The sequence below is a fragment of the Lepisosteus platostomus genome, chromosome 2, assembly GCF_059453375.1.
Source record: "Lepisosteus platostomus isolate fLepPlt1 chromosome 2, fLepPlt1.hap1, whole genome shotgun sequence".
NCBI classification, from domain to species: Eukaryota; Metazoa; Chordata; class Actinopteri; order Semionotiformes; family Lepisosteidae; genus Lepisosteus; species Lepisosteus platostomus.
Window position 1 is genome coordinate 61,867,524 of NC_142612.1, and position 144,179 is coordinate 62,011,702.

The 144,179-nt window shown below is 42.9% G+C and overlaps 5 protein-coding genes across 14 annotated transcripts; 3 read left to right on the forward strand and 2 right to left on the reverse strand.

Moving 5' to 3' along the window:
• The first annotated feature begins 397 nt into the window (after positions 1-397).
• On the forward strand, positions 398-3,934 carry gpank1 (G patch domain and ankyrin repeats 1). 2 transcript variants are annotated; one of them, XM_088611852.1, is made up of 3 exons: positions 398-778; positions 1,260-1,901; positions 2,880-3,934. In XM_088611852.1, the coding sequence occupies exons 2-3, from the start codon at positions 1,312-1,314 to the stop codon at positions 3,322-3,324; spliced, it is 1,035 nt and encodes a 344-aa protein (XP_088467978.1). In that variant the 5' UTR covers positions 398-778; positions 1,260-1,311; the 3' UTR covers positions 3,325-3,934. The 2 variants fall into 2 exon arrangements, with proteins under 2 accessions (XP_088467978.1, XP_088467971.1); XM_088611845.1 differs by lacking the exon at positions 398-778 and having other exon boundaries at positions 826-1,901.
• A 189-nt stretch (positions 3,935-4,123) lies between these two features.
• Positions 4,124-7,632, reverse strand: plaat1 (phospholipase A and acyltransferase 1). Of its 3 annotated transcripts, XM_088611872.1 has the most exons (5): positions 6,999-7,630; positions 5,972-6,030; positions 5,042-5,180; positions 4,668-4,936; positions 4,124-4,525 (listed from the first exon to the last, which is right to left on the reverse strand). In XM_088611872.1, exons 2-5 carry the CDS (start codon positions 5,972-5,974, stop codon positions 4,424-4,426), a joined length of 513 nt encoding a protein of 170 aa, XP_088467998.1. In that variant the 5' UTR covers positions 5,975-6,030; positions 6,999-7,630; the 3' UTR covers positions 4,124-4,423. The 3 variants fall into 3 exon arrangements, with proteins under 3 accessions (XP_088467998.1, XP_088468007.1, XP_088467991.1); XM_088611881.1 differs by lacking the exon at positions 5,972-6,030 and having other exon boundaries at positions 6,999-7,632; XM_088611865.1 differs by lacking the exons at positions 5,972-6,030; positions 6,999-7,630 and adding an exon at positions 5,502-5,597.
• Positions 7,633-9,115: 1,483 nt separating this feature from the next.
• On the forward strand, positions 9,116-13,362 carry polr2h (RNA polymerase II, I and III subunit H). Its single transcript, XM_088611895.1, has 6 exons — positions 9,116-9,304; positions 10,906-10,985; positions 11,203-11,286; positions 11,600-11,693; positions 12,145-12,228; positions 13,000-13,362. Exons 2-6 carry the CDS (start codon positions 10,913-10,915, stop codon positions 13,115-13,117), a joined length of 453 nt encoding a protein of 150 aa, XP_088468021.1. The 5' UTR covers positions 9,116-9,304; positions 10,906-10,912; the 3' UTR covers positions 13,118-13,362.
• A 2,087-nt stretch (positions 13,363-15,449) lies between these two features.
• On the forward strand, positions 15,450-35,246 carry ccdc150 (coiled-coil domain containing 150). Of its 5 annotated transcripts, none has more exons than XM_088611909.1 (28): positions 15,450-15,545; positions 16,079-16,174; positions 16,271-16,634; positions 18,241-18,419; positions 19,070-19,138; positions 19,767-19,883; positions 19,987-20,116; positions 20,652-20,695; positions 20,898-20,990; positions 21,697-21,804; positions 22,012-22,136; positions 23,346-23,523; positions 24,089-24,157; positions 24,522-24,614; positions 25,033-25,116; positions 25,434-25,541; positions 27,203-27,265; positions 28,997-29,125; positions 30,098-30,267; positions 30,671-30,767; positions 31,121-31,290; positions 31,366-31,492; positions 32,021-32,206; positions 32,362-32,430; positions 32,663-32,812; positions 33,364-33,450; positions 33,696-33,863; positions 34,899-35,246. In XM_088611909.1, exons 3-28 carry the CDS (start codon positions 16,283-16,285, stop codon positions 34,956-34,958), a joined length of 3,225 nt encoding a protein of 1,074 aa, XP_088468035.1. In that variant the 5' UTR covers positions 15,450-15,545; positions 16,079-16,174; positions 16,271-16,282; the 3' UTR covers positions 34,959-35,246. The 5 variants fall into 5 exon arrangements, with proteins under 5 accessions (XP_088468035.1, XP_088468042.1, XP_088468061.1 ...); XM_088611916.1 differs by having other exon boundaries at positions 16,079-16,157; XM_088611935.1 differs by lacking the exon at positions 24,522-24,614.
• Positions 34,620-68,212, reverse strand: ecel1 (endothelin converting enzyme-like 1). 3 transcript variants are annotated; one of them, XM_088611976.1, is made up of 18 exons: positions 67,871-68,212; positions 59,704-60,798; positions 52,979-53,047; positions 52,462-52,572; positions 51,796-51,888; positions 50,903-51,027; positions 49,035-49,257; positions 48,599-48,697; positions 47,938-48,012; positions 47,222-47,325; positions 46,219-46,277; positions 45,775-45,826; positions 44,937-45,004; positions 41,191-41,315; positions 41,031-41,096; positions 39,662-39,757; positions 37,886-37,962; positions 34,620-37,536 (listed from the first exon to the last, which is right to left on the reverse strand). In XM_088611976.1, the coding sequence occupies exons 2-18, from the start codon at positions 60,502-60,504 to the stop codon at positions 37,437-37,439; spliced, it is 2,343 nt and encodes a 780-aa protein (XP_088468102.1). In that variant the 5' UTR covers positions 60,505-60,798; positions 67,871-68,212; the 3' UTR covers positions 34,620-37,436. The 3 variants fall into 3 exon arrangements, with proteins under 3 accessions (XP_088468102.1, XP_088468093.1, XP_088468084.1); XM_088611967.1 differs by having other exon boundaries at positions 67,661-68,212; XM_088611958.1 differs by lacking the exon at positions 67,871-68,212 and adding an exon at positions 67,303-67,630.
• Positions 68,213-144,179: the final 75,967 nt, after the last annotated feature.

The following is a 144,179-nucleotide window of genomic DNA, read 5'->3' on the forward strand; positions in this document are numbered from 1 at the left end:
TCAAACTCTATAGGTGTTGCAATGATTACATGAAAAGCCTAAAATGACAGTTTTCAAATGTTTAAAATATTAATAATAAAGGAATTGATTTAAATTTGTCGCAATGTGATTATATTGAGTACGGTGTTCGGTGGACGTGTAAATGCATGCAGTGAATGGGGCAGTGTTTGAAAATGGTCTTCGATTTAAAAGCTGTTTTGTCTCTGTCTGGGTTATTGATGTTCTTAACAAGTACACTACTAGCTTTATCTTGCAAACGGGCAGAATCCTGCAGACTGTCGCATGTTAACACGGTACTTGAGCAGTGGGAAACTAGTTACTCCAGAACAAGACCCAGCAGTTCTCGGCTGACCGTATGCGCCCGAAACCTACGCCGCCGAGCACGAGCGGAAATGACGTCTCGGACGCGAGTGCTTTAGCGGGTATTCCAATATGGCGGCGTTGTGTAATTGGTAAGGTAGTACAGAAAGCCCCTTTCAGATAAAAAAGTACGTAAAGCCTTTTTTACTCATGTTATTAGAAATTTCAGATATTTCTTTTCGTATCAAGTCATTCATATCCCTCTGACTGAGTGTTATGGGTTGAAGTATTTCCGTGTCTAAACTGCTCCAAGATTTTGTGTGTTGTAAACATTGTGAGTGGTGTTTTTGCAAAGCTGTGATCCGCGAGAAACAACCTGGGGTGAAGACAAATATCGTGGAAAGGCGTCTCTTTGATTCACTGAATACATTCGTAACTAGTATCGCGAAGTTTTCGACTTGGCAGATACGACGGAAAGGTATGACCACTGCACCGTCTTTGGCTCTCTCAAATTGAACTCTAGAACTTGCATGATGGCGATGATACAAAAATGTCAGAATATTAAAACTACTACAGAATAATTTACTTAAAAGAATATTGAAATAAAGACTCAGTCAATGTCCTTGTTTTGAACATGAACAATTGGTGTGCACGCTGACATACAGTACGTATCACGTGTACACGTACATAAGTATAAAAATAACACTTAAAAATAAAAAAAAACTACTGATATTTGTACAGGTTTGTAACCTTACTAGTTCCATTTTTACAGCAAAATAAAAACGTCTATAAAATCAAATAATCCAAACTGGATTCAGGGGATTCTGACTAGGTGTGGAGTCTGCGGGTCCTCTTACTGTGCAGGATGAAAATTCAGCAAATACTGTATAAGCGACATATTGAGTGCCTTGTCTACTACTAAATATGTATTCTTTTTTAAGGTTTTTTTTCCTTGGAAGGAGGAAATCTCTGGAGGACTCTCTGAGACTGAATGGAGGGCCCTGCAGGGCGATGAACGGGCTGATCTCTTTCACCCGAGCCCAGGAGGAGGGAGTGGGCTGGCTGGGGGTCAGGGAGGGTTCTGGGGGGGCAGCGAGCCAAAAAGAGGGGGCGCTGAGCGGAGCGGAGGCCCGACTTTTCTACGAGAGTCTTCTGGAAAGTGGCGAAAGAAAGAGCGGAGCAGAGAGCAGGAGGGGCGCCCAGAAGGAGAGGCGTCAGGACAGAGGGAGAGAGGGGCGCAGGCCGCCCCCTCGTGCGGCAGCAGCCCCGACGGCTTTCCGGACGTCGGAGAGGGACGGACACCGGCTGCTGAAAAGCGCGCAAGACGGGGACCTGCCTGGCCTGCAGGAGCTGCTGGAGAAGCGCGGCTGTGACGTCAACTTCCAGGACAGCTACTACTGGACCGCCATCATGTGTGCCGCCTACGCCGGACAGCGGGGGTCAGTGCGGTACCTCCTCCAGCAGGGGGCAGCCTGGGTGGGCGTCGTGGACACGCAGGGCCGTGATGCCAAGGACTTGGCGGAAGAGGCTGGGCATGGCGAGGTGGTGAGGGAGCTGGAAGAGTACCGGGCACAGCCAGAGCCTCCGGCACACCCACAAAGGTCTGTACCTCAGATGCAATAACACACTTACTCACCATTGTTGCCTGACAGAGCTGGGGTAATTCCCAGGGTGCTGTCTGTGTGGAGTCTGTATGTTCTCCCCATGTTCACCTGGGTTTCCTCCGGGTGCTCTGGTCTCCTCCCACAGTCCAAAGACATAATTAAACGGCTTGTGGGAAAAATCAGCTCTGGCCTGGTGTGAGTGTGTGAGCCCTGCGATGGACAGGCGTCCCGTCCAGCCAGGGTGTACCCTGCCTTGTGGCTGTTGCGTGCTGGGATAGGCTCCGGCTCCCCGCAACCCTGAATTGGATGAAGTGGTTTAGAAAAAGAATGGATGGTCATTAAATGCTTTGGCATTGAAGGCTCTGCCAAAGGAATAGATGTCAATGTAGCCCGTGTGGAATTCATGTTTTTAGCCATTCTGCCTTTGCTCATAAAATCTTAAAGTGCTCCTAATACTCCACATAGCAGCCATGTTTCCTCTTCAATCCCACACTCCCGTGCAGGGAGGTAAACAAGAGATCAGAAGGCTCTGACAGAGGAGTTCTCTTGTGGAAGCTTTCATTTGTAAAAACTAAGGCAACAGCTTTCTTAACAGGAGACTTTTTCAAGATGAATTTGATGTTCATTTTCACTTTGTCCACAGCCTAGCATTTAGACAGGCTGTTTGTCCAGATATTTGGAGTCTTGTAGACTGTGCTATTGGAGTAATGTGTAATGCTAATGTAAATTATGCATTTGTCTCATAAACTCTGACTTGCACATAAATCACTTTGTAAGGTCCGTTAAATGGTATGATCTGAACTTTTGTTTGCTTAGCTGTACTCAGGACTCTTAAGTCTTATTTACTGACTTGACGTATGCACAGGCAGAGTGAGACATCTCTGGACACACCCCCGGGATCCCGCGTTTGGGTTGTTTAGAGTAGATGTGAGAAGAGAGACGCGGCTGATTGGTGATCTCTGTGCTTCCCTGCAGCCCGCCAGCCTCGGAGCCGCTGTGGTGTGCGGTGTGTCAGAGCCAGTACCACGAGGGGGAGGAGACGCATTGCAGCTCCACCCTGCACCAGTTCAGCCTGCGCCGACCCCCCCCCACCCCTCACTACTGCCTGCCCCCCAGCAGCGTGGGCTTCCGGCTCATGGTGCGCGAGGGCTGGGACCCCAGGTCGGGGCTGGGGCCGCAGGGCGTGGGGCGCAAGGATCCCATCAGCACGGTGCTGAAGAGAGATCACGGCGGGCTGGGCTACGGCCCGGCGCCAACGCCTAGGGTCACGCACTTCAGGCCACACGACAAGCAAGCCGTGCAGAGGCCCCCTGCCGCTCGCGTGGAAAGAGGAGCCACGCTGACGCGGAGGGCACAGAGGAGACGAGAGGAGAGGGAGAGGGCCTGGGAGCGCAACCTGCGCACGTACATCAGTCTTTGAGCTCGCGGCAGCCCCAGTGGACAGTAACGTCAGCTCTGCTGCACAGGCTCTGAGGTTCCATGCCTTTCCAATGTCTGTATCAAATAAGAATTAAGAATTGAATCTGGCTATTTTAATATTGTTTTGAATTTAGAGTTGCCGTTTTTCCCAACATAAGAAAGGTTACAAATGAGAGGCGGTCTTTCAGCCCCTCAAACTCCTTTATTTGCAAACAGTGAAGTGGTCCTGGGATCTCATCCTGCCATTTTGTTTTTGGAAGAAGACAGAATACTGCCTGCAACAGCATAACTAGGGATCTTTTTCCAGACTTTTGCAGCCTTTCACTTAAAGTAGAGCCTTCTGTTCTCAGATTTAAAAACACTTTCCCATTGTTAGAGTGCTTGTGTTCTCTGCTTTGTGTTTCTTTGTTGATACTGGAAAAGCCCACAGGATTGAATTGTCAAAATTGTTGTGGATTTCAAGCCCTGTACAAGACAACAGATCAGTCACAGTTAGACTAGTGAGATTGCCCAGAGAGCCACTCTAAATCTTACGTTTACAGGATTTTAAGATACTACCTTTTCATTCATGCCAAAAATGTTGCACATTAAATATTTTTAACTCTTTATAATATGCTGCACTTGGCTGATTTATTTCAATTTCTGATCTATCCTGACCTCTGTTTTACATGATTGTCATTCTGTAGTAAGGGTATTTTTTTAAATAAAGGACTAGAAAAACACTTACTATGTGGGGAAAATGAGAAAGAGATGCATTGAGTCTTAAAGACGTAAGGCTGGAAACATAAGTGGGAGAGATATTTCATTGATTTTGTTTCCTTTTTATTGCAAAAAAAACAACAACCAAGGTGATTCTATATACAATTATTTTTTTAAAAACATTTAATGGTTTTAAAAATTAGCAAAGCAGTGCCACTGTAAAAATGTTCAGCTCTACCAACCTGCTCAGCTGCACAGCTCTGGAGGACAGGGATCCTGAGAACTGAGCACTGTCGCTTTTACACTTCACAGCAGCTCCTGTTCCCAATGCCTTCTGGGAATTTTTCCAGGGCCTTGGCCACAGGGGATTCTGGAGCCTCAGGCTGCACGGGACCTGGGGCTCAGAAGGGCCTCTGACGGGAGCGACTGTGAACCATTCCCAGCATGGAGAAGGCACTTGCAGCTGCCGTCACGAAACTGATAGCACCGATTGCACGGGACGCCTGAGGGCAAGGGGGAGAGAGAGAGTTAAAAGGAGGAGGGCAAAGATATGAAGAGTGAAGGTGGGTTTTAGGTGGGGAGAGGAGGTGGTTGATGGTAAGTGGAAGCACGGCATAACTAAAGCCGTGAGAGGACTGGGCTCACCTGGTCCGACACACCCTCCCCATACCGCAGCAGGGTCACAAAGTGCTCACAGTTGTTGCCCAGCAGATCATATGACACCTCTTGGCCAATGAGGAACTGCGCGCGGTCGATGATGTCACAGATGGGGAGGGGTGTGTACTTGTCGTCATATTTGTTGTTAATACGGTAGGAGTCCCCGCCCACGACCTCCTTCAGCAGCTGCATTCGCACCACTGCCTTCCTGCTGAACACGGACTTTGCGCTGGAGAGCGCTGCTGCCGGGCTGTCATCTGTCAGCAGAGGCATTGTAATCAGAACTGTGTCGGCACTGTAGCATTTGCTGGGCTTGCAGTGGAAACACGCACCAACACTTCACAATCAGCCCTGGTACTCACCCACAGGTGTGAGGTTGATGATATAACCGTCACCCAGGTACAGTGCCCAGTGCTGATAGGCTGGCCTGAAGATCTCAATCAGGTCACCAGGCTGTGGGGTTGGGGAACTCTCTTCAGGAAAAGAATCATTAGATGCCATCTGCAAAGAGTGGGTTTATAGGTCACACAGAGACAGACTGTCGGACAGAGAAATACAGTCTGATACCTTACGTCTTGACTATGTCTGTAACAGCTTTTTCCTTGGTCCCATTCTGACCCGGATCTGCTGTGCTGCTTTTGTCTCCTAGTTTAAATCTTCAAAGTTGTTTACAAGTTGTCTTATTTCCTAACAAATGACCTGGCTATTGTATTGATGGCAGCTTATTCACCCAGGACTTCCCTTGTCTTCCTCACGGGATGAAGGAGACCAAGAGCCTCCTAGTTAGGTGAGCCCAGGAAAGACACCAGGGAGTGTTCGTACCATAGTGGAAGTACAGTCTTCTTTCTTCTCTTGCGCTGCCCAGGATAAATATAACCCTACACTGACATGCTTGTGCTGCATTCCTCACCCACTGCCTAGGTCTTAAAGGGACCAGTGAGGCCTGGGCTAGAGAACAGACTATGTAGTGCATGCAGCACAAAACAAGGCAGTTTGTAGCAGGCACAGTCCAGAAACCATAGGAATGGTTGAGTACTTGGCAGATTCACTTCAGCACAAGGAAGCATGGAGCAGTATTTGTCAGATTTACACAAGCACATGAGGAAGGCAAAGGGATCTACTACATGCACGTAAAACATGGAACTAAAAAATATAGTAACCTTACATCAGCACAAGCACAGTATATAAAAGTGTCTGTCTGTCTGTCCGTCTATCCGTCTGTCCTGAAACCACAAAACGCCTTCACAAGGATATTAGTATTTAAAAAATTGGAGGCTGGCTGTCAGACTCACCATAAATATTGTTCTGTCTCTCCAGTCATATAAAGGTCTTCTTAGTCCTGCACATCAGTCTGCAACAGCAGAAGCAACCTGGTTTTAACCCTGTACAATCAGTGGGGTGGGCAGCAAAATGTTAAATTGTGTACACATACTTCTCAGTGTGTCTAATGTGTGCGTGTCTTGTGGTACAGTGAATCACAGTAGAGGCCAGGATACTCATTACCTCCTAGCACTGGTTGCTGTTGCACTACAGAGCAGCAGTTTCTGATGCTTCATTTCATGCAGCTCTCAGACCAGCTTGAGTCTTCAAAGCGTCAACTGCTCCTGTTAGGAGTCAACTAGCTAGTTTGAATTTTTCTCTGATTCGGACTGCACAAACAAGGGAGTTGTTGAACTTGATCTTGTGGTCCCACTTGTGCAAGTGCAACCGGACTCCTTTGTGACGGGCTGCTGTGGAGCTGGGCCCAGAACGAAGACTAGCTGTGAGAATGTGACCTTCTCTGAGCTGCTGTTGCGAGAGGGGAGACAGAGCCAGAGAGCACTGGAGAGAGCTCACAATGGCAGCCTTTCTGTGTGTGTGATGTCCTGCAGAACAAACCAGGAATGGTCAATGCAATAAAGACAGAAATGAACAATATAGTCAGCCCTGTGTAGCACAGACTCAATAGCACCTACAGAGAATAGAGAAGCAGACAGAATGTGCCCCTGCCTGCTCTGTTATCCTTGTCACACTTTTTGACACCTAGCTTGCTTGTTTTCCTGATGTCTGAAAGTCACTTTCTAATGGTTCTTGAGATAAAAAAAGGAAGACAATTGCCCGAAAGCACCCAAAACCACCCACCCACAAACAGAAAAAGAAACACATCTGACCATAGGGCAAGATATAAAATATGTTTTTTTCTCTGACAACGATTCAGGGATAGAGTTTATTTTTTGTACATGTGGAAAATATCTCTATTGATAGGATTTTACCATTTAAAATGTTAAGGCATAGCGTAACACCGCCACTACTACTACTACTACTACTACTAATACTTACAGATGAACAACCAGCTTTTCTGCCTCCCCATTTCCCAATTCTTGACGCGATGTGATCCACAGGTCTCTGTAATCACTGAGTCTGCCTACCGATGATGGAAGAAACCGAAACGATTCCAAAAGGAGAGGAAAACGTGGAAAACTCCTCCTTGCCTTCCGTACACTCGATACCAGTGCTTAAATGGCAGGTGCGAGAATGATGTTGTACACGGCGACCTTCCTCAGCGCTACTGCAATCAGCATCACCACCAGAAAATCCGTTCCATCAGTGTTTCGTTTCCAAGGCAACGGAAACAGTTGCCGTAGAAACTGGGTCGACTGTACCCACGCCTGGTGTCCCGAACGCTTATTTAAAACGCGCCCCTGAATCGTTACAGTCCCTGAACCACAGGGCTGGTGCTGGAGTCTTCTGGTTTCAGGACAATATACAGACCGATAGACGCCGCTTCTTTTTAACGGACTTCCCTTTGGGGTCGTCACCAAACGAGAGACATTTGCAAACAGGCTCTTCAGCTGTACAGTAGTTTCATAGTTTAGAAAATTAATTATTATAATTAGTATTGCTATCTTGCGGTTGTTAAAGATTTGTTAGGTTTGATAGTGGCTACATTTTTTAAAACAAGTTCGTAATTAACAGTGTGAATTTGGATTTACTGTTTTGTACTGTATGTATAGTTATGTAACGGATTGGGGTTCTAGGGCTTGTACCCTCGCCACTCCCGCCCCAGGTCGTCCTTCTACAGGATGGGCGCGAAACCGGCTCTCCGGCGTTTCTCAACAGGAATATTGCCGGCTGAGTTAAAGAAGACCTTCATAGCCCGGGTGGCCAACATCCCTGTAATGCGCAGAGGCGTATTTGTTACACTTATTTATCCAGGTGGATGCTGCACATTGGTCGTGGTGGAGGGGTCCCCCATTACCTGTAAAGCGCTTTGAGTGGAGTGTCCAGAAAAGCGCTATATAAGTGTAAGCAATTATTAATTAAACAGTGTTTTTTAATATTACTAATGCAGTAGTCAAAATAAATTATTAATAATAACAGCAATTTATTTTGTCTGCTGCTTTTTTCCCAGGCTATTAAAATTAACCGCACAAACATTTTACGTGGTGAAATAAATTGAACCTTTGATGCTCACAAATGTGCTCACATTATGTAATAACAACAAATAAATATTGCTTTTTCAAAAGCAATCATCTCAGATTGCATTCACAAACATTCACATCAATCCAGAATATCAAACAATGCTTAGGCACTTCATGGAACTTGGAAATCTTTACAGCTACAATAACAAGATTTTGGTTTAAAACTAAGAACAAAATATAGGAGTAATAATTATCAAAGTAGTCTAAATTAAATTACTTCCAGATTTTTTACAATCTTGCGTTAAAATAAATCACGTGTCATTAACATTACACATATTTTGTTAGTTTTTTTAATTGCTTTAATTGTCCGGACATAATGTGCAAATAATCAGAGTATCGTACAGTATCGTCTTCAATCACATTTGCTTCACTTCTCGGCTGCCGTACATATACGCATCACCGTCTCCATGGACACGGTGCTCGAATTATTTTTTATTTATTTATGCTTAACAAAAGAACAAAAATTACAATACAAACAAGAGTACATATGTCAATTCAAAACAAGAATAACGTCAGGGGTACATACTACTACATAAAATTCAAGTTATGAAAAAAGATTAAACAAATTAAATACAAATAATGCCCGCACCGCTTTCATATTTTTGCATTTCGAAATAGTCTGCAAATACCCCTTTACTTCCAATTTAAAATACTCAAACACAGGGTATCTCCCAGACCATTTCATTTTATGTATGTGATAACGTGCCAGTATAATAATTAAATTTATTACAAACGAAATTTTATATTGTTTTCACTGGGGCTGAAACTTAACAAATATCAATATTGGTCTCTTTTTTAATATAATTCTGCAACTTAGTCCAGAACATTTTTACCCTGAGACATAACCAAAACAAATGCTGAATAGTTTCAGGGCTATTGTCACAAAAAACACATTTGTCATCTATATTAATTTTAAATCTCGGTACTCGAAATTGAAACATCCGTTCTGTTGGTCCATGATTCCGGAAGTAGTAAGTGTGACGTTCAGACTGAGGGTCAGAGGTTGGAGGTTGAGCATGCTGTGAATCCGCGCGTTGCGATTCTGTACTGATGAATTAGAAGTTTTCGCAGACAAAAAAAAAACTTGGATTGATTTATTTGTTAGACTGCCAACTGGTGTGAATTAAACAGCTTATTGTGGCTCGTAGCACCGAGGGAGACAGAGTAAGTGCAACTGTTTTCATTGAATCGAGTGAAGTAGTAATTGAGTAGTCTCTATAACTCAATAGTTGTTCATGTTCATTCAATCATGTTATTACCGTGCGTTAAAAGTCTGTACGTAATATCCGATTCGCTTCTCCGATAGCGGTTTGCTCGGAGGACGGACTCTGTATCTAGAATCTGTAGTTTGATCTTGTTTTGCCTTAGTTCCAGGATGCAACTGATATGAGCCACCTTCTTCTCGATCTTGTTAACAGGCTGAAATACTGACAGAAGTGAAACGGTATTCATTTATGTATTTGTGTAAGAACAGGAAGAGAAGATAACGAAAATAACAGGTCCGGTAGTGGTCATTTTTCTTATACACTAAGATAGGGCTGCACAAGCTGCGACCTTTGCAATTCACTCCAATTACATCCTTTGACACCATCTCCATAATTGTTATATCGTCAATTCAGTACTTAAGCAGTCTTTTGTGGACAAATTGTACAGTGAGGAGGAATTGAAGGGCTGCGCAGTGACCAGCTCTGAATTAAGTGCTTTTGTTTCAAAGGCCTAGGTTAGCCTGTTAGGATTACAGAAATTGTTTAAAAATTAAGTAGTTTAATGCTCACCAATGACTGTGGAACCACTAGTCAGTTGTGAACATTCAGCACTGATAATCTCCCAGTGGTCCTGTCTTCAGAAAGCATCCTTGTAGCCCATTCCAAACTTGAGGAAGGTGTGTAAAGAATGTTTTCTAGTACAGTTCTTTCTAAGCCGGGCATCACATGAACCCCCGTGCCCATTTGACTTTTATCCGGGTTCCAGTTGTTTCCCCCTGTTCTGTTCACTGAGCGTTACAGGAAATAGCTGTTGGGATGGATGCATTTTGCATGTGTGTAGCAGGGACATTTCCAATGGAACACACTGAATCTGCAAAATTGCTAGGGATAGTACTTTCTAGATTGAATTGCTGTAGACAGTCAGTGTGGTTTGCTTCTCTGACATCCAAAAGTCATTAACCCTACTTTGTAATATAACTGTACTTGTAGGCCTAGTTGTTCCTGTATTTTGTTAATACATTACACGGGTCATTCCACATGAAACCAATCAAGAAAGACAATTTACTTCACCTTCTTTGATTTCAATTGTATTTTGCATGTATTCGGTGTTGGGTGAAATGGTTACAATGGAAGTATTAGGTATGAGTGATGTGCTGTTCATGACTTATATACTTTACATAGTCAAGGCTACCTCTGTTATTGGCACAGAAACAGGGTTTTGGTGTCATTTTAAAACTCTGAGGTGGGCCTGTTTCATAATGTCTTAAAATGTACAAAAAAGATTGATTATGTAACTTTTGACCTCACTCTCTAAGTAATCTTGGATTTGTTTCAGTTTTTGGGATACTGTAGCTTGAACTTGTACAGGTTTTGCACACTCATAAGTAGCAGATCTTTATGGTTTGTAAAAAGAGTATATCTTTGTTGTAAAGCATGTAGTTATGCCCACTGCGTTGTATAGTTCATAGAATGTCACTGTGCCACACGGGGTGGAGAGGATAATATCACTGTGCTGTGCTCTCCAATTTGTACTTTTCTAAATCACCTCCGTGTCACCAGGTGGGACATGTCGGGAATCCTGTTTGAGGACATATTCGATGTGAAGGACATTGACCCAGATGGGAAGAAATTTGACAGAGGTGAGAGAGACTGATTGGGGTGAGGTACGGTGTCCCATATGAAGAGTCTGAAAGGCAGATGACGCTAAACTTGTTTCTGTATTTGTGGAGCAGCAGACCTTTGAGGTCTCCTTGGTTAAAAACATCAGCAGATTCAATAAATTAAAAACAGGGCTGGCGTGACTGTGTTTGTCTCTGAAAGATGCAGTTTTCACGAGTGCTGTTGTCTTCTTCTTAGTGTCTCGACTGCACTGTGAGAGCGAGTCTTTCAAGATGGACCTCATCCTGGACGTCAACATCCAGATCTACCCCGTGGACCTCGGTGAGGCGCACTGACACTCTGACACACTCGGGGAGGGTGGAGCAGCTGTATATTGCAGTACATTGATATTGACTTAGAGAATGAAACAACATTGGGGTGGGAATTGCTTACTTACCCAGGAGAAATGGAGAGAATCAGAAATGTCTCCTTTGGTCTGTAATCTAGTATAAATAAAAAGTAAAGTACAGATGTGATTCAGGGCACAATGGGTGTTCTGTAATTTTGAGGTGGGCATTATCTGTTTAAATCCCCTGTCGTCTGAGCACACCTTTATTTTTTCCTTTTCTTTCATCCCTGCTCTTTCACTCTACAGGCGATAAGTTCAGGCTGGTGATTGCTAGTACTCTCTATGAGGATGGGACACCGGATGATGGCGAGTACAACCCCACAGATGATCGGCCTTCCAGGTAACGGTGCCCCCCGCTGGCTTGGTTGAATACCAAACGCTGTATCAAGTATATCCTCACGACTATTCAATGCTGCTTCAGAATATTCACCCTCATTAAAAATTGTCCTGCTGCTGTTTATCACTTCACAACTTTAAAGGACTAAGCTGTTGGTAAGTGCGACTCGTGCAATTAGTATTTTTACTTTTTCTCATCTCTGTCCTGTATAAGGTTTTCTTTTGCACATGGTAAATGTTTTGGTCTGATTTGTATTGCTATACCCTCTCCTGCTACCTCTGCTCTGTTTTGCCTGTAAACCTGTTCTTGAAGTGTGTTCAAGCAGGAGGTCTTATACTGTCTAACGCTGTGCTCATGCAGGAGGAATGCCCTCCTCTGTCTAGTGCTTCTCGTACTGTTTCTGAGTGCCGTGCTCTGCCATGGTACTCTGGTACTGATACCCTTGTCCTTGTAGGGCGGACCAGTTTGACTACGTGATGTACGGGAAGGTGTACAAGATCGAGGGCGATGAGACTTCCACTGAGGCTGCCACACGCCTGTGAGTGTCCCAGATCTGCTTCCTCTCCCACCCCCCTCCTTCCCCCCCGCCGTCATTTTCGTTCATCTCCTCTCTCTCACTCCACTCCCCGCCTCCACCCCCTGCATTTCTGAAATAATAATAATAATAATAATCATTGCTTACACTTATATAGCGCTTTTCTGGACACTCCACTCAAAGCGCTTTACAGGTAATGGGGACTCCCCTCCACCACCACCAATGTGCAGCATCCACCTGGATGATGCGACGGCAGCCATAGTGCACCAGAACGCTCACCTCACATCAGCTATTAGTGGGGAGGAGAGCAGAGTAATGTAGCCAATTCATAGATGGGGATTATTAGGAGGCCATGATTGGTAAAGGCCAATGGGGAAATGTGGCCAGGACGCCGGGGTTACACCCCTACTCTTTTCGAGAAATGCCCTGGGATTTTTTTAATGACCACAGAGGGTCAGGACCTTGGTTTTACGTCTCATCCGAAGGACATCGCCTGTTTACAGTATAGTGTCCCCGTCACTATTCTGGGGCATTAGGACCCACATGGACCGCAGGGTGAGCGCCCCCTGCTGGCCCCACTAACACCTCTTCCAGCAGCAACCTTAGTTTTTCCCAGGAGGTCTCCCATCCAGGTACTGACCAGGCTCACACCTGCTTAGATTCAGTGGGTTGCCAGTTGTGAGTTGCAGGGTGATATGGCTGCTGTCTTCACCTTTCTACCTTTCTACCTTTCTCCCCTGTCTCATACGTCTCCCTGCCCCTCTCTCTTCCCAGCTCGGCCTACGTCTCCTATGGCGGTCTGTTGATGCGACTGCAGGGTGATGCCAACAATCTGCACGGATTTGAAGTGGACTCACGGGTTTACCTGCTTATGAAGAAACTGGCTTTCTGAGGCTCCGACCCCGAGTGCTCTATCTCTCAGCTGTGGGATCACAGGCAGGGCTCGCTGCCCTTTCCTCTTCCAGAACAACAGACAGATCTAACAAAAGAGAGGACCCAGCCAGTAGCAGTGCAGGGAAAACAGTGTGTACCACTGGACTGGCTACATGATGCGACTAGGAAATGGATGGTAGAGTCACAGTGCTGATATCTGCTGATATTATGATGTAAATAAAAAATCTTTTTTATGTAAAGGAATTTTTTGTAAGCATCCAGGTTACAGCATGAACAGATTCATTCTGTCGAAGTGATAACGTCACACAATTTGCTGCTATTTTTATCCACACATTACAAGCCGTAATATGGTCACTTTTACTTTGAACTGAAGTTCAGAGTTGTTAATGAGACCAAGCTAAAACTATAAGACAGGTTAATTATGAGCTGCGGTTTAACACGCTGTTTGTGACAACAGCCCGGCACTCTGGGCGTACAGAACAGGCATGCAGGAAGGTTACACTGTTGTGAACACCTAGTGCTGGCCTGGCTGTTGGGACAGCTGTGTTCAGTGGCATCAGAAGACAAGGAACAGACCTTATTAATGTGAAGCAACTACCGCAAACTGAGCTCCAGTAAAGAAGAAGACAGGAAGTGATATTGGATTCCGTGAGACATTTGGCTACATAAGCAATTAACACACCTTAGATTATAACGTAATCTTTGCAGCCAATTGCAGATGTTGGCTTTGATAAGATAGTCGTAATGTAAAACTTGATGTTAACTTCATTCCTGTATGCAGCAGCAGTCTTCCACTCTTACACCACAAATCCTTCTACTATGAGGCTATTTGATTGATTTTATTGCCCATCCAGACCTCACTGGGGTGTTTTATTTGGTTACCCTCCCCACACACACTTCCCCAAAGGGGATCATTCCACTGACAGCACCAGTCGATTTAATCTTGTCACCTGGTCCCACACTCAGTCTGTACTTCAGGCAAACTGTAGACTGGTTCCAGCACCTTCAGAATACAGAATGATCCTCAAGTTTAGTCGCTTATTTATATCTAATCGGCTCTTAACAGGTGATTGATTTATGATGAACAGACATAGGTCAGAAGATAGTGCATCGTACACTCCCACGATGAGTGTTTTTCTTTCTTCTAATGGTCCGTGAGCTAACACTCCTGCATGTGGGGCAAACTAGCTGTGAAATGGGAATTGGTAGAGGGCAGAAATGCGTTATAGATTTATTCGAGTAGAGAGTGACAATCAATTAATCTGTGATTAAGGAACTCTGGAGCTAAAATCAGAAGAGATAGGAGTGCCCCCAGGGTCAGACCTGGGTACCACTGATATATCAGCCTTTCCAGGTCCCAGGTGTAACCTGTGGTGAGCACTGAAAATCATGTAATTTTAATTTATTGGGTATACCAGGAAAGACAAACAGAATGATCATCCATATTCATCCATATTTGAAACGAGTGCCTTCTGAACTACAGAAACAACCTGTGCATTTCCTGTGGTTTGGCCAGCAGCCATATCACTACAACTCCCAACTGGCAACCCACTGAAGCTTAGAGGTGTGAGCCTGTCAGTACCGGGGTGGGAAACCTCCTGGGAAAAACTAAGGTTGGTGCTGGAAGAGGTGTTAGTGGGGCCAGCAGGGGGTGCTCACCCCGCAGTCCATGTGGGTCCTAATGCCCCAGTATCGTAACGGTGACACTATGCTGTAATTTAGGCACTGTCTTTTGGATAAGACTTAAAACTGAGGTCCTGTGGTCATTAAAAATCCCAGAGTGTCTCTCGAAAAGAGTAGGGGTGTAACCCTGGCATCCTGGCCAAATTTCCCATTGGCCTTTACCAATCATGGCCTCCTAATAATCCCCATCTATGCGTTGGCTTCATCACTCTGTTCTCCTCCCCCCTGATAGCTGATGTGTGGTGAGCGTTCTGGTGCACTATGGCTGCTGTCGCATCATCCAGGTAGGGGCTACACATTGGTGGTGGAGGGGAGTCCCTATTACCTGTAAAGTGCTTTGAGTGGAGTGTAAGCAATTATTATTTTACCACCTAAAGTCACTGTACTTATCTTTTACCATGACTATGAATGAAAATATCAGCATCGGCCAGAATGTAAAATTGGTGCACTTTTTCAGAAGCTGCAGTCACTGGTTTAAATAATTTCACGTAGTTTGGAATCTTGCATGTAAAATAAAACTACAACTTCCGTGAACCTGCGAATTTTATGTAGTTTGGAGGCTTGCATGTAAAATAAAACTACAACTTCCGTGAACCTGCGAGAATTGACACATGCGCAAGGAGGCGCGCTTTGGTTGGCGGCGCTGGAAGCGGGTCAGTTTGAGGAGAGGAAGCTAGAGGACCGGTCTCCATGGAAACCGCGCACTCAGGAAGTGAATCTTGAAATGCGCCGAGATTTATAAGGTGAGAATTTTAAGGGCGGACAAAAGTTTGCGTGGATGTATAAAATTAATACAGCTGAAATATAAAATGCCATGGCTTGATAGTGATTTAACAGCGAGGACAATAGCTATGCCTTATTTAATTTACTTCGGTATTATCATTGCAAGATTCCTGTAAATCTGTTATCACTCTCATTGTTAACCTATCAGATATACAGTATCAATTTGCGATACTTTCTTAAATTACATTTACGATGCAAGTGCATTTTTGCAGGCACTCTGTGGCTGCAGACGCAAACGTCAGCCAGATAGACCAGGATTTTCATTCTTGAACTCTTGCGGCTGTTCAAAGTGAAGTAAAGCGTTTCGGACAAACCGCGTTAGAAGCTGAGCTTGCGGTTTGTTCAACTGAAATAGATCAAGGTGCCATGCGGTGGAAATCTCACGAGTTATGCTCTAAACATATTCTTTTTTATGGTTTTGTTTGAAGCATGTGGTATGTGAACATGAGAAGTGTAATTAATTAATAAATCCCCACTCCTTATTTGCTGACAGCTTTCCAGCATTAGGATGCAAGAGGCCTGGGGAAACAGGAATCTTCCATGAAGATGCACGTTTGGAATTAACAACCGAGGTGTAGTAAACCCAAAGGTACCAATGGTTCTGTTTGTACGCTGCAGGAAATGGGACTGCGGGGGACCTCGTTCCCCGCTGTCCCGTACCCAGCGTCCCTCTGTCTCCCCGCAGGGCAGTGCTGGGATGTCCCGAGCAGTGATCGCACCCCTGCAGGTGGGAGCCACCGCCCCAGAGGCCCTCTTGGTGCTGCAGCAGCGTCTGCAGGCTGCAGAGGACCAGGCGGAGGCCCTGATCAAGGATGTGGGCTCCCTGGGGGTGCCCCGCGAGCAGCTCCTGGCCCCCTCCGAGCCGCCGCCGCGGCCGCCCCTCAGCCCCCTCCAGGCCCGGGCCGCGTTCGGCGGGGGCGGCGCCATGCTGTGGCGCAGCTACGAGGACCTGGTGAGCCGCGCGTGCCGCATGGAGAGCCTCCTCCAGACGCTGAAGCTCACCGTCTTCCGGCTGGAGACCGACCGCCAGCTCAATCCCGCGCACTCCGGTGAGCAACAGGCCTAGACACCAGTCTCTTTTCGGGGCTCAGCGGCAGCACTTCAGCCATTTACACTAGCAGTTCTCTAGCACCATGTACAGACGTGCTGACCAAGGCCTCCCAGAGACAGGTATTTAACCTGAACTCTTGTGAAACACCCGAATTGCACAGGGTTGGGCTCCATTCAACTAATTATATGACTCTTCAAGGCATTGGTTAAACCAGGGCCTATCAGGTGTGTCATAGCAAAGGAGGACAATGCTCATGCAATCTGCTATTTTCTGTTTTATATTTATAATTAACGTCGGAGGATCTGTAGATTTTTGTTTTCACTTTGGACATTATAGAGTGCGCTGTGTTGATTGCTGGCAAAGAAATCCCAATTAAACAACATTATGACTCCGTATTGGAACAAACTACAATTGGAAGAAGTCCCAAGGTGGAGTGAATATATCTGATGGCCACTGTACATGTTAAGTTGATTTATATGTGTACCACATTTGATTGCTTCACAGTGTACAGTTTTGATGATAGTTGTTTATGGTTGACCGTCTAACTAGAAATCATTGTACTGACTGAGCTTATTTACATATACTGTATAAAGTAAAAAAAGTTGGCAGAGAAGAGGAGATCTTCTGACCCTTTCAGCTCATTTGGCTGCTAGTAGCTAATTAATCCAAGGATCTCATCTAGTGTATTTATGCTGCTTGTGCCCTTCCCTGAGTAAAAGGTGTAGAAGCAAGTAAGAGAATGTCACAATGTGGCATTGGGCCTACAGTTAGACATGTAGGTCCAGGCATATAAAGAACATATTACCAGATCTTTTGAGATCACAGTAGGGTCTGGTCTTCAGTGTCATGTAGTACTTTTAGGAGACCTGATTAAACCTAATCACTTTACACAGAACGTTGATAGTTTGAGTCTAACCCCCTCAGTAGCGTATTGCATCTCTTCCCAGTCCTTTTAAACATGCTCTCTGTGTCTGGGTTTTGTGTGGGGATGGACCTGACTGTATGCGGACCTGATAATGGACGTGTGCGACTGATTCGTTATCGCAACTGTCTGCATTACGCAGCTGGGCGGGGACACTTGTACACTTGTAGAGGGTACATTTGATGAAAGTGGAATGAATCTAGCATTTCGATTTATAATCTTTCCAGTTATGTTAACTCAGTATTATAGAATGTATCACCAGTGTATTTTTTAATGTTATTTGAGGAAATATTGGTGTGTAATCCAGATGGGATACAATAATGTTTTGATTTTCCACTTAGTAGGGATTTGGGGTGGCACAGCGTAGTGGGTGAACCTTCGGTCTCACGACTGACCGGTTGTGGGTCCTCACTGCAGACACCGCTGTCGTACCTGGGCTGAGGCACTTTACCCCAGTGGCTCCAGTCCACCCAGCTGTGTAAGTGGGTTGCAGTAATCCCTGTGATAGACCAGAGTCCCACAGTCCCGTCCAGGGGGACGTACGCGCAGCCAGGGTGAGCGTGGGCCCGAAGAGCCGCGGTGGTGTGGGTGTAGACGTGTCCTTTACCTGGTAGGAGACTAGGGCAGCTCCTTAACGGGGCTGAGCTGCCATTCCTGACTGGGGCCTGTGCGGGGCTCCCAGCCCACCTTGCAGAGCAGCTGGCCGCGCTGCAGCAGGAGCAGGCCGAGGAGCGGCGGGCAGCACGGCGGGAGGTGGTGCGGGTCAGGGAGCAGCTGCGCCAGGCCCGCCAGGACCGGGAGGCCACTCTGGAGGAGGCCCGCAGGCTGGGGGATGCCCTGGAGGTTGCCACGGCCACCAAGGTACCCGCAGTGACGGATGGGCACAGGCTGCTAGCTCCGCGGGGTTCTCGTATAGTCACTGGCGCGGTCCACGGGGAAGACAAAGAGACAGCCATTGCGCAGCAGTTTGATCCAGTTCAGGTTTTAAGAGCTTCTATTCTTGAATACACTCCAGCACCAGTTACTGGATTTTTATGTTTTTTAATATTGGGATGAATTTGAACAGATAGAAATGGAGTTAAAGGAACATAAAAAAATCAGCACAAATAGATTTTCGACTAATGTTAGGAAGTACCACTTCAAACAAGATAAGTAACTTAATCTCGTGTCTTTACTTGAAATAAGTCATTTATAATTAATTTACATTTACTAGTTCCTTACATTCTCCTCTGCCTCAGTAGTACAATTTATTAATAACTATATTGTAATTCCTGATTGTGTCTAAGACTGATTTTTTCCTCAAATTGACATCGTATTTAAGCACAATGACAAATATGCTGCTGCGTTTCTTGTGAAAAAGCTATAAGAATTAAAATTAAGATTTTTTTCCTAAAACCTGCAATTAGAATTTGAGAAGGCCTTTGTGACTATAAATCCTGTCCTCGTGGTGATGGTGACGAGCCTTAGGCGTAGCACTGCTCTTCCTCACTGTGCTCGGCTGCTGTGCCTAGATGGATGTTGCCCTTGCCGCTGAGGAGCTGAAGGAGATCAAGGCACAGATGAGCGAGAGACTGCTGGAGGTGAGGGCCGCAGTGCAGGGTAGGAGTGCATCGCTGTTTTGTGCTGAACGTGCACTGCGGAGAGCTGCCCGAGCTCTCACTGTCCCTTTCTCTCTCTCTGTCAGTGCCTGTGTTGAACTACGTTGTGTATCAGATGCACTTTCTCTGTTATCTCACACCAGGGTCAAACGTTCCCAGAAGCTAATGAACCTGATGGTATGTCTTTGAACTGTGGGAGGAAACCAGAGCACCTGGAGGAAACGCACACACACACAAGGAGAAATCCAAACTCCACACTGATAGCACCCCAGGTCCGGAATTGAAATCTGGGGGTCCCAGTGCTGCGAGGCAGCAGTGCTAAGCACCGCTCCACCCTGCCACCCAAACCTATGGATATATTAATAATAATAAACTTTATTTTATATAGCGCCTTTAAAGGTGGCTTCTCAAAGCGCTTTACAGGATGACAACAACAATAAATAAAAAGAATACACAAGATGATATGCAATATAATTTACATTGATTGGAAACCTCCATATTAAAAAAAAATCTTCCATCCTCTTTCTCTCATATCAGTTCAATGGCTATCGAATGGGTGACTCCAATTCTCACGTCTTTCTTTATCTCTGCCATACCTCGCCTTGCTCAGCTGAAGGAGGAGCTCTCACGGGAGGTGTCCCTGCGCACTGCTATGGAGGAATCTCATGGTGCGTTGCTGCAGAGAGTGCAGGGGATGGAGAAGGTGGTGGAGGTGGAGAGAGCCCAGGTAAGAGTGAGGGAGAGACAGGAAGGAGACAGGAGGTGGGTAGTGTACAGAGCGGCATGTGTTGTTCTAGCCCATGATGCTCTTGCTTCCTCCCGGCCTGCAGGTGGAGGTGCTGCAGCAGGACTGCCGCGCGCTGCAGACAGATGTGCAGGAAGCCAGGCAGCAGCTGGAGAAGGAAGCAGGCCGAGCTCAGGAGCTGGAGGGACAGTGCCAGAGTCTCAGGGATCAGGCAGGTCAGACGCACAGCACTCTGGGAGGCCAGGAAAAAACCTTCTTGTCCAACATACTTGTTTCACATATAAGTTTTAAAATGTTTTTTTTTTTTAATTAACAATATATTAAGTTGAACTTGCTTTTCCAGTGACAGACTTAATCTGTCACGAAAGTCTGTGAAAACTGGTAGTTTGTGGCTGGTCTTAAGTTATTTATCTGCATTCAACACTTGAAAGACTCTAAAACTTGATTAACTCTGGAAGGTTGAGCTCAAATATCTACCTAGTTTTAGGTAAAGTGTAGATCACAAGGTGGAGTTGTGATAAATACTGTATTTTCAGTAAACTAAGATGGAGATTGCTAAAATGATATTAAACATTATCAAGGAGCATTCAGCTCAAGCAAACTAAAAATGCTGCAGAAGATTATTTCTATCATAAAGCCTTTGGATGTTTTGCTACTAATAGATCTCTTCTGACATGATCTGCCATATCCTCATTCAGGCTCAGAGATGGAAAATAAATATTTATATACATATGTCTTTTTTTATTTCAGCTGCCAAAGAATTACTTGTTACAGAAATGACCGAAGACCTCAAAGTAAGTACAGTCAGACCAAGTGCTGCACAAGTACTTTTTTGTTTAAAAAAACATGTTGGTTGTATTGACATAAAAAAGTAATATAAATCTTGACCTTGCCCAGTCCACTGTCATGCAAGTTACCTGTTGCCTGCCTGCATGTGTTTGCGTATGTCTGTCTCCATACTTGTGTGTGTATATACTGTATATACTTGTTGTCCAGAGTACCCGCCTGGCTCTGCAGAAACAGCAGGAGGAGAACAGTCACCTTCAGCAGGAGAGAAGCAGTCTGAGGAGTGCCGCAAACAGAGTGCAGGTCAGGACGGGTCTATACTGACTGCAGTGCACTGTATCTTAATGTGCTTTATTCCACTTTGATCACATTACTGTATCACACTGTAGTGTGGAGAACAACACTGCTTTCCTGTGCAGTATATAGGTACTGCTATATTCTTCTAGTGTTGACCTACAGTATACTTTAATACAAATCTATATGATTATGTAGAGAACTGTACTGTTAAAGTGCTTTGCTTTGCTTATTTAAATATGCTGTATATTATAAATGTGTTTACTGCCTTCCATTGTACAGTTTTACATTGCATTATGTGTCCTTTGCTTTTTTTTTAAAAAAAAAGTCCTCTTATCAAAAAAAAAAGGGGCAGAGCGGTGGCACTGTGGCTAAGGATGCGCCTGTGGCTGGAAGGTTGCTGGTTCATATCCCACAGCCGGCACAGGAATCCTGCTCTGTCGGGCCCCTGAGCAAGGGCCTGAACCCCAACTGCTCCAGGGGCACGTATAAATGGCTGACCCTGCGCTCTGACCCCAAGCTTCTCTCCCTGTCTGTGTGTCTCATGGAAAAAAATTGTATATGGCCAATAAAGTGATCTTATCTTATCTTATCTCTTTGTGGTCTTTATTGTATTGTAGTATATATTTTTTCCTCACAGGATTTGGTTTGGTTTTAATCTGCCGTCTCCCATCTCTCTCTGTTCTGTATCTTTTTGCCCTTCCTCTCTCCCCAGTCTCTGAATGAGCAGCTGGAGTGCCAGTGTGCAGAACTCGGTGCAGCCCTGCGCTCGCTCACAGTAGAGAACGCCCGGCTCATCACTGAGCATCAGGCCAGTTTGCAGGTCAGCCATCTGCCCTCTGGCACGCGGGGTCTGACCCCATGAGAGCACGCATGCAGATTGGAACTTCGAACTCAGCATTCCTCATTGTCCCACAGCATCCTGTGATAGTTTCTAATGAATACTCTTCTGTGTCACCAGTGCTGCGCGACGCCCTTTTAGTGCTCTTATTGCTGGAGGCTGACGTGTGTTTCCCTTGGTGTCCACAAGGTGGAGAAGGAGCGTATGGCCCAGAAGCTGCAGGAGCAGGACTTACTGCTGGATGCGGCCCGACGAAACATCCAGGGCGAGCTGCAGGCGGCGCTCTCTGACAGGCTGCGGCTACAGAAAGAGCTGTGAGTCCAGCTCTGTCGCTTGGCTCTCCTGAGTCTGGGAAATAAACCGCTTTGTTTCCGAATGGTGGCTCTGATCTCACAAAACAGTCTCTAAAGTCTTTGCATAGAACAGTATAGCTGTATATGCTGTGTCTGTCCGTGCAAAGACTTTTAGAGACTCACTCCAGACAGCAATAACAAAAACAATTAGCAAGATTCACGCTACTATCTCTCAGCACACCTTTCGTTGACAGTGTTGGGTTTAAGAAAATAAGCAAAGTGGAATTTTCAGTTTTGGCTGCAAGAGGACTTTTGATATTTTAAAACTTTACGTATAAACTCATGGTCTAGTATGACAGTACAATACTTTTTGCCTTATCAGAACATTGTGGCCACAATTGTGGGTACATGTTTGGATTGTGGGCAAGAAACATATTTTATTTGTTAGAAAAGAAAGGAGTTCTTGATATTTTCTTGGTTTTCCTTATTTACTTATTTAAGTCACTTAGAAAAGTGATTTTGATTTGACTGCTTAATTGGAATGAATCTGGCAATCGGTACATACAGTACTGTATAGAGAACAAAGCATGAACTCTTCTCTGTTGGTCAGTTTATACTCTGGCAAATGTCGCATCAAGTATGATGTGTGTATGGCTCTGTGGCCGTTCTTTAATACTAATCGCTTATTTAAAATGGTTTATACTGCTAGAGAAAGTACTAAACATGCACAGAAACCGAAGAAGTGTTCTGTGTTCATGAAGCATGTTTGGAATTGCCTAGCAAAACAGAAGCTGGTTTGGCCACATTATGTTTAAACATAAGAAAGTTCTCTGTTCAGTGTAATATCTACTTTTAATATATTGTTTCTTCTTGTTAACATGTACAATAGCATAGACAAGCTATTTAATTTTGATTGCTAGCAATAACATTTAGATGTGATGAAAATTTTAAAAAATAAATATAATTTTGTTTAGTTATCTTTGAAATATTCAAAATAGTCAAATAAACAGGCTTGTTTTATTATTTCTTAACGCACAAGGAACATTTGTTTTTAAAAGCATGAGGAAGTGTGCGGGATTACAGGATGTGTTGAGGTTTAGTAAAAATACAGGCTCTGCTGAGGCAGTGCTTTCTAAAGGGCAGCATCAATGAGCGCTTCCCTGGAGGATGTCTCTGGGGTCCTTCTGTGTCCTGCCAGTGCCTTTGAGCCTTGAATGCCCTGTCCCACAGCGAGGCTCTGCGCGCAGACCATGCCAAGCTCCAGCAGAGTTCCACTGTCGCCCAGGAGACAGCTGTCACTCAGAAGGAGCTGCTGGATCGTACCGTTGAAAGGCTGCGGGGGGAGCTGGGCACAACCATTCAGGAAAGAGACGCAGCCAGGAAAGAGATGAACAGTGTACAGACTGAGGTAAGTTGGGAGGGGGTGAATTGAGCATTCCTATGACCTGCCTGCAGGATATACTGAGCTCACTTTAAAATAGATGTAGTGTGTGTATTGTTCACAATTCTTTTAGTACTGTTTATTACTTTTAGTACTTTTTACAAGTGTCAGCATGCATAGGCTGCAAAGCAACATGTAAAGGTCTATTCCATGCTGAAAAGAAACAACGTTTCGGGTCTGGAGCCTTCTTCGGGTGTAAAGGCCACAGCTGAAGAAGGCTCCACAGCTGAAATGTTGTGTTTTTCTTCTCTTTTCAGCATGGAATAAACCTTTACTCGTTCCTTTCACCTTTTACACTAAATATTACTTGCTTGAAGTTGTTAGACTCATGTAGCAGTCTGCATCCCCTGTCCTGGAGAGCTGCATCCCTTCAGATATAATTTCTACAGCCAGTGCTAAGAATGATTTTAATTCTGACTAAGACAAAGTTATTTATTCAGTGAAGTAACTGAGCATTCAGATGGATTGATAGACCTAGAGCCTGGAGCCCTGCTGCTTGCTGCGGTGTGATGTTGCGGTGTGTCTGTGACAGCTGCAGAGTGCCATGAGGAGGCTGGAGGAGGAGAAGGCCTCTTTGGAGACGGAGCTGACGGAGACCAAGGTACCATCCTTCCTTGTGCCCCCACACACCCTCATCCTACACACTCCAGCTCTTTCTCCCCAACAGCACCCTGCAGAGTCCCAGGACTGCTCTGCACATTACTCACACAACACCCAATAACAGCAACACGTGCAAAAGTAATCTGAAAAACCTATCTGAAATGCTCTAATCTAGGGGGTCTGCTTTGACACTTGATGAAAAACAGTATTTTTTTATCCGTTGTTGTTTGGTCGAGCCCTTTAGCCCCTTACACTTTACAAACTTGAATAATTCTAAATGCAGAAGGAGTCATCGTGATTAAAAATTAGCATGAAGATACAGAAAAGCTGACTGACACTCTGTGTCCTGTGCTGTGCTTGGACAGCTTGAGGTGGGGTCTCTAAGCTCTGCCTTGCAGAAACAGGAAGAGGAGAACCAGAGCCTCATGGGAAGGCTGGTGGCCATGGAACACCAGCAGGTAAGAAATCAGACGCTGGAGGTAAAGCAAACAAAACAGAGCACCACAGACCTATCTGGTAGTACTCCTACTACCCTCTCTGTTCCTGGGACTCAGTATAGTGGTTTCATTCTTTTCTAGGTATAGCTTGTGTGTCTCAAACTAAAGCAGTACTCTGCTCTGGCCTTCTGTCATCTGTGTTGTTTGGGAGTCTCCTGAACCTCAAAGAATAACAGAATAACAATTGCTTACATTTATGTATTGCTTTTCAACCAAGAGGATTCAACCACAGCCTTCTTATATAGTCTCTGGATAATGGATTAGCCTGGCAATATGTTTTATACGGGGATAGCATTCTGTATGTAATGAATAAGGAACAGGAGATGGGTCTCAGAGTTTAGCTGGAGCCTCACTCTCCCTTCATTTTGTCTTCTCTCAGCATGCTCAGCAGCAGGTGGAGCAGATGCTGGCAGAACTGACGGACAGCAAGAACAAGTTGGCCTATGACAAGGGCAAGCTGCAGGTAAGGAGCGTACTGACAGTCAATTAGAATTACAAGAAATGGTGCTCATGTAATGCTCAGTAAACACACTGATCTGTCCTGGAAGCCAGCGTTTAACTGAGTCACAACTTTTATTTAAAGATTCTTTATTTTTATTGATGCACATGTTCATAGGAACTGTTGACAGGAATACCTCTGTACCATCCACCATTTGTTAATAGCTCTCGAGTAAAAGCTCTCGACTTTTGGGTGTATCAGAATCAAGCATGCCTGCTCTGAGAGAACTCTGTCCCTGTTCCAGGCTTCTAATAGCCAGCTTATACTGTTCTGTGTACCAGGCCAGGGTGGAGCAACTGCAGGAAGAACTGCTAGCAGTGGGGAATGCCAAGGCAGACTGTGCCCATCAACGCAAGCTGTGCACTGCGCTGGAGAACAAGTACAGTCAGGTGCAGTGCTTGAGACACATTTACACAATGCTATATTGTCATTTGAATAACTTCCAGCAAGTACACTCAGATGCTGATGACCAGTTGCACATGTCTGTACATATATTCCTCTGTAATTTAAAAATGCCAGGGATAACAAAGTATATTACTGCTCACGGTGCTGGAAATTATCAACAACATGTAACTAGTTACAGTAAAGGACTCAGTTTAGTGACTTCTAGTTATAATCATTACCTAAATGAAATATGGTAACATTTTTTGAGGAAGTATATATTGCTCCTCATTGTGGTGTAATAATAAACTAGGTTAAATGAATGAATAGCCGAACGCAGATCATTAATTCAAGCAAAATCAATTAACACTTACAGTAGCCAAGTATTTATTCAGATTATCTAATGCCCCAAAGAAGAACTTCTGTGGAATGGTAAATTGGAAGACTGTAAAAGTATAAGATAAACTGATGATGGATGAAACCTTCCTGAAGCAGTGAAAGTGGCAAAGTGGCTCCGGTCTCAAGAACTAAAAAGTTGCTGGTTCACATTCCAGGTGGGCCACTGGTCTTGTACCTATGAGCAAGGTCCTTCAATCTGATGGGTCCAGTAAAATGCAAGGTCTTGTACATAGACACAGATATGAGTTGCTTTGATTAAAAGTGTCAGCTAATCTAAAGCAAATAAAATAATAATATTGTATACTCCTCCATTGGCCAATTCCTCAAGTTCTGCATTCTGGTGTTCACAATGTCAAATTTGTATACATTTAGCCTTTTCATTTCAAGGTTAATATGTTGTGATGTGGCCAACATTATGATTGATGACTGGAAACCATTTGTATCTCTTGAAATGTTTTTCCAAACGACGGTCAGCTCCCCGTGCAGGTCTGGAAGACTCTGTGGTGGGCTCACTAGGCTGTGAAGACGGTGGTCTGTGGCTCGCCCCACACATTATTTATCCGAGATTGATCTAGTGAATTAACCAGCTATGGAAGGAATCTAATCTTTTATTGCACTAATATGTGCAGTGTGAGGGGGGGCATTATCATGTTGTGGTACAGCACCTGGGCCATGATGACTGGATTCACAGTGTTATCCCTATTCCATTGCAGCTGACCAGGCATCAGTGACCACTGTTTTTTTTACCGTAGTTCTTCCATTAACCATTACTGCTGTTTGCATTAACTGTTAAAGATTGTGTGATTACTGTGCATACATTGTGTGAATCAGAAATCTACTTAATGATATATTTAGAATTTCCCATTTCTGTCAACAGGAGAATTGAATCCTAATACTGCACCTTACTGGTAATGCATGTACAGTACACCACATCCAGTTCATGCCTGGAAAACTGTCATCTGTCCTGTGTTGACCAATGTAGATTATGCATGTATTTGTTCTCAAGTCAACAGGTCCAAGCAGAACATCCGCCTTTGGTGTTCCTCTCTGTATGCATTTACATGCATTTAACAGTAATTCACAGTGATGCGCACTTTCTCTAAAATTAACATCATGCAATCATGATTGTTTTTTATGAACTTGACAGGTTATGTGAAAGTTTACAGCTTTCAGAAAAAAAACAGGAAGCATACCAAAGAAGTGCTGGTGTGAAGGATAAGGAAGTGCTGTAAAACCACTTTGATATCTAGGTATTATTTATCTCTGGCAGGTCACCAATGAGCTGAACTCCTTGAAGATCAGCTATCAGAGGCTAGAGGCCCAGCTCACTCAGGTACTAAAGTTCTGCTGTGATAATAATGTCTTTAAGAAGTCTACATTGTAGCAGGGAGGTGGAGCAGCTCTTGAGTGTAGATTCAAATGCTGTATCTGTTCTCTTAGATCTCACTGCAGCACTTGACAATGTGTAACATACCTTTCTAGATGTTTTAAAGCATGAAAGGACCTATCTGCAGTTCTTCTGGACTGGTTTAGAAGCTTTTTGAAGTTGCACATTTGAAATAATTGAGAATATACCTTTTCACTTTCATTCTCATCTCTGAGTCTTATGTGGAGGTGCTTGGGGAAGTTGAAACGAAATAAAGACTTGAGCCCGTTGTTTATTTAATTCCTGCATATTACAAATGCAAACAGTCTTGTTGCAAACTGTTGGCTGTTTGGTATAACTCACAGCTTTCAGAGAAACATTTTTAAGAAACCACACTGAGAAGCAATTGACAAAACGTTTTGATGGCATTGTTGGTTTTGTGTCACTGGCAATTCAAGTGCATTTAGACATTTAGACCATTTCAGGTATGAATAGAAAATAGCATCAGTATTATCCTTGTTATTAGTATCCTGAATAGAAAGAGTGTAGTATCATTCCAAGAGCAACTTTTCCCTCTTGGAATAATCCCTCAAGATCTGCCATCTGGATATTTTTTCCATGGAGGTTATCAGTGCATAGGTAGACTAGATTAATCAAATAAGGATTTTTTTAGTAGGAGGTTATATTGGAGAAGTTTGCAGAATACCTGTGACACTTTTGATTAGTCTGACTTAACCCGTACTTGATTTAACATTTCACCTCTATGTACTCTAAATATATTGACTTAGAACAGCCCAGTATCTTTTTGAATCAAAAGGTAGACCTGCCTTTGTTTTTTTTTAGCACTAATATGAAGACTTTTATGTGACCCCAGTCAGGGTTGTCACTGATTGCATCATTAAACTGTGTCACAATGTGTCTCTCATGTAGTCCATCAGGTTCAGTCCATCAGTCCATTGCTATATTAGGACAGTCAGAAATGTTTATAATCATGCTATTTGCATGTGTGAGCTTAACTACATGAAGTCTGTGAGCCATTAAGCTCACCAGCCTCTTTGCGTAATCCTTTGAGATGCTTTGCCATGTTTGCTACAACAACAGGCATGTTCAATGGGATTTAAACCTGGATGATACCTTTTCAAGTCTTAGGTTTTCTGCTTTTTTCCCCAATGTTTTCCTCCTTGGCTCTATGTTTTGGGTCCTTGTAATACTGCATGGTGAAGCACCATCCAATCAGTGAAGCAGCAATTTCTTCAGTTCATTCTGCTGCAACAGTCACTAGTAGTTGTACGTGATCAATAAAGAAAGGTGAGCCAGTTCAAGAAGCGATCATGCATGCCTAGACTATATTACCTCCACCATGCTTCAGAATTTGCTTGGAAGTACGAAGATGTGCCAGGAGAGCTTTGCAACAAAGATTTATGGGCAGTTGAGATCAAGATAAACGTCTACCAAAGAGAAAAAAGGATTAAAGTGTGGAAAAGGAACACAATTCTTTATGAGTGGAGGGTATGGTGTGTGTACAGCCTGTGTGTGATAGTATGTTCCTCAGTTTCAGTTTTTTGTATGCGTGCCTGTATATTAGTGCATATCTGTGGGAGGAGTCTCAGAAGCTCTTTTCTCTACAGCATTCTCTCTCTTGGTGATCTTGCCTTGTTTGTGACCTTTCTGGTGTTATTCAATCTGTGTGCTGTGCAGGCTCATGCAGCTCTGGAGAGGAAGGAGTCCGATTTTGCCCTGGCAATCTCTGTGCGGGACGAGGCTTTGCAAGATGCCCAGGCACTGCGGGGACAGCTGGAGGAGCTGGAGGAGCAGCACAGGAACAGGGTGAGCTGGGAGGGGAGCAGGAGAGTGGCTGAGGGCAAGGTAGTGTTGGGGTTACAGAAGAAATATTATAACTGGAATTTAAAAGAATGTTCATACAATATCATTTCATGTGCTGCAAACAACAATAGTGGAAATGTTGTTAGGTGATGTTTTATTGATATTGCGAAGAAACTAAATTCCTTTTGCAAGCTAGCTTCATTTACTTCGAGGATTAGGAGTTGCAGGCTTCTGTATAAGCCAGCCTTGGGTACTTTATAATTTTGGCTAGTTGTGCATTGACTGAGATATGATGAGTAATATTAAATATATTAGTTCTTCTGCTTCACTGGTACAATGTTTACATGACCCTTCGGCTTATAATATTTGTAAGTGGTTACCTGCTGTGCAAAGGGAGTACGATCTTTTTAATAAAGATTTATTAGTATCGATTTTCATTACTCAGCCAGTGAATAGCTATTTTTTAAATTCTTAATCGTTCTGACAATTTTAACTTTAATGAAATACTGAGTAATCTGCACCAGGTGTGTAAGAAATCACCTGACTAGGGCTCAGAATTGTATCTCGAGGAAAAATGAAAAACCATCAACAAACCTATCTGCTCACTTTTGAAAAGGGAGGCAACATGATACATGTGCCCAATGCAACAATCAATTCAAGTGAAGGGTTCAGCAAACCTTTAATGAGTAAGAAAGGCAAGGAACACGGGGTGACTTGAGAACCAGGGCTGAAAAACCGTTTGTTTCTGCAACTAAGGATTCTGTGTAGAAAGCATCTAATTACGAATTATCCATGGATAAGAGCTTAGTTACAACTCGGAGCAGAAGGCGCAGAGTGTCTCGAGGGCTGGCGTTGTGCAACACTGCTTCGGAATGGCTCGTGAGTCGTTACTCTGCAGAGCTTGCTCCCGCTGTGACTCGGGCGAAGCTCTGCCAGGCCTTCAGCGGTGACGGACAGTGCCGTGTCGTGCTCTAGGTGGGGCTGCTGGAGAGGCAGCTGGGGGCGTGCCGGCAGGACGGGGGCAGGGTGGCAGAGACGCTGGAGAACATGCTGGCCTCCCACGCCCGGCTGCAGCAGAGTGCCGAGACGCTGCAGACCGAGCTGGGCAGTCGCGATGCAGAACTCACGGCACTGCGGGCGGAGAGGTACTGGACACAGAGCTGCACACTGTCGGACACAGACAGACGTACTGACACGCACATCAAACTCCCAGCCAGGGGGAAACCGACACGGACAGTGACCACACACAGAGAGGTTGTGTGGCTTGTGATCTGGTGTAACAGACTGTGTCAAGTACTGTCAGTAGTTGCAAAGCTTTAAATCATGATTTTGTCAAATATCATTAGCTACAATTTTTAAGCTTATGGTTTTGCTTCCTTTATTGTTAAGAAAAGTATAAAGTAGTAAAGAACATAAGTAAAAAAACAGCTACAACTTCATGAAATCCTTGAAAAGCAGATATATATATATAATAATACAGAAAATCGGGGGACTCTGTACATTAGCATTAGCTGTATATTTTGAATGTTTTATTGGTCTGTATTGCAGGGTACAGGGACAGCAGGAGCTCCAGTGGCTTCAGGAGGAAGTGGAGCGGCTCCAGGGTAGACTGGCCACAGCAAAGGCACAGCAGCATGGCACCAAGGTCAGAGGTCATAGGTACAATATTGAGGTCAGGGGTTACAGCTCAGAGACAGCAGGACACTGATTTCAGGGGTGGATATGGAGGGGTGATTGCTTTCAGTTGTTTTGTTACCTATCACAGTTGATCTGTCTGTATGATCGTGATGCTACAGATACTGTAAATTCAAACTAGAATTTAAGGCATTGCTCTTCTATGAAAAAAATCAGGAGTGTTTTGTATTAATATGCACTTTAGCAAACTTAGTATTTTCTGGATTTACAAGTATATTTGAGCTCATTTATTGTTACTTTAAGAGAATGATATTGTATAGGTTAGCCTCTAAATTTGGTGGAGGGTTATGGTTCTGTTTCCAGGTAGAACCACTGTGTAAGGCTCTGGAGGTGGCCAGAGGGGACAACAAGAAGCTCGCACAGAGTTTGGAACAGGCTCTGCAGGTCAAGAGCACCTTGCAGGACAAGCTGAGCCGAGCCTTGGAACAGCTGAAGAGCACAGAGACACAACATCAAGATCTGCTCACAAAGAGGTGATGATATGTGCATATGTGTGTGTGTGTGACTGTCTGTGTGTATGGTTGTGTCACGCTGTTTTCGCTGTGCAGGGAGGAGGAGCTGAGACAGTGCCGTGAGAAGGTGTGTCGGCTCACAGACAGTGTGGACTCTCTGAAACAGCAACTGAAGAAGGAGAGAGAGGCGGGCAGGAGGGCTGGGCAGAAAGATGCTGCTGAGGTACCACAACCTGGCTTGAGATATGGACACTCTTTGCCTCTCTGTCTCTCTCTGTGTCTTTTACACCAACACTCATTCCCATTCTCAAACTCTAGTTAGTGAGGAGCAGGATAGACGTTTTCATGGGTCTGTACAGGCACAAGAATCCATAACCTGATCAGAACCTGCTCGAGGGGTTCTGGGCATGAAATAATTATATGCAACCTGGATCATGTCTTAGGGTCTGTATTGAATTATGTACAAAATGTTTTTTTTTCTTTGAAGGTAAAATTGTGTTTCTGTTAAGAATTCAAAAGAGAATCCAAAAGCTCTCATTAGTATTTGGGTTGTGTGTCGATATACTGTAACTTGTATTATTTCGGTTTGGATCAGCTCATGAAGTTGATTAAGTTGGTCCTGAGAACATGGGATATGCTCTACAGTGTAGGACAGCCCTGCTTTAGTCCTAGTGATGAAGGTCTAACTGAATGTGTATGCTGAAGGCATGACTTTTCCACTCCACTCACTGTTCCATTCCACTGCCCCCAGCTGAAGAAGGCTCTAGAAGAGGCATCTTCCTGGTCAGCAGATCTGTCCCTTGCCAATCGGGAGCTGAGAGAGAGGGTGAATGAGTTGGAGAAAGTGGTGGCTAATCAGAAGGCCAAAATCAAAGGTCAGAGGGCACAGGTGAAGAAGCACATGGAGAGCCAAGCCAACAGCACACAGAGAGTGAAGGTAGACTCACTACATGATGACTGTTTTTCTCACACAACTTGTCCCTGACTCACTGAACACACTCTCACCCTGCAGTGTCTCATATCCACTCAACACTGGTGCACACTGTCCTGCTCTCTGTGCTAAGTGTCTCTCTGTCATTCTGTACTCCACAGGAAATGGCAAGCGAGCTGAGAGAACTGCAGAGCATGAAGGAGGAGTACCAAAAGAAAAATTATGAGCAGGTTGCCACCCTTCTTCTCCTTTCCTCTTTTTCTTGCTTTTTGTTTTCTGCTTCTCTCACCTCAACAATGGTCTTTTAAGGACCCATTCTTTCTCCTCTTCTGCTGCCTTTACACACTTTCCCTCCCATCACCTACCACTCCGTCTAATACTCACTCTTTCCCCCTTGTGTCACTACTCATCGCCTCACCCTGTCATTCTCCCTGACTCCTTCTCCCCACCTCTCTGTCTCAGGGTCAGTTGGTTCAACAGTTCTGGACAGAGACGGCCTCGCTCCAGCAGGAGCTGCGGTGTCTGTCCTCCGGCCAGCAGGAGGCAGTGCGCTTGGGGGAGGAGCTGGAGAGAGAGCGGGAGCTGCGGCAGAAGCTGGAGGATCGCTGCGAGGTGAGAGAAGCTGGGCAAGCTCAGTTGCAGGCCCTGTCAGAACGCTATGGTGAGAATGGGGGGATCACTGTTCTCATTCCAGCATCCAGCAGCTGGTTCAGGTGCTGAGTTGTGGAGCACTGCAGAAGTAAACAGTTAGTCAACAATTTGTGTTGACTATAAACTGGTTGTTTCTCAGGTCTAAGTTATGCAAGATACTTCATATTTAAAAATGGCCAGTCTAACCTTGCTGTCACTGATTTCATTTTTCATTTTTGTACAGAAGATACTTTGGATTATTCTGAATTCAAGCTTTATTCTTCCCACATTTGTTCTTAAGTCCCATCTCCAGACATCTTCCTTTACCTTTTTACTTTGACTTTTGCCCCGAGTCTGGGTAGTGGTTGAAGATGTGACATTCTGTAAGGGCAATTCTGTAGTGGTTCATTTCTTCCTTCTGTGTTTTGTGCTATGCGTTCTATTCTCTGTCATGCTTTGCACCTGTTCCTGTGTGAATGTTTTTATCTAATTATTGTGTGTGTAAGTGAGAGATGCCTGGCCCTGTGTTGCAGAGGCTGGAGCAGAGAGTGAGGCAGCTGAAGCAGGCCAGGGAGACAGCAGAGCAAAGACTGAAGGATGCCAGCCTGGAGTCACAGCAAGTGAGACATCCCTTCTGCTAAGTGTGTGACTCTCTCCTACCTTGCTTTTCTCTTAACTGTTCTCCATCTCTGTTTGCTTTCCCTTATATCTCTACCTTTCATCTTCTTTCCTGCTCTTTTGCTCTCTTTTCATGTCTAAACTTCTCTGTTTTCTTTCTCCCTTACACCTGTTGATTACGGACAAGCCTTTCCAGTCTCTTACATTTTTACCTGCTCTCTGCTCCCATCTCTGTCTCTGGTCTCAGATTTCTGACAACCTGGAGGAGGCTCACTGCTGGTTCCAGTCAAAGTTTGAGAGTCTGCAGAGGGAACTGGACAGGGGGGAATCATTGTCTAGTGATCAGTGTTCCCAGGGGAGGACTAAAAAGAGTGTTCAAAAGAGTGTTCCCACACCATGTAGACAGACTACAAAGGTACTTTTATTTGAGTTTGTATATATATGTGTGTATGTGTTGTGTAATTCTAATTTAGGTTATCAAGGTTGGCCATTTCTATGAATTCAGAAGCCTTTGGCTGTTTAAGTAAGACACTAAATGGTGGTTTACAGCCCTGGAGCAAACAGGGCATATACCTGTATGTGTGTGTTATATTCTGCTAGAGGTCTTAATAATTATTTGCTAAAATTGAACATGTTCAGTTTCGCTTCCAGATTTTATAGACATTGTGATTTAAAGAGACCTATAAAATTGTGCAACACAGCAGCCCACCAAGGTCGAGGCTGCCCAGCAATGACAAGACAGACCTGACTGTGTGTCTCGGCGTGTTGTCTCTCCTGGCTGGTGTCTTGGTTTCCCAGGCTCAGAGACAGAAGCCTGATCCAGTGAGGATGGATCAGGAGAGAATCAAGCTACAGAGCTGGGAGACCAAACTGCAGCGTGCTCAGCTGAGCTAGCAGTGCAGACAGACAGACTGACAGGGACAGTCACAACATACAGACACAAAGACGCAGGATTAGTTTCAGGAAACATGACTGAAAAACACTGGAACACACACGTGTGTAGAACATGGATTCTATTTGGTCAACCAAGAGGCAAGAGGGATGCATTAATCCATTATCCTTTTAAAAATTAAAAAGAAGGTAGTTTTCTGAATAATCCTCCTCTCTGGTCCTAAACAATGAATATAAAATTCAATTTTTTTGATTAGGAAAAACAACAAAAAAATGCATGTTCTACATAAAGTACATTCATTTTCATGTTTTGAATTGGAGAACTGCTAAAACATTGCATTAGAGCGGATACGAGTAAATTTCACAGGCAGCTGTGCAAAGGGAATAAGATTTTCCTGAAGAGCTCTTTCTCAAGCTGCTTGAGAAGAATTAAAAAAGAAAACAATGCAAGAACCCAACACCAAGAACACCACCATTAACACAGAATTCTATTAAACAGACAAAAGATTGCATTTCACACAAATTGTACATACAGCCATGCTTTTCCTTGTTTTTCTAGGTGCACACCAACACCAGATCTATGGGCAAGCCTGGAGTCCGTAGTGCTGATTCTGTATAGCTCTCAGAAGGCCAGCAGCACAACCAAATGTGCTCTTGCCAGACAGATAAAGAAGAGGTTGAGCTAATCGGAAGGAGGCAAGACCCAGGAGACAATCCACTGTGTCTGAAGCCTGTCGTCATGAGAATGAGATTTGTAACATCAGAGCACATGCTGTTATTGCAATATCTGAACGATTTAACTTCTCCTTATACTGTATATATATATATTGACACAGCAAAACTAGTTTTTGTAAGAGTGATCATTTATATAAAAGTATTTTAATAAATGTTTGATTTGGATATTTAAGAGGACTTCTCATTAAAAGGGTTATTTACCGCATATACAGACACACAGTCATGTTTTGCACACTTATTGCTGAATAAAACTAATATTACATAATGTTTTAATCTATGAAGGCTTTTACAGTTACAGACCTCAACGATAATTAACACTGCTGTTAATAATGCTCTTGAACATCAAAACACAGTAAATGAAAAACAGGTCCATAACATTTTCTTCCATTTGAATTTTACTATATTAATACTATATACCATGACTGTATGTATGCATATACCTTTGATTGTTTTGGTAATAATATTTGTTGATAAATAAGCACACACAGTAATGTCTCTTATAGAGGGATGCAAAACATTGACAGTGGTTTCTTGAAATGCATGAAAATACAACTTTAAGAAACAAATTTTGGGTAATACAAAAAAGGGTCTTATACAAATTACATTCAGGCTTTTTTTGTGTTTTCCTGGACTCCTTCTCAGGAACAGTAAACATCATTTTTATTCCCATGTTGTAACTGTGGCTGTGCTTTTCTGGGGAAGAGACAATGAGCTGGACTCCCTTTTTTCCTTAGAGCATGCCTGTCCACTCCAGAAAAGTGCTATATACTGTAAGTGTCAGGAATCAATTAAGGAATTATATCCCAGATAGCTCCCTGGAATAGTTTTTTTCACATAATTGAAGTTTGTTTTGTTGCAGCTGTTAAAGTACTAATTACATTTTGTAAACAGGCATTACTCTTTCACGTAGTAAAAAACCATCATCCCTTTTATTTATTAGAGATTTCAGTTGGCAGAATTGACACATATCCATTATGTGCTAGTCACCGCCAAGTGTCCCTCCTCTGCTGACAAGAAGTGTCACTCCAGTCTCTTTCTGCTGTGTCTAAGATAGAATTTCATACAAAACCCCATAGACATGAGTGATTTCCCACACAATAAATCACTTAACAGTCTTTTGGTGTGGTCCCTGGGGAGACATTCTGAAGTCATGGATAATCAAACATGTAAAATGTAACTCCCAAGTACTAGCAAATGTATCTGTACTGTCACTTTGCATACATATAGGGACAGGCTATGGTGTCTGCTATTGCAGTAGGTGATTGCAAGAATTGGTCCTTTTAGATAGTTTTTTTAAATTCATGGGTTCTAGATTCAAGGCCTTAGTGGGGAACTAAGACAAAGTTCACCTTTGTCACCACATTTCTTCTGTACCTTGACATGTATGTAAAGTATATGCCATCTTTATGGAATCAGCCCACAAACAACAGAGTACGTTATTCTTCTGTCGTGGTTCAGAGGCACTCCTAGAAAGTTGTGTTGACAGGGTTACAAGGCTGAAGTCTTCCTCTGTAGTCCAGCTCCAGTCCAGCATGGCTCAGAAACCCACAGGTACGCTCTCCCCTTCACAGTGGAGTTTGTCATCACTGCTTGGTGCTTTGTTATTCTTTGTCCTCAACTCTTCCACCGTGTTAACTGGCCTGTCCTCAAGGCAACGTCTTGTCCGTACTGGTCTGTTCTGCTTCTTCACCGTGGCTCAGTTTGTACTGGGATCCTCTCACTCGCCTTGAGATCTGTATCTGGGAAACCTGAGCCAGAAGCCAGCCCATCTCTCTGTCCTGTCCATTCAGCACATTTATACTACCTCGCTCGCCACTGTGCACTGACCTGTGCACCCCTGTTACTGCAGCTCCATGCAAATGAGACTTTCTTCATGGGGTTTCGCATTAAAAGGAAATATAATGAAAATTAAATTTCTACCTAATAAGATGGTTAAAAAAACAACAGTACTTAAAAGAAGGGTACGCATGAAAGGACACTGCTCCACTGTAAGAACATGTGACTTGACTAGAATATTGACTGCAGGTTGGGTGAGTTTGATGTTGGTGTTTGTCATCTGTGCTGTTCAGAGTGTTTTATAATACAGAAGAGGCCAGCAGAATCTCGGCTAGAATACTGTCTCAAGCTGTACTGAGAGAAGAGAGAGGGACAGCCAGAACTGTTAATACCTGTTAACACGAGTCAACTGAAATCAAAGAAAAAAGCTGAGGATTGCTACAAAGATCTTCAGCGGAAGATCTCCTGAAAAAGACTCCATGTAAGAATGCAGAATCAGGAAGCGTTGGTGAACAGCAAGGTCAGCATGTCCTGAAGGTTCCTGGTTGGCAGAAGGTTGAGGGGTCAGACATCAGACGTGAGGGGGTCACCAGACAGAGCACTTGTTGTTGGGGTGCATTGGGGAGCCCTTGGGACAGTGGAATACTCGGCCAAACTCATCAAACTGGGACACGCTGCCAATAACTCTATGGACATGAAGAAGAAAAGAGAGAGAGAATTAAGAGCCATGCAAAAACTTTACTAAAATTATTTTTTTATTGGGGATCTGCCCGTTAGATATGAAATTATTTGTATTATAATGACATTTTGGCTAGTTCTGCCTCGTGCTCTGTGTTTCCAATACCACAATCCTCACTAGGATTAAACCACTTTCTAACTACAGGAAGTTCTTGTTAACTAGCAGTGCTGATTGATTTTGAGGGAAGCTGTCCCAGACGGTGCTCCTGGAGCCTGGTGTTTGTGAGCTCTGGTTTCCTTGAGCACAGCGAGAGAACCCACATCAGTCTGGAATGTATGTGTTAAGAGTGTGAGCACCTGTAATGTTCGGGAGCGTGTTTGTCAGTCAGGAGCTGTAGATAGATGGACTGGGACCGCCTCTTCATACACCAGTTCTGTTGAGAGAGAGGAGGAGAGACTTGTCACTTAAGGATGAGGAGATCTGTGATTAGTCAATGCCCTATTATCCCCAACCTTTCTTTAAATAGTGTAGTGTGCTGGTCTGCGGTCAGTGAGAGAACAAGAGAGAGTTCAAATCTCCAGAGTAAACTGGTTTTTGTGAAGTTCTGGGTTCAAGTACATGGACTGCAGAGCCTTTGGGCCGGTGCGGTGGTTCTGTGGCTAAGGATCTGCGCCTGTGGCTGGAAGGTTGCCAGTTCGTCTCCCGCAGCTGGCAGAGGAATCCTATTGGGCCCCTGAGCAAGACCTTCAACCCCAGGGGTGCCATATAAATGGCTGACCCTGCGCTCTGACCCCCAGCTTCTCTCCTTGTCTGTGTGTCTCATGGAGGGGAAGTTGAGGTATGTGAAAAAAGACAAATACTATACAACCTAAAGTTCAAAGAACCAAATATTGCACATGTATTAATTTAACACAAGTGTTCTTTAATTGAAATATGAAGACTGAGCTTTGTGCCACTGGTCCTTGTCAAGCTGTTATGCATTATTGAGCCTTGACTCTGTCACTGGTAACTGTGTCTTTTTTTGTAATGCTGTAATTGGTGGCACCATCATTCTGTTTAACACAGTAACTGTTTAAGACTTTCACTGTGTGACAATGTCACTTAGCTCTTAACACTGTCATTTGAACAATTTCACTCTGTTTATGCCTTAATGTTTCATGGTTCTTAAATGTCACTTAGTTTCACAGTTTCACAGTGTCACAGGGTCATTTTAACACTGTTACTGTTTTGCCAAGCTTAACTCAGCATATGACAGTCTCTCTTGTACCGTTCCAGATTTAAATTGATGTATGCTTTTCTCTTGGTGATGCCATGAGAGCTGAAAATAATTAGAGGGGTGAAAACGACAGTAAATGTATCTACAAGTGTCACTGTCTAGGTAAATGGCCTCCAACCCAGGTCCCCCATTGTCGTTAGTGAGTGACCAAAGATCATGGCGATCTTGACTACTTAAGCCAAGTGTCCAGATAAAGAGAGCCTCTCTGTAATTAGCGCTGTGCACTAGTTTGGGGTTCAGTTCATGATGGAGGTCAGAGAGCATGGTGAAAGGCAGGACCTTTATATATTGTATATACCTTTATAGCTACCAGCCATATCACCCTGCAACTCACAACTGGCAACCCAGTGAAGGTCAGCAGGTGTGAGCCTGGCCAATACCTGGGTGGGAGACCACCTAGGGAACTGTCACTCAGTTTCTTAGCTAAGGTTGCTGCCGGAACAGATATTAGAGGGGCCAGTAGGCCATCTGTGTGGGTCCTAATGCCCCAGTATACTGATGAGGAGACATGGCTGTAAAAAAGGCACCGTCCTTTGGATGAGACATGCAACTGAGGTCCTAATTCTACGTGGTCATTAAAAATCCCAAGGCATTTCTCGAAAAGAGTTGGGGTGTTACCCCGGTGGTCTGGCCAAATCTCCCATTGGCCCTTACCAATCACGGCCTCCTATTAATCCCCATCTATGAAGTGGCTCCATCACTCTATAGCTGATGTATGGTGAGAGTACTAGAGCACTATGGCTGCTGTTGCATCATCCAGGTGTTGGTGGAGGAGAATCTATATTACCTGTAAAGAGCTTTGAGTGGATGTACAGAAAAGCGCTAGATAAGCGTAAGGAATTATTATTATTGTTACCTGTGCAAAGGCGATGAACAGAAGCTGTTCGTGGGTGTACTTCAGCCCAGGGAGAGGTCTCTCCGGGCCGTGTATCCTGACCCAGTTCTGGTAGGCCTGTTGCAGACAGAGAGAGGGGTGTAGGAGATGTGGCCATGAGCACTGTTTCGTATTGAAAGGCGTGTGTATTGAGGCCCCAATGCAGACATGGTGAAAACCAATGAGAGGGCCAAAAAGCAGTGAAATTCACAAGCATTTATGATTTTTAAATGTGTAATCACTGCAGAACTTTGCCCATCTTAATTTTTCACCGATATTATTAGTAGACGTTTTAATCAAATAATCTTTTGCTCACTTTCCTAAAAAAAATTAGCTGTTCTCACCTTAATGTTCCATTTACTCTGTTTACTCTTATTAACACAAAAAGCGGTCTTAAAGGTTTTTTTCCCTCATCCTCTCTTTGCTTGTACTTTTACTTAGGAATTCCTACCTTGACATCGTTGCAACAGCAATTTATAAGTAGTTTGTTTAAAAAACCATCCAATATACTGTATGCATATGTTGTATATGTACTTGTTGTATGCAGATATTCAGACAGATTTCTTTTTGTAAAATTTGCGCCAAAAAGTGCCAAAAGGGAATTAAACTGCATTGCAGTTTAAGGTATATAAAAGTTGCAGGTATGATGGTGTTTAGTGTGTAAGAGCTCGTGTAGAAGGTGAAAAGGAGACTTTTACTGTACAGAGATAAGAAACTGTAGAAATAAAATGATCAGGAAAATAATAATTCTAAATTGTATACTAGAGACTTCCTAACAAACATTGGTACCAACAGCTTATTACATAATGGGATACAGAAGTTATTTAGGGAAGTTGAAGAAAAAAATCAGCTTGCCACACATAAATGCAAAATGCAAATGCATTTTCTCTTAAAAAATTTTTTAAGGCGCGCTACTTAAGATGGACTGATCTTCTCCATAGGTGTTAGAGGTGCCATCACTCAAGGACCCTCAATTTCCTACTCAGTGGTTATAGTGTCCATTCTGAGTGTTTGAAATTAACAAACATTAGCAAATGAACAAAGATATGCTAGTGGTTAATGAACATGCTAGGAGACAAGCTGTTTGAACGATGTGGTCACAATTTACTGTCATGTCACCATGTTACAAGTCTGTTTAGTGAACTTTAGCAGAGTAAAATGTGAAATTCACTAAATGCAAAAAAAAGTGTATTCTCTGTTTAGCAATAGGGCATTTTAACACAGTGATAGAGTAAATGGTAATACAGTGCTGGTGTTAAAGGTAGTGGCATACTGATGGTGTTAAACAGTAAAAGTAACAGTGTTTAATACAGTGACACAGTAGCAGCGTTAAAGTTGCATGGTGACTTACATAATAAGACAGCTTTAGGCCCCCCATGTCAGCGATATTCTCTCCCAGTGTCAGCCTGCCATTGACCTGCAAAACACACAAACAAAATAGAGGTGTATCTATTCCTACAGTAGTTCTGCAGAGTGCAGTTGTGTGCATTAACGTTGGCATGTGTATTTACCCTCTGGTTGTAGACAGTGAAGTTGTCGTAGAGTTTGACAATGCACTCGGCTTTCTTCTGGAATTTGCGGTAGGACTCCTCTGTCCACCACTGCCTCAGGTTTCCATAGCGATCGTACTGCCCACCTGTAGTCAGAAAAAACTGTTACATCAATGTGGAGGCTGAGGGAATGCACCACAGGTCTTGTGGTTAGCTTCAGTGTTTTGACGCTACTACTCTAGTTCACCCTACAAGGGGGACTGAGTAACGTTGTAGTGGCATTACCGGCTTAACACCGGCTGAGTGTTCATAATCTGCTGGGTTTTAAAACCTTGACTGTACTACAGAGTTGCTCAATGTAAAGTTCATTATCCGGAATGGAGACGAGAACACAGAGGGGCAGGATGAGAAAAAAGGTACAGGTAGAGTGAATGCACAAGGCAGAAGGGGATTATATTTCATAGAAAATATTATCAAAGAAAATATTTTTAGAAAAGACACTCTTGAAAAAAACCAAACATGTATAGTAATAGCATTTATGATGTGTTTTTGGACACGTAACAGTTTAAGTACAAACTATGTTGTGATGGATTTGATACCATTTTTATGTACTGGATGTGATTAAAAGCAAAGTCCCAAACAGTTGTACAGAAGTTTTATGCTGTATCTGTAATACAATATACTTCGTAATTAACCAAGTTTATACATATGTGAGCAATGCACAATGCAGCTGATGTTTTACTTCAGATTTCTGCTGTGTATGTTGGCATGGGTTTCCTCTGGGTGCTCCAGTTTCGTCACACAGTCCAAACACTTGACTTTATGGTCATACTGTACTTTCAAATATGCAATTTGCAGAGCACCCCAGTGACACAGTGGTTGGCACTGTGACCTAACAACGCTGGGGCCCTGGGTTCAATTCCTGGGGTGTGTGTTTTTCATCTCACAGTGCAAAAACATACTGGTAGGTTAATTGGCTTCTGGGAAAATCGGCCCTGGTGTGAGTGTATGTGTTTGTGTCTTTGGGTGTCTGTGTATCTGTCCTGTGTTGGACTGGCTTCCCGTCCAAGTCGTGCCCTGTCTTGTGACCACTGCTCCCTGGGATTCTGCTTCCCCCACTATCTTGAATTGGAAGAAGCTGTTAGAAAGTGAATGAAAGATAACAGTTCTTACCTCTCTTACATGTTTTTCTGACATAAAGGCATAGTTAGACTTGTAAATCAAAACCAAAAGTGTTCTATATATATGGAAAACCAGATACTGCAAGGAAGGGACAAATGCTCGGGGCTGTAGAGTTACATTGCATCAAAAGAGGCAGAAAACAACCTCTGATTAAATAGGTTCATTGTCCAAAACTGGGATACCATTTCTAGGAAAGGATGATTTTTATGAAATGGGGTAGATGGGAAAATCAAAAATTCCCTGTAACTATGGCCAGAAGAGATAGCTTTCAAGAAAAGATGTAATCTTGCCAATAACCCAAAGATTCCTTGACACTCTGCATAGGATACCCATTACATTCACCTGATACGGCAGATATAAAGCTCTCTGGTAGGGGACATGTATGTTCAAATTCAATGCTGAGATGTTTTATCCCAATTTGAGGAAGCTTGAACATTCACATACTGTAGATTTGCAGTGGAACCCGGGAGCAGGAATCAATGGCACTAAAACTACTGACAATGTTAACACAGAGCTCATTGCAATGCAAAAGAATTACTAGAGATCAATACCTCGTTTGTCGTCTGGTAGAATGGAATCTGGCCTTTAATGGAAATACAGATCCTTGTAATAGAATCCTTCTTGAGCAAGTTAAATTAAACTGCTAGCAGTTTGGTCCCATAATGAATGAACATCTGAGGCAAACTGAGAGAAGATGAATTGTAAATCATTACCTCAAGAAAAACATTCAGGAGAAATTGATCGGCCAAGTGGGAAAAGCACAGGATTGCAGTCAGCAGACGTCGGCTACACAGCCACTGGGAGCGATTCCGTGCACTGTTAATAGTCAGCGCTCAGTAGTGCCTCGATTGTAGATGTACGTTTTACTGGATTTCAGGTTGTTAAGGTGTCCACTCTAGAGATTTTATGTGACACCTTAATAGGCCACCTCCTGAACCTACAGTTTAATACTGATAACCGCAGAACATGGTTATGACAAGGAGCACAATACAAAGAGCAAAAGGTAGGCCCTATTCTGTCCCAGGGCGAGATTGGTTGTCATGGATGATTTGCTAAATTACCAGTGCAGTACATGATTCTTTTGGGGGAGTTACAGTGTATTTTCATTATAAGCAGTTCCTCTGTTCATATATTGTAAGATTCACCACAGAAGAAATGTCAGACATTGGGAAAGCCATATGTAAAGTACACAAGAAAGGTTACAAAAAAGAGGAAGCCCTTTAGACCATCCAGCTGTTTCTTGAACGAAATCAGGACCTCAACTTAAAAACGAGTGGGTAGCTATGTACTTATCAGGAGCCAGAGTTCAAAGTTCATGGGAAGAGCTTAAGCCCGAATTCTTCTTTCAACCTGTGAATGCAAACTTAACCAGTCCAAAGCAAAGGTTTTTTTCTGCTAAATCAACTTTCTAGAGCTTGTCTGGCTTTCTTTCTAGAATCGGACAAATGGGGAAAGCCACACGCGTCAACACTGTAAATGAGAATTACAAACGCTGGCCTCCAAAATTGGGTGATCTAACTGCTGACAAATTCACTGCTGACAGCTTGTGATAATGTGTTAGATGCACAAGAGGAAATACTCAAATGCGGCAGGTGTACACTGAAATCTGAGCACTGAGCATGGCATCACGAATCCTTCCCAGTGTATCAGGAGTGGCTGTGGCTGTGGTATCAAGAGAGAGAAAGTAAAAAACTATCTTTAACTGTCTTGTGTGTAACAGAGGTGTGGGTGTCTTGGTCCACATGTCATTGTATATGAGAAAGGCTTCCTGATTATTATTACTACTCACAGACAATTAAGCTTTTAGTTCATCTCAACAGACTAGTTGAAAAAGCTGTCCAACATGATATTTACCAAAAGATTTTTCTAAATCAGCTTAGGACTTCAAAAGCAGCAGATTTCATGATTCTCATTACAAGCAATTTATTTCTACTTTGCACCCTGTTTTTTTAATTGCTTCCACCTTTATTCAAGGCAGGTTATGGTGGGTGGTGGAGTAGTTAGGAAACTACCATGACACCAGCCTCTGCCCTGGGTTTTCATCCATCTAAAGCCAAGCCTGCCCTGATGAACACTTGGTAGCTTTTAACAGAAAGGAAGATGTGTTCATGAAGCATCGTGCCCATCAGTAATTAACATTTAAAATGAGAGAGGCTTGATAGCCACATCTCTAATATTAGCCTGCACAGGAGATCCTGGAAGAGCACATTTCTTGTAATGCATAGGTCAGAGTTCAAAGACATTCAGTTCTTTACTAGGGTCCTTAATAACACAGACCTCTGGGAGCTGACAGGGGTCGTGTCTCACACAGTGCACATAGCGGTGTAGGTATTAAAATGCATGAGTGGGTGCATTTAGAGCTACAGAGGAACAGTAGGACGTTTGGGAAACACTTAAGGTAACATGGGTCATTTATTTGGCTGTAGCTTTTATCCAAAGCAATTTACACGTGCGCCCATTAATATTGCTGGGCTTTTTACAGGAGCAGTCAAGTATCTGGAGGAGGGGGATGTAGGAAGGGCAGGAATGTGGTGAGTGGAGGAGGAGGTGCCCAGTGAAGGAGGGTGAAGGGCAGTGAGTCTCACCCCAGTCATCGTAGCCATGTGTCAGCTCGTGCCCGATGATGGCGCCGATCCCCCCGTAGTTCAGCGACCTGCAGGGAAACAGGAAACATGGCAACAGTCCTCACAAGACGAGCAGGCAGCGCTCCTGCCTAATCTGGACAATTCTGTTTTCTTGGACTGTTGAGGTCTTGGTGTACTAGTTCCATCATCACAGCACTGCTCATAGATCACAACTGAATTGATGAGACAACCCATTTTTAACTGCAGAAATGACCTACAAAACCAACCTGGAATGATCTTGTTGACCAAAGGTCAGGTTTCTATGAAAGACCAGCTCAATCTTTAGAGAAGAATAAACAGAATCCACAAACACCCTCTTTCAATAATGGTTTCCTGATAGGGGTTACTAGAGATTCGTGTGAATCTGCAGACTGAAGTCACTGGGACACAAGGTGGCGATGAAAAGCTGCACATCAGAGTTAATTTGATTCAGTCACTGAGGAGCTGCAGGAACAAAGTGAGTCTGGCAGCATTTATAATACAGCAAAACAGATGTGTAACTTATACTGTAAGATATAAGATGCCAAGCTCTCTGTGTTATGGCAAAAAAGCAGAAGCAGGTCAAAAGGATGCATTCTTGATTTGCATACTTTAAAAACAGTTCTCTGTAAATACCAACATCTCTACACACTGCCCCTGAGTCTAACCCTGCAGGATGAGATGCCTTGGTTGTGCCTGGCTTTTATCACTCAAAACTAATTAAAACTACATTCAGCAAATCCTTTCAAAGCACTTTGGTCTTGCCTTCAAGTCTGATGGTGTTACTACAGTTGTCCCATAGTCTGGGACCGATACTCACTGGGGAAATTCAGGGTCATACAGGGTGGGCTGCAGGATTCCCGCTGGAAAAACTGTAGGGAGAAAGGGAATAAGACAGGAATGTTGTGATGGATATCAGGGTAATGCAGAACGGGTCTCTTCTTTACCCACTACGCGTCATCTGTGTCTGATATGTACTGCTGCCGAAACTGCGGCTCTGAATGGATTCTGAATGCAGATGGAATTGAGGTAAGGAGTGGAAGTGTGGACACAGCATGTACTGTAGATCTCTAAGAGCACTCCTCAGACATGCAGTCTACACTTCTTCATGGATAATGCCCCAGATTGTGAGCATTCTCTTCACAAGAAAAGAGAAGAGCATGAGTGTACGGAGAATTACCTCAGGCAGTGAAACCCCTTTCTCCCTCATGCAGAGCCAAAGTGTGTGTGTATAGAGATGTGTGTGTACAGGTGCTGTACTCACCCATCTGGTTCTTGTTGGGCAGGTAATAGGCATTGAGTGCCTGAGGGGGCAGAAGCCACCTGCAAAGACACACAGACACACCCTCCAAATTAACTCACTCATTCCTACACCACAGTGTACACACACCCACACTACAGTACAGAAACTCACTTCTACAGTACATACGTATTCCTACACTACAGTACACTCAATCCTACAGTATGCTCTCTCTTATGCTACAGTACACACTCATTCCTGTTGTATACACACCTTCCTACACAACAGTACAGACACTCAGTCCTACTGTACACACATCCTACGCAACAGTACACACTTAATGGCACCTACACTAAAGTAGACCCACACTAACTCCTACACTACAGTACACTTACACATTCACTCCAACACTACATTACACACAAACTCAGTCGCTCCTATAGTACACAAACACTTGCTCACAACTTACAGTACACCAAAAGATACCTACTCATCCCGACATTACAGTGCACAGATATACACAGTCATGCCCCACAGTACCAATTCACACACAAATACAGACACTCGCACTCCATCACACACAGTACACACTCCACTCTTTAACTATTCAGACAAGTTATTTTTGACCTTTTCTGCTCGCCAGTTTAGATAAGCCAATTACTCAGATCAACCCACTGCTGGGAGAGAGGGTCTGGAGACACACAAGGCATTAATTTGGCTGCAGGGTTCGTTAGGGATAGAGATGCTCAGGCTCCATAAGGCTCAGTGAGATATCTTCAGAGGAATTCAAAGTGTTTGAAGATAATGAAGACTTAATGACCAAGACAGAGGGTAGTAATTCAGAGGAGGTTTTTGTATTTTATTTTTAATGTCATGGCCAGGTCAGACAGCGGGAGGAGGGGTGGGAAATGTCTTCAGAGAGGAGAGGGGATAATGGATTCTCTTTCCCTCTGTAGGGACACCCAGGGAGCTTCCGCTAAGAATCCACCCATGCCCTCTCTCTCCTCTGGTCTGTACTGTCACTCACGCTGTCTTGTCCACCTCCTTGTGAATCTTCTTCACCGACAGCTTGATGTTGAACCTGATGCTGTTCAGGATGTTGCGGAAGTAGGTCTTCTCATCCACCTCAAACTGACAGACGACAGCACCGGAGGAAAGGAGGCAGAGAGGGAGGAGACAAGGAAAGTTGAGAAGGAGAGAGGACCATACAGGTGTCGGTCAGCATGGAAGTACTGGCCCCTGTGTTAGTTTTGCTGCCTCACAGCACTAGGGCCCTGGGTTCACTTTGTGACCTGGGTTGCTATCTGCATGGAGTTTTTATTTTCTCTCTGACTTCACATTTGTTCCCTTCCAAGTGCTCTGGTTTCCTCCCACAGACCAGTAACACACTGGTAGGTCAATCGGCTACTGGGAAAATTGACCCTGGTGTGAGTGTGTGCGTGTCTGTGTATCTGCCCTGTGATGGACTGGCATCCCGTCCAGGGTGTAGCCGGCAGTACTGCATTCTCTGCAGTACGTTGACTTTTATGAAACGTTAAATCCAAGACAATTTAAATTCTGGATCCAGTACGATTATTTGTCAACACTGCAATGGCAACTCTGTAAAGATTCTTCAAGGCTTCACATTGTAAGTCTGGCACGTAACATGACAGTCACACAAGTAAAAGTGGTATATTTCATAAAAAACAGCCACTGGAGGAAACAACAGGACAAGTCCCCTCAGCACCATACCCTCAGTCTTACCCCATACTCCTGGTCTATGGCCTCAGGGTTCAAGAGGAATTCTGGGTACCCAGTCATCACCATCATGTGTCGCAGCTGAGAGGCACAGACAAGGAGAGAAAGAAAGGGAGAGGAAGCCTGCTTAATGTTTAAACTACTGTGGTAGTCAAATATGCAACAAATCAAAACTAATTAGAAGCAGTCCTAGGAAAATATACAGACAAGAGAGAAGGAGGACCACTGGGAGGAACAAGAGGAAAATGAAAAGGGCACTTAGTCAAACCAATGGACTCCCTGAGCATAAACAGTGAACTCTAATCCAGAGGACAGCAGAGGTAACCAAGGAGAAATGCATTTAAAATGGCTATCAGGAGGCACGTCTTCACACAGAGGGCTGTGGGAGTGTAAAACAAACTGCCCAGTCATTCTGAAGCCGATACCCTAGCTTCATTCGAGAAACGGCTGGATAAAATTCTTGGATCACTTAACAACCATCCAGCAAGCGAGCTACTGTAGATAGGTTGATGAGTGGAATAAAGGGAATGAATAGCAAAAGGAAGAGAAAGAGGCCAGGGGTGAAGAAGGAAGGAAGTGCAGTGTTATCAAGAGGGAAACAAAAGAGGAAGATGAAGAGGAAGAGTTGCCTCCTGGGACAGCACCCCTCCTCCACCTGGCACTATACCTTTTTTTGAGCTGCCCCTTTTGTCTCTTCGTCCATCCAGTCCAGCTCCATCAGCCGGCGGTACAGGGCAAGCTTAACGTCCTCCACCAGCTCCTGCACCTGAGAGAGAGGGGCAGAGGGGGGGGGGGGTGTGTGGTGAGGAGACAGACCTAGATAGGTGCCAAGGGTTGTGGGGAAATGGGGGAAAGAGATACGGGCTTTGTAACACAGTGGTGATGAGGTTAAGGAGTCAAGGTGTGGACTCCTGGGGAACAGCAGTCTGGACCCTTTCTGCATGACATCTGTCAATGCAGACATACAGTATTTGAAATAACAGTACCAGCTTTGGATACCCAGAGCCACTTACAGTACAAGCCTGTAGGTGGATCAATCTGCTGTTCGGCAGGGGGCGTTTCCCTGTTATAGCGTTCAGTGTCTGTGCCCTGGTGTGCTGTACCTTCGCCTTGCTGTCGGAGGAGAAGTACTCCTGGACAAAGAGCGCCCCCAGCGCCATGCCAAAGTGCTTGTTGGCCTGCGCGAGGCACAGCTGGCTCAGCTCCAGCTGCCTCTCCGTGCCGTCAATCTCCCGCGAGAACTCGTGGATGGTGCTGCGGAACGCCGTCGACAGGTGCTCGCTCAGCGATGCCACGACCCGCCACAGCATGTAGTTGTGCAGGACTCTGCGGAGGAAGACGGAGCCGGGAAGGTGGGGGTGGGAGAGTCAGAGACAAAAGAGAAAACGTGGGGAGAAATATAGTGACGCAGAGAGAAAGACACGGGGACCTCCAGACAAACACAGGGCCACAGAAAGAGAAAGAGACTCCAGGACAAGGAAGCAGAGAGAGGGACATACAGTTATAGCAAAGCAGGACACGCCTGGCATCATCACAGTGCCCTGAGAAAGATGTGTACACTGTCCAGATGTCCAGTGACCTCCTTAACCCAAAACAGAATTTCTGAAGGACTAAAGCAACAGAGAGCTCGGGGAGGCCTCTAAAAAGCCAGATCGGTGTGGTACCCATCCACCTGGACCTTGTCCCCCATTATTGCAGAACGATCCCGAGACAGAGAATCAGCAAGTGCTAAGCGTCAAATCAGTCAAGGCCGAAACGAACTTTTATCACAGAAACCCTTCAGGTTCTCTCTCTCCTCCCCCCCCATCCCACTGAAGCAAGATGCTCTGTCTCAATCTGGAGGAAGGGACTACAGGAAAGGGAGCTCCCCCACAGCTGAGGCAGCCAGGCGCAGAAACGCACACGTCGTTAATACTGCAAATGAGCTGCGGTGCCGCAGGGAGGTCGGCAAATTTAAATGCAATCAGAGGAAACAGCAACAATCCTGTTCTCCAGTGGAGAGCAGCGGACGTAACCTTTGATTAAACGGAGCTAATGAATACAGCAGGAAGCCGGGGCCTTGCGGGAGCCCCAGAGGGAGGCAGAAGACGACGGAGCCTGGGGACTTGCTGTGAGGAATCGGAGGGAGATCTCCAGTGAGCCACATGCTGGGAGGAGAAGAGACACCGTCTGTAGAGCTGAGGTTTTAAACCAGTGACGAGGGAAAGTTACTGGGTCCTGGCCTTTTTTCTGAACCTTTTCTTATGAGTAGAAAAAAACCTCATGTTTTACTGTAGGGGAGCGGCTTTTATTTTGAAATTCATCTTTACATGGATGTTAATTTCTATAGAATGAGCCTTCGTCTAAGTGGTCTCCGTGCCAGGCTCACCCCCTGTTGTGCCTGTATCCCACAGAGAAGCGCGCAGCAGGACTCTGAAGGATCCGGCTGTACTGCGGGCTGCGCTCTGCGCTCAGTGGAACTGGGAATTTCTGATGGATGGAAATGTAGATAAAGAATGATAAAAGAGTTCAGGAAAACAGGAGGGGAAGGGAAATTTTTTAAAAAATGAGCAAAGACCAAGAAGGATGGTAAAACAAGAGTGCAGTGTGTGTGAGCTGTAGAGTTACAGCACTGCAGTTTTTAAGATGGTTTTCCGATCTTCCTCCTCCCCTGCATGAGGGAGGAATCCCAGTGCTTTCACTGTCTTTTACTTCACTTGAGAACAGAGGAGATCAACAGCAGGAGCCCTCGATATACAGTACAGTGCGATACACCTCTCCGTGGATTCCATTCCTGTCCGGTCATCATATTGCACATCCAGACCCACTGCAGCCTTCCATGTATCCCAGCTAGGAAGCACGAAAGCTAGTGGTGCTTCCAGGTTTTCAAAAGCAGTCAACAGCTTGAACCCATAATGTCCAACATATCCTGCCCTTATGCCCTCCTTCTGAACTCCTATCACCCGTACTCCACTCCCCCCCACCACCTCACCTCTTGGAGGTGGTCTTGATGAGGTCGGACACCTTCTGCATGTAATCAGTGGCCAGGACTACAATCCCCTCGTCTTCAGAGAAGTTGTCATTGAAAATCCTGTCCAGCAGACGCTTCCAGTGGAGCTGGGAGGGCAGGGAAGAGGAAAGAGAGCTCAGTGACACATTGTCCAATGCTCTTCACACCCTGCACAGCCACACAGCCCAAACAATCACACAGTAGCCTATGCTGTATGCACCTACAGCAGCAGCACTGGAGTCTTACACGCGTTTTAACCTTCAATTACAGACTGGCTATGAGACTTAATCCTCAGCTCTGCTTTAATCAGTAGCTGCACCTTGTTCGTTCTGGCCTCTGAGTCTTGTCCCAGTGATCCTGAACTCTATCTTTCTAGCTGCACTTCTGCTGAGCGTAATGGTGGGGGTAACTGAACTGTACTGGTTTCACTGGGAGGATTGAGTTCCGGGGATCGTTCAGGCCAGGCAAGGTGATGGAAGTCAATGCACAGGGCTGGTTTCCCAGGAGTCAGCTGAGTAAACCTTATAGTTACTCTGTGGTATTTGTGTCAGCTTACTAGATTGGCTGATGTACAGTTTGTCGGTGCTGCTGTATAGACAAGTCCCAGGATAATCAGGTGTACTTTCCAAATGTGGGCATCTAAAATCAAGTGTCTCACTCTTTCTATATATATATGAGCACACTGGTACTTATATTTTGTCATCACAGATAAGGAAGAGCACGAAGACTCCCTGCGTGCTGGCCCTCTCGCCTGAGAATCATTGAACTCAGCACTATTAAAACGCACTCAATCCCATCACCCCCCCCGTGGCGCTTCACGCCAACAGCCCCCCGAGGAACCGCAGAGACAGGGAGAGAGGGGTGCAGCCACTTACGCTGGGCGCGATCCGCTGGAGCTGCCGCAGGGTGATCCTGTTGTACATGGTGCTGATGTCTTTCCTTTGTTCGTCAAACTCGGAAACGGTTATCTGAGCGCACATGAAAAAGCGGCAGTTATCGGCAGGGAAACAGGCGGGGGTGCTTACTGCGAGAGACTCCAGACGGGCGCTGGACTGGCTGAGAGGCCGGTATCTGCAGGACTGCACAAAGTCACTGACACGCAAGAACACACGCGCACAGGACACACACACACACATTGCTTTGCAATCACATTTCCAATGATCTGAATAACCAGACTGTGAAAATTAGGGATTTCATAATAATTATATCCGATAATTTTAATTCCTTGTGGTTAGCCTCCACTCACAAAATCTGCATGTGCAGCAAGATATTGAATTAATTCATCGAGCCCTGGGACTTCATTTTCAAAACCTTTTAGATCAAGCTTCCATCTCAACACAGGAACAATGTTGACAAAGCTGAATAATCCTGTTACTAAACTGGCTTGTAGCAAATGTGCAAGCCATAGCAATGTGTATTTATATATCTATAAAACTTATAAATAACAGAAAACACAATCGAGCCATCAGCATTTCATTTCCAGTTGTTGTCCCTCAGAAGAAAGAAATCAAGCCATTTGTGATGCTTTCTTTTTCACTCACGTTGGCCAGGCGTGTCTCGAGCTGTAGGATCTCCTGTGCCTTCTGTGTGGCATTGTGTGCTCCAAGCATGCTCAGTAGCCTCTCCATCAGAGCCTTATAGGCAGCCAAGATCTGAAAGGGGACAACCACACCCATGAAGAGACACTTTCTATAAACACCTGCAGAAAGGTGTCTACGTGGCCCCAGACAGAAGAGACTATCCTCATCACACACCATCTATGAGGGGTTAAAGTTAAGAGGAGGAAACGCATACTCACTTAGATGTTTCATCCGATTGGACGCAATTGGTGGGGTGTAGATAAACAGTCAAAAAAGGTGTGATGAACACGAGAGCTATTCTGCAGTTACAGGAGTTGTCATGCAGATTAAAGAGCAGCCTGAATGAGAGTGTTCCACCAGGACAGGAAGTCTGGTGTATAAGCAGAGGGCTTACAGGAGTGCTGTAACCAGGTGTATAAGCAGAGACACATATGCAGGACTGTGTCAGTTAGGCACTGTAGATAAGGCAATACTGTACCTTCACACTGTCTTCATCCTGTCCAAGGTACAGGGTCCTCTCTGGTAAAGTGAGTCCTTCCTGGTCAATCTAAACAAGCAAGCAAGCATATGGCCAGGCACTTAGAAACCAATGCCGGATTCCTACTTAGATACCTACAGTACATTTCTCTGTGAAATTTTAAGTTTCTCACTCGCACACTGGAGCAGTAGATGTTGTGTCACTAAGAAAGGCACATTAAATATGGATCTCCAAAATAAAATGCCGTGATTGTTGGTTGCTGTACAGCCTGTATATAAATGTCTTCCAGTATTACTGGGAGGCTAACTTGTCATGGACTGGTATCCCACCCAGAAGTCTCTCAGCCCACTTAATGTTACCAGTACCTGACCCTGTGAAACACAAGGCTCTTAAAGAATCAATAAATCCCAGAACTGACGTACAGCTAGTGATACAATATAATGTGTAATAAATAATTGTTTCAAATTTTAGAAATATTCAAAAGTCTTAGACATAAGTATTTGCTGATGTTTTTTATCCAAAGCAATTTATTATACATTTACAATAATACCTGTTCCAGGTATTTTCCTGGAACATTCTGATGATGTATCTTGCTCAAGAGTACAACAGCAGTGTTTCACCTGGGATTTGAATTTACCTCCTTCCAGTTACCATTCTAAAAACCCTAGCCTCTGCTCCACATAGATATCTTGAATATCACAGGAAAATCAATATTTACAATATAGGTGGATTATAAACATCATTCATTTACTCAAAGCTAGCCTTTCCTATTGTTTTGATGTTGACAGTAAGTAGTAAGTAAGTAGCTTTATTTGGTTGAGAAGAAGCCAAGCTTGTCATTCAGCAATCTCTTAATCACATGGATAAAAAGAACTTTCAAAATCCTGATCACAATAACTAAAATTACACCTCACCCTACAGACAAGCAGCCAATATGAAGTGCTGGAGTTAACCCATCACATTTACCAATCAATTGCAATTGACTCATTGTCGGGTGTTCCTCATGATTTACATCCTTTGCTCTTCTCTAAACATCCATTAAGCCAAAAGGCTGCAATCTGTTCTGCAAAACACACATTTGTCTGTATTAACTATTAGCTGAAAGCCAGATGGATTACATTTCAGGGGACAGTCTTCATAGAGTTGTGCTTCTGCATGAAGAAGGAAAAGCACTGAGCGAAAAGAGCTGGACAATGAGAGAAGTCAAAAACAGAGTAGAAATAACACAGCTGGGGAGTCTCCTCCCCCAAGTCTTGGGATTCTGCTGCCTGTAACCTGCTGTCCTACAACATGGCTCTGAGATTCTGAAACCTGATGACCTGTCATCATAGATATTTAAAATGCATAGGTACCCACAAACTGAATACAAGTTAGGAATACAGTCTATGGCTGTTTTAAAGTACTTTATTGCTTCAATTAAAGCTAAATAACTTAGAAGACTAGACCCTACACATACACTTATAAAAACTCTTTATAGTTTACTAGGTCACACTTACATTACACATTAGTACTTATGTAGCCTGCAATACCTTTGTAATACCCTTTTAGAGGATGTATAACATGTAAACCAATTATCTAGCCACTAAGTAAGTGCTATAAAGCCTATTTCCATATCAATCAAGACTGTTTCAAGATTCTCAGATCAATATGCGACTAACACAATAAATGTCTGAGATGGGACTGATGTCCTCATCTTGTCATTAGCCTGTTTTCCTTGTGCTTCTCCCTGTTCAAATATTAGAGAATTAGGAGTCACCAGCACATCTCTGTACATCTACCATGTGCAGAATGAAAATTTGCAACACGCTGCAGTTCTAATCATTACCAGAGGTGGACAGACCCTTTGTTGGAGACCAATCCCTATTCTAACCACTTCTTCCAGTTCATGGTTACAGGGGAGCTGAACCCTTTCCTAGCAACCAATAGGTGCAAGGCAGGGTACACCCTGTACGTGACACCAATCCACTGCAGGCAGACACAGACACACAAACACTCACACCTAGGGCCAATTTTCCCAGAAGCCAATTAACCTGCCAATATGTTTTTGGACTGCAGAAGTCCAAACATGAGAAACATGAGTACCTGGAAGAAACCTATGTGAACACAGTAACTCCACGCAGATAACACCCCAGGTCCAGAACTTAATGAGGACAATGCTAACTACTGTACCATTGTGCTACACTTTCATATTTAGGCAGGTTTTTCATAATCAAATCAAGTCAGTAGCAGCTCTGCAATCTGCAGTCTCTGAGTACTCTGCCAGTCTAAGTGCAGATGTGTTGCTGTCCCAGCTGCGGTGAGGGTGGGAGAAGTGTCAGCCCACTTTGGTGTCACTTTGAAAGTTGTGGGATAGAAGGACAGAGGCTGGGTGATAATGATGAAGTCCTTCCTCCCCCCCTGCTCCCAGCCCATCAATCAGCTGTGTTTTCCCAGACTCTCAGTCTCCAGCCGCCTGCTGTCACACCCCATTATTCCCAAAGATGCTTGACTCTAGCTGTGCTGTTTCACTGGTGTGGGTCTGTTTATCATCGCTCATCCCTGGAGTGGTAAGCAATCAACCAGGACACTGCTACTCATGACAACAGACACACACAGTATCCTTTCCACATGCGCATCTGTGCACATAGTACACGCACAGATTGCATATTTTTATACTGGCATCAAAATCTGTGAGAGCGCATGGGTCTGAGTCTGTAGAGGTGTGTTATCTGTGAGTGAGAGAATGTCAGGAGATGTGCTGTGAGGCACATCTGTGGGTGCGCGTGTGACTGTGTCGGCAGAATGGTGTTATCTGTTAGTGACTGTGTCGGTATTGCTGTGCTATCTGTGTGACTGTGTCAGTATTGCTATGCTATCTGAGTGACTGTGTCAGTATTGCTGTGCTATCTGTGAGTGACTGTGTCAGTGCTGCTATGCTATCTGTGTGTGACTGTGTCAGTATTGCTGTGGTATCTGTGTGACTATGTCAGTATTGCTGTGCAATCTGTGAGTGACTGTGTCAGTATTGCTGTGCAATCTGTGAGTGACTGTGTCAGTATTGCTGTGCTATCTGTGTGACTGTGTCAGTACTGGTGTGCTATCTGAGTGACTGTGTCAGTATTGCTGTGCTATCTGTGAGTGACTGTGTCAGTGCTGCTATGCTATCTGTGTGTGACTGTGTCAGTATTGCTGTGCTATCTGTGTGACTGTGTCAGTACTGGTGTGCTATCTGTGTGTGACTGTGTCAGTATTGGTGTGCTATCTGTAAGTGATTGTGTCAGTATTGCTGTGCTATCTGTGAGTGTCAGTATTGTTGTGCTATCTGTGAGTGAAGAAGAGGTCAGAAGAGGGGTGTTATCTGTGAGTGCAGGTGTGGCGAGGATACAATACGTTTAGAAGCTTGACTCAACAATGCTGCAATATTGGTAGTTTCTTTGAAGTTTTCACATATTGGTCTTTCTGCTTTGATCTGTAGAATAAGCCATTCCATCTATAAGTCTAACACTACATGAAAATCTTCATGTGTAGCTAACCAAGGGAATACATTTCAGCACTGGATTCCCATATTCTATTGGTCTGTCTCACAGCTTGAAATGGGCAAACTGAATACAAAAGTGCAGGAGATGCTTCTTTAAAGATGCAGCAAAATAAAGTTATAAGATATAGTAAAAATAGATGTTAGCTACTTTTCAATTAATGGCTATGTCTGTTCAATCTGAAACTCCCTTCTCCAGCCACTAGTCATTCAGCCACTTCAACACTCCTCTTTCAGCTCCTAACATCATGATACATCCTTCATATAACATGCCCTTTTACCTAACAGCGCTGGAAAATGTAAGATTGCAAAAGGTTTCATTCATTTTTAACTTGTGAAACATTAAGAACAAACTAAAATGACTGCATCAGCATCAACACTTCAAGACACCAGTATCCTCCCCATCAGAATCATGGACATAAAAACATACAACAATGTGCTCCTTTCTGATAATATTACAATGGAAAAGAGTCAAAGGAAATCATACAAATAATACAGAAAACATTTTCAAGGTCGAGAACATGTATTTTGAAATATTAATAACTTAAGAAATTCTAAATTATAATGTAGAAACTAATTAATATTTTGATCAGAGGCCTTTATGCAACTTTTAGCTGTAAACAGAAAATCTGTTGTTCCTTCACTCTGTATGCAGTCTAAGAAACAATCTCAATATCTCAAAGTGAGTGATGCGTGGAAAGCAAGCAGCAAACTAAAATTTGCTTTTCAGACTGCTTTTGATGTTGTTTTAAATTCAGTTTCTCTTTGACCACTACATCTGGAAAGCAATTCCATGGTGTGGATCAGAAAAGCAAACAAGCATTTCAGTACACGTGATGGCAAACCTGTAGTGCCGTAAATAAACTGATGACAAATAAGAGCCCTAACCAGTACACTGTATAAGCCAGGACACTGAAATATAGTATCTGAATTAGCTTTATTGCCAGCATATTTGTCCGAAAATCATTCTGATTACGAAAGCCAACAGAGTAGCATAGCACGGCCATTGACAGGGCATACATACTGTATCAGACAGTTTTTCTTTAACCATCATTTAAACATAATCAGTGAAAGAGCAGGGCAGTACGGTGGCTCAGTGGTTATTCAGTGGTACTGCATTGCTGCATTACAGTGCTGGGAGCCTGGGTTCAGTTCCTGGGGTACTACACGTGTTTAGTGTGTGTGTTTGTGGCTATGTCAAGGGCACGGGGGTCTATCCCAGCAAGCAACAGGCACAAGGTAGGATACACCCTGGAACACCAGACCACTGCAGAGCAGACACAGACATACACTCACACCAGAGTCAATTCTTCCAGAAGCCACTTAACCTACCTGTGTCTTTGGGTAGAGTTGGGGGTGGGTTTTTGTCGATAAACCAATAAAGTAGAGGTAATGATTCCACCTTGTGGTCATCCTGGGTAGTGTCTTATTTGTGAGGACATATTTCATTTTCACTGCACCAGTATGTCTTTGGACTGTTGGAGAAACCAGAGCACCCGGAGGAAACCCACACAAACACAGGGAGAGCACAGGAACTCCATACAGATAGCATCCCAGGAATTGAACCGAGGGGCTCAGCATTAAATTGCCCCCCTGGAGATGAATAAAATATTTTGAATTATGGGGCAGCAATGCTAACCACTATGCCACAGTGCTGCCCTCTATACACATTTCTGTGAATTGCCTATCTTCTATAATTTAAGACTTAATCTTTATCAAAAGCCTTCTGAAAATCCAAACACACTATACCATACACTCTGTGTGTATCTAATTCTGGTGTTGCTTGTTATTCTTCCCTAAGATATTATTTCCATATAGATGAGCCTCCAGTTAAGTTCTAATAATTGGTTCTATAACCTTACATGTAATAGAAATCAAGCTTACTGGTCTATAATTACTTGGTTCAGTTTTTTCACCCTTCTTATGGACGGGCACTACATTAGCTATTCTCTAGTCCCCGGGAAAGTCTCTCAACTTGAGTGAATGTTGGAAGAGCAGTGTCAATGGATCTGACACTGACAATGACAAATGTTACCCGGCACTATGAATTTACATCTGTTCCATAAAATGTCAGTGCGCTCACTACAAAAGAGCAACTTTTCTTGATAATTCGTGACTCCATCGCATATATGATAGGTTTCTTGTGACCCTCAGTAGATATCTAAAATATCTTGATTAATAGCATTTCTTTATACAAATAAATTGAAGCCTTGAGTTCCGTTTTCAGGATTATAACTTAACACACCTTCCATTTTCTGAAATCATTTCAGAAATTGAAAAGAAACGAAGAGCAGCTAATTGTATTTTGCAGCAAGCATATTATCAACAAGTATGGCCTCCTCGCAAACGGTATCTGTCAGGTCAAGCGGTGTTCAAGGAGGGGATATTATCTTCTGATTGCCCTGCCACAGCCCATGCGATACCTCTGTGAAAGCACTCATTTAGTACTTCTTTGAATGAAACCTCATAGGAGTGTGTTTCTGGGTCTTTGTGCTTAAGTGGCACACTGTTAATTGCATTGTTTTGGAGGTTCTGAGTGAATTCATCCCTGCAAAGACTGTAATATATAAACATCACCTAACATCTGCTTATGGAGCTCTGGAATAGGGCTGTAATTAACGCTCTGTGACAGTGCAGCAGTTACTCCATGGCTTTAGGATCTGTGGTAGGTGATTTTTCTGAAGCTCCTCTCTCTGCTTTGTGACATACATACATATAGGATAACTGTAGAGTTGGGTGTACTGTAACACGTCCAGCAGTCTGCGACGTCTCCATGTTGTATTCTTGCGTTTAAGCCTGAAATGGATGCTTTAAAAGGTGTCATCTTATTCAGAGTGAATTTAAGGGAGTTTAGCTCACAGAACAACAACAGTATTTGCCTGGAAATGATAAAACAGCTGTGTAATGAGAGTCTGATTTTCACACACAGAATCTAGGGCAAGGGTCTCCAGCCCTGGTCCTGGAATGCCTCATTCCACAGATTGTACAATTGATATGCTAAATTAAATAATTCAGAGATCATTTTGAATAAAAATCATATGATCTGTCATCTCAGGGGCCAGATTTCCCTTGACGTGTTTTAAGAGGACGTATGAAATGAGCTGGATGGGGACTCTCTAGGACCAGGGCTGGGGCCAGGCTGCTCCAGGGAGAGGGTGGACATGTGAAGACGGCTCCTTCTCCCCGGGCAGCAGGGGTAGCCAGCACTCACCCGGATGGCGTTGCGGGAGGAGTTCTTGTCGTCCACATTGACGGTTAGTGAGAAGAAGGCGGCCGTGCTGTACACCCCCTGGGTGCGATACAGGAGCTCGTTAAAATCGGGGCGCGGCCCGGTGCCCCAGCCGGCCCCTCCGCCTCCCCCGCCTCCCCCGGCCAGGTCCCAGCCCCCGCAGCTCTCGATGACCTCGATCATGGGCTGGGCGCCCAGCCGGTCGATCTCGGCCAGGTCCACGCAGGAGCGGTAGAAGGCCTTGACCTTGCGCTCGGCGGAGTCGCGGCCTGGGCGCTTCGCGGGCTGCAGAAGCAGGCGCCGCAGCTTCTCCTCGTTGTGCTCCCCGATGGCGGTGATGATGCCGTAGCTGAGCTTGTCCTCCGGGATCCCGTGCCGGCGCAGCCAGCCCCCGCAGGCGAAGGAATAGAAGTCGGAGCAGGGGTCGATAGTGGGATCAATGTTGCCCGAGATGAAGCGGGAGGCCTTCAGCAGAGTCTTCTTGTGCTCGCAGTCCTCCAGGCAGGTCCACTCCTGCTCCAGCGAGAGGTACTTGAGCACCAGCATGCTGCCCAGGATGATGCAGAGCCCGGCGGCGAACACCAGGCCCGACAGCAGGCAGATCTCCCGCCGGCTCCAGCGCGGCAGGCCCCCCGGCTCCCCCCCGCCCCGCCCGGGCCGCTGCTTCGCCCCCGGCAGGGGCAGGTTGAGCCCGTTGCTCAGGGTGCCGCTGTTGAACTTGCTGACATACTTGACCTCCTGGAATTCGTCGTAGTGCGCGGTCAGCGAGTAGGTCTTCTCCATTGTGGTCTGGCTCCAGGAAATAATCCTCTTGGAAAAAAAAGGCTAAATGAAAAGCACCCCCAAATCCCTGTTCCACGCTTTCCACACTTCCTAGACAATCCCAGCCTTCTGCTCCCGGCTTGTCACATGCCCAACACAGTAGTACTGATTCACGTTTTGTGTGGTCATGCTAAAACAAGATTCCTCTGAATAAATGCCAGATCTTGAGTCTCTGTATATGTGTATGATTGAGTCCCAGACCGCTTGCGTTTCTCTCCTCCTTCTTCTTCTGCTGCTCTTCGTCAGGACAGGCTTCTAAATACAGAAATGGTGGGGGGGGGGGTTGACACAGAGGAAAACAGAGATGATTCTTTAATGCACTAAAACGTCAGGATTTATTTTGAACATCTTTCCTCTTACACGCTAAAATTGTTTGGATTGATTTGCGACACTCATCTGTCAGAGAGGATGATGGTGCCGATGACTCATGAGCTCTATTGATCTGGAGGGTGGGTTGCCCATTGACAGCACACACCCACATGGAGTTCCAGGGGGAGAACAGCACTGGAGCTTAAAATCCCTCAGTAAAACAACGAGGAAGACAATGGAAGCACCTTCTCTTCCCCCACCCAGTGCAGTACAGGGTGGAAATATCAGCCGTCTGCATGAGCATCTGCACTGGGTCCTATACTAAAAGCAATGTCATGCTGGGAGGCAGAACTGGGTATCTATGAGCTCCTTGGTTATTTCTGGTGCTGGCTGAGTGGCCCCAGATCTCCTGTGGACGTCTAGTGAAATCAGTACCATGATATGTAGCAGCTATAATCAGCACTGGAGGAGGACCAGCCTGCTGCCAGGTGTGTTCTCTAATTTTCTGATACAGCTGTGTATTATAGGACAATCCCAGTACATTAACTTGTTCTTCAGGGAGCCCAAACAGAGCGCCAAAGCAATCATTAGAAGTTGGCAAAAGCTTTCGATCATCCCTTCTCTTTTTACATAAAAATGGTGGAGTTCAAGGGCAGCAGCCCCCCCAGCCTAAAACTGAATGAGAAAGCTGAGCTCCCCCACAGAATCCCACAATCCTCACGCTGGCAGTGCCAGCACTGTCCGTTGAGCCCTGTCTCATGAAAGCAAGAGGCAGCCTAATAAATGGTAACTGTCCAATTTGTTTTCCACAAGCACATCTTCACAGCCAGTGGCATAAACATGCACATGATGGTCAGTGTGAGTCATGACCAGGCCCAGCCTGGCTCTGCTCCTGACTGCTGGTAAAATCAGATTTCCAGGTGGAAGAGGGGCAAAGTGCTAATTTGGACAGCGAGCTTTGTGTCCTGCTTTTCCACTTTCCTTCTGCTTGAGACAAGGGATTGAGGTTTGACAAGGTTCCCCCTGGTCTGGTTGTGTAAGCCTGGGATATTTGCACTGCCTTGGGTTGGAAGGAGAGGGAGAGAGTACATGTTTGGGGTGGTTGTTCAGAGTTATACAGTTCCTTCTTGCCAAGGCTAATGTCACTGGTGTCTGGACTAGCGATTGGCTAGAACGTTTTCTCGTTTTGACTTTCTTTCCGATAGCGCGCCACGATCAAGCTTCTGAGAAAACCTGTGCTTGTGCATCTACTCTGTGTTGTTTCAGACACATGAAATTCCCACTCAGGATTTTGGTAAATAACCCTGCTTCCACTAGGGCAATCCCCATAACTAGGGATAATCTAGCATTATCTAGTACTGTTTGGCACAGGGTGGAATCGGACACCCTTTGTCCTTCCATACACCAACACATGAGATAGGATTTTAGTCATGAAAGGCTCATTGGCCCAGCATGCTCTTTCAATTTCCAACAGCCTATCAATTTCCTAACCTCCTGTAACCTAACCTCTGGTTTCGCAATGTCTACCACCAAATCACCCCACCACTCAGCTTAGTGGCTTGACAGCATGTCTGGGAGCCTCTATTGCTGATGGATAAACTGATCATGCCTAATCTACGGCTGTCAAGATCAGACTGAAGTCAGACAAGCCGTGTACAGGCTGACAGGCTGAACTAAGGGGTGCATGCTCGATGTCAGTAGGAAGGAAGCCCCCCTTCTTGTTTGAACTGCTAATGATGAGGTGAAATGGATATTCAGGTCTTTTAGCAGAATTAACAAAAAGCTTGATGCCTTTTCCAGATTTCCTGCTCTGATTTGTGTAAGAGCTCAAGAGTGTGATATTGAGTTGGCCTCCCCTACATCTGAGTATTTCAATCTGTGACACACAGTGAGGTAAACATTGCACGTCTTAGGAAAACAGTTATCATTCTATCATACTGATCATAACTCACTTGTATTTAAACCACTAATATTGAAAGTCTGTCTCTCCCATGGGACTTTTAAAATAGTTTCCTGTCATTTGCTTGATGATTATGTTTTTCCTGAAATAGAATTGGATTTAAGGGCAGGTTTAGATCTGGGGTTGAGTGCATGCATATAAAATTTAATTAAAATTTAACTAACTTATTTAATTGATGAGACTTACATGAGTGGCCATGAGAAATATGTTGATTGCAGTGTTTACATTTTCTAACTACAAAATAAAGTTTTATGGGAAAAAGACATCAGGACAAAAATATAAGTCAGTGACAATGTTCAAAATAAGCCGTAGCTCATCACAATAATATCTAAAGTTATACTACATTACTTCTGCCACAGAAGAACAGATGTGGTGTTAAAGAAAAATGAAGAGAGAGAAATTCAAGGCTACAGCCAAACTGGCTAAAACAGAGATGTTCTTCCAGCCTGCAGCTGATGAAGAGTTTGAGCATGAAGTCTTTATTAACTGTAGCTTACTGCTTGCCAGCAGAGCACTGTGCTGTGAGACTGGGGAGGAAAGAGACAGAGTGATGATGAGGAATTCACTTCCCCAGCGACCTCCAGCAACACCATAGCAGTGAACTTGAGTCAGGTGATGTCTATTGGACCGACAGACGGCATTTTGCTGAAAATATAACAGATGCACAAGTAAAGCAGTATGTCATATCAAAGGGCTCTACAGAGGGATTGTAGATGACTCGGCGGAGTGTCAGGCTCAGAGGAAGAAATTCAAATGAGTGAGTAGGCTACTTTATTTTATTATGGTGCTGTTAATGTGTGATGTCAGGGGGAGATGGGGGCCATATAAATATCTGCCCTGTCAAATTCTGCCCTTGTGAATGTGCGTATGTGTATTGTTATGTGTGTTTGTCTGTGACAGAGACTTAGTTTCCATTTCTATGTCTGTGTGCAATTAGAGCCAGAGGGAAACAGAGCTGCCATTGTGTTCCAGAGACACATGGCTTCACTGAACACATGTAGGCCTGGTTTCCTGTACTCAGACATGAGGATGAAAGCTAAAGTCAAAAAACATTACATTCCAGGAGAAAGTGCTGGTCCAAAAATCAGTCTCGTTAGCCTTGGCAAGAAGCCACCTAAGTAGCTCTGAATAACCACCCTGCACACATTCTCTCACACCCTCCTCCCAGTGTGACTGGTCCCAGAAAAAGAGTTAAAAAAAACCCATGGGGAAGTCAAAACCTCAATCAGCTGTCTTGGACAGAAAGCATGTGAAGAAACGGAGACAACCCTCAATACCCACATTGACTTCATTCCACCCCCATCCTAAAGTCTGATCTAGCCATATCTCAGAAGCCGAGCCAGGATGGGCTTGATCAGTACCATGACAGGAGACCTCCAATGAAAACACGTTGCTTCTTATAGGCCAGCAGGTGATGCTCTTCCCTCTGGACCAGAAACCCTATATCGATGGCAGAGTATGATGACACTGCGGGGGCACTGTGCTGTTGATAGTGCCATCTCTCAGATAAGATGTCAATCTCATGTCCTACTTGAGTTGTGGAAATTACAGAGGCTCCAGCAACAGCAAATGATATTAGCCTCAGTGTTAGAAAGGCAGTTCAAGAACAGACTGCTGTGTCTGTCCTGTACAGATCCCTTTCCACATTAATGTGGGTGACTGTCCATTATCTTCCTCATTCCCATCACCCCCGTCTCCCAGGAGAAAGAGGTTTTGATGTCAATGGCAATAACTAACCACGTTCATCAAAAAAATTACAATGCCAATATTAAGTGGTGGAGTGTATGAGCATGCTGAGCAATTCTAACATACCCCACATCTGTTTTCATTTACGTTCCATCAGATTGTATCCTAAGTTAAAAAAAATGTGAACAGTACTGGAAATCAAAGTCTCATACACAAATGTGGGGAGAGACCAGAACGTGAGGTTACTGCCTGAAAAACGGTAGGTGGACAAGTGTCACTTGTTCTGTGAACACACAGGTGTGGTGTTCCATTTTAGAATGGAATAGTGAACACAAAGGTACAGCGTTTTAGAATTCAGTGAACACAGAGGAACAGCATTCGAGAATTTGGCGACCGCACAGGTATGGCATTCCCCTCAAGAATTTGGCAAACGTGCAGGTGTGGCATTCTGTTTTAGAATTCTGTGAACACAGAGGTACAGCGTTCCTTTTGAGAATTCAGTAAACGCACAGGTGTGGCATTTAGTCTGAGAGGTCAGTGAATGCACAGGTCTGGTGTTTAGCCCGAGAGGTCAGTGAACGCACAGGTGTGACGTTTAGCACGAGAGGTCAGTGAACGCACAGGTGTGACGTTTAGCACGAGATGTCAGTGAACGCACAGGTGTGGCGTTTAGCCCGAGAGGTCAGTGAACGCACAGGTGTGGTGTTTAGCCCGAGAGGTCAGTGAACGCACAGGTGTGGTGTTTAGCCCGAGGGACCAGTGATGATGCTGAAGACCCTGCTTGCTACATGGTCTGAAGCATCAGTTGTCGAGGGAGACAGTTGGACGGGCGTGCCATATTGGGGTCTCCCTCTGGACTGACACATCTGGGCTCGGCGGTTTGGCCATCCCATGTGGCAGTGCATGAGGAAACAGGAGACACACTTCACTGCCTGTGCGGGTCCTGTAGTTCGCAAAAGAGACTGATGGTCTCCCTCCCTGCGTATGGCCCTGTGTGCTCGGCTTTGTTCCTTCTGGCTCTTTTTTCGTGAGGGAATGCCTTGGCAGATTCGGAGCTCCGTCAGGATGATGTGAGCTGACGTGTGTCGTACCGGTTCCTGCCATCGTCCATGCACTGAAATATCCATCACACTCCTGGTCGGCCTAGCAAAACAGTTTCCCCTCTCACCCCTCACAGATCACACACAAACACTGACACGATCACAGCATCCCTGTTCCCCGACACCCCAGTCCAGGGGGGCTGACGGCATCTCCATGACTTCCTCCCCAGTATGTATTCAGAATTAGCTGAATCATAAAAAAATGTAATTCAGTACTGTACATTTTTCCACAGCGTAAGACATGATACAGCCTCGCCAGCCTTTCTTCTCCAGTCATAAAGAATAAGAGTTGAAATATTACAATTACTTCTGTGATCCCAGTACAGCGCAGCCTGACAGCAGCGTGCACCTTGAATACAGATATTAATCGACTGTGCTTATTTCCTCCACCTACAACACATTTAAAAACTGAGTCCACTGGGTTCTTCCTTTAAGACGTACACTGGGTGCTTGACTAAATACAACATACACACTGGGAAATATACATACAAGCACGTTATTTTACAGTCTTGCTTCCCCAACGGACTGTGTAAGGACAGCTTTTCAAAGAAGAGAGTGTGTCTTTTCCCTTCATACACGCACACACATCCAATCCAGAAGCTCTATTCCAGCGCGTTAAAGAGGTTTATTACTCCTTAATCAAAGTGATCACAGACCCTGACTGATGAAATTTTTACTCTGACACTTCGGAGTTAAGGGGTCTCCTAACACTACAGGCTATATATTACACACCCAGCTCCTCCGCTCTCGCAATCGCTGCAAGGCACCCTGGTGTAGCGGATTCGGCCAGCTCTTATCCACAAACGGATAACGCCACACTAGGAGTGTTACACATAAAGGTTTTAACGCGTAATCCGGTTAAAATGCAAACGAACATTCCACAGTGTATGAATCCAGAGTCTTTGAGCATTCACCCTCATCGATAATAACACCAGAGTAGGACATCGCAATGGATAGGGAGATTCGTTTATTATTATTGTTGCAGTCATAATGACTTTTTCAGATTATTTTGCACACTCACCGACTTTTGAAAAATACTACAAAGGAATGGCAGTGTTGGAACATCTAGTGAACACTGTTTTATGAAAACTTAAAAATAAACAGTTACACCTTTTTTTTAATTCACTTCAGACTTCATCTCATATATATAGTTGATAAGACGCGTACTGTATATTTTAATATTATTGCTCCTGTCCGGAGAAAGGCCAGCTGTAAACGAAAAACATGTTGCAAGGATTTGCGCTAAATTGCCGCGGGACTTGAAGGATGTTTCCGTCTTCCTCGGGTCGCTACAGTGCAGCAGGTGTCGGCTAGGAGGATTGTTCCTCATTAACATCCTGGGATAAGCGGAGCCTGTATTGCTAGGGTTCGGGCGCACCGTGCAACCCCTCCCGCTCTGAGCCTTGCATACTGTACCTAGTCCGGCTGTTTCAGTTTTAACAAGACCAAACCCATCAAACACACGTGTAGAAGAAAGCCAACAGCTCTATGCAACATACTCTTTTTAAATAACACGCACACGAATACACTTCCCAAATCACTTGACGGAGATGTCAGTAGAAATTCATCGCGTTTGTTACGATATGGGAAAAAAAAAGTTTATTTTTTAAATGACACGGTATTTTAGCCTAAGAAGGTTGCAGCTCTACGGCTATTGCTTTATCAGAAAAGATAAGAAAGAGTAGTTAAAAAGCCGACACTTACCGTTGTTCGCTAGGCGCACAGATGAACTGTAAAGCCCGATTAGAGAAAGCGATCTCGGTGCATTGATTCTACAAGGCTGGGGAGAGCGAATGAGTAAGGGAGAGCTCGGAGGGGGGGATGTTTAGGGCGGGGGGCGGCGGCCGTGATGCTCGCTACGTTTCCAACCCTTTCCACCTGAAATTAAAGAGCGGCGTGTGCTGATGGAAAATGTCTTCGCTTTTGGGGGAAATATATAACGTCCTGCACGAAGATTGTGCTGCGCGGGGTGTCACTCAGATGGAGCTGCCACTGTTGTAACATTAAATATACAATTATTATGCAAATGAGTCAACTCATTGCTCGTGCCATTAAATCTTACCTCATAGCCTGTTTACTGGAATCAGGAGCGCCCGCACAGTGTATATGGCAACTTGAAATAAAAGTGGCACTCTGGCTCAAGAGGGTTAAATCATCAGCTTGATTACTCCAGGAGAGACAGAACTTACGAGGTCGTTGCATTTGAGAAACCACGGGATAGAGTCACAAAACCGACGCCAAAGCTAATATTGTCGCAGCATCGCTTAATTACCTCACTGCCACCACCGCCACCATCATCATAAGCGCAAGTACGTGCACTCTCGTCCCGAGTTCCTTCCTCCCCCGGGGGTCGAGTTTTATTACACAATAGCCCCAGAAAATGCAAAGGAACCCGCGTAAATCTTGTCTTAGCTGTTGGGACCGCGAAATGGCGAGCGGGTTTGGTGGGTGTCACGCAGAGACTAGAAGCGCTTTAACTGTGCGCCCGGCTAGCGTGCGGAATCCGGGGTGGTTTCCCTGAACCCCACCCTTCTTCACACCGATAAATCACTCGTGGTACAAACTGTCCGTTGGTTTTTAGCCGCCGATTTATTCTACGTCAGAGCATAACGACGGGCACAGGGCCAGACCACACCCTGGCGTCAGTCCATCGCAGAACACCCACACACACGAGCCGGTTTGGGGACGACCGGTAATCTGGACCACAGTTATCAAGTATTTGTTTCTGATCAAAAACACATGTGAACAGTGTTTGTTTTTTTAAATTTAATTTCGGGAAGCTTGGACTGTTGCCTTTTTGGAACAAGACTAAATATACTTTGACATTTTGTATTACTGAACACTGGGCAAAAGGGTTAACGTCACACAGACATACAGTACAGCAGTGTTCCGAAATAGATAAAACCAGGTAACGCACGTTGAACAGTGAAAACTTGCGGGCAACAGATGGGGCTTTTCCAAACACCGCTGCCGCTCCTGTTTGAACGGACTGCTCCCGGGGTCAGTGTGTGGGTGATCTGTGACAGGACTGCATAGCCGTCGAGTGATTTACTCAGTCCCAGTTCAGGTGCACACTGTTCCTCTAAGACCAGGGTCCCCCCACAGAACGTCTCCTTCCGCCGCACAGTCTGTCTTCAATTCCGTGCTCACAAAGACCACGGACTGACAGGGAGTTTCAGTATCATACAGAGCAGAAACAAATTTACCGATGTGAAATATTCGTATTCGCAGATGTAAGAAACATGAGCAGGACAGAACGCAGTACTTTGGTGCACATTGAGAAACCACTTGCCCTGCTGCTGTACTAGAGGCTATTTCCGCTGTCCTAATTGGCGAAGTGTTACTGACTGAAGCCCGGAGGCTTGCGTTTGTTCACAGTGCCCGGAGGTGTACAGGTATTCTGTGCTCTTCTTGTGATGTTCCATCATATAACCCCCTCGGGGCCAGGAATAAGTACTATTTGCAATAAGGGACTGACGAGTTCCTATGAACTGCTTTTCCTCTCTCTGGCGCTAAAAACGATTAATGAAAGTCAGTCCCGTTAATTAAAGACTAGGTTCCCGGGTCTCTGCTACGCGGTGGCCGCAAAGGGAGTAGCAGAAGGAAGACAATGTAGTAAAAGTTTGTTCTCTATTGTCACACCTCCTCCTATCCCCACAGCCTGTGACAAATGGGAACTGAAAAAGGCAATTTATATTCCCTAGGCTTCCTGCCGGTGCCCGCCGGACCACCAGCTGGGAGCGGAGCAGTATGTACATTACGGTTTAAGATGTACAGTATCTGTGCGGTTGAGTTCTATGTTACGACCTTAAAATATGTCTAGGGTTTGACCAAAAGCCGTAACATAAAAGGAACACCCGAGAGATCGGATTCCCCTGGGAAAACAAATCAATTTTATCGCCACAAATCCAGGGAACCAGGAGTCAACGTTCGTATTGAAATCGGGAGGGGAAAGACAAAACTTAAAAAAAAACTCAAGCAAAGCTAACCGACTATAAAATAAAAAAACTATATGGACTAGAACCGGGGAAAAAGAGGTGGTCGTGCCTAAACAATAAAGCCGTACCAAAAAAAAAAAAAAGTCTTCCGCATTCTACACCTATCTACACTAACCAAACTGAGAACAAAAAGAAATATACTCCATCCCAAAAACCACACACCACTCAACTATCTCCGTTCCCCATATCCAATCTCTCAGCCTCCCTCCACTCTCGTCTTCCTTTTTTAAATGCTCCCGCTTCATCTACTTAATTAATTAATTGGAAACATCTAGAAAAAGAGGAAAAGGAATTAGAAAAAAAAATAACGCTCCGATCAAGAGTCGTAACAGTATATACTGTACGTACATGTAAAACATAAAAAAAATCTGAAAGTACAGGTCTGGACATAAGTGCTAGCAGCTTCAAGTCTTATAAATGAACAGTCTGTAGATCATTAATTAGTTATTGAACGGTTAATTATCCGACTTTTTTCTTTGAATGAAGTAAAAGAAAGTAAAATAATTCGTTCAGTGCACGAATAAATATAAGACACTGGTGTAGATGGTTACTAGGAGCACTGAATGTACAGAGCCCTGCCATCATAAAATGATCCCATTCAAATAAAGAGTTAAACTCTGGACTTCTCGCAGTTGTGTCCACAGTAAAAATATAATCTGTCTGCATGAGACACAAGGCAAGCAACTCCAGGAGCTGCTATAGCATACACATAATGCAACACCAAGCATTCAACAGCACATGGTGTCTGTGGCTTAATGCTTGGTGTTGTATTATGTGTATGCTATCTCAATTTCAAGGCTTTGTAGTTTACTTCAGGACTCTTCCTATGCTATACTGTATGTATATATCATAACATGTAATGCCTGAAAACAGCAACAATCAACGGATTTGTTTCCCCAGGCGATCCCCAAAGCAGGGATGCCGAAATCCTGTGACCACCATTAAAACCAGTAAAGCCATGAAGGCAGTCCCTGGGGAACAGAGGGAGTGAGGGAGAGGGAGTAGGAGGGGCAGGAAGCAGAAGGGAGAGTAGGGCTGTACTTGGAGGGGCGATGAAGAAGGAAGAGTAAGAGCGGATGAAGAAGAGGGAGGAAGGAGGAGCTAACGTTGGAAGGGGGAAGAAGCAGAGGGAGAGGACAGGAAAAGTGTGCGAGAGGAAAGTGAGGGAAAGGCAGAGCAGAAGGGAGAGAAGGAGAGAAGAGAGAATGACAACGAGCAGAGAGGAGTGCCCCTCTGCTGTTGTGAACAACTGCTCCAATCCTGTTACTGAGCTCAGCCGCTGGGGCTACTTGTAAAGAATGGCACACTGGATTCTGGGGGAGTCACTGTTATTCCTGGTGATGTACTGCCTTTGGCCTTTTCTCTGCGGAGTGGTTAACATTTTCAGTCCTCGAAAGTGCTGGCGGTCCTCAGCCATGTGGTTGATCAATAGACAGTTCTTTCTGAAATGGGAAAGGCGGGAGTCTGAGAAGTACGTCCATATTATATTTTACCCAGTGTGCTGCCTGATATTAACATATTTCACCCTGTCTGCTTTGCTTTTTAAATGAAATTAGGCTTCAGTGATATCTGTAGGTGTTTGCTGTGGTGACCAGCACAAACCTCTGGAATAAATCAAGACTGCAGTAAATATGGAAAATGTGGCTTGACACCCCTCGCTATTTATTAGAGAAATACGTCACTGGGGGCTGGAGGGATGGATGGTGGCACATGGGGCTTTCCAGTTAATTAAAGAACTGATGAGCATAATCACTGCAACAGCTATTCCTATGATTCGCCTTTTTCTGATGCAGTCCAGCCACTTGCTATCATAAAGTAAACTGGGGGTGTCCTAAACTGTACATTAGTGCAGCCAGCAGCCATATCACTCTGCAGCTCACAACTGGCAGCCCACTGAAGCTAAGCAGGTGTGAGCCTGGTCAGTACCTGGATGGGAGACCTCCTGGGGAAAAAGGTTGCTGCTGGAAGAGGTGTTAGTGGGGCCAGCAGGGGGCGCTCACCCTGGGGTCCATGTGGGTCCTAATGCCCCAGTATAGTGATGGTGACGCTGCACTGTAAACAGGCGCCGTACTTCGGATGAGATGTAAAACCGAAGTCCTCGCTCTCTGTGGTCATTAAAAATCCCACGGTGTTTCTCGAAAAGAGTAGGGGTGTAACCTCACTCAGTGTGTAACCGCGGCATCCTTACCAATCATTGGCTTCATTCTGCTCTCCTGATGATGTATGGTGAGAGTTCTTGTGCACTATTGCTGCTGTCACATCATCCAGCTAGGTCTGCACATTGATGGTGTGGAGGGGAGTTCCCATTACCTGTAAAGTGCTTTGAGGGGAGTGTCCAGAAAAGCGCTATATAAGTGTAAGCAATTATTAATTATTACCCTGAGGGAGCCCCAAGTGTGATCCTCCAGGGTAACAGTCCAGCAGTCTTTGTAGGACTTCTTAAATCATCCAAAAATGATCTAATTTCCAGGAAGGTTAAATTGGTCTAATGAAGCCTTAATTGCACTAAGGTACCCAACTTCCTGAGGTCCTGGGGTGCCCTGGAGTCAGCATTACTGTAATATCCATTCTATAAATATGCTAAAAATGTTTTATGCTTATATGCTTTTTTTGTTTTTTTGTCAAGAGATATGCAGCTGTACTTTGAATGAGCTGAATTATGGTTATAGTGTGGTTACTGTATATGTGTTTCAGTGTCCTCTGGTGAAACAAATAATTTCTGAAACAGAGAAAATGTACTCTAGACATATGTTTTACATGTGAATCAAATGAGAGTTCTAGGTGAAACAACATGCACAAATACAAAAGTACATACAGTACAGTAGTGTGGAATTTGGGCTGAACCTACAAATCATCTATGTTTAGATCAGAAAGTCCAACGTTATTTTTCCTAATACTAAAACCACTGGGCTTTTTTTCTTGTTTTAAAATGACAAAATTGTTCATCTGATTTTGGATATCAGTTAGGCAGGAGGATAGATTATTTATGACTGAAGGGACAAAAAGAGCTGTGCGTCATCAGCATAACAGTGACAATTTACATTATATTTCCTGATGATGTTCCCTAGTGGGAAATATATACAGGGAAAACAGCATAGCTCCATTAATGCAGCTTTGTGGAAATCCTCATTTAACTTGGGATAGAGATGAACATGTGTCATTTGTCAGATTGTACACAGAACTTTACAGGTACGATGTGAACCAAGACAGCAAACAGCTAGAGAGGCCGACCAAGGTTTCTAAAGAATTAGTACTTGATGGTAGGTGGTGTTAAATGCTCCTCTTAGGTCCAGAAGGACAAGAATGCTGACATTATTACTGTCCAAACACAGAAGCACATCATAGGCTTATTGCTGGTGGGAAGTAGCAACAAGTCATGAGGAGCAGACTGGGAGAGCCCAGAATTATCCACCACCCTCAAGGAAGACCAGTGCTAAAGGTCTTATTAGGATAATCAAAAACATGACAATGAAATCAACACTCACAGCAACATTCACTTCAACTTGGAGATTTCTGTATGCCTCCATGACAGTATTTCACCTACAGTATAGGGTAGAGTTCGCAGCTGTGTTAGCTCAGACGGCAAAGGTGTCTAGCTCCTGACCAGAAGGTCCTGGGTTCAATCCCAGGTAGGGGCAAGTGCTGTAGCTTGTGCTCATTCCTTCCAAACAGCTCACAGGTCCACTCAGCCTCCTTTCCAAATCAGTACTGGGGGTTAATCCTTCTGGGGTAATAGACTGTCCGGAGTGTGATGCTGACCACATCACCTCCACCTCCAGTGTTGGATGGTCGAGAAAAATGGTGGCCCTTGCCCCCCCCCATTCCCCATGGGCCTTTATGGCCTATAAACAGGCTGACCTACCTATATGGTACAGTTTAGTGAATTCCTATCTATGTTAACATTCTTATACTGGGTGAGATTAGCATGTATGTTGATGAAGAAAATAACCTCATTGGTAAGAGCTTCCTACCTGTTTTGAGGCTGTAGGTTTCACTCAGCATGACTTAAGTCCTAAACCCTCTCATAATCATAAACTTGACCTAGACAATACATGTGGCATTATTATTCAGCTACTGTTTTGCCTCCAAACCTACTTGTCAGATTATTATCCAATTAGGTGTGGATTTCAACAGTCCTGTTTGCCTAACAATCAAGTAAAATACAGAAGTACACATCACTTCAATAGAGATACTGTCTCTTGGTTTGCTAGCCCCTTTGCTACCCTTGAATTTACTAACAGGTTCAGTAGATCAGCTCCTACACACATTCAATATGACATTAGGTTACTTTCGAGATTCATTACCACCCTTAAAAACAACAAAAGTTACATTAATGACATGACACATAGATTCAGACTGCCAATGATTTCAACATAAATGGAGAGCAACCAAGTTAGAAGCTTTTAAAATTGCTCAAAGTGACAGCATCATGAAGTATCATCATGAAGTCTAAACAGGCCTTATTTTTAACTCACTCAGTTTACCACTCAAACTTGACAATCTTGCAAAAAAAGTAATCTGTTTTCTACTAAATACTACAACTAAACGTAAAGATGAATGCTATCACTTCAGATATTTGTTCTAATAATTTTATGGACTGTTTAAATGAACAAATTTCAATATTAGGAAGCAAATAGAAACAGAAAGTACTGCACCCAACATGAGAATCATGACTTGTTGCTACTTCCCACCAGCAATAAGCCTATGATGTGCTTCTGTGTTTGGACAGTAATAATGTCAGCATTCTTGTCCTTCTGGACCTAAGAGGAGCATTTAACACCACCTACCATCAAGTACTAATTCTTTAGAAACCTTGGTCGGCCTCTCTAGCTGTTTGCTGTCTTGGTTCACATCGTACCTGTAAAGTTCTGTGTACAATCTGACAAATGACACATGTTCATCTCTATCCCAAGTTAAATGAGGATTTCCACAAAGCTGCATTAATGGAGCTATGCTGTTTTCCCTGTATATATTTCCCACTAGGGAACATCATCAGGAAATATAATGTAAATTGTCACTGTTATGCTGATGACGCACAGCTCTTTTTGTCCCTTCAGTCATAAATAATCTATCCTCCTGCCTAACTGATATCCAAAATCAGATGAACAATTTTGTCATTTTAAAACAAGAAAAAAAGCCCAGTGGTTTTAGTATTAGGAAAAATAACATTAGACTTTCTGATCTAAACATAGATGATTTGTAGGCTCAGCCCAAATTCCACACTACTGTATGTACTTTTGTATTTGTGCATGTTGTTTCACCTAGAACTCTCATTTGATTCACATGTAAAACATATGTCTAGAGTACATTTTCTCTGTTTCAGAAATTATTTGTTTCACCAGAGGACACTGAAACACATATACAGTAACCACACTATAACCATAATTCAGCTCATTCAAAGTACAGCTGCATATCTCTTGACAAAAAAACAAAAAAAGCATATAGCTCCAATTTTAGCATATTTATAGAATGGATATTACAGTAATGGTTTTAACCGAAAGCATTAAATGGTCTAGCCCCGCTTAAACCACTGGAGGAAGAGTCTTTAGCTACTGGGCCCCTAAAGTGTAGAATGACCTCTAAAACATATGAGAGATGATGGATTTAGCCTTTAAAACAAGTCTGAAGACATATTTCTTTAGTCTGTTTATCTCAGCCTATAGTCTCATTGTCTGGCTGGTGTTCAGTGCGTTACATAATTAAATCACTTCACACTGTGGCCTTCTGCCAAGTCACTGTAACACACTTTCTGATCTTTTTATTTTCCCACTGCCTGGATCTGGGTGCTAAGTTCTGATGCCAAACATCATCGGGACCGACGGATTGCTCGACCCAGAACTCAGCAAACCACAGCTAATTCACTCTGACAAGAGACCCGAGACAGTGGGACCCCAGCTCCTGATATTGCAGAGACTGTCCAAGATCAACATTGAATGGGGGGGGAGGTGAGGTAACCATTGAGCCAGGGACCCCCAGAGTTTTTTTTTCCTACTGAGGCTTTTGGTTTTCCTCTCCTTTGTGTTCACATGGTCAACTGTGTACTACAATCCAATAATATTAAGTGCTGTATAATTCTGTAAAATGCCCTGTAGCTGACTGTTGCAAAGGGTGCTGTAGTAAATACATAGGTTGATTGAGTGTGTGTGTAAATTGCTCTACCAAGCCCAAGCTTCAGATTACAGACCTTACTCTGTAAAGGGATGAAAAAGAGTTCTAAAGTATGAGGTGGTGCATTAAACACTGGTACAGGCCATCACACAGTTCTGTCTGGGCTTTGTAACTTGTCCCAGCTGTGTGAATAGCAGAATATATATGTAAGACATTAGTCATGGATCAAATGCTGTAGGAAGCACACAGACCTGTGTTACATGTGTCTGTACCTACTGTAGTAGTCAGAGTAAGAAAGTCTCGTTGTGATCAGACCTGTGTTTGGTCAGCAATTTGTGTTTGAAGACATTGGGCCGAGAAACTACAGTCCTGAATGGTCATCCTGGAGTAAATGTGGAACTCTAACGCTAGATCTTGGAAATGCAGAGATATAGTGGGAGTGGTGATTGGCAGTCTTGTTCACTGTATGCACACCGTGTGACTCCAAATGGCAATGCAAGATGTGCTGAACACTCTGCACTGTGTAATTACACATGTGCACTGCTCCTGCTGTGGCAGTAAAATCACTGAGGTGTCTTCTCTCACTTCAGCTAAACAGCTTTTATAACCCATGGGTAGTGGCAGTTTCACAGCACAGATCTATATAAAGCTTTTGAAAAATTGTACTGCATCTTCAATAAGACTTACAAAAGACAATGCCTCTCTGGTTTAAATCCAGACAAGACAGACTTTTGACTTGGCCATTGCTCTCTGCAATATAAATAATCAGTAAGAACCAGCAAAAAACTGCCCACAATTCTTCTTAACTTCATTTCTCAGATCACTGCCAGTGATATGTCTGACTATTAATTGCCACCTGATTTTTAACTTTTAAGCAGTGAAAAAATTTTTCCCCTTGAGTAACAGTGGCCAAGATGCAAGTAGAAGTAAAGATCAAATATTAATATTTTCTCCTCTTTTCTTGGTAGCATTATAAACTGTGCATGAGTCATTTCTTGTATCTTCAGTCACCTTCAAATCATTGACATTGACACACCATGTATATCTTCTAGATATGTGGTGAAGCAAACAAAAATAACAAAATGTTAGGATGCATAGTTAAAATTGAATTGAAATCAAGAGATGTTCAAGGCGCATTAGTGTATTGTGTATAATATTGGTTACCATCTTACAGACAATACATTATAGCTCTGGAATTTTTAGATTCAGAGAAGAGCCACCAGATACATTCTAAGGCTTACTGTTTGAAGGCTTAAGAGGATGCCCTACTCTCACAGGCTGAAGGAAAGGAATCAGTCTTGAACAGAGAATATAACAAGGGCTATCTGATGCAAGTATTCAAAATCCTCAAGGGGACTGACAAAGTAACCCTGCAAACTTCTTCAGAATGAACTCTGAACATGAACCTGAATACACAAATGGAAACTATGTGCACGTGCATTGAAAACTACTACTCCGCACTAGTGCCCTGACTACCTAGACTCTAATATAATGTTACATTCTGCTGATTTGGACTGATATGCATTGTTATGGACTGATTACTTCATGCTGGCTATTTATGTCATTTTAAACATACACCTTGCACCACCATTGCCAGATAATACCAGCAGAAATGAAAAATAACTGTAGACAGCAAAATGCCTCAGGACAGAAATCCTACCCCACTTTTTACACCACCCGTTGGCCACAGAGAAAAGGTCAGCTGAAAGTCACCTGTGAGCAATTCTTATTAAAGAACATTTTCAGATGGGGAATTAAAACAGAGGCAATTAAAATCAACCTGTTCTCTACTTGGTGTTCCAGCTCATAATTTTTATTCAATATAATTAAAGTGTTATGGCAGAGACGCGGGGCTTTGATAAGGGATGGGGAGATGATTGATGAGCGGGGCGAATCACCAAGAAAGATTAGCTTGCTGGGCTTTTTCAGGTCCCCCCATACTGACTGTACCACCCAGCTCTTAAATTAGGGGACACAAATGCAAGAAAAAAACTGAATCAAACTGAAAATGACCACAAGTTCAGTGCTTCCTAGGCAATCTAGATTTCTAGACCAAATCAGCTCATTTCATCAATCTCTGATTCTAAACCTATTGCTTGTCTTCATTTTCTGTCTGCTACAAGCAGTACAAGCTTCTGTCCAAATTCCACTGCTTGGAAATCCAGCATTAACCTAGCATTTTCTGCATTTTGCTGCTTCTGGACTTTTAGTTGAATTGAACTGCTTTCTTAATGGGCAGCAATGTGGAGCTATGGCTGGCATTGCACCCTAAAGTGCTGGGTCCCTGGGTTCAATTCTAGACCTGGGGTGCCATCTGTGTGCAGTGTGTGTGTTTGCCCTATGTTTGTGTGGGTTTCCTCTGGGTGTTCTGGATTCCTCCCACAGTCCAAAGACATAATGGTAGGTTAATTGGCTTCTGGGAAAATTGGCCCTGAAGTGTTTGTGTCTATATGTGAACTGTGATGGACTGGTGTCCTGTCATGGATGTACCCCTCCTTGTGCCTGTTGCTTGCCAGGTTAGGCCCTTCCTCCCCTGTGACCCTGAATTGAATGAAGCAGTTGGAAAATACATGGATGGATGTTTTCTCAATTATGAGATGATCTTTCATTACCGGATCCTGGGCTTAGCCTTTGCTTTCTGAAATACCTTTGTCTAGATTCATAATTCCCAAAACACTTAGCAAGCAAGATTTGTTTTCTTCTGTTGTCAACATGATAATAAGTTACTATTGCCTATCACAAATATTCTGAACTCCGCATAAGCCTGAACATTGAAACAATGGGCTAAAACAAGGGGAGTTCTGAAATATAACACTTTATAATTTATAATACTGTCCCAGGTTTTTAAGAGCTGAAGTCTAATCAAGCAAATAGTTCAATTAAAGGGTTCAATTCTGAGACGAGCTGTAAGGAAAATCAAAACACACAAGGCGTGAATTGCAATTTACCACTTTAACTGGTCTAACTGAAGTTGAAACCTGAAAATGAGTCAATAAAAAAACAGTGTTATGAGCTCAGTTACAATTTATCAGCTAAGGTGGGGAAAGGCTGTTTTAATTCTAGTATGCCGGCAGTGATTTCTTTGAAACCTATTCAGTAGTTTATCCTAGACCAGGGATGTGCAATCCCAGTTCCTGAAGGTCAGAGTTCTGCAGATTTTACAGGTAGTTTTCAACTGATTACTGATTAGCACCATCTGAACACCAGGTGTCTACTTCCAAAGACAGCTATATTGCACTTATTAGGACTCATCCGTGTGACGTAGCTGACTTTGACCAGTGAGATAGGTTTTAAAAAATGTACATTTCAAGAAATACCTTTTAGGCTTATGGCGTCTTTTAAGAGCAAGTAGTGGTGAAGAATTACTAGAATATGGGTATTAAACAGTTCTGGCCATTCCACAATATGAGAAAGCAGAACTGTTTGATCCAGATACTCATTCCACTTTACATTTTTAAAGTCAAAGACACCCCAACCATGAAAAGCATGTTGGCAGCTCAACAAAAACAAAACTAAAACCATGTAGATTTAATGCTTAAAACATTAAAATTAATAACATAAACCAATGCATTAGTAATCAATGCCATTTATTTTATTTCCTTATTGCCCTTGGCGATCCATACTTTGATATAATTAGTACACCCGTCAGATGTACACAAGATGCGAATATAAGCAGAAATGCAAGAAGTGAAATGTAGCAGAAACAACACATTTTACCAGAGAACAAAATTCAGGTCTGAGCAGACACCTCACAAATGCAGTTCAGTTTTCTTAATTGTAAGTACTGTATTACACAAAGGAAACAAGCACCTGCATTTCAAATATCAAACTGGTGATGTGCACCTGTAATGTAGGAGAAAGCCATGTTAAAATTGTATAACACATTAGCTTGACATTGCTCGGAATGTGGGTTGGTTTGGTTATCAAGGCAGAAGTTGTTGTAATAATAATAATAATAATAATAATAATAATAATAATAATAATAATAATTGCTTACACTTATATAGCGCTTTTTCTGGACACTCCACTCAAAGCACTTTACAGGTAATGGGGACTCCCCTCCACCTCCACCAATGTGCAGCATCCACCTGGATGATGCGACGGCAGCCATAGTGCGCCAGAACGCTCACCACACATCAGCTATCAGTGGGGAGGAGAGCAGAGTAATGTAGCCAATTCATTGTTGTACCGGGGGCAGTGTAAAAGACAGTGAGCAGATTAATTCTTGGGTCAAAGGGAATGTCACACTTCAACGTAGGGAATTGAATCTCATCATCCTGAAACAAAGAAGATCATGTCTTGGACTTAATCCAGGTGTTCAAAGTCATGAAAGGCATTGATTTAATCAACCTGGGGGAGTTTTCAAAACCAGCAGCAATACAAAGACAGGCAGACACAAGATTAGGAGCATTCAGGACAGAAATCAAGACACGTCTTACACAGGGCTGGAGTTTGGTGTCTGTAGGCCCTAGGTACTTTCACTCCGAAAAGTGCAAAAGGAGGGTTAAATGCCAGTTGGATTACATTGATTGACATGATCCACTTTAAACTATTCTAATGCTAAACCACGTGATTGATGGAGCGAGTCAAGTGACGATCACTTCAATACTTCTAGTTTCTAGAACAGCCGCTAGATAGCATATGATTATTGATTTGGAGCACGTAGAGTTGATCGCAAGCATGTTGTTTCAGCTCGTTTTTCATTAGTCACTAGTGTTTCTATACTTTGTAGGCCCTAGGAGCCTGATGGGAAATCTGGCACTGGTCTTACACAGAGGATTGTGGGAATCTGAACCTGTTCTTCAGATCCATGATTGATATTTATTCCACAGGGCCCTTAAAGACAGGCGTTCCCCACCCTGCTCCTGGAGAACCATAGCATCTTCTGGTTTCTGCTGCACTCGAGTTTTTGTTGTTTTTAATTTTCTACATGAAACCTATTTTTTAAGCATGCATCATCACTTAAAAATGAAATGTGGTTTATAATGGGTGTCAATTCTGTACTATTTTGAGAGTTTCTGAACTCCTCTCATTCAGGTGCGTCTCCTGACACGAGGCTAACTGGTTTTGTGCAGAAGGAAAGACACTCACTGTGGGAGTGATTTGCAGATTGCCATTTCCACCTGTGTCTGCTCATCATGAGCTAATCATGCGCAAAGTGCTGTTTAGACAGAAATAAGGACACAACCTCTAACAAGCTGGGGAAACACAGCACAAAGCCTTGTATGCTGAGGTTGTGAGAACAATTCAAATGAGCAAGAGAGACCGAATGGCATCTTCTCATGTGTAATTTGTCCTCTATTTTCAAGTTCTTAAAATTCCTTCCCTTTGCCTTTCATATAATAGACATGTATATAGACAAATGTGATAAAGAACAACAGTTGTGCTCTAATCCCATTGTAAAGCTCATACCTCACAGTGACACAGGCTGGTGATATAAGTCTCCAAGCTCAGGAAATTAAACCTAATGGAGCCAATGTGGAGGGACTGCACTGTCCATAGCTAGTCTCTTTAGTCAGTGCAGGAGCTGTGTACCTACTGACTTATCCCTTGCCAGCGCTGAGCTGACACACTGTGCCAGGATCAATAAGAAGATTACACAGGTCGATTTGTGTTCAGGAGTGTGAATTTCAGCTCTGGTCTCTGATTGTGTTTCCTGAGACAGAGAGTGTTTCCAGTGATTATACCCCCATGGAGAGTATATGAGCAGAGAGAGACTTGCACTGCTTGCAGACTCCTGCTGCTCGCTAAAAGCCTCTTCATACGGCCAGCTCTCAGGAAAAGAGCAAACTGATACTGAAATACCGAAAAAAGCACATGCACACTGTAACACTTACTCGTTGCAACAAACAGGCCTTAACACACACTCGCACGAACACACCACACTAACAAACACTGCAAAGTGCACATTCACACATTTTATCATTGTGAATCCCACACACGCAATTGTTTCTAACCACTCCATTACTCACATATTTCAGTGCACACACTCACAAATGCACACACACTGCGGCACGCACAGTCCCATACTTCAACACACACATGCTCACACAGACACCCATTGCAACACACCTACTCAAAGAAGAATCACAATCCTGCGCACTCTGCAGCATAGAAACAATCTCTGACTAACTCACTCCTTCCCCACTCTGTGGGAAACATGGTTGGCGGGTTCATATGTGGGTCCTAAGCAAATTGAAAAGCTGTTTCATATTCAAACAGTTATTCTCACTTGATTGCACAAAGTTTAATAACCTGACAACTAAAACACCAGGAGGCCAACACATAAACCCTCCACAGTCAATCATTTCAAACTATTCCCAGTAAACTCAATCAGGGTAATTGATTAATTCATTTTCTGCAGCTCTAGTTCCTGCATGAGTAACTACTTCCTTACAGACCTGTTCCTCTCTGCGCCAAATCCTGGCAAAATCCTCGTTGTTTTATTTTGGTCAGGACTAATGTAAAGATAGCAAGATCTCTGCATAACGGGGCTCTCCTGGGCCCGATGATGCCAGAAGTGTATGGTCTGACCAGTGCTTCCCTCCCCCTCTCCTTCTCGCTGTCCTCTTCTGTCTTTCTCTGCCAATTTGAGTTGCTTTATTGGCAGGACCGCCCAGAGAGATGCCACTATTTTGAGAAACAAGAAAAATGAAACAAACCAAAACCAGACATTCCTACAAATCACAGTGTGAAAAAAGCAATACTAGCAATCGCCGTAGGTTTTTAGGGTACGTGGCAGGATGGAATAGAGCTCAGGACTGCTGTATACCTGGACTGTGCTGTAAAGGTGCAGTAGCCTCTCTGAGGAGGATACCCAGTGAGTAGCCATTTGTCACAGCCTCAGGGACACTGTACCATGTCTTCTCTCCAGGCATGACCCTTCTCTTCAGTGATCCTGACTTGGCTGTGAATTCAGGAACATGGCTTTCTACTCTTGGGAGAAACCTCCAGGATGTCTTTATATTTGTCACAGCACTGCAGAATGACCAGCATTGTCTGTAACTCTCCCTGCAAAGCCAGTCTGGACAGTCAGATCTGCCCGTATCTCCCTGGTTCTCCCTCCTGCTCTTACAGACGCTGGGTTTCATCAGGGTCTCCCTCTGCTTACTGTCTATCACCCTGGTCAGACTGTATGATTGTTTTAGCCTGGAAGCTCTTTTCTCTTTCCTGGGTTTGTCCCAATGTATGTGTTAGAACTTGGCTTCCTCTGATTTTTGGTGTTATCCCTCTCTCTCTTTCTCCCTGCTCTCTCCAACTCAGTATTCATTTTCTCAATCATAACATGGTTGAGACACACAGCAGGGGGTCAGTCCAGGGTCAGCTCGCTGTTTTCTTGCTTTATTTCTCTGTTATTTCATTTTTCTTTGTAAAAACATAAATACCAGCTTCCATTACACAGGCTGATGGAGCATGTGGCTGAGGAGATATTGTATTACCACAGATGCGTATGTGACTCACTGTGTGTGCGTGACTCGCTGTGTTTATGCCATTTGTATTATGTTTCATTTCTGCTTCTGTTTAACAATGATAATTGTTATGAACACTTATATGGCTCATTTTTTACAAAACAAATCTCAAAGTGCTGTAGAGAAAAAGGTCATCAAGAATGAAGGACACTTAAATACTGTACATGAAACCCCTATGCGTGAAGATTTAGGGGCAGCACTGTGGATAGTAGATAGGGCTATGATAGTGTAGGGCCACGATCCCCGGTTTTGCATTGGAACACTACTGTTGTCCCCTTGACTGAGGTACTGTACCCAGAGTTTCCAGTTAAAAGTCTTGCTGCGTTAATTAATAATTAAGTCTCATTGTTGTCCACGTGTACGTGCTCTCATCTGGCTTATCTGATTAAGCCAATTATTAAATTTTCTCCAAAACCAAATACAGGAAACCTGTTAAGTAAATTTACCCTCAATGTTAGGCTACACACTAACATTTAAAGAGGTAGTTTATAAAAGAAAAATTAGAAACAGATTGTGTCTGACTAAGTGTCACGGATGTCTGAAGGGACGAACCGTGGAATGGCAGGAGAGCGAAAAAGACCCTATGCGTAGCAGCGAGACGGGGGTTAGCCCGGGCTCAGCTGTTCAGGAAAAGCCGTATAGAAACCTATGCCCTCAGGTAGCGGAGGTGAGGTGACCTGGTGCTAGGGGGGTTTCAGGACACCTGAACCTCAATGCTGAGCTAGGAGCAGAGTAGAAGCAGGAAGTAAATGGGCTACACAACAAGACACACCAGAAAGACATGAATAATCACAGGGAACTAGGAACAGGAGAGAAGCAGAGCGGCCTCTAGAGGTACTGGGTGTGACACTAAGGTAGCCCTGATTCCAGTCATAAACTGCAACTAATTCTGTAATTTTAATTAAAGTAAAGAAAGAAGAAAAATGTTGACCTTTATAAGTGTAAACCACTTGAGTAAAGATACTTGAGGTGTAAGAGTGTAAAATATATATATTATGCATAAATTGCACATACTGTACACCTACTTTAGCCATTTACATGTGCCCTTTTATATTATTCTTATTCTTCTAATACTTATTTTTCTTCTTATAATTTCTAAAATATCATCTTTTAGTATTTTGTTTTCTTTAGTTTAATGAAAATATATTGGCATCTGGCACAAGCCAAGATGTTCAGTGTATTCTGGGTCTGAGTTTGCTCCGTTATGAGGTTGGCAAACTATCACAGCTGTATTATCTCTATTCTCTCACGACTGGTCTGGCAAACACTGAATGCAAGTGAAGGTTAAAGTGTTGTAGACATTAAATCAAAATCAATGTACTTGCTGGGTTTGTATGGAGAAGCTGTGTAAATATTAACATACATGAGAAGGTGCATGTGGATCCAACACTGACCTGGTGAAGTTACCCAGGCCAGACCTGAATAACAGAGGTCATACTGTCATTACTGAGCAGTCATTGCCAGGGCTAATACTCATTGTCCTGCTAGAGTGGAGGGGGTCTGATTCATGATAATGTCCTCGCCCGTAATTCTCATCAACCATCCATTTTCTAACCGCTTCTTTCACATGTATCCCAGTGAGCACTGGGGTAATTGTCATCAGTCCATGACATTTCCTGAGTGACGCAGAGTGGGACTAAGATCACAGACAGCAATAAGCAGGAATTCATCTTGATTGTTTTTTTCGTTTTAATCCTCCCAGCCTTAAGTGCTGCTAATAAACAGAACTTGAGGTGTGTGCTTGACAGGCAACATCTCTCAGACACACAAATGTTCCCATTTATCTAATTCTTCAATTAGGAGGGCAATTTGCAGGATTAATTAGTTCCTTTCTCAACCATTCTGTCAGTAGAAAATCTGCTAAACCCCTTATTGGGATTCGCCAAAAACGACTACAACTTTTTAATTAAACAACAACAGTTATATTGTTGTATTTAAATGAAAGTCTATTTGAACGGCCTGTTATTAATGGGAAAGTCTTCCCACTGCCATCCAATACTTATTTTCAATTACCTATTTAGACTTTACAGGCACCCTGTCAACTAACTGGTCATTTCAACACTGCAGACCTCATCGTCATCGAGAGAAAAAGCGACAGCGGGTGTGCGGTCATTGTTAAACGACCAAATTTCCCATTTTAATGTTTTGCAAGATGCAGGGTTCCTGAGCGACAAAATGATGCTGATGATAGCTGTTACACTATGGCTGTTTGCCTTGCTTTCTCTTTTGGCGGAAAAGCAGAATGATTTTCCTTTAGGTGGGGCAGAATTGGAAGGGGGTACAGTGCAGGAGTCCAGTCACCAGCACAGCCATGTGCAGTAGTGAGAACAGCTTTACAGGAGCAGTTTTCAGCACGAGTTTGCTAATGGAGTGGATCTGTTAATGGTCTCAGAATTAGGCCGTTAGTGAATGAATAACAAAAAACAACACTGAAAGGAAAATGAATTGTCGCAGGTCAGGAATATCTCTTCTTGTCCCGATAACCATGTGAAAATAATAAGTTAATCAAATCACGTGCTGGCGAAATCAAGAACGGGTCACTTCACTTACAGTACATCACTTACAGTACAAGTCATGGAAAGCGCTCTTTTAAAAGAAAGGGATACACCCGTAAAACAATACACTAGTAGCATTAACACCATCTGTAAAATCCATTTAGCCAGCTCTAATGTCTTCTTCTTTCTTTTAATAATCTTTGACATTGTAAAGTAATATGGCAACAAAAGGATCTCTGAACTGCATGTAAAATAAGTTTAGAACTTTTATTAACACAGCTTAGACCTTTCTCAGAAACAGAAACAAGTTTGATGCTATTTTGACTCGTTATATTTTGAACGTTTCACTTTTTATTTTTTTAACTTACTTCTGATTTCTGATTATTATCATTACTATTAGTATTTACAAGAAAAAATAAATAAAATCATTGCTTTTAGATTGAATGCCTTTCCAAAATTAAAAACAAATCCAGAAAAGATCCACACCATGCAAGGTTCCTGCTCTCAAATAAATGTTTCGGGTGAAAAGCATTTTTTAACACTCCAGACAACTGCAGAGGCCAAAAGGCCAACTAATGATCTTGCCGCACCAAACAGGTTATTGAAAAGCAATGATCCACAAAGATATTACAGAGAAAAAATACCTAATCCAACTTCCAAATTTACGTCAGAAATAATATACGCAACTCATTAAATATATCCTTACCCAGGCAAACTGACAGAACTGACACAGAGGAACAACATAACAGTAATCAACAGTACAAAAATCAACCTACACCATCCCCTCCCAGGGGCAAAATCTGGCAGTTTAGTAACACTTGAATTACCTCATTTAGCTACATATAGATCTTGGCTTCTAGTTCACTACAGTAATATACAGTACATGTACTGCATGTAATATGCATACATATATATCCATATTTTCTTTTTCTCCTTATAATTCAGGGTTGTGGGCGAGCCAGAGCCTATCCCAGCAAGCAACGGTTACAAGACAGGGAACACCCTGGTCAGGACACCAGTCCATCGCAGGGCAGATAGACACAAACACAAACATGCGCACACCCACACCAAGCCAATTAACCTACCAGTATGTCTTTGGACTGTGGGAAGAAAGCTTTGGGAACACATGATGATGATGTTATCTAGTCAGTCGGATCTGACTCTCAGCGATTCTATAGGGCATCTCTCGCCACGCTTTCCGGTCTTGGACTTTCTCTTTCAGCTGTTCTATAACTAAGCCAGTGTCCGTTTTGATGGCGTCGAGCCACCGCGTTCTTTGGCGGCCTCGTCTTCTCGTTCCACTGACCATTCCAAGCATCATTGCTTTCTCCAATTAATCTGATCGCATCACGTGACCAAAATAAGTGAGCCGGAGTCTGGTGATCTTTTCCTCAAGCGAAATTTCTGGCTTGATGCGCTCCAGAACCTCTTTATTGGTGACCCTTGCTGTCCATGGTATCCGTAACAGTCTTCTTCAGCACCATAGCTCGAAAGCATCCATCCTCTTTCGGTCAGCTTTTTTCAGGGTCCAGCTTTCACACCCATACATTGATATGGGGAACACAATAGCATGGACCATTCTGCATTTGGTTGTGAGGCTGATGTCTTTGCTCTTCCAGATTTGGTGCATGCTCAGCATCGCAATACAGCCTAACGCAATTCGTCGCCTGATTTCAGGGCAGCAGTCTCCAGTTCGGTCGATCATGGATCCCAGGAAGCAGAAAACTTTGACGCATTCGATCTCTTCATTATTGATGGTTAGTTTGACTCCTCCATTTCCAGCTGTTGTCATGATCTTCATCTTTTTGATGTTGAGGTGGAGACCCATCTTTTCACTTTCCTTTTTGATTCTTAAAATGAGGTATTTCAGGCCATCTTCCATTTCCGCCAGTAATGTTGTATCATCAGCATAGCGGAGATTATTAATATTTCTGCCTCCAATCTTCACACCGATTTCCGATTCTTCCAGATCTAATTTCCACATGATCATTTCTGCGTAAAGATTGAAAAGAAAAGGAGACAGAATACAGCCTTGTCGCACACCTTTCTCGATTTTGAACCATTCGGTGTCTCCATGTTGTGTTCGAACAGTTGCTTCTTGATCTTTATAAAAGGATCTTATCAGCTGGATCAAGTGTGCTGGCACTCCCAGTTCTTGCAGGGCCTTCCATAGCTTATCGTGTTCGATGCAGTTGAATGCCTTACTGTAGTCGATGTAGCAAATGTAGATGTTTTTCTGATGTTCATGACATTTCTCCATAATCCACTGCAGATTTGTGATATGGTCACGGGTACCACGACCTCGTTTGAACCCAGCTTGCGAGTCAGGTAGTTTTGCTTCAATGATTGGGTGCAGATGCTGCTGTATGATCTTCAGAAAGACTTTGGGAACACATACAGTTTACTAAAACTGGACTGTGGGAAGAAACCGGAGAACATGGAGGAAACCCACACAAACAGGAGGAGAAGATACAGTACAAACCCAATGCAGACAGCAGCTCAGGTCCAGAATTCAACCCAGGACCCCTGTGTCACGAGGCAGCAATGCTAACCACTGCATCACCTAGCAGCTTATACACAAATACATAAATTATAAACATACAAGTAATAGGTTTATTCCATGCTGAAAAAAGAAGAAAGAAAATACAAAGTTTCGGCCGTGGAGCCTTCTCACACCTTTCTTTCTTCTTTTTTCAGCATGGAATAAACCTATTACTTGTTCCTTTGCAGCCTACGCATGCTGACGTAGCTACCCACCCCAATAATAAAAATATTCTCTTTTCTGAAGTTCATAAAATTAAAAAGTCACAGAAAACAGGCAAGATAGATCGGCTAGACAATATAATTGTTGCTGTGCTCACCCTGTCGTTGTGATAGCACAGCAACTCTGCAAGGCATACACAGGTCCAGACTGGTGACAGACAGCAGGGGCAGCACTTCACCATCATCATCACCAGCCCCATCGCCACTGCTGCTTGCAAAGGTACAGACATGTCTGTGTGTGTTCTCTGATCACCGAATCCATGATTCAAGGAAAGCATTGTAAATCAGAGACATTTTTAATACCTTTTTAAATATAATGCAGAAATCGGGTGACAGTGCCAGTGCTGCTGATTGAGCAGGGAAAGAGGTATTATTCCAATCTGGCCATAAAGTGTCACAGTCCAGCCGGTATTATAAGGATACGAATCAGTATCTACTTCAGTCCTTAGTAAAGTGAATCCAGTTAGTCCCGCTAATTAAGCTACTTGTTCAATTTCCTAAGAAAGAGACTGGGCGGAAACCAGAAGACCCCGAGGAACAGAGAACTAGATTTGAATTCCGTTCCTTAGTTCTCTCTCAGCTATTCGCTTCTCTGCCAGGAATACACACTGAGCTTTTATTATTGAATAAAATAAAGACCTACAGGAGAGCTCAACAAAAACTCACTGTTTAAACTATTGCATATGATATTGGCAATGATTGCAATGTAAATTAGCCAATTTAGGAACCCTGCGAGCTTCAAAGCCTCAAGTATTCTGGCCTTTCAATGAGATGCCATTAAAAATAGCCAATAGATGAAAGATAAGCTTTTCATGCTCCTGTCATGAGTTAGCAAGGTGGGCTTTACCACTTATTAGGTATGTGATGTATCAAATTAACCCAAATGCATTGGTTGTTGGTAGGTCAACGTGATTAAATAGACTCTAGCCTTTCCATGTCACAGTTAGTCATCTGGTTGTCCTTCTCTCTGTCATGTATCCTGTACCTCTCTCAGGGCACATATCAGAATGTTCGACAGAATGGTTCACAATTTGCTCTCTTTAGAACAGGTTGACAGGGATGTTTGAGGCATTTATAGCACTTGATCTGACATGGTGACATTACTTTCCATAGTGACTATTTCTTTCCAAGGAAGACATAGTGCTGGCTTTAGTTATTGGATTGATCAGGATCATTGGTGGATGTACTATATGTTAAACAATACAGACACCAACACACTGCCTTGCAGGAGGTCATTTTTCAACTAATGCCAGATGCTGAATATCCCATCTAATTGAACTAAAAGCAGTTCTCCGATACTATTCGGGTGACTCTCGCCTCTCTGGTCGTGTCCAGCAGGAGAATAGATTTTAACATCACATACACTTGGGAGATCTACAAAATCTAGTTCCTGATGGTATTAAGTCTATGTTTTGTGCATTATTTCCATGCTCGTGTGACTGGTGCGGTTCTGCTCTGCCTGCCTCTGCCAGGATTGGACCACCGTCACTTACCGTAGAGAGTGGGAAACTCCACTATGCCACAAGACTGTCTTCCATTGTGGCGTATTGTACACTGCCCAGGTTTTGGGGGAATGACATCACTTCTGTCACAGCTCTGTGCCACTGTTACGCTTGATTAAACCCTCATCAATGTACAGTGTAATGGAATTCAATGTTCAGTGAATACATTTCAAGTACCACCTGGTCAGCTGACAACCATCAATCAGTCATCAGATGTGAAATGTTTCCTATAGTATGTTACAAAATGGTTGCTATGGGGTGCTTGTTACCACCTTTTAGAAGTGATTGCGTTCCAAGTGAAAGAGTTCCAGGAGAGCTGGGCATCCCTCACAAAGTAGAGGGAGAAAGCTCTGAGCAGACAGCAGAGGTTAAGAAATGTCTGCAGGGATGACCTGGTGCAGTGTGTGCGAGTGGTTGGATTTGATGCAAAGAGAAACTAGCCTTAATGATACCGTAAGGACTGGGACATTGAGCACAGCAGTGAATGCCACAAGCATGGAGCAAGTTCATTAACTCTTGCGTGCACAGAAAAAGATGTGAGTTGGGGGTGTTGCAAAAGATCAACATATTAATGCATTGTTCCCCTTTTTCATCTTAACGGACATCTCAGACCTAGGAACACATGAAGCACAAGGATATATAGAGTTCATGATTATCTACCAAGATAGATCTGAAATTATGTAGACAACTATATCCGGTGTTAAACCCTTAAGAACTCATGTTAAACATGCACTTGCTTTGTATACTTTTTCAAAATGGCAATCACCTATTTATCTGAATTTAGAGTCTCTATACCCTCTGTCATGGGTTGCATATTTAAGGGCTGTAGTAAGAATGTGGCTGCAATGATTTTACATAATACTAGTTCTGATTACTTAATTATGCAATTAAATTGACTTTCATGTTTTAATTGTGCAAATGTCCCCAAATTAGTTTGAGGTAGAGAATTTCCAAGCCTCCAGATTTACCACACACAATGAACTAAACACTCCTAGTACGCAGCCGCCACCTTTCAGACCTGTTTGATGTGTAATATGCTGCCTTACATGAGAGTAAGCACAGTCCATCTCTCTCTGATATCACAGCAGGCTCCTAGGCCCCTGCAGGGCTGCAGGTGTGCTAGAAAACTGATAAAACCCTGATTGCCTCAGACTCTCCAAGCCCCAGTATCACACTTGGAGTACAGGATCTAATCCATACACGTACGTCACAATAAGAGTTGTCATGCAGAATAAAAGTATTCGCGGCATAAGAAAATAGGAATTGATCTTGATCTGAACTGAGGTATACTTTCAAGCGAGATCAAATAACCTTATTTATTTCCACTTAACTGGCATTGCATTAATAACACATAAACACGACATGCATTCACAACATGCACAGACATTAAACGTTCAACATCCTTAAAGAAGTAGGGACAAACAGAGAATGCCAAAGATTGAAAGCCTTGTTCTGGGGTAAGGAAACCAAACCGTTTATTTATGAAACCAACCGGTTTAGAAATGATCTGTCTTTTTCCTTGCATACTACTTGTTAAAATCGTTTCGATTTTCCTTCACACACACAAAGTCCAGAGTTCCACTGTCTTGCTTCTTTTATTCACTCTCTTATTCAGCATATTTTCATTACACCATTGAGACCACTAAAACAGGTTAGATCTCAAAAGGTACTGTAAGTCTTTGTGTTGATGAAGTATTGAAGACTGCAGGCCTGGTTGATTGACATTCAACTCTTCCTATTTACATGAGAAGAGCATGTGCTGCTGACATATTTTTAACAGGAATGTGCTGTTTGCACCAATGGTTTACAATCTGTGCCTTTGTAATCCTGTGGTTCTTACTCATATTCCTCTACTCTTCCTACCCACTGATCGTAAATAATGAGGTAATTCTTTGTTTTGCTCTCTGAAAATCAATCGCCAAATCTGTGGTCTTCGGCACACTTAAGGTCAAAAGATTATCACCACATCACTGAGCAAAGTTTTGACATCTGCTGACATCTGCCCTTTGAAATGTATCCTCCGAATTAGATGTGTCTATGAATGATAGGTCATCAGAGTATTTTATGATCAGACTGTCAGGGTTAGTACTTCTACAGGGATCCATGCGTAGTGTGAATGGAACATCGGAGGATACTGATCCTGAGGACAGTAGAGATGACCTCAGCCCTTTTAGATTATATACTTTGAACTTGTCCCTATACTGTATGGAAGCTGAAATGGGTCATCAAATCTCTCATCCTGCGTGTGTAGGTGAACAATGACAGACTGATCAACATATTACAGCACAATAGATGTCAAGTTGCTGGACGAAGATAATTAGCAGCTGAATACCTTTTTTCAGGCACTGGAGACATGATAGATGACTTCCACTTGCTATAGAACCCTGCTAATAAGTTAAGGGGAAATAGTTTAATTGCTCTTAATACTGTAAGCTCATGCAGACAATATAGCTCACTGGAGAGATAACACACCTACGCAAAGTGAATGACTTGAGCTTTTTGGAGCATAAGCAGAGTTCCTCACAGGCCGTGAACAATTAGAGTTGGGACAGGAACAGATTAAAAGCCAGCAGACAGACATTGTGAAGTGCCACAGTGAGCTCTCTTAGAGCACAGCATCCTGACAGTATTGTGTGGAGGGCAGCTGCAGCTGACAATTCTGACACGCAGAACATGGGCTGCACTCAGAGGGGAACACATTTTTTTTTTCTCAGTGGCCAGGACAACAGTCTAGCATTTTTGCACAAGCAATCTGTGACAGAGAAAACCTGAATATGTACAGTATATAGTTTCTAGAAACTCTTTAATTCTTGAAGGAGACAAAAAGAAAAAAAACTTTCATGCAATCCACCTTTGCCTGTATTTTACACTGGCCTTTTTATTGTCTGATTTTGAACAATACCACATTATTTCGCCATCCAGCCTGCCCATTTCTTAAAAGAACCAGGCAGCTTTCTGATAAGTGGCATTGTGGCAGAGCTCCGTCTTCCCCTCAAGGTTAAGAACAAGCTGAGCTCTTTTGCTAATAACCCCTAGCATTAATCCAAAGTCAATTTAGAGTCCATTAGTTGAACCGCTGGGAATGAGTTACCAAATTAGAAGTATCTACTTGAGTGAGTTTTTAATTAAAAGAACATCATCCAGTTAGGGCACCTGAAGATAGTTTCTCTGTGGTTTCAGGGGCTTTCTGCAGCTCCCCCTGACCCGTATCGGACGCAGAAACAGACACCCTTTATCCATGTCACCCCGGGATAGCAGGACAATGCCCTTTTCCTACATACAGTGTGTACCTCTCAACATTTCTCCAGATGCTGTTGCTGAACTCACAGTAGCTTACTAATAAGAGAGAGAGCGGTAATAATGATACATCTAGGAGGTACTTTCAACCAAAGGTGCGTACATAGACTAGAAGCTCCTGCACAATTGCTTGGAATCGGACAGTGGTTGTATAGCTCACCTGAAAAATGAGGACACTGGTGTTCATTAACTTGCTCAGATGCTACACAGAGTGTGTCAGTGGCAGTGGCAGGGAATCTCCTGCTAGCAAGCCCTTCTGCTGAGCCACCTAATCTTCTTCTATTACTAGAACTATTCCTGCTCCTGCACTCCTGCTTCCTTTCTCCATTTCTCATTCTTGTTTACCAGCAGATTTCACTTAACTGTTCTATGCCAGCCTTGCAAGAAATGTGCAGTTTTCCTGTCACTGCTTTAATCACCTTCTTCCACTGATGCACACAACAACTGCCTGTTTGAAAAATAAAGAATTATCCTCTGACTGACTAATATAACTGGTACTGCTACTGCTGAAACAGATACTATGACTACCACCCCAACTGCTATAGGAATGTCTAAAACTACCGTTTCTATGCCTTCTGCTGTAACTGTAAAAATACAAGCATTGCTCCTACTACTACATCTGGTGCATCAACAATTGATAATACTGCTGTAAGTACTACTGTTATGGCACCGATTATATTATAAACTATTACTATGAGCAGTATGGGGCTATAATAACAACTGCCATTGCTATCACCACATGTTTGGGTTGGGTAATGGTGCTGTTGGGGTTGTATTAATGTTGTGGTGCTTATATATATATTCCTATTTACTTGCATATTAATGATGGTGACAATGACAGGCAAACACTGCTGCTTCCATGACAACTGAGGCCACAAATGCTGCTTGTGTAACTTCTGCTTATTTATCCCATGTTGGTAAAACAAAGATTAAGCTTAGAAGGAGGTTTCCTGAAAAACAAAATAGAATACAAGTTTGTTCTCTTTAAAATGTGCTACTGTAGGTTCTATCCTTCACTTAAGTTTGACTTGCATATTCCCACCCTGGGGTGGAAATGGGCGACAGCCCATCGAAACTTCACCCTCAAAGTGAAAATATGATTATTATTTGATTTATTATTATTTTCAGAGCAATAAAAATTCTCATGAATTCAGATTCAATGCACTGGACACTGTAAGTGCGCTGTTGCTATCTTTCAGTTAAGGAAACATGACTCTCAGTGACAGTTTATCTGAGCCAATCACTCACTGTTGCAGCTGTTGGACTCCTCCCGCCCCCTAGAGAGAAGTTATCCTGATTAGCTCGCCAGCATGTCATTTTCATGCTTGCATCTCCTTCCTTAACATATGTTTACGTATATGCTTTTTCCCCCTTAACACCCTGCAAAACACAAAAACAGGCTAAATTCCCAACAGCTGAACTCTGTGTGAATATACTATATTAACTCTAGGATTTTACTTAAATGTAATCTTATTTCTCAAGCTACATTTCAAAATACCAAGACTGCTGATTATCCATTATCTTAGATAATATTATATACTGTACCTTGGTTTTTCCATTGAGCTTTGGAAATGAATATGTCTTGTTATAGCAATTATTTGTGAATATTGTATTCAGTGAAAATTGTCATTCTTGGTCCAACATGCTGGGGGTTGACTACTATCCTGCTATGCATTTAGGGTTAAAAACATGATATTGGAAAAAGAAAGCAACCCAGAATTAAACCACCGACGATGTGTTCAGCCAAAGGTTAAAAAGTGGACTAGACACTACAGCAAGCGAACAAAACCTACGTCTGCAAAAACAAACTGCACGAGCGCAGCTATAAAAAGTGCACAGACACATGGTAAGACAATACACCTCTGGCTGTATTGATTTAGACTTCACATGGACTGGCAAAGTAGATGAATTAAGGCCTCCGTGAGATGGCCAACGCAGTGGCAGCAGCCTGAAAACCCCCAGAGTCATCTGAAGACAAATCAGGCTGATTACAAAGATAAACCTCCTGAATGTTCTCAGAGCAATCTGAAGGGATGTGCTGTCATCCCTAGGCAGGGAAGAAAGTTGCATTTCTCATGTGTGGAGAGAATGGCGAAACAGCTACATTGTGTGCCTCTTTGTAATGACACTGTCAGAATTCAGGCTTCACGCAGCTGGGAGTCAGGAGGAAAAAGTATGGACAACAGGAAGTGTTTTGCATTGAAATGAGATTGAATAACACTACGCATTTTCTTGTGCGCTTCTGGTGAAAGTGGGATGAGACAGTACTGGAAGATAGTTTGTCATTCAGTCACAAGAACATAAGCCACTGCACAGCTTTTCCAGTTAGTAGATGAGTTTGTGAAGGAACATGGTATTGATTGGTGGTGTTGCGTTTGAGTATTGACTGACAGTGCATGAACAATAATAGTAAAGGCTCTTATCTGTGAAGCAGCTCCTAATGGCACATGGGTGTACTATAACGTTCACCAAGAAACACTGGCTTTCAAGGTGTTGTGGACTATGCTGCGAAAGATAAAAGATGTATGAATTCTCATATTATTTGTGAGCTGGCTCAACTGTGCAGTGAAATGTGTATTGTACAAAAGTACAACAGTTTTTTTAAACTACTGTACATTCAGTCCTACAGACATTTCTACTGTCCATTTCAATTCACAAGTTGTTTTGAAGATTTATCCTGTTTGTCAGGATAGACTTACCTCTCTGATGTATTCATACTGTAGGCCTACAATGTAGGCAATGCAAGACACCTCACGCTTTTGATAGTTACACAGGATAGTTACATATTTTCAGGTTTTGAGTCTGAAAATGAGCTGGTTCTTGACAAAAATGAAAGATGACATCGAAGAACATCTTGTTGTTCTTAAGCAATAGTTGGAAAATTAGTTTCTAGTAAACATTGAAACAAATAAGTTGACGTAATTATTTCAGAATTAAAATCAGTGAACTTCCCTCTGGATTGTCATATAAGGGACAAGAGTCTTTCTTGTGATGAAATGTTATAGTCACAATTTAAATGACACTCTCTCATTGAGATTTGGATTTGGATTCATGGAACTGCAGAGCACCCAGAAATTGCAGTGTTTTCTGATACCATTTGGTACTACAGTACATATCTATGTGAGACAAGATTTCCATCACTTTCTGCCCTCAAGTCCGAATACAGGAGCAGGATAAATGCTGAGCCTGACCTAAAGCTAAAACTAACAAGTGTTGCATCTGATTTTTAGAGAGCTTTTCTTGAAAAAGCCAACATCCTTTGCATTAGAAAGCTACAAATACAGGTATTGATATGAGATGTATTCTTTTATTTATAAAACAAAAACTGTTATTAATTTTTTTTAAATTAGATTACAATAGTTAGGTAATGGTACAATTGGAATTAGGATCAAAACGGAAGATAATTAACAGGCTCACCAACACCCTCAGCAATTTTCAAGTGGTCTGCAAAAAGCAGATTGAGAACCATTATGCTAGAAAAAAAATAATCATTTGCTTTAGTTATGTAGACTTCTCAATCAGTTGTAGTGAGAAATGAGAAAAAAACCAACAAGTGTTCACACTCAATATTTTTTATTCCCAAGGAGTTTTTTTTCATAAAAACATAAAAAATACAGATACTCTAAATCAACATTTAAAACTCAAAGCGTCTTCAACAAAATGGTTATTTTCATCAAATAGTTTTTTTAAACACAGGGGGACATGTGGAAGAGCTCAGTTCAATCACGATGAAAGAATTTATGTACAGATTTACGTACTGCAATTGGCCGAGCACCACAGTATGGTATAAGCACAGTGAAACCATTGAAAATCCCTTAGACTTACTCTGCCATTCAGCATGATACACAAGGATCACCTGTAACTTGAACTTTTATAAGTCCATCTGTGCCCCTCCCTGAAGATCTCAGCGTAGACTTGAAGAAAGCTGGACACACATGAACACGCAGGGCAGCCTCAACACACCGACTCTGCACTGCTGGATGGGGAGGCAGAGAGAGGGGGAATTTCGCACACGCCCCAGAGACTGTGAAGAGAGAATATCTATGGAAATCAGACGAGGCTCAGTGAGTGAAAGTGCATACATTTCACTGTTAGCGAGGGCTGAGAATTAGCTTCACGGTTAGTCGAGTGTGAGGCTTTAAGATACCCATTATACACATGAGCAAGACTGCAGCATCTCACACTGTTACATATTGTGGTCTGGAGAGAGGGAGAGTGACACACACACTCACAGACCCTTGGATCAAATACAAAATCCACAAACAGCTGAAAAGACCCATGCTCACATCTTCTCAAACAAACACTGGCAGACATGTACCCTACACATTATCACACAGATACACTCATATGCGTCCAAAACACACACCAGCACATACACAATAAAGCACAGGCACACACACAAGCAAACACAATCAGCACCCAGCGGAGCTCCACTCTGGATAAAATACACAGAAATACTGATCTACTGTAGCATTGAAACAGATGTGTCACAGCCTTCCTTTGAAAAAAAGATCTTGACAGCTCAAAAACACAAAATGATATATGTTAAAAACATGGAAATTTCGGAAGCTATTACTTAGCCAGATAATGGGATATTATACTGGGTACCAGGCAGCTAATGACTTTAAAACACTGGCACATTCCTACAGCTCTTTCTCCATTATCCTGAATAGCCCTGTTCAATAGAGACCACTGGCTACCCACAGGCCTGGAAACTGCTAAATCCTTTTAGTCACAATCACTGATTTTAGTACAAAATACCTCACATACAGTAGTCTCACTGCAGTAAGAAACGTTAAAGTGTTATGAAAAATGCAGATGCTGAGAGCTTCCCCCCTTAATTCAGTCAAAAACAGTTTCTCCTTTTTCCTCCTGATTTTCTGCCTGCGAAGGTGACACGTCACCTAGATCAGGGTAGACAGACACCCCCCATCTAGGAGGGGGTATCTAGGAGGGGGCAAAAAAGGGGCATTTTTTTAATGGATCACCCCACACCCTCTACCCAATGCTCTCCCCAGTAGACACCTTCTCTTTCACTGCTCAACAGTCACACCTCAGAATTATTACTGCTGCAAGGAACAGTGCAGTAACAGGCAAAAAGTTTTAATATAATGAGAAATTATTATCTTCTGGAATACACTCCAGAATTAATGTTCTCAACTGAACAAGATGCACCCAGCAGTCTCCTGTCTTGTCTAATAACCAGGTATATGCACACAGTATGCAACTACTGTGCGTACGTCGGATTCTTTCCATTCTTCCTGCTGATGACCACAGCTGCAGCCTTTTCATTTCTCTGTGCTCTGCCTTAAGAGTGTTCAAAGTTTCTGGAAGGTCACTGATTTTTCTACGTAAGGTAAAAATGTCAGAACATCAAGTGTTGGCTACCAGTGAAAGAAGCTTTCTTTACACACCGTGCTTATTGTGTTCTGTTCTTTATAGTTTTATAATGCGTACAGGTTGTGCTGGAAATAACCTTACTGCCCTGTCCCAGGTATGTAAATGAGCAATTACCAGTCAAACCTCACTTGTATGTCTGTTGCAGATATCCCACGCAAACACAAGGAAAACAAAAAGGACCCCTCATTCAGAGTAGAGCAGAGCTTGGGCCTGACATAGATAAGATCAGGGGAAAGTAAAACTATTTCTGCACTCAAAGTAAGAGGGATGAGTTGTATGATGAGGGTCTGCTCTGTTTTGTGCTTGGTGTTCTACATTTTCCAGTTTCTCTGTGACAGCGGCATGTTTTATTATGGCCGACCTCCTGGTAGATTCAGGAAGAAATTAATTTTGGACTAAGAGATCAGCACAATGAAGGAGTTGTGGATGTATGTGAAGAAGATCATCGAAGCAGGAAAGATATGAAGAGATGGAAACAGAAGACAGTCTCTGTACAGGAGAGCATTTACTCTACTTTAGAATGACAGCAGCTGAGTGTGGAAAAGAAAGCCTGTGAATGACAGAGAGAAAGAGATAGTCAGGAAGAGGGCTAGAGAAAAGAGAAAGGAACAAAACAATGCTGAAGAAGAGAGGCAGAGAATGATGACAGAATAATAGAAAAGAGAGAGAGAAACAGCAGTATAGGACATAGGGTAGTATATCCTAGTGAGATTGGACAGAGGGAAAAAGAGTCAAGAAGAAAAGAGACCACAGAGAGATTGTAGGTTGCTTCAAGATCATGTCTAAATGCAACTCTGCGATCACTCTGCTGCTATGAAACGAGATGAGGACTAAGGCGCCAAACCTTGCTGTAGATAATAACTATTCCCGCCCACTCATGCTGCTAATACCACAATTACATGGCTTTTAGTTGCTGTGGCTGCAGACAGGCTTCTCCTAAATCCCCTGAGCCTGTCATTCTCTCCTCACTATACCTCCTGTCTCAGGTTCTCCTCTTTCACTTTATCTTTTTTTTCCTTTCATCTCTCTTGCTCTCTTTTTTGTTCCTGTCCTCCCTTTCTCTCATTCTCTCCTTCCTCCTTAAACTTACAGCAGCTCTTCCCATCACCCTTTCCCTCTCGCTCTCAGCAATCCCTCTCCTGTCCTCTCTGCCTGCCTGTTTCTTTACTTCACCCTCCATCGTCCCTCTCTCTGCCCATCTGGCTCCCTGTCTTTTAGCCCTTTACCTTGGTTGTGCTCTGATTGCAGATGGGAGCATATGGCTGTCTGTGCCCAGTGGGTCACTAACACCATGGGCACACTCCCACCCACCCCCAAGCCCAAGCCCTTCACGCTTCCCTGTCTTTCAGATTGCCCGAACGTCAAGGTCCTACATCTCTTTCAGACACTTCAGCCCTTAGTCTCTGCGAGTCATTTGCTTGAAGTGCTGGCTGAATGACTTACTTCATTGCCGTTATTAAGGTGATGAAAGGGAGACCCCCAGACCCCCCCTGTCCACTCTGTGGACTTTACATCCATGTCCCGTAACCTGAATTACCTGAAGCAAATTAAACAAGTATTGTCTTTGGATTATGGGAGGAACCCGGAGTACTCAGGGCACATACAAACTCCACACAGATAGCACTCCAGGTCCAGAATGGAACCCAGTTAACATTTGCCTAAGGCAGCAATGTTAACCACTGCGAGACCGTGCTGCCCTGTTATTATTGTACTATTTTATTAAAATCAATGGGCTGTCATTTCAAGAGCAACTCTTCCTATGCCTTTGTTGAGTTCCAAGTGCTATAGAAAACTATCACCATGTGTGTATAATACAGCGCTTGCCAACTCTCACTGACTGACAAGTCCCGGTAATTTTGAACTCTTCACGCAGTTATTTCTAAGAATTTAAAGTTTTATTGTTGGCAGCATTTATTTACTTGTCTGAGCTCTTATTTGAGACATATCACAGACGGAATTTAAAACCTTTTACTTATAAACAATAATAAGAAGGGATTTCAGCTGATAAATTTGTCTATGCAGGCCAATGTCACAGCTCTGTGATGTTCAACTCAAAGACTCCCCCATGTCACAAGATCACTTTTGACAAGTATACAGCACAGCTAGAGCAAATTACAGGACAGTAAGAATAATTACAGGACAGCACCCGCGGTTTGAAGCAGGGCGTACTGGAGTACAGAATGAAACCTGGTGATGGCAGCTCTAAACACTGATGGCATTCACTTCACTTGAGCTGCAAATTCTTGTTCAAATTTCACCGTTGACACCGACAAGAAAATTCAGCTCTTTTCTAATGCAGAATTGTACAAAGGCATAATGGGATCGACAGGCACAGATGGCAACTGATATGAAAGTATTATTATCAACACATTATTTCTAATAGCTACCTACTGAACGTTTCACAGCTTTGTGCTCACTTCTTACATTGGTCACTGAACAGTTTGATTTTAACATTACTGCCTACCTTGCATGTCTATTTGTGCTCATTTACTAAACACAAGATACAGAACTGTAGTGCTGTTGCAGGCATGACCAGGTGTGTGTTGCACAACATGGCTAATGTGGCTGTCCGAGTCAGGGTTTCTCTAGGGAGTGACATGGATGGCATGTGTATGGGTCAAGGTAGAAGAAGTGTTGTCTTGATTTGTTGAGCAAGCAAAGACATTGTAGGAATTTTATTTGTTGATTTTTCCTCTGCTTTCAATATAATACAACCATGCTTGCAGCACAGAAACTCTCAAATTCAACAGCAACTCGATAAGATGGGTTTTAAGATTTCTGCAGAAGCAGGTCTCAGACAGATCAAAATGCTGAAATGGTTACAGTATCTGATATTCACTACATCTCTAGTGGGCTGTGTCTAGCCCCCCTTATTGCACAGTACATATTGTGCACTAGTGATTGTAAAAGCAAACACAGATCTCTCTCTAGGTTTGGTGATGATCCCTGGCCACCTTGTTAAAAGTCAGAGAAATTCATCATGGGCCCATTCTAAACGATTTTACTAAATGGTGTGATGAGTTCTCTTTGATGTTAAGTATTTTGAAAACAAAAGAGCTGATAATTGATTTTAGGAAAGATGCAATGCCTGTCCAAACTACCGTAATTTAATATTTAGACTCTAGAGGTTGTCAATCACTAAAAGTATCTGTGACTGGTCATAGACAAAAACATAGGATGTGACAAATGTTGTGACACCATTTACACTGTATGAAGGGCCAACAGACACAGACTTTAAGGAAGGTTTAGAAAGAGGAAACTTTAAGGTAGACAGAGCTATTCATCACTTTTCTACAAATCATTTATTGGAAGTGTTTTTCCTTACTGTCTCATTGGTTGATTTGGCAACATCAGTGTCGTTCGTTGTAACAGGCCGGGAAAATTAGTGAGGATAAGCAGTAAAATTATTGGGGTAGATGTCATCGGCCCACAGTAAATGCCCTCTACAAACAGAGGGCTCTGAAAAAGGCTGAGAGCATTATGGAGTGTGTGGCTCACCCCTTCCACTCTGAACACTTGTGTGTCCCCGGGTTTAATGATAATAGACACAGGAAATCTTGAGTCTATTAATAGACACAGGAAATGCTGTACTGTTTCTTTGTTGGTGATGTTTGTCTGTTTTTTTTTTTGTAAAAGTCATTTTGTCCAGGGAATAATACAATTTGGATTGAAAAAATAACCCAAAATTAACAAAAAAAACTGGTTGGCACTTCCAGATTTCTATACAAGAATCTGTAGTTTGTACATTGTGAACCGCTGTGCATGGGAGTCTGCTTCCACATTACCTGAACACAGGAGTGCTCAGTTCATTGGTTACAGCATTGCACAGCACACATTCACTCTACTGCAGCACAGTACAAAGTGGCTGTTCTACAAGGACACACCTCAGGGAGCTGCAGCCTGTGTGCCAGCCACGAGTCTGCCCTGACGCGGGGCAGAGTGTGTCAAACAAGTCACATGAACTCCCCTGACTTTGAGAAAAATCAGCTAACTTACTGTAGAGGCACAGAGCCCATTTAATGTGATCTAATAACTTTGCATTAAAAAAAACGTTTTTACCATCTCTGCAGTAGCTATAACTTTAAAAGGCTTATACCTGCATGCTGGCTAAATGACTGCAATTTTGCACATATGCCGCTGCTTAAAATCTCATTTGGCATTTTGACTGTGACCTGCGGATAGACTGACAAGAGAAATTGAGTGAAATCAGACTGGAAGGAAACCTGTGGAGGAGAGCTCCTTCACGCATGAGTCTCAATTCATGACAAGGCAGGAGGGAGAGAGAGGGAGATGGAAGAATTAGGGGAGAGGAAGAAAGAAGAGATGGAAGGAGAAAGATGTTTTACGTAACAGCAGAAAGAGAAGATAAGTAACCAGATATACTGAGGCAGAGAGAAAGTCCCATCGTACGGTTACAAAACTTCTGAGGCGATCTTTTATATAAGGCTTTAGAAAGGCTTTAGAAAACAGCATAATCTCGTGGTTACAATACTCATTTGGCCTCATTTCCAATTTCTTCATGCACAAAAAGTAACCTTTCTTAAATTGAAAATTGAGAGTGGAGGAATATACGGTATGAGCTTTGCCAGAAAAAGAATGAAAGGAAGGAACATGACACATTATAAAGAAGAGAACAGCTGGCCCGTTTAGCTTGTTTGATAGTAACTAGATGATCTGAAGATCTCATCGAGTCATTTTGTAAATGAAACCAGAGGACTGGCTTTAACAATATGGAGGAGTGGCTGGTTCCACACTCCCACAACCCTTTGTGAAAAGATGCTTCCTGTCCTCAGTTTTAAATGCACTTCCTGTTAGTTTCCACTTCAGTGACCTGGTTTGTGTATAACTATTGATTGATGGTCCAGTGGGCTGACTTCGTCAGGGATTTTGAAGATTTTGAACACTTGACAGAGACAGACAGTTTTCAGACCATCTGAGAGGGAGAGGCAGATAAAGAGAAGAGAATGAATTCCAGACCACCTTCCCTCCTCTGCTGTAATTCTCTGAGATCCACAGAAGATGAACAGCCTGGCTCGCTGAGGCTGAAGTGGCTCTCTCCGATTCGAGCCCAGACTGGGGCAGTGATTTGCAATGGTAATGATGCCCGCTTACAGTGAATTACACACACTGGCTTGTGGCTTAAGTGTGCATAAATAATCATTTATTCTCCAGTAGATAATGGATCTTTAGTTAACAAAGTTACAGAGCTCTCTTGCAAGGAGATGAACAAAACAATCCACTTCATAAAGCTACCCATTTTACAAAACGAGAGGGGGATTTTCGCAGTGATGATGTTCGTTATTAAATGCCATTTAGTACTGAAGTGAGGGGTCAGTGACTGGGCATTGGACATCAAAAGATGTGTCACTTTGATATGTCTCATATCAAAAGATATGAGACTTTGTGGACATGAATTCTGTGCCGTAAATGTGCGTAGCACTGTTCACACCCTGCTTTGGGCCAGTTAAAAAAAGTGTTATCAAGACGCAAATTCACCCCCAAACACCTGCTTCAACACGTAGCTCAGAAGAGAGTGAGATAGACAGAGATGAAAGAAAAGAAGGAGCTTGAATGAATCAGAGCAAAAGGGAGGGGAAGAGGGGAAGTGAACAACTGGAAAGAGAGGAGCAGAGAGACTGGGAGAAGAGGGAAAGGGTCACAGGCATTCATTAAACAGCCTTGACATGAGATGGATGACTAAATGCCAGACCTTCATTACTGAATTAATTAAGGCTTTGTAAATCCACACCAACATCTTGGTTAACGAAGAGGATTGATGGTTGTTTGCTGTTGTTTGTTATTGTGCTGGGTAATATTACTCCATGGAGAGAAAATGATGGAATGACCCAAAAGTATCCCCTTGCCTGGAGGTGCAGTAGGGAGGGAGGATTAGATGATGAAATGGAGGACATTTGTACATGATACACCAGATCCAGTGCCTCTGTCTCTCCAATGGAGTCTTCAGAGCTCTGTGTTAGTCAGCCTGCCTGCCTGCGAGGCTATCATTACTCGGAAAAGACTGATCAAGCACTAACCGGGGCAATAGCAACTGAGGCAAAGATGGACTTAATAGCAGCAGTGGGTACATTTTGATCTAATTAAATATTGCAGATATTCCTGGGAATCACCTCTGATCTGTCCCCACCTATCCTTTCCCTTTCTCTGTCCGCTCTTCTGTCCCTCCCCTCTCCCTTGTTTTCTATACTTCTCTCTCTTTCCTCTCTGTCCTTCTCCTTTTCCCTTTTGTCCCCTCTCCACCATACTCTTCTGGCATTCCTCTCTTATCATCCCAACTCAGATCTCCTCTCCTCTCCCTGCTTCTCCTACTGCATCTGCTCTCCGTTCCCGTCCGCCCATCTTGAATCCCAGACAGCACTGGGAATCCGCTTTACAACACACGACCGCACCAGAGAAACACAATTTCGCACAGCCCTCAGCACACCTGACAAACTGCCAGATGCTGTAAATTCTGTAGCCACAGGCAGTCAAATATTAAAGTAAAATGACTCATATGTAAAGTAGCCTAAAATACAGTATTTACCACTTCCACCCAGCCATCCCTTTATTTTGTAACTGCTTCATTCAGGTTGGACAAGATTCAGAGTGTAGTAGACGTTGCACTGATTTAGCAGATTGATATCTGCTTGTGCAAATGTAATCTAAATAAAGTTAAAAATGGAGCATGAAATGTCCAGCACAGAGTGCTTGTGTGGATTAAGCCGTTAGATGATTCATTATTCACTGAGACTTTCAAACATTATACTTTATATACAGTTACAGTATATGACTTATACTGTTAACTGTAAATCATCTTGGAAGACGTGACATAGTTATAACACAAGAGCCTGCAACTTGTGTATCCTGCAATGACAAACTTCTGGGAATTGTTCACTCCAAAGGAAACACGAGATACTCCCGTGTTGTCATGTAATTCCATCTCAGCTGAAGACTTTTGGCCGAAGTCTTTGTAGCACTTCTTCTCTGTGCTGATGGACTGGGATTATCCCCATGGATCGTCTGCGAGTGTGGAGTTCAGTGTGGTGGGAACTAATATCCCCCAGCTATCCGTGCCTAATTGTCCCATGGCACTTACAGAGACAGCGTTAGCAAGGCAGGCGCATATACCGAGAGCAGTGATTTATTGGACAATTTTGTATCAGTACCTCTGGTAATTGGACAGGATAAATGGCTGACCCCCGTTTGACTGGGAATGCTTCAGAGGAGTCATGCCAGCAGCAGTGGTGCGACTTTATGCTTCAGTTGCAGCCGAAACCAAATTACAATGCCTGTTTCTCACAGCAGCTCCCTGACCACGCTAGGTCGTTACCCGCCCGTGCTGTAAGAGCAGAGCAGGGCCTGGAGGAAAGTAGGGCTTCAGGTGTGTGTGTGTGTGTGTGTGTGTGTGTGTGTGTGTGTGTGTGTGTGTGTGTGTGTAAGAGAGGGAGGCAAGCTGGAGACTGTCCCTCTTCAGCAGTCCGTGAATGTTCAAGGAGAGAGAGAGGGCAGAGAAGAGACAAACAGGAGAGAGTAGAAAACAGACAGCGTGGGAGATATCGATATACTGGTAGAGAAGAGGCAATAGAAGGAGGTAGGAAGAGGAACAGGAAGAGAGAAAGGGAGCAATAAAGTACATTATCACATCACACAGCTGTCTCTGTGCAGTATGGAAAATGCTGTTTTACTTGATGTTCAGTGATAAGGCACCAGGAAGAAATGACAGTCAGGTTACCTGCACTGATAGTCAGAGAAAAGCAACGAAAGCACGGAGGTTTCAGACTGACTTTCCACTGAACCCCATTTCCAGTGCCTTTCCAGCGGCAGACGGAAAGCTGTGTGTATTAAAGATACCAGACCTGCTTTCTGATCTAATTCCTAAATCCACCAAAGATTTCGCTTCTAAGCCAGCTTGGGTCACGAATGAAAAGTGTCTGGCTGCCTTTGATTAAAAGAAATGTTCACTTTTGCCAAAGAAGGCAGACGCATAATGACGAACTGAGCCCTGAGGTGTCCATTGCCAGCACAGTGAAAGCTGTGCCTCAGGGAGTCACTGCCCGGAGGAGTGTGAGAGACAAAGGCTGAAAGTCTCACTGGTACTCAGCCAGATTCCCCAAAAAATCAATAGCATCCCTGTCCGTGATGTCTACAAGGTCTAAGACAATCTATCAATTGATCAGTCAAATTCTTTCTCTAAGCACTGCAGAAATAGACAGCTTTTATGCCCACAGACATATGACAACCCCATAAATCCAATTTGTTTCTTTTAGGATTTAATTTAACTCCCCCCCCCCCGTCCCATTAGTCACGGAATCTGATTCATTCTCTCTGGGAAACGACTTTAGTGCCGAAACCTCACTGGAACTCGAGTCCCCTCAGATAACTGAGCCACACACAGTGGGAGGCAGGTGGGTCCACATCTGTCCAAGGTGTCTCCAGGATCCCTCATGAAGGCACCCTCTGTGGCCCCAGGAACCTGCAGGTCTCAAATGTCATCTGCTAGACTCTTTTCTCTGCCAATTTTGTGAACTAATGCGGGGTCTTTCTTCTGATATGATGCACATGGAATGAATATTACACTTTTGTGTTCTATGACTCTGGGTCTGCAACATTGCCAAAGAAGACATCCCTTCCTTGCCAGCTATTCCAGCCAACATCTAATCCACACCAAGGTACTCCTTCACTCTGAGCTAGCATCCCTGCCAGCACCTTCTGCCCACTCCAGTTTACCCAGAAACCAGCCTGCTCATTTCCTTCCCTCGTTCCTCAGGGGTGGAATGCCCTTCCCTCAGAAATCAGGAATCTGAAAATCGCTATAATGGCCCTGGCAGCTTCTGTTCTCAAGACCCGATTATAGATGGCACCTGGGACCTCTGAGGCTTCAGCTATGTCCTTCAGTAAATCTTACTACATGATAAGATTCGGTCATAGTAATAGTTTGCTAACTGAATTTATTTTAGCCAAAATATGGAGGCCTACTGTATACTTTATGTTCTATTTGCACTGCATTCTTGTTGCTCATCCAGTTTGTGCCAGTCTTGTTATTTTGATTTCATTTACCTTTTTATCCCTGCATAATTGGGCCTACACTCTACAGTATGCAGATGTTCTACACTGGAAATCACGCTGTGACTACTAACCAAACAAATAATTATAAGAATAAGGTAAGTGTGCTTTATCCCATGGTAATGAAGTGTACATGCAAGTAAATGCATCCTACTGTACATGCTTTTCCTCTTACTTTGTCAGCTGCTTTGTTATCTCATCAGATTTAAGATGCTAAGCAAGGCTGGGCTGGTCCGCAATGGGAAGGGAGAAACCCAATAAAAACCAGGTTACAGCTGCAGATGGTGTGTTGGTGGTACAGTCGGTAGCATTCTGGTCCTAAACTTGCAAACCAGTGTCCTAGCATGGTCAGTGGGGATAATCATATAGGAGGTGCCATCCTCTGAATGAGACATTAAACCGACCGTATATCCTTACTACTTGGCTATTAAAGCTCTCACTGTCTGTTTTCAAAAGACTGCTTGTAAGAGTAGAGGTGTTAATGCTGGTGTCTTGGCTAAATTCCATGCTGGCATTGTAAATCCAGCTTCCCTGAAGTCCCCCTTAATTCACAGGGTGAAGCACTTTCTTTCTTCTTTTCCTGAACTGCTGTGTAATAAGACTGCTTGGCACAGAATGACTCCTGCTCATTTCGTAGGTAAGCAATGCACTTCAGTGGTGAATGAAGTTAGTTCCTTTCTACAGTACATGGGAAATGCTTTGGGAGCTTTTGTGATAAAAGGGACTGTACAAATTGAAGGAATTAATTATTTTTATTATCACCATCCAGCTGAATCCTTAGGTACCTTTTGTCACTGCTGATCCAGAAGTAGCTGGTGGGTTTAACTTGCGAGCAGAATTCTGAACATGAATCCCTCTCAGTCACCCCTGTTCATGATGGAACTGTTTCCTTTTCCCCATTTCTGCAACCTTTCTCAGCACAGAATTGATCATACTCTGCCTGGCTTGTCCATTTAGACTGGGAGAAAACGGAGACGGAGTGTGTGAGCTCTCGGTAAAGAGGTGATCACCATTAATGACCTTGTTTCTCTTCAGAGCGGCGAGATGTGCATCAGTCTCGCTGCGCCGCATTCCCCATCTCTGCCAGAGAGCAGCGCAGTCACCTACTGCAGCACAGCCCCCCACAGCTCAGACATGAGCTATTATCTCGAACAGATAAGAGCCTGGGGAACAGCTACTGTGAATTGTAGATAATCAATTAAAGAGTTAAGAATGTTTAAGCAGCGAGAACTTAATTTTAGAAAAGGAAAAAAGGAAAATTAGGAATTGTAATTACCGAGACAAAATACTCAGTTGTTGAACTTCACTAGAAAAATTAGGCAGTATTGGGCTGGCATCGTATTTATACTATATATCAATTTCTTTATAGAGTTATAAATGAGGCATCTCATTACTGGAATGCAAATATATTTGTGAATTTAGAGATTAAAGTGAAGAAGAATGCACAGTATTGTTTTCTGCTCCAGCCCTACCTTTACATGAGGTTTTACTATAATCCCCTAAAGTAATATACAGTACCTGTGCTACTCCACTTTTGTTATTACTGTCTATTGTGACTCTTCTTTCACTATTACTCTCTACAGAAATATGATTATTGAACCAAACTCTTAATAAACCCCTAGTGCAACATGTCTGTCTTACAATACTTATCACTGTACACCCATCAATCCCTTCATTTTTTAACCCCTTCATCCTGGGTTGTGTTGAGGAGCCATAGCCTATCCCAGCAAACAGCAGGCATGCCAGTCCATTGCAGGGCACACACAGACACAAACATGGACACAGACATGCATTCACTCACGCCTAGAGCGAGTTTTCCCCAGAAGCCAACTACCCTATCAGGATACAGCTCCAACAATCCTACTATACCAGCAACAAGGCTGGAAAGCCAAGCACAGACTATAAAACAGGGAGTAAATTGTTGATCTGTTGGGGATGAGGAAGGCTCACAGTAAGAACAGAGTCTGACTGAAAGAGAGCGGCTTGCTGGGATAGGCTTCATCTCCCCTCTACCCTGTATTGGATAAAGGGGTTAGAAAATGGATGGATGAAAGAGAGTGAGGGTGGAAACGCCTGCTGGGAAGTTGAAAGTAGGATAGTTTAACCCGGTGCCGGCCAGAGGAGGATAGGCTCCCCCTCTCGAGCCTTGGTTCCACTAAAGGTTTCTTCCTACTTTAGTCTAGGGAGTTTTAGTCTCAGGCTTGCTCAATGGGGGATTAGGCCTGCAAATCTGTAAAGCAGCTTTGTGACAATGTCCATTGTAAAAAGCGCTCTACAAATAGAACTGAATTGAATTGAAGAGAAATGGAAACACCTCATTGAGAGGAGAAAATCACAAATGGAGAGAGAATGATCAGTCGATCTAGGTGAGAAGACTGAAGAGTCATCCTTGATTGTTTTGATGAAGATTAAAGAGTATTTGATTGTTTCATTGGCAAGCAGGTTTTGCTGCCTGGCAATTAGAAAGAAAGTTGAGCAAAAATGCAGTGGGAGCCTTAGGAGCTTGGCTTTTGTTTCTGTTTGTTTCTGAGAGTGAATTAGAAATTGCACAGGGGAAAAAAGATTTAGGGCTTGTGGCAGATTCATCATTGTCAGCATCTAGGAAATGCACAGAAGCAATAAAAAAAAAATTTCGCAAAAAGATGTAGAATGGAAGTCAGAAAAAAGTTTACGGAAATGTGGCCATGCCCAGGTTAGGCCACAGCTGGAATAATGCACGGGAGCTTTTTGTCAAATGGAAATGTTTTAGAGAAAGATCCAACAACAGCAGCAAGAATCATTCCAGGGAATCCTGACAATGTAATATATACAGTTTAACAAGGATCTAACTGGGCATTTTTTAGTCAGTTCTACTCTGATGATGGAAAACATGTTTGCGCACAGAAAATTATAAATGCCTGGGAGCCATTGACAAAACGTAATACAGAGCTGGAGGCACATCACAAATTAACCTTGGTCTCCAAGTAGTCAACTGTTAAATGTGCTTATTGAGGTCACAAAGAGTGTCATATACTTGTAGTGCCTCTATCATCTTTCTTGACTGGGATTCCCCAAAGACCATTGTACATTGCCACTGGATCAGTTGAGTTTCAGTTTGTCCCAGACTCCTGTAGGGTGACCCGTCAGCTTTCTCCAAGCCTTGCTGGACACCCATGAGCTTGTAGTGTTTTAATAAAGAGTCCTTTCAGGCCTGCATTTGAAATGCAGTCCCCTGCATGCTGTGTGGGCTTTACTGTGAGACAAAAGACAGGTTTCCCAACCATAAACCATGTAGGAAAGTATATGTCTCCATGTCTCTCCTGAGGTCTGTAAGCATTGTGAAAAATACTCTGCACAGCCCGTTATTGTCACAGTTTGTCTCATGTTCATATCTGTATTCTGCTACTATAATTACTTAATCATTTGAATGCATGCCTTTGTTGAAAGGTGACAAAACATATTACGGAGTTATTGCAAATTAAAATCTGCTGTAGAGCAATTTGAGGAAGAGCAATACAGGAGTTGCTACAGTGAGGGATAAGTGTCAATGAAGGAGAATTAATGAAGTACAAAATAATACATTCTAATACACATATAGAGTGAAATGCAATTATGGTAAATGCAGATCAGTGAAGTATTCAGTCAGTGCAAGGCAGAGGGGTGGATTGTAGCATTTACTACTGCACTTCCAATGCCACTGCCTCTCTCAGGTCTGCCTGGCTCCTTGTAGTGTTTAAATGCAAGGGAGTCAGGGATGGAACAATGCCAATGTACTGTAGCAGTGATTTGTTGCAATCCTTATTGAAGTATTAATCTACCATGTAGTCTCTCAGACTCGGACACACTAAGACTACCTACAAAATCAGAAAGGCTCTTGCTCAAGCAATTCTAATACTGCAGATTGTTCTTTGCTTCACATGTGCTCTCTGGCATTTCATTACCCGAGTCATTTCTCTTTCTCAGAGTAACATTTGGATCAGGCGTTTTAAAATCATATCTCCTCTATTAAAAGACTTATGTCACAGATCTTTGAGTTCAAGCCAGTATAATAATAATAATCATTGCTTACACTTATATAGCGCTTTTCTGGACACTCCCCTCAAAGCGCTTTACAAGTAATGGGGACTCCCCTCCATCACCACCAATGTGCAGCATCCACCTGGATGATGCGATGGCAGCCATAGTGCGCAAGAACGCTCACCACACATCAGCTATCGGTGGGGAGGAGAACAGAGTGATGAAGCCAGTTCATATTGGGGATTATTAGGAGGCAAGATTGGTCAAGGCCAGTTGGAAATTTGACCAGGACGCCGGGGTTACACCCCTACTCTGGGATTTTAAATGACCACAGAGAGTCAGGACCTCGGTTTTACGTCTCATCCGAAGGACGGCGCCTTTTTATGGTATAGTGTCCCCGTCACTATACTGGGGCATTAGGACTTACACAGACTGCAGGGTCAGCATCCCCTGCTGGACCCATTAACACCTCTTTCAGCAGCAACCTTAGTTTTTCCCAAGAGGTCTCCCATCCAGGTACTGACCAGGCTCATACCAGCTGAGCTCCAGTGGGTTGCCAGTTGTGAGTTGCAGGGTGATATGGCTGCTGGCATAAATTCAGTATCATTCAGTATCCACTGAATGATCTACAATGATGCCCTTCATAGCATTACTGATGGTAAAACTAAGTTAGAATAAAATGTGAAGTAACATTGTAGTGCAGGTATTGCCCCAACTGTTATAAATGCTATAGTGTCGCTATGTGTTTTCTCAGCAGATCAGGTAACTCACAAACAGTAACAAAAATACATGTAAATGCATATCTTGCCAAACAGCGATAAACAGTCAAAAAGTGGAGAATTATTTTCTCTTCACTTTAAGAAGGCAAAACCTACAGTAAAGAATAGAATAAATAGCATAAACACAAATTCTGTATGAGAAAAATATCTGAATGATGGAACATGATTGGGTTTAGCACTGTGGGATGTGTGTGATGGAGAATGAGGAAGGCAATCTAACATACTCCTTTCAATTCCTAATACAGTCTGGGAATATCCCAGACACTTCAACACAACACAACACAACACAACACAACACAACACAACACAACACAACACAACACAACACAACAACACAACACAACACTTCAAGGGCAGACTGGGTAATCTGTGATCACAATGAGTAGCAAAACTATAGTCCGCAACACATTACAAATTGACCCCAAAATTGCTAAATTCATCAGCTTCAAAGATTAGGACCAGGTGTTCTAAAATTGGCCCAAGAAAAACGAAACCCATCTTAGGAATGCTAAAAAATAATGCTGTTTCCAGACTTGAGTGTTCAACTGAAAAAACAAAAGGAAACAATCTAACCGTGTCCAAATCAGACCCCTGGACCTAGGTTTTAAATACAGAATGCTGTATCTTGCCAAACTAGGGGTCAGAGTACATGGGAAATCAGATTTTTTTTTCCGAACCATGCAGAGGAGTTCCTGCTAGATCTCTTCAAAGCACAGTGTGGGAGATGGCCGCCCCCTGATGACTGTATTGTGTCCGAATGGAACTGTTGAAAGAAGAAAATGTGAACTGGATGCTGTTTATCTATCATATTCACCTGGACTTTCTTCTTCTCCCAGTCTAAAATTAAAATCGAAAATGTGTGCAATGATACTCTAGTTGTGTGATACAGACTCATTCCCACATTTTCACCTTTACACTATTACTGATATGGTTCTGTTATTTTAGTATATTTTACAAAACAAGAATACAGTATGTACAAATGTAGGGTCTCAAATTTATGCTCCTTTTGTCTATAAGAAAAGCATAAGAAAGGGAGACGTTGCATCTCCACCAAAAGAGAATATTCATATAATTGCTCACAATTCCTTCACTCACATACACTCTGAATCAAGCTGAACGCACACAGTACTTAGACATTTTCTACGCTTAGTGCTGGATTTTGGGTCCCAAGAGAAGTTTGTTTCTTTTGTTTCTGACACTTCCAGCTGCCTGTCTGTACATTGCAGCGTTCAGGAATTGTATTCCAAAATTGAGGCAGATCAAAAGTTGTAAGAAACCCTGCTCTACTTGGTACACTCTCTTAATTTTGTCGTTTAAAATCAATCTAGATGTATAATTGGAGTCAACATTTGGTTTTTAGTGTAACCTAAACCCTACACTGGCCTGAATGCCCGCTCATTTCAATATTCTTTTTACAGCATTTTTACACTGATTGAAAATTTGCCTTGAAGACGATCAGTCTTGAAGAGCTTTCGTCAATGGTTTTGATTGTTTTAGCTCATACCACTTGGTTTTGAGGTCCATTTTTTGAATTCTGATGACAGGTGAGCTTCAGAGACAGATTGCAGGATTGCTCCTCCGACACCCCAGCTAGGGTTAGGGTTAGCATTCCCACACAACTGTACATAATGTCATGTTAGATCGAACTTCATTAATACTAGGTAGCATTTTCTCTTGCACACAAGTCACCTCAAAAGCAGATCTGTATTTTTACATTGTAGATTAATCCAGATTCAAAATTACAGAATGTACACCTGTAGAGGACACTTAAAATGTACAGTAGTTACTAAACGTGCATTTAATAGAGACTGATGTTAATCTGGTACTGCTGGAACTTCTAGAGGATCTGTTCTAGACAAGAAGCTTTTTATACCTTTCTCTGAAATTAAACCAGAGCACTGTACTTGTCAAAATTGTGCTTATTGATATTACTTTCAACACTTTTTCATTGCAGTATGTTATTCAAAACTTATTTTTCATTTTTATTTGATGGATTTATTTGATTGGGTTTTATTTCTACCTTTAAAACGTATAAGAAAGTATAGATTTTTTTAATTGCTGATAATTTGTGATGCTGCACACAGCCATGCAGTGCAGGGTGAAGTTTTATACAAGTGATCTCTTCCTTATCCTTGCGGAGCTCTCAGACAGCATTGTAACACCTGTCTCACAGTGACCAGGGCTGCTAGACTCATCTCAGCCAGGTTCACAATGTTAACTCGACACCACACAAACAGACATTCAGAACTACATTTCCTGGTATAGCACTGAATCAATTAGGAAAAGCACTCTTTACAGAATTTAAAGATTTACCACAAGCTGATAAAATGTGTGAGCGTGTTTTTGTCCATATGTATGTGTGCTGTGCCTACAGACATACACTAGTTGCTGAGCAGCACTAAAAGCAGGCTGATCAGCCACACCCTGTTCTCTCTGTCTCTCATCCCCCCCTCTCCTCTGCCTCCGGCCCCGAGTGGCATTTAGCAGATAGCTAGCGCACCATCCCAAACATTTCTCATTGTTATTAAATGAATACAATTAGTGACTTAATGGTGCTATCGGCAAATAAGCGCAATTTAATGGCCTTTCATAATGAGAGCGATATTCTCATGAGTGATGATGCAGTAAGCCAGTGCCACTATTACCGAGAACAAACTGTGCAGCTCCCTGAACCAGGGAACGTGCACGCTGTGAGAGTTCTTCAGAGGTTCAAGTGAGTCAGGGCTTTCAGCTCGGGCAGAAGCTGCTCTACAAATTGGCTGCGGTTTTATTGCAAGGAAAAAATAGAATGCAGGGCTTTATAGTCCATGTGTACAGTGACCAGAAAAAGCCTGTGAACCCCCAATATAAATGAGAATTGCATATCTCACCGTGATACCTTAGTTTAATCAAAACTTGCCTTGCTTAAATAACCCGAAAGGTTTATTTTGACCAATAAAATTAAAGTTTTTTTGAGGGGCAATCTTGTATGAAGTACACCAATGAGTAATTAAAAAATGAATAAAATATCTGTGTTTGTAAAATAATAAGCGAACCCCTAGTTTATTTAGCACAATTATTGGGGTAATTAGAATCAGGTGGGTAACAAGTAAATGGAGACTGCGTTCAGGCATCCTTGTCCTAGATAATGGTCTTCAACATACAGGCTAGTGGAAACATGCAACTTTCAGAAGATTTCCAAGGACCTCTGGGAAAGGGTAGTTGATGTTCAATATTTCTAAACTTTTGGCAATCCAACTACTCGCTCTCAGACAGGTAGTCTATAAATTGGAAATATTCAAAACCATAGTGAATCTATCCAGGACCATACTGTCACCAAACATTTCCCAAAAGCAACCAGGACAGTCATCCAGGAAGTTACAAAATACAAGGGTAACATCGACAGGTCTCTTTCCCCGATTCTAATGTCAGTGTTCATGCTGCAACCATCAGGGAAAGGCTGAATAGTAATGGTTTTCACACATTCAAATGCTATGTCAGGGCCAATTTCAATCCCACAAATGAACCTAAAATATGTAATGAATTTTGTAAGGAAGTATGCGTCAAATTCCTAAAGGAATGCCTAAAAGCCAACGCGAGCCGTTCACCCAAGGATATTTATTGTTAGATAATTTTATTAATTAATCCATGTATATCTTACGTCTGAGTGTTTAAACAAGTTATTATAATCTTTTATTGGGACCTTCATGAAGATCAAATTACTTAAACTTAATTCTAGTGTAAAATATATGAGAATACAGACCAACTGTGTGGTGGTGGGGGGTTGTATGTATACATTTGAACACAATGTTGTGTTTGTAGTTAGTGGGCTGTGTTGCTCTGTTTAGCTGAAAGCATTGTTATCTACAGTATATGGACAATGGTCAAGTAAAACTAACATGAGGTGAAACTAAGATGTAAAACTCACAAATATACGATGCCACTCTGCAAATGCCAGCTGTCACAGTCACACTGAAAGCTGCATGACAGAAAGGCAAGACTGGTACAGTAATACACTGAACACTAAATTACAGGATCATCTGTATGGCAGTAGGGGTTAAATGTGGTGGTTTGTGAATTAGATATAGGAGGCCTGCTGAGAGGTGGAGGAACAATCAATTTCTAGACTGAACCCTGATTGAATTTTTATTCTAATGACTGAGATCAGGACAGTTCTGACAGCCATTAAAGGTTAGGTACAGTACATACCTCTTTTGAATTGGGCAGCTTGTTTAGTTGTGCATGCATGGATTTCATTGAACACAGCTCAGCTAACCTACCTAGTATGCAGTATTTATAGTCGGTCATCATAGTCACGTGGGAAATACTGGTCATACTGAAGCGTTTACAGAAAATTGTAGCAGTTCTCAGGCCAGTAAGCAGGATAAATCCCAGAAATTGATTTGTGGATAAAGTGGGAGAATTGCATAGGAGTCTACAGCAACTGGATACACATCTGCAAAGAAAATGGAGTGCAGATGTCTCTTCAACACAAAACAGTCCAGATATTAAAAGATGTGACCCAGTATTGATTTGAACTGGTGAACAAGTAATGTCCCATACAATGCAGCGGTGGCTAAAAGAAGCTTAAAGCCTCCTGTATCATTTGGAAAACAAATCTCACTGATTTCAAGGATAGACCTCCCATGTTTTTCAATGCTAACTGAATGAGCGACAAAAGAAAGTTAATAATGCTCATGCAAAAATTAAGGTACTAGACTTCAAATCGCAGGGAAGTTTCACACTACTGGGGAAGAGCTTATTCTTCTTGCAGGTAAAGAACTTGAATTCTGCATAAGATGATGTCAACTGAAAGAGGCACATAATCTAACTGTGTATCTGTCTTCTTCCCACACGATATAAATGCAGCGTATGACAGCTAATGTTAAAGATATTCATGTGAACAACAGTAGTTATTTTGCATTGAATTTAAATGAAACGACAGGTAACACTGCCATTGCAAATCCTGTGGGAACAAAATTGGCTATTTTGTCATTCAGTCACAAGAAAAAAATCACTGCACAGCTTTCCAGTTATGAGATGAGTTTGAGAAGGATACTGCTCTTGATTGGTGAAGCCTGGTGAGTTGAGGCTGACAGAGAGAGCCTGGCAAGGCTGGCTGTTTTCCTACAGTAGACTATGCTCTGGGGAACTCAATGTCAGAGCGCTGATCCAGTGTGGGCTGTAGTGTTTCTTGGGGGGCTGATTGTATGATTGGACACCTGATTGGAAGGCAGACATGCGGCCCGACAAAATCATCACAGGCTCAGGAGCCCCTCCCAGCCCTGGCGTGACAATACATCGGAACAGGTAAAGGTTTATTCCACGCTGAAGGGAAAACAAAGAAGGCTCAACAGCTGAAACATTGGGTCTCTTTTTTCCCCTTTCCTAGCAACATAGAATAAACCTTTACCTGTTCCTTTGCAGCCTACGCATGCTAGCACAGCTACAGTACCTACTTCAACATCTTCATGACCATACATCTATGGATTCTCACATTCTTCATGAGCTGTGTCAACTGTGCAGTGAAATGTGTAGTGCTCATGCACAACTTCATACAAAAACACAATAGTTTGACTTGTTTTTCAAAACTACTGTACATTCAGACGTGAAGCCGTTTCTACCTTCCATTTCAACTCACAAGATTCTTCCTGTTTCTTGGGGTTGGCTTACCTCTCTGATATATTTACAGGTCTAAATGAGTTAAACACTGTGCTGCAGGGAATTTCAGTGTCTTTATTGGATTTGCAGGATAAAATCAATACAAAAAACCTCACTTGTTGGATAGTCACAAAGAAAGGGTATTTTCAAATTTTGTCTCTGAAAATGAACTGGTTCTTGACATAAAAATTAAAGATGAAATTGAAGAACATCTAGGTGTCCTGAAGTAACAGTATAAAGATTTAAAATACAGTCCTTAACTGAGAATCATGGAACTGCAGAGCACCCAGAAGTTGCAGTGTTTTCCGATGCCATTTGGTACTACAGTACACACCTGTGTGAGACAAGATTTTCATCACTTTCTGCCCTCAAGTCCAAATACAGAAGCAGAATTAATGCTGAACCTGACCTTAACCTCGAAGAGACCCATATTGCATTTTATTTCTCAGAAACTTTCTTGAAAATGAACACTGATCAATTACATTAGATAACTAAGAATACATGTATGAAATTGAGCTGTGGGCTTTTATTTGTAGAAAAAAACATTTTTAGTGAAACCACTTTACAGGATTTACTGTAGGTAACAGTGGTTCTCAAACTTTGCCAACCACGTAAAAATTGCTGAGGATCTCATCCTGCCAAGGAGTTCAATCAACATAAGGATCAACAGAGAATTATTTTTAGTGGGTAATGTATATTTACAAAAGGAGGTCAGACTAGTGGAGCTTTTTGAAGTTTGAACACGAAACAGCAGTGAAAGATAACATAACATATGCTATATTTAGGGTTTCATGAGAATTTGCTTTTAAATCCACATCAAAGGTCAATTCTTCGAATGAAGGACAGGTTAGAGGTAGACAGGTTGGAGAGAACTCATGTGAGCACCACAAGACACTCAAGACTCCACTCAAGACTCCAGAATCACAGCCAAATGTTACAAGTTGTAAGACGGAAACTCTAACCATCTTGCCAACCTAAAGCAGTGCTTGAATTGGGCTGTTACTGTCCAGCCTGCAGTACTGCTATGTCAGAGTTTTTTACTTTTGCATACCATCATGTTGAGTCCCAAGACTTTAAGATGGTTAGCAGAACTCAATGAATTCCCTAACAACTCTGGCAGTTACTACTTTAATTATGTTAGATTCAAAATCCGACTGATTGTAATCTGTAACTCTGAACACTCTCCATTTTAATCTTGTCTGGCGGCCCCAGATGACATTACAACATTATTATATGGGAACGTGCACTGCAAAATTCAGACTATGATTTGTGCAATTAAAAGATCAACATATTTTACATTTTTAATTAAAGTTAAATATTGATACAGTCTGCTAGTTATATGGATAAGCCTTTTCATCCTGTGTGCTAATACTTTGAGTTGAAATAATACATTTCCTGTCCAATTATTTAAAGTTCACAAGACAAATATGGAGCCCCTCTTCAAGTATGTTTTCTCAGTTTATAAGGATAGATCCACAAGAAAGTGAGTCAACTTTCTAGCTTTAAGCCTGTAGTCAAAGATAGGGCTTCTCAGTAGTGTTATTTTTATTTTGCATTAAACTAATAAACAGACCTGTGCATTTCTTTTTCTCCACTTCAAGCACTGACTTAATCAGATGTTATATAAAAAATTGTATAATGCACTTGTAAGATCACATTCAAACACAGTATACAATTGTAGTCACCAAAGTATAAATAAGAAATATTGCTGATCTGGACTGTGTCCAGAGAAATGTGACCAGGTGCATTCAAAGGCTTAAAAGAATTCCCTTCACTGACAGGCTAAAAGAGATAAGTTTTTTTTTTCTTCTTGAACAGACAAGACTGGGGGAGGGGGTATGTGATGTAACTATTCATAATCATTAAAGACATTGACAATCAATTCAATTTTCTTCTTCGGGATCCACAGGAAAACACAAATCAGATGAAACAAGTGGAAGTGGTGGGGAAGAGCAGTGAGAAAAGGACAAGTTTTTACTCGGATAGTTGTCAGAGTCCAGGAATCCGACAATTTGATTTCTTTTAAGATGAAAAATGGCCTCCTTTCATTGTAAATTTATGTTCTTACATGATAGCATTGAGGTAGATGATAACAGTTAGGTAAAGGAATTGTTCCACAGAAACTCATTCCCCATCTTCAAAAATCATCCAGGATCAGATAATTAAATGTTTAACTTTCAGAATTTCTGATTTACACTGCTTGGCAGTCTGTCCAGTAAAATGACAAGAATCAGAAATCATCTCCCAAGGCTTTTTCTGCAACTTAAAGAAAGCATGAGCCATACAAAAACAGCCAATGAGCAACAGTCTCTCAACAAGGTCCCATCATCACCACTTATGATGTGGCACGGCTTTCTCATGTCTGCTGTGGAAACTTGTCTTGTGCAGGGCAAATATCCCAAGTGTTAGAGTACCTGCACACGTTCCAGAAGGACTGTTATACTAAAATGAATGAATCCTGAGGGAGGAGAGCTAACAGGGGGGCATGATTCCAAGACTGGGGAGAGGCAGTGTCTGGCAGTGCAAAGAGTGCTTGTTACTGCTGGACGAGCCAGAGCTCACAGCCTCCTGTCCCCACAGCAGCTGGCCGCATTCACATGCGGAGCCAAACACCTTCCGTTGCCGTGAAAACCCGTTCAGGCTAGCTGTCCATGCTACCTGCCCCCACTTAATGGGTAATTAGCTGATCGGCTCCAGGTTACTTAAACCCTGCTCTACCCACAGTCAGGCTCTCTGTCATTGAGATTCCTACCAAATTAGGGAAGTGTTCTGAGCATTAACCAGCCCACCAGAATAAGAGTATTCTGCCTGATTCAGCCCATGTGCCAGATACCAAGATGGAACCACATGGCCAGCTGGACCCTGTCTGCTTTGTACTCTCTACAGCTTCACAGCACAAACCAATTGTCCAGACTTGCTTGGCCGTGCAGCTTCCCTGCTCTGCTCAGCTGCACCTTATGGCTCCTGTTCTTTTCAGCCCGGCTGCACAGATCCCTCCCTCTTTTATCCATCCTCCATCTGCCTGCACAGCGAGACCCCAAGCTCCTCCATTTGCCTTCACTGGGACCACATTAGTACAGTAGATTCCTCAGCCTGTCCTACAAATGCCACATTGTAACTCTGCTGAAAAGTGTTGACAGACTGTTTGCCACTGCAATCTACAGTGTTTTCACGTAGAAATATGTAACGCTTCCTTTATGCACAAGAGTTGTGATACAGTACTCACATAGCAGTGGTTTACACTATTTTCTCCATCTCCAGCTTCTGTGAGAGATCCCAGCACCAAATCTTTACAGACACATGCAGTCACACTCTCAGAAAAACTCAAACACACCCTTACGTATTCCTATATTTTATATTTCTATTTATTGCAAACATCTCACTGGGTAGAAAGAAGTATTCTAGCACTTTTTAGGTACGAAAGTTATTTGATTTATGAAAAGCCCATTTCCCTTGTTGGGATTTTCCGGCAATGCATACACATACAACCCGCACTCATTGCTATCCTAACTGATTGCCTCTGTCAGGTAAACGAGCAATTGTTTAAAAAGCTTCTTTCCATCCAAGGCTCTTGGCTGCAGTCCAGCAATCTAAGCTCCATTTCTGATTTCTTTAATTATGTATTTGTTTTTTTGTGTGTACTTCAGCTGATGTCCACATTCTTAACTGCATTAGGGTTTGTGGTCTGGCCCATCACTGTGCCTTAGTGTACCCAGACACTGTGTGTAACTCTGGCGCACACACTGGACTCATCCTTTCAGTTCTGTCACTTAACTGATTGGAATTAATCTCCGAGCTGCACAGCCTGGTGAAATGCTTTTCTTAATAAGATATCTGGCAAAGTCGCAACATGGATATTTCAGGGATCTTCTCATCCATATACAACCCAGCCACTCATTTTAAGGCAATAATGAACCTGAATCAGTCACACATGTGGTCAATACATCAGGACACATGGACATGGTGATGGATTTTTCAGATCACTGTTTCTTTCAAGTCTGATGCCTAGGTTTAGAAAAAACAGTGAAACGGTGATGAAAAAAGTGTCATTTTCTTGTTTGCTTACACGAATCCTGTTCGCCTGTGCTTTTATCCACATTACAAAGAGCTATTCTAACAGGTTTACAACGAAGGAAACTGGTCTAACACTACAGACCTCCTCATAGCCTGTCCAGAGGAGAGTGAACAGGGCAGCTGAAGTTATTTTCACACATGCTGCTGATTATAACAGGTCCTGGGAGAGATCTCCAGGTGCAAACAGGGCTCCTGTTTACCAGGTTACAGCCATACTTCAGCTAAAGTTGACTTCCTGCAACAGTTATTTGCTTTTTCTATGAAGCATAATGCATAATGCAGATGTTTTGAGTTCACACAGTGCTTTAATTATGAACGAAAAGCACCAGATATGCACAATGAGGTATAAATCTGATATATAATGACATCACATCAGACATCTACCTGGAATGTATTTCCATGTTAGGATCAACTAACTGGGGTACGGTCTATATCATTCCAGAATGAGGACAACACATACTGTATTGGTCAGGTACACTGCCAGGACTTCAGATTCTTTCCACAGCCCACAGAACATCAGTGGCAGCATGATAGCAGCTTCCACTGATAATTATGCGGACGCACAGCTGCTCAGCAAGCCCTTGGCATGCTTGTGACACTGCAAGCGATGGAAACCCGAATCCATTTTGAATCTAGCTACAGTAAGTGTTGGCAAGCAGCTCAGCCAAGACTAGAATCAGCAAACTCAGGTCAGTACAAACCCCCAATCCAAGCACAGGACATTAATAGCTGCTCAAAAGTCCAAAATTACAACAATAATTTGTTTTTGATTACTTGGTATTGATTCTGCATATATCAGACTTCACTTCATTACTCCATAGGGTTACTCACTCAGCCCTTGTTGAACTCCTCTTTGTCCTACAAGCTTCCTGATCCCATATCTTGCATTGCCTACCCTTATTTACCATTTTTTGGCTATATTTTTGCTTCACATCAAGGCTCAAAGTGCACCAGGGTCAGCAGCCTGGCAACTGATGCCTGTTTTCTCATTGTATTACACTGTAACCAGGCACAGTGCTGCCATGGTTAGCACTGCTACCTTGCAGTGCTGGTGCACTGGGGTCAAATTGCACCTGGTGTGCCATCTGGGTGGAGCTTCTGTGTTCTCCTCTGGTTTGTGTGGGTTTCCTCCCACAGTCCAAAAACATACTGGTAGATTAATTGACTTCTGGGAAAATTGGTCCTAGGCTTAAGTGTGTCTCTGTCTGTGATGTGATGGACTGGCATCCCATTCAGGGTGAACCCTGCATTGCACCCAAGTGCTTGTTGGAATAGGCTCTGGCTGCCACCCAACCCCGAACTGAAGATTATACTGTAACCTAGGTGTTAAGCCTGTCTACTAATAGAATAGTATTGATATGTAAGATTTTTAATGTTATCATGATGTTGCCTTGAATATGAATAACAAAATAAATAAACAAATTAGTAGTCAAGTTTATTTAATCTTGCTAAAAATATCCCCAGAACCCTAAGTGGCCTTTTGATCTAGATTGGTGCAGCAATTATAATTTTAATTAGATTTGACCCCAGCTCAGTTCTTACTGAGCTTTCTTGCACTAGTTCTGTCAGTGTTGAGTCCCACTATGCCCAAGGGGATCCCAGTAATTATATCCCATCCCCCTTCGCCCTTGCCCCCAGGTCACAGCACTGCCACTAATTGACTAATTTCTTGCTGCAGTACGCTGTGTTAGTAGGCCGTCACGGGGATTTACAGTACCTCTCCAGGCTGGAGCTGGGTGACTGCTGGACTGTGCAAGCACCAGAGCACAGCCAGACCTGGTGCTCTCTCTCTGGACATACACATTCACAGTAACAGGGACTTGCAGTCACACCTGCACACAGCCACACCCCTTCAAACACACATGACACCCAGCTGTGTGCCACAACAGCAGGAGGTCCAAAACTTCACGGGAGTTTTTATAATGCTGAAATCTCCTTTGATCAGCTGTTAAGTCAAAATCACACAGTACTACCTGTATGTAGTGGAATCATACAATGTGACATTTGATTTACAATAGCGTAGATAGAGAGTTGTGTGCAAACCTTTCGGGAGACATTCTGTCGAGAGGAGCCAGCCTATGAAGGGAGTCAGAACAAGGAGCTGCTTGAATTCCACACCTTTAGGTAAAACACAAAGGGTATTTCGAAGGAGTGCTCCCCTTCAGCTTAAACTTACGCCATCTTGTTTATTCTTTAGTTTCTCCCTTTCCTATTATCCTTGCCCCTTCCCCGTTTTTTGCATACCTGAGGACAGAACCACAGCAGCCAAGTTGGAAATTTTAAGTTCAAGGATGGAATTGACCTCTTCTTGTTCCAAAATAAAGGGGTCTCATAAATACACATTAAAGAAAATGACACAAACACAAGCCTACATTCTTATAGTCTCCAAGCACCCATTCATATACAGTATATTAATAAAATCATGACACCAGCACTCTCACATGAGTTAGACAGGCCAAGTAGCCTCCTCTTATCTGGTTATAATCATCTCAATGACCCTATAATCTTTGCACGCGTTCTTAAACAAACCCAGGAGTAATGCAGCTCACCTCTTACTAGTTGTGCTGTGCTATACCTGAGTAAATAGTTCTGTGATATTCCTGTTCATGGCCTTGTCACTATTTGCTTACACCCGGGGTTCCCAAAGTCCCTGGACTGTGAACCCCTCAACTTTTCCCAAGTCCCTTTAAACCAAGAACAGTTACCAAGACAAAAGTTCAGCCTAAGTTCAGAGTAAGGAAACCTGCTTAATTGTGATCTTTGAGAAACGGGACAGTGGTACATCTCTGCACATGTGGACCTTACATCTTACATCTCTGCACCTAGACCTTGCTTTCAATGTCCTATCTCTTGTTGTACTGCATCTGGGATTTTAAAATGAGTTGAAGGACTCCTTGATTACACTGCATTCCCTACTGTATCTTCCTAAATGGAGATCTAAACCATTTTTTAGAAATACCTAGACAGGGGTTTAGACATATTGAACGGAAAATGTTTTTCTGATTGTCCCCAACTTGCTTATCAAAATGTGCGAATACAGCTGGGCAAAGAGCTCTTAGCAGGAGACTGTTTAATGATGCACACAGAACGGTGATCATTACACTGTGTCAGACACCGCAGAGTGTAATGATCACCATTCTCTGAGTCTTTTTTATTTTGCAAACAGTTAGTACTGCATTAGTCTAAGTGCTAAGTCTACACACCTGATCAAAGAAACAGCCCTGAGGAAAAATAAGGGAGTTTTAAAACGAAGCAGCTGGTGAAGAGTCCATGCAAATTTCTAATCCTATTCAATGGTTTAAGAAATGAGTGCAGTTCCAAAGGTCCAATTAAGCAAATAGAGGGTTCAATCAGCCTAAGTACAGTAAATAAGGACTCTGAAGACACAAAGACACAGTCCCAGGGCTAGACACTGGAAAGCCGGGGGGGTCTAATATACTGTATTTTTGTTTGGATGTAATAGCTACAGATACAGGTTTTCTATAGTTACTCTAGCTCAATAATAGGCTTCTGAATGCATTTATTAAGTCAATAAAACTCTTATATATATACTTATAATATATTTATATTGATTTATTTAATTGAACATTAGCCAGAATTTGGTTTCCTTAGTTGCTCCCTGCAGAGAGTAGTTAATCGTCTGTTCAGTGTCGCTAGAAGCGTCCATCCATTTTCAAACCGCTTTATCCAATACAGGGTCACAGAGGAGCTGGAGCCCAGCTTATAAACATGTTCTATCTAAAGAAATCTGTTTCTGTTGGAGTGAGAAAACACAGCTGTGAAAACGTTACAGGAACAGATTCCAGGTGTTGCTCCAGAGAGGCTGGGGTGTCTGAGCTCGTTGTGTCTGGATATTGGGCCATTGGGCTGGTTTCAGTGACGGTGAGGAAATAGCTTTCCAGACGGCTCAAATTATATCCTCTTCATACTGTAACCCAGTCAGGGAGACAGGGGTCTCTTGGATCTGTGAAGGGGTCTCAGGTTCCCCATTTTATTTGATTTTCATGAAATGCAGTGGCATCCAGCCAAATTCTGATTAGGTGCTGATGTGAACATTGCGTCAGGAGCAGGTTCTCTGTAGTCTGCTCTGGAAACCAAGCTCGACAAACCACGCACGATACTCTTCGGAGAGCTGTCCCCTGGCACAGATTCGGAAGTGAACAGTTAACACAAAGCCCACTGCATGGCTTCTGTGAAACGACTGGATGAGGACTTCGGAATTCTAGCCCAGAGTCCATGGTTACATTCTATATGTACGGAGCCCTCTCCCCCCGCCAAAAAAAAAATATCTCGCTGTGCAAAACGGATCTGCTGGAAGCCTTGTGAACAGGACTTATTGTACATCTGGCTCATCGCCCCCTCCCCGTGACCAGCCTCTCCTCGTTCCAGCGCAGCACTGAGGTCGTCCTCCTTAACGCTCGAGCGGATGCGCTTTTGCAAATCACTTCTTTTATTTATGCGCTTAATGCACAAGACAACATATTGGCTTCTGTTAAGACGGGTCATGATCTGCCGTTTAAAAACAGCATTATCCTTTCAATAACCTTCGCACGATTAGATTTTCTAAAAAGGCTGCTAATGGAGGCTTGAAAGCTCTTCACCGGGGTGCAACGTCGAAGCCGCTCTCCCCCACGACAGAAGTCACGCCATTACTACTGCTGTCCCCACACCGTGAGCCTCCTCAAGTAGTAATCTGTGCACTTACTGCTGAATACTGGACGTAGAGGGCTCCCTAGGCTAAAAGCTTCACTCGCAGACGGATTTTCAAAGTTTTTTGTTTCCTTGGTCAGTAGAAGAAAACTATAGATTTATCTCTATTGAACTTGCAGGAACAAAGAGGCAATGCGAATTCGGAAAAAAAAAAGTTGCGCTATTTTGAAGACGCAGCCAGGTTTGTGTCTGCCAGTTTAGGAAAAGTAGAGCAGGTTTTACACTAGTACAAAGACCTTTGAAAGCCCTGCTTTCAGTCGTCCATTCGAGCGAACCTCTGTTTTTATTGATGTGAATGGACTCATGCCAAATGGAATATTGAGTATACATAAGCTATAAAATCTCCATGGAAACACTAACTCCAGCCAACAGCCCTTCAGTACTGTTAGGTGCAAGAAAAAGGGGTCAAAGTGTTTTTGCTGTGAAAAATTGGGAATAACTTGTTATGTTTACATGTCCATGTCTGGCCTAGCCAATTGAGTCTCTGTGCTTGTGAGCCTTGTGATCTCACACAAGGAAGAAAGAGCAGACAGCTCCGACCCACACACTTTTGCATGCTGGCGAGAGCCATTACTGGTTGAGCTTCTCTGCGGGCTCTTTTCATTTCTGAAAATGGTTGTGTGACTCAAATGAGATAAATGTGTGCAATTGCAAAAGGTGTGATTTCTTTGAAAGTACAGATTGGCATAGAATATATAATGTGATTCTGTGTAGGGACATGCCTCACGAGGCATGGCCACCCCTCAGGCTTCTGTCTTTTTCAAAGCTTCCACCTGGAAGCATCACCATGATGGTGGTGTGTGGGTCACAGGTGATTGGACAGGCCCAGCAATCACTGGAGCAGGATCGGCTGCATATCTTGTTCCAGACAGGAACAATAGAGCGCTGAGCAGAAAAGAAGATGGTGATGATCAAGGAACAGAGGCTAAGGAAAAACTCTGCTGGATTGATCCAGCATCTGCCCTGGAAAGGCAGAATCTATGACCTGGCCGAAGGCTGCCTATGTTATCCAGTGTGAGAGCTGGAAAACCACCTTGCTTGCTGAAGCAACAGAAGCTTATTGCCTGGCTGGGCAGTTGGAAGAGCCATAGTGTGCCACAGGGAAAAGCTGCTAGCTTCCTGGGTTACGATTGTACTGTTTCTTGACTAGAACCTGGAAGGGCTGTTTATTTTCCCCAGAATCCATCTAGAAAAGCACTTTTTCCTGACATGGTGCAGGGCTGTTTACTTTCTTTTTCCCTTCAGCATTCTGCTGTAAGAGCCATATTTTTCACAGCACAAGGCTGTTTGTAATTTCCCAGTGTTTGGCTGGAACAGCCTCATTTTTGGATATGGAAAACTATATTTAATACAAAGCTTTAAGCCTTTAGGTCTTGTGTGTCTGTGGTCGGGGCCCACCTAGAACCTGTGCCCCTATTGCGGGGCTGCCCTACTGTACGCTGCATTACAATGAGAACATCAAGGCAGAAATGTGGGGTATCTTGTGAAATCCCTAGGCTGACATTACTATAAACACACACTGTACACCTAATGTTTTAATGATGTAATTACTCCTTATTCTAAATGGGATACAGACTTAGGTGGCATGGTGGCAGAGTGATTAGCTTGCTCCTTGCTGCGCTGGGGCCCTGGGTTCAATTCTAAACCTGGGATGCGATCTGGGTGGACTTTGTATCGTCTCCCTGTGTTTACTTGGGTTTCATTGTGTGCTTCGATTTCCTCCCATGGTCTAAAGAATTGAAGATTATACTTAAACCAATGTGCTGAGCCCGTCTACTTAATTGTCCCTGGTGTTAGTGTGAGCCTGTGTGTGACCTGTGATGGACTAGTGTCCCATCCACGGTGTACTCTGCCTTGTGCGCATTCCCTGCTGGGACAGTCTCTGGCTCCCCTGTGACCCTGAATTGGATGAAGCAGTTAGAAAATGGATAGATGGGATACAGACGTCAATTCCATATTCTGCCTATGGCTGTCTAGACCCCCCAGTTAAAACAAGGATAGAATCTGACTAACAGCCACTCATCTTTAATATCTCAGCAGTGCAGATGCAATAAAACTTTTATTTGAAGGAGTATCTATTGCATTTCCTTTATAAATTGATTGTTAATTGAGCGTTATAGTAATTTCTTTGATAATTATTGGATAGGGTTTATTCTGAGTTAAAAATTGTGTAAAAAGTTAATCTAATAATTTAGTGGTAAGAAAAGTAACCTGCTGTAGAATTCACCATTCTATGAAATGTAGCCCACAAAAGGCCTTTTTTGTACTATGGTCCTTTACTGCAGTTACAAACCACACCTTCAGAACAAATGGAACATTTTATTGGTCTGATAGTGGCTGACTGACACATGGTAACGAAGAAGATCTCTTAATTGACAACAGTTAACCATGCAAATACCAACCAAATCGAAATTTGCTGCAGCATAAGGGGAACTAGAATCATTTCAGATTTATGGTTAGTACCTACTTCCTTCAAACAGAGGTGTTTCCTACATTTCTCACTCCTCATCGTATGGTGTTATACTGTATCTGGTGAGCTTTCTTTTAAGGAAAGCAAACATCACACATACAGTACGTCTGTTGACATTTGTACAATATACTCAAGCCAACAGACACCATGACAGTTCATTTATTTTCCCGTTCCTCCAACACGGAGTCAGTGTTTTAATACTGAGGCATCTTTATCAGGGTTAAGACATTTGCACTGTGAATGTGTTCCTCATGACTGTTTTTCACTTTAGGGAGTGTGGAACAAACCATTCAGCCCTCTTATTAACATGATACCTTGGCTTCTTTGAAGAAACAGCTGGATGAAATCCTTGGACCAGTTGGCTACCATCTACCAAAGATCTACTGTAGATGTACTGTACCAAATGGCCTCCTCTTGTTAGTTTTTATGTGGCACCAAGACACCAAGACAGTGCGGCATTTCTGCTGGCTCCAGGTGCTTCTGCTGGTGCCTGGTGTTTTGTCATGCACAGACATGGACTGCAGGGTGCTCATCTGATGATGTATGATAGAGGCTGTCTAAATCTCAAGCATTATGAAGGACCACCAAGCAGAAGGCATCTCTTGCTCTGCCCACAAAGGCACGCTGCTAATAGAATGGCAGTCTCTCCCTGCCTACACCTTGAGGAAGCAGGACCCCTCCGTTTAATCCTGATTTGGATGGACTGTAAATCTATTAATGCTCTCTTTGGCAGCCAGCCGCAATAAGACCCGTTAATAAAATAAAGCACACACATTGAGACACACAAACACACACACAAAGAGAATCCATTACTGTGCCGCATGCTATATTTTTTGTCTCTCAAGGACATTGATGTAATGAGGGCAAACTTTGCCAGGCTTTTTAGGAAAGGATGAGAGCAGCGTTGTATTTCATTGGTAATTAGCAGGTGCTTGTCAGGTCTAACAGGGCTGAATACAAATCAGAGCAGAACCAGTGACAGCACTGATGTTGAACACAGGGGTAGGTCCTCTGAATCTACCACAGGAGGCTGGGGGGTGGAGTAGCACTTCACACCACAGCCCCAGCCTCCAGACTGGGTACCGTCACCATGGTGCTAATTGACACTGCTCCAGCGAGGGGAGAAGCTGAAATCGTCCACCTGTTCAACAGCCATTGAGCTAGGTGAAAAAAACCTCTACCTACCACTTGTACAGCGAATTACAGAAACTAGGGAGGCCATAGTTTCTTTTCTATTACAGAGCTCGTGAGGCTAAGCATCATACTGCACGATTTGTAAACTTCCATCATTCGGAAAGTCACTTATTCCTTTTAAGCAAGCACAGGGCACAAAGCAGGATTACACCATGGTATGGGATGCCAGTCCTTCACAGGGCACACACCCAGCACAATCTAGAGATGCCAGTGATCCTAGCCAGTATGCCTTCCTGTAGCAGGGGGAAACGGGAGCTCCAGGCCAGAGGGAGAAACTTCCACTTCAGAAAAGCAGAGCTAATATCAAAATAGGACAGGATAGCTATAGCTAGATACCATCTGGAAAACGGTACCGGAGTATTCAGGCCCAGACTACCAGACTCAGAGACAGTTTTTACCCCCACACTATCAAACTATTAAACTCCCAGCCTCTCTCACTCTCACCTCACCTCTCACCTACGATCTGAACCTCACAGTGCCTTCTTTCTTTCCAAAAACTCACACATTGAAATCTACCTCTACCTAACATGTCAAAAAGCTCACTCCCCATAATTTCTATCCCTTTATTTCATTCTGTTGATGCATGTTTTTGCAAATCTGATGTTGTTTTTGCACATTACCTGTTACCTTTTTGTTGTTTTGCACATTGCCTGTTGTTGTTTTTTGCACATTGCCTGTTGTCTCTGTCTTTCTTTTATTATACAATTGTATTGTTGTTTTTTTTGTACTACGTATCGTCTGAGAGCTAGCTAAATAGCATTTCGTTATACCATATACCTGTATATGAGTATAATGACAATAAACTTGAACTTGAACTTGAACTATGGACTCAGCTGAAAGTGGATGGCAAGAGTTTAAAGTTTCTGCTTGAAGTGAAATACTGATAGATTCTCATGAGTATGTCAATGAAAGTCAGGACATCAGTGGCCTAAGTGGTTAGGCAATGAAGAATCATAAGGAGAATGAAAGCACATTATGAAGTTTAAAGAAAACAGGATCTTATTAAGTATAATAAAATGCAGTTACACTTTGCTCAAATTTGAACTACATCAGAAAAGCATACACAAGGTACTCTAAGGTCAGAGAAAGTTCTTAAACATTTGGAGATGAGACAGGGCAGAAACCCGGGGAACAAATACATCAATTACAGGGTTATCAAATAATTGATTCAAGCTCCAACAAATATCATACTGAAAATAAAATCTCCTAATTCCCTCTCCAATGCCCCCAAAGAATTACTGTAGATCCCTCTTTTGCAGTAGATAGGCTTGCTTTTCAAGCAACAGTCTTGTCTTTCTAAAATAGCACCAGGAATGGATAAAAAAAAAGAAAAACAGTAGTTGACGAAAAAGATGCTTTGGTGCTTTCAGGTCCAGACTGAAGTCTCAATGACTTCCTACTACCAGGAATTTTAGATTGTAACAATCCAAAATGTAGCTAAAAAGCTGTCTGGGATGGAACGGCTTTCATTTTTTCACCAGTTTGAATAATATAAAATGAAAGGACGTCTGAAGTTTTTCTTCAAGTCTAGGTCCCCTGTAATATAAAACATGTTGCTCTACCAAACAGAAGTCCAAAAGTCCTGGAGAACAAAGGACTCTCCCTTTTAAAGGGGTGGGGTGATTGCCTCTTAAGGGAGCAGCTTTAAATTAAAGGAATAGTGAGCAAGAAGTTGTGAACTAAGCTAATAAAATGTATTATATTGGATTTTTCTGGCCAGGCTTACAGTTGTGCAGTTAAACACGGCAGAGTACACTTCTTGCGCTGTTGAAGCATGGCTGTTGCTAAGAAAGAAAAAGTAATGTTAGATGGACAAAGAGGAAAAAGACAGAAAGCAATTTGTAATTCCTAGGCTAAAACCAACCATAAAAAAGTATTTTTCAGAACTACAACTGTAAAAGAATAGTAAAGGATGAAGGCAAGACTCTCAATAATTGATGACAGAGAAATGATTGGTACATTAAATAAATATTTCACTCAGGTGTTTACCAAGGAAGGAACAGACAACATGCCTAAGGCTGAGCAAACACAAAGTCGTCTATTACATAATATTAGCATAGGAAAAGTAGAAGTGTTCAGCTACTAAAGGTACTTAAGAAAGAAATCTCCAGGGTCCAATGGTATTCTACCATTGGTACTTAAGGAAACACAATGTTATTCATAGACCATTTACAAAACTTTCCCCAGTCTCCCGAGATTATATCCACTGACTAAAAAATTGCTAATGCAGGGTCTATCTTAAAGTGCTGCACAACCAAACCATTTAATCATGCATCATGACGTTCTACTTCTATAACATGTAGGATTATGGAGGAATATTTAGAACTCAACTGTAGGATTTATCCATATAGCAAAAATATTTTATGGGTTAGTCTAAACAGATTGCAAGTTATGTGGACAAGTAAGAGCTGATCAAGTTAACCATGAAAGATTAATTCAGCGTATTTCCCCGATTTATATCGGTGATCAAGATGTTGGTATGGTATTATGGTAGGTATAGCAAAATAGCCAGGGGTGTAGATAAACTAAGAGGTGCAACACTGTAGTGTTGGTTTTGTAGTGTTAATATTGAGTACTGAGGTTATTATCAGACACAACTAAAATTCAGATCCAGTGTAGGACACCCCCAAGGAAAAAACAATCTACAGTCTTGACGGGGTTCTCAAACACAGAACAAACATTTTAACGTAGTTCCTTTAACAGATTCCAAATGTCAAGCACAGCACGGAAGAAAAATAAATAAATCATAGGCACTACAGGTACTTACTCCCCAGTCGACCTTGCACATAGCACTAAATTCCCACACAAATCTGCTCCCAAGACTACATTCCTCACATAACTTATAGTCACTCCCACACCTGCTACACACAGCACAGGACTAACTAATTTCACCAACCAATTACCTCGTTAACAAACGCCAACAATCAATTTACTGAGTTCAACAATTGACAAGAAGACCAACCAAAAAAGGGAACTCGTTGCCACACCCCTCTGTAGTTCTCCTCAGAGACCAGTGGTGGTTATGGGACTAATCATGCATGTACTGTAGTCCACTGTGCTTCTTGTCCAAGTTCTGGACACTATTTGAGCAATGCTACAGGGTAGTATATAAATAAGGTGCAGTTAGACTGTATGACATAAAAAATCTCAGGATGATGCAGCTGGCATGTAGTTGTGGGCTGTGCTTCATTGGCTCTGAGTGCCATTTTCATAACATCTATATCTTGACAGAAACAATGGAACTCACTGTGACCCTGCAGACCACAAGAGCTCTATCATTCCTGAAAACCTGCGCAAAACACAAAGAATTTGAAGACAACTGTTTCTGAGATGCAAAATGCAGACTCCCAGCCATACTAAGGATCCTAGAAGCTCTCAATGAAGCAGTTTGACAGATGTCTACATCGGCACCCTTCAAAGAGCCTGTTGTGCGCAGACCGCCGTTTATCAGCCCTAACACATTGTGTGGATTTCTCTCCCTGGCAGTTCCTCAAAGGATCCAGGCGGTCTATGTGAGCCACTGTGCTAGTGTGAGCAACTGAAAACCGGAGAGGGAGAAATTCAATCAAATGGCCCAAGTGCAGAGCCCCGCTCTCTGAACGTCAGCAAATCCAATTCAAGTGACTGGAAAGCTGAGCCAAGTGCGGAGAGCCAAGACAATGTCTCTTAACAGCTTCCCAACAGCCACTGTGGGCCCAGAAAACAATGCTGTTCGCCTTTCGTACTGTTCCACACTTGTGACCAGAAATGTTTCAGTCTGTAGAAAAATGTTAAATCATTATGTTCAGCCCTGAGTTATGTAAGGTACCATAGAAGCAACAGCTTTATGAGTAATAACACGAAATCAAGGTGCAAAAGGTGATCATTTTAAATGAGTTTCAATAACAGTCGCTAATGGATCCAAGATCACTTTACAATTTTCTATGGACTACTGTATGTTCTTGCTGTATTAGACTGGAAGTTTAGTTTGACTGTGAGCTGTTTTTCAGACCCTAACTCTCCTTCCTTTCCCTTTATATTCGCCAGAGAGGGAGGGAGGGAGGAAGGGAAGGAGACAGTGGGGGAAGGAGGAAGGCTGATGTTAAACATATGGCATCATTCATCACAAAAAAATGAGTTAAAGGCACATAAACTAAATCCGCATTTAATCGTTCCCCCATCTCGCACCATGTCGGCAGCCACCCTCTCTCTGCCCTCCTCCCTTGCCCGTTTACATTTTTTTTATGAAAGCTGAAATTAACTGGGGCGAACTGTGATGGGCTCCCAGATTGTGAAGCAAGTGTAAATCTGTCAATAGGGTGGCGCTGGCAGCTAACAGGAGAAGGATGAAAGAACAAGAAGGCTGTGAGGTGAGAAAAGTCCCAGAGAGGAGTGTATATGTGTCTGTGGGAACTCGGGCAGAGACACAAGGTGCGAGTGAGTTGTACCCCCAGAGTTGTACCCCTCTTCACTTCTATCAGTCCCTGCTAATCTATTGACCATTGTAGCCTTTACACAGCTCTTCTCTGGAAGCAGGGAAAGGGCAGTGGCCTGTTCCTGAGTTTAATTTCATGGTCATTTCCTTACTGAAAATCACTTCCAGTTGATGGTCCAAGAGGGTTGGTGAAATATCCTATATGAATCCTGGCTACAACTGCATACTGTAAGCCCCCAGGAGTTTCCTGTATAGAAACAAATACCAGGTATCACACTTGTCATATTGGCTGTGTTATTTTATTATATGTCATATCTTCACATCCCCAGCGCTCTTCCACAGATGTCTTCTTCATCCTCAGCTTTCCTCACCAAACCTGCTTCTGCAGACTCAATGCTTCCTCTTGCTTGCTTATTTTGAGTTTTGGATTTATCCCTGATGATTTATTTTTTTAACAATCATTGGATCTTTTTCTGTGTCCAGCCCACTGCCATTTCAGTCTCTTCTCCATTACAGTGATGTCGTATTGTTTGTGCTCTAACACATTCATTTCTTTTCTGTCTCTTCTTGTTATCCTGAGAATACATCTTTCCATGGTTCTCTGAGTATTCTGTCCTAGGTTCTAGATAATTCTGTATTCAGAGTCCATATGTTACTGCAGTCTGAACATGATAGTCAAAAGACCATCTTTTTATGCACAATTTCCAGAAAATTTCCAATTTATTGTCATTCTTTGGACTTCAAAAGTCCCCCAACCCATTTCTGTTCTTATTTTGATTGAATGGTGCTGATGAACCTTTTTATAAACATCTTAAACTGATTTTATGTTACCAAGTTAATTGTTTTTTCAATTTTCCAGAGCCCCTTGTTGTACCTAAAACTAAATCGTGCAATTGAAATGAGGGGAAGTCTTGTTAAAATGTTGTAGTTGGATCTCACTTAGAATATTGTTTTTAGTGTTGGCCACCTCACTGCAAGACAGATGGCCAATGATGATGATTTTGGATGTTGATTTAAATTTCAAAACCTCAGAAAGGTAGTGACAGTATAATCTCATGACATCTCCAAGTTTAGCAACACTACAAAGCCCTATCACATGTAGAAACAGAGCACAGCTCCATTCAGAATAGAAGACAGGTGATAAGTCTTTACTCAGACAGTTGTGAGAGACTGGAGAAAACTAGTCTTGCTTGTTGCCTAGCTATGGGGATACTTTTGGAAGTGGCTTAATGGATTTCTTGTATCAAGAAGATGTTTGTAAATGGGTCTTTCTCCTATTCTTATGTCAATGGTGATGAGTTGAATTCTGAAACTGGGGTGCTCTTTCATACATGTGTGAATGTATACAGTATGTGTCATGGACCAGGAGCCGTGGTGCCACAATATAGATTTTTAGGTAGGAGAGCATAAGGAAGTAGACTCACGGAAACATTCGTAATGTAAATTCAGCACTCCTTTATTCACAGCGCGTTCTAAATTCAATACAAAAACACTTGGGTTCCAGTCAGTGGTTATTTTTGGAGTTTATTTAATATGCGCTGCAGATATCACAAACTCAGGTGCCAGAATCCTCAGTAGGAGTCCCATTTCTCTGTGTTCTGAAATGGAGTTCTCTCGAATGGGGTTCTTTCCACGAACTTGGTTTTTTTTAATAGTCTTTATTGCTTTCTCCCACATGCTGTTTGAGGATTCTCTTGGGGTCTCCCCATGCACAGCTCTGTGTATGTTCATTTTGTTGCGATTCAGAGGTATGGGGTCCATGGGGGAAGACACAAGTCTGCTATTGGTGTCCATTTTGCAGATTATTGTTTGTTATTCACTTATTTGTCATGCATCTCATACTGAAGATTCCTGTTTCTGTTTATTCAACAGTGCATGCTTCTTGTTTTCGGTTTGGTGCAGCTGGCTTGATTTTATGTTTGGTGTGCCCATAGATTTCCAGATGCCTTTTTAGTTTGTTTATGCCTTCATGTCTGCAGTTAGGACTGGAGACATTGCAGATTTTGCTGTGGGTCCACTTGCCTTACTTTCATATAGTGAGAGAGAGTGTAGACCTGAACAGCATACATGTCTGTCTCTTCAGGGTAGACCTGTTGTGTCTGGGAAGGGTGAATCTTTGTGGGTTTCTATTTTGTATGTGAAAATATTGGTGCCTGTAAATATGTTATCGAAATTGTAAATGGTTTCATGAATGTTTGTTTTTTTGGTGATCCTAAAGATGGCCTCAGCACATCTCCAGAGAGGATAAGTCCAATGGGACTCTCTCCTACATTGAGAGAATGCAACATCCGCAACATTTTACACTGTAGGTGAAAACGGTCTATGACAAAGATCAACATTTATCTGGGCAAAAAGGCCAAAAAGGCCTCTGTGTGCTGAGCAGTGTACACAGTGTCCAGTCTATAGATTACACCAGCTGCTGAAAAACCATGGTAGGCATTTCCATATGCTAAAGCTGTTAGTGATCAAATTGTTGTCCTTCCCAAGTATAATCGGGGGATTCCCTCAGAGAGGTGACAGAACGTCTTTATTGTTAACATCCCTCCTTCTCACCCCCTCCCCTTCTGAACTTTAAAAGTCCTGGAGATAATTCTGACCCCTTCACAGAGTAGTTAGAGGTGAAGCTTACAAGAAACTGCAGAAACTTTCTCACTGCAGAAAGTTCAACATAAATCTCTCACCGTGTTTACACATCTTCACCCTGTGCATTTGAAGATTACATGATCTGATGCTGTCTCATGCCTACTGATTGCAAGCAGCCTGCCTGCTGCACTGCATGTACAGTACATTTTGCTGTATATGTGTTACTCTCCATTTCTACACCTACATTGTACATTTTTTGCACTGTAGCATTACCATGCAAAAACAGTTTGCCTTTGTATTTAGAGCACATCATAGTACCATATTGCTGCCTTTATAAGAGGTAGTATTTCTCTTTAGGTGAGAGTGTCAAAAACACTAATTAATAACAATAAATAATCCAGCCCCAGTCAGGAAATGAATGTACCCTGATAGTAATTTAATATGTGCCTTTGTTATTTCTGTTGACTGCAGGAACTTACAGACTCAGTCACTGACAGGAAGTCACCTCATTCCTAGTTCCCTCTGTTTTTCCTAATCTTTACTAACAAGGTGATGACAAGCTCTGTTTCTATAGGTAAAATGTTGTACATCTCAATATTGATGTACGAAGACCCCAATGAGTCCAAGAATGCATGTCCAGTCCATGACCTTTAGGGACAAACCTGCACAGAATGTAACTGTAGAAGAAACCATGACTGGCTATAAGATTCATTTCAGACCAAGGATCTGTCTGGTTTGTACTGACTCTAGAGCAGCAATTTCTTATGGAGTGGTGTTACTCAGAAATCAAATTATGAATAAGATATAACTACTGCATTGCATGTTTTGAATAATACTTAATATTATTTGAGGAAAAAATATGTTCTTTGGTTCTTTTAAAACATCTGCTGTGTTCTCCCAAAATGTTATAAATCTCTGTATCTCTCCTTTTATAAAGTGCAAAATATAAAGAATCATTTCCTAGACCTACTGTGCAATCCTTCATTCGTTTTGATTTTTTTTTGTCAGATCTTGATTGTAGAATGTAATCTTTGGGAGAAATACAGACAGGGCAGTTTGCAAGCTACAGTAGTCTAGGTTGGGCAACTGTAGTTAAGATTGGTAGCAGTAGTTAAAATTAGTATCCAGAAAGTATATAGATCAAACCTACTGTTTGAAGAGATGTTACTCTTATGTAGCTAAGGTCTGTAAACTTTGTCCATTCAACTTTATAGCCATTACTGAATCACAGTGATTTCACAGCCTATTGAATTGCCATGAGGTTGACATTGATACTGCTGAAAGTGTTGCCTTTACTGGGGGTACCAAATGTCAGTAGGTTGTAGCTACGATAGAGGTTCTTGCCTTTCTAATTCCTTTCTTTCAGTGGCATCCTGCTCTCTTACCCATTACCAGTTTTCAGGAGCTCCAAGTCCATAGTTGATGGGGTCAGCCATACTGAATGTACACGCAGGCTGTTTCCTGAAGAACATGCTTTGTGTTTTGCATATACAGTACATGTATTGCAAAACTACTTAATTAAGATTATGCAAGTGTTGATAACCTGAAATAGTTGGAAATTGAATCTGTTTAATTTTACCTTCCTATGAGTTTGTAATTCTCCATTTTTTACCATATGGTCAAACGTTCAATTGGTCCCACTTTATTGCTGTTGTTGATACACGGCTCAGCTTTCAGAATCCCCTGGGGAACAGGGCCTTTTTTTCCTCTGTCTCGGCACAATCGCTACCCTGCAGAGCGAGTGCGCGAGCTGCCACACACTCTTTTGCTGGATCAGTTTCACCCACTGCACAGAAAGCAGGAACTGGTCTTATCTCAATCTTTAACGGTCTCCTCTGGTGCTTCAGTTAGCTGTCCTCGGTGTCTTGTGTTTCCAATGGCAGCAGCGATGTCACTTGGAAAAGACTTTCATCTGAAACAGTACCAGTGTTTGAATTTTATTTATTAATTTGCTCCTATAAGATTACTCAACTAAGGGCATCAACACTCCTTCCCTACCACAACAGCATGAAATGTGTCTTAGTCCCAAGCCTTCAAAAGAGGACAGGCCCTGTCTTCTAGGGTCACACAAAGAATGTCAGGATCAGGAATTGCAAAGGCTGGACTGAAGAGCCAGACACTGCTCCTTGCTCAGATCCTTCTTACTGACACCAGGCATCCAGAGACGCTGAGGTGCAAGGATTTCTGTATGCAGCCAGGATGGTTTAATTTTAATTTTTAATTTCAGTTTTCCTATAGGATCACTCCAAAAATGTAAGACAAAATAACATATTACAGGTCTGTGTCACAGAAAATGCCTTTCAACTTTTTTTGTTGGCACTTTTCCTCTATATTACCAGAGGAACTTGTTGTTTTGTTAAGAGACTCTGGGGAAAGACTAGGATTATGCAGCTCTTCCCATTGGCGCTGATGCAGGACCTTGCTAAAACAAACCCCATCCTCTGACTTAATTTTTGTCTCTCATTAGCTTAATTAATATTTAATTGAGACTTAATTATGCTGCCTCACCTTTAATTGAGCTAATTATTTTCCTTAACCATAGTGGCTCCCTGTTCTAATAATGAATGACACATTTGAAATTATTTCTGTCTTTGTTTATGTGTAACTCCCCGCCCCAAATTCATTGATAATTGAAGTGAAGTTTTGTGAGTGAAAGAACCTCATAAAGAGACTTTATTTAAGGTTTAATTCACCTATGGTAAAAAAAACAACCTTTCAGAATTTTAATTATCTTTGGGTCTCCTAAAGCCCAAAAGCAAGCATTGAGACTGATAAGGCAAGATATCTTTTTCAAAGCCCCTTTCAGAGTGTGGAATGGCAGTTTGTGCAAATAAATCAAAATGGAAAACACTGCAGAGATATGATAATCAATTAAAACAGTTAGCATGAATAGCTTTATTGTGTACTGTCATTATGATCCTTTTTAACTGAACCAGTCTATACTGTGTGTACATAGTCTATACTAGGTTGTACATACTATACACATTTTAAAGCATGTAACACTTATCTGATTGAAGCCTCTTGAATAAGATTCTTAACAGAGTTCTGCCTCTTGGCAAAAGGTGATTTTTTTGGCAAATCATTAAAGCCTTGCAAATATAATTCTGGGCTTTTCTATGTGATGATAATGGGTAATTCGACAACGTGATAAGCAACAGCTTAGGATGGGCAGTGCCCAAGCAGTGGTTGAGGGAGATACTGCAGGGCACAAATAATAGGAATGAACAGCAGAGGATGGGAAAATGACAGTGGGCCCAAGTCAGTGAGAGCCGGGTTCCTGGGGCAGAGGCTGCAGAGCTTAGTAGTATGTGTCCCCCTAACTGCTTTCTAGACAGATAGATCCTGCTTTCCCCGTGCTTGGAATCCTGAGTCCAAATAATAATGGAATAAACTCTGTGCTGCCTGCTGCTATTTATTATTACTGATCCCTAGAAAACATTACAATATTCAGATTTTAGTGGAGCTGACAGCACCACTGAAGTGTGGAGTAACACTGGGAAGCTCTCCAGTCCCCTGTGGTGCCACTACAGACCTGCTGCGCTACATGACTAAAAATGCGACCTTCCCCCGTGCCTCAGGATTGAAGACTATTCCATTAAAAACTCCACACTCATTAGAAAGTAAAATCGCAGCTAAAAAACAGCTAAAGTTTAGGACAAGCAGAGAGAGACATGTGAGAGACATGGGAACTTCTGCTCAGAGTCAGATCCATACACTGGGGGCTTAACACGAGGTCAAAGGGCTGTCTCAGCACTGTCGTGCTACCTGACACTGATGCCCTCCCATAGACTCAGAGTTACACACGTTAACAGCTGTGAACTCTGCCACAGCACTCCCTAATTCATTAATGAAAGAGTGTCATTCCCTGGTTTTTTTCTCAGAAATGTCAGTTGTATTTGCAGGGGAACTTTATATACTGTAGTCAGTGAGTTCTTTTCCATTGTTATGTGTGCTGTTTTGTAACATCAAAAGTAAGTTTCTGCTCTGTCCTACAGTCCCAGAATTGTCCAGGGAGACTGTCTCACATTTTTTCAAGTTTGACAACCTCAGACAGCTGTTTCAGTATCGGCCACACAAAGTTTTATTAGTGTGGTGTAGTTGAGTATTGACTGATGAAACTGACTTTGTGGAATGGTCATTGTGAGAAAGTTTTGAGTGTATCAAAATTTGACTGTTTCTAAGAAATTAAAATAGTCACTATAATAATTCCTAATATCGACCTATCTGTTTTTAAAGCAATTTTTAGGGGATGGAAACTACAATTTAAAACACAAGTCTATGACTGTGGTCCTGGAGAGCCCTATCTAGTATTCTTACAGGTCACTCTAAATCACTTGTTATTTACTGATAAGGAACACATGTTTAAGCAGTAAATCAATTAACCTAGTAACTTTTCAAAGAAGGGAACACTGATCCTTGAGAGCTGTGGAATGTTCCAATTTTCATCTCTAAATGCTTGATTGAACACACCACCTGTTTAATGGATCATAGTTGAATTGTTTCAGGCCTATAGAAGTGGATGATTAGGGACCCCTGGTCTATGATTTGATGTGTTTTTGAATAAAATAATACATACATAAAGCTGTAGATCCACTTCATATTCTGAAGTGCCATTTCCACAATATCCTGACCTCCAAACGCATTTCTTTCAGATGAGAAGTGAAGGTGTAGAACTAGCCTTTGTCAAGCCGTGACACTGACGGATGGGCTGGGGGGAGAGAGACGAAGACATGTCGCTGTCACATCACGGGGAGAACAGAGCTCGCTCACCGCGATACCCAGTAACGACAACTCAACAGAAAAGAAAAACAGCAGTTTCCCGATGCCCTGATTTATCTCAATGACACGCCTGAAGGGACTCAATCAGAGCCCGAGCTTCAGCTTTTCTTAGGCTGAGGTTTTATTTATTTTCGCTCAGCTGAATTGTTCTGTGAGAGCGTCGGGCTGCTTACAGGCTCACAGCAGTGGAGAAGAGGAGACAGGCAGGACTGCGGAGTTATGCACCCATCCTGACACACGAGAACAAACACTGTGCACACAAGCACACAGTGCTAACACACAGGTGTTTACATACACACATCTATTGGAATATTTGTGAGGCTGAAACATAAACCAGCTCTGCCAGCTGTGTGTGGAGGGTGTTCTGAATGACTTTATTATTGAGGTGTGAGCATATTGTGCCGTAAGCGCATGATGGCTCCACATGCATGTTGTGACTTTAAATGTTGTGAGGTGTTGTGTTTTTGTGTGCATTTATACTAGATGTGCAATAACCGATGACGACAGCCTATGAGTCACCACCATTAATGCAGTCAGATAACATAATATGGAAATGCATTTAAAAACGGAGAACAGGGAGCTTTTTGTTACAAAGGGTTGTGGGAGTGTGGCGCAAGATACCCAGCCATGTTGTTAAACTTGATACCCTGTCTTCTTCTCTCAAGAAACAACAGCACGAGGTCCTTGGATCAATTCGCTACTAGCAGGCAAATGGGCCCAGATGGGCCATATAGCCTTCTCCATTTGTAAGTTTTCTTAAGTTTCTGTCATTAAGTATTGCATTTTGATATTACATCATTACCCTTTGTCTCCACCACATGCAGCAGGGGAATATACTCTGCCTGCCAGTTTGCTTGTTGTTTTAATGCATGTTCTGTTAAACAATTATTAAACAATTAGTGCAAAGAACATTTTCACACTTGGGGGGGGGGGTTCTGAATGTGTGTTCTCCCCTTAATGTTGTTCTGTTCCTGATTTATTTGGCTAGCTAATGCATATGGAACGTGTTTCAAGATCCCTGATCCCTGAATAGTCTTTCCTTACTGTAGAGTCACTGGCATCTTTCCCCTTGTGGTACCTGGGTATTTGAGGCTGGTTTTCAGGCAGTCTTTAACAATGATGCTTAATTGCTTGCATTTGCATAGCAGTTTTTTTTCCAGGATAATCTTATTGCTTGATATGTAAGAGGGGGCCCCTTCATCCACCATGCCGAAGAGCTGCACCCACCTGGGTGCCACGCAGCGGCCGTTTGGCTCCCACGTCTCTATACTTCAGGTTTAAGTGTGTCACGGGCCCTTGCACCACTGTGTGAGTTACAGCCCCCTCTCTCTCTCGCCGTGCAGGGACGCCAGCAGTGAAATACAGTTGGTGTCTGCTCACACTGATTGGACAGCCAGGAGATTTATCAACCCCGAGTCTCACAGCTGTGTACAACACGGCTGGAACCTAGCACTCTGCACACTGGCGGCCAGACCTCATAAATTCCCCCACCTCCCACTTTCCGCCCCCCGCAGAAGAGCGAAAGAGAGAGCGCTCCAGAGGAAATAGCCTTTCACACAAACTGACAGCCCTATGAAAAAAAAAATGAAATACAAAGCCTATACAATACAGGGACTCTCAGGCTGCACTAAACATGGAATACGAGCCACAGCCTGCTCCTGTTTAACACGCAGTGTGCCTACATTCATAAATCTTTCTGTTTATTGCAGTGTATTGAAAAGGAAAAACAAGCTCTTAATTTTGCGAACTAATGAACGTAACACCATCAAAAGGTTTATGAGCTTTTATGGCGTCTTTAAGGTCAAGCAGCAAGGTCTTGAGAAATACTGCATGTTATTTCCCCTTGAGCT

Coding starts and splice junctions, on each gene's coding strand:
- polr2h (XM_088611895.1), top strand. CDS start 10,913: ATGTCGGGAATCCTGTTTGAGGACATATTCGATGTGAAGGACATTGAC. Junction 10,986..11,202: donor TGGGAAGAAATTTGACAGAG/GTGAGAGAGACT, acceptor TCTTCTTCTTAG/TGTCTCGACTGCACTGTGAG. Junction 11,287..11,599: donor GATCTACCCCGTGGACCTCG/GTGAGGCGCACT, acceptor TTCACTCTACAG/GCGATAAGTTCAGGCTGGTG.
- ecel1 (XM_088611976.1), bottom strand. CDS start 60,504: ATGGAGAAGACCTACTCGCTGACCGCGCACTACGACGAATTCCAGGAG. Junction 49,258..50,902: donor ATCAAGACCACCTCCAAGAG/GTGAGGTGGTGG, acceptor CTTCCTCCGCAG/AGTCCTGCACAACTACATGC. Junction 47,326..47,937: donor CCATAGACCAGGAGTATGGG/GTAAGACTGAGG, acceptor GTCGTCTGTCAG/TTTGAGGTGGATGAGAAGAC.
- gpank1 (XM_088611845.1), top strand. CDS start 1,225: ATGTATTCTTTTTTAAGGTTTTTTTTCCTTGGAAGGAGGAAATCTCTG. Junction 1,902..2,879: donor CCTCCGGCACACCCACAAAG/GTCTGTACCTCA, acceptor GCTTCCCTGCAG/CCCGCCAGCCTCGGAGCCGC.
- plaat1 (XM_088611865.1), bottom strand. CDS start 5,582: ATGCAGCACAAGCATGTCAGTGTAGGGTTATATTTATCCTGGGCAGCG. Junction 5,181..5,501: donor AAGACTGTACTTCCACTATG/GTACGAACACTC, acceptor CACTCTTTGCAG/ATGGCATCTAATGATTCTTT. Junction 4,937..5,041: donor CATCAACCTCACACCTGTGG/GTGAGTACCAGG, acceptor CTCTGCTGACAG/ATGACAGCCCGGCAGCAGCG.
- ccdc150 (XM_088611909.1), top strand. CDS start 16,283: ATGTCCCGAGCAGTGATCGCACCCCTGCAGGTGGGAGCCACCGCCCCA. Junction 20,991..21,696: donor GTGCCGCAAACAGAGTGCAG/GTCAGGACGGGT, acceptor CTCTCTCCCCAG/TCTCTGAATGAGCAGCTGGA. Junction 30,268..30,670: donor ACGGCACTGCGGGCGGAGAG/GTACTGGACACA, acceptor TCTGTATTGCAG/GGTACAGGGACAGCAGGAGC.